This window comes from Nelumbo lutea, chromosome 3 (genome assembly GCF_056320005.1).
Source record: "Nelumbo lutea isolate HS-2025 chromosome 3, American lotus-T2T, whole genome shotgun sequence".
Taxonomy (NCBI): Eukaryota; Viridiplantae; Streptophyta; class Magnoliopsida; order Proteales; family Nelumbonaceae; genus Nelumbo; species Nelumbo lutea.
In genome coordinates this window covers 21,244,608-21,367,334 of record NC_142686.1, presented here as the reverse complement: position 1 = coordinate 21,367,334, position 122,727 = coordinate 21,244,608, and the positions used below count along the sequence as shown (strand labels likewise).

At 40.6% G+C, this 122,727-nt stretch overlaps 3 protein-coding genes and 3 long non-coding RNA genes across 7 annotated transcripts; 3 read left to right on the top strand and 3 right to left on the bottom strand.

Moving 5' to 3' along the window:
• The first annotated feature begins 32,550 nt into the window (after nucleotides 1-32,550).
• LOC148863496 (ABC transporter G family member 21-like) lies at nucleotides 32,551-37,426 on the top strand. Its single transcript, XM_088974881.1, has 5 exons — nucleotides 32,551-33,008; nucleotides 33,101-33,902; nucleotides 34,529-34,720; nucleotides 35,727-35,905; nucleotides 36,557-37,426. Exons 1-5 carry the CDS (start codon nucleotides 32,775-32,777, stop codon nucleotides 37,205-37,207), a joined length of 2,058 nt encoding a protein of 685 aa, XP_088831007.1. The 5' UTR covers nucleotides 32,551-32,774; the 3' UTR covers nucleotides 37,208-37,426.
• An 844-nt stretch (nucleotides 37,427-38,270) lies between these two features.
• On the top strand, nucleotides 38,271-42,890 carry LOC148863495 (uncharacterized). Its single transcript, XR_016109793.1, has 3 exons — nucleotides 38,271-38,285; nucleotides 40,524-40,758; nucleotides 42,675-42,890. It is a non-coding gene; the product is annotated as an uncharacterized LOC148863495 (long non-coding RNA).
• A 4,557-nt stretch (nucleotides 42,891-47,447) lies between these two features.
• Nucleotides 47,448-48,155, bottom strand: LOC148863494 (uncharacterized). The gene is made up of 2 exons (XR_016110801.1): nucleotides 47,941-48,155; nucleotides 47,448-47,800 (listed from the first exon to the last, which is right to left on the bottom strand). It is a non-coding gene; the product is annotated as an uncharacterized LOC148863494 (long non-coding RNA).
• A 777-nt stretch (nucleotides 48,156-48,932) lies between these two features.
• Nucleotides 48,933-49,680, bottom strand: LOC148863493 (uncharacterized). Its single transcript, XR_016110800.1, has 2 exons — nucleotides 49,332-49,680; nucleotides 48,933-49,215 (listed from the first exon to the last, which is right to left on the bottom strand). It is a non-coding gene; the product is annotated as an uncharacterized LOC148863493 (long non-coding RNA).
• A 1,477-nt stretch (nucleotides 49,681-51,157) lies between these two features.
• LOC148863492 (isoprenylcysteine alpha-carbonyl methylesterase ICME-like) lies at nucleotides 51,158-98,075 on the bottom strand. Of its 2 annotated transcripts, none has more exons than XM_088981159.1 (11): nucleotides 97,402-98,075; nucleotides 88,366-88,442; nucleotides 88,109-88,178; nucleotides 87,898-87,978; nucleotides 86,477-86,551; nucleotides 68,960-69,061; nucleotides 68,739-68,879; nucleotides 54,335-54,400; nucleotides 54,103-54,246; nucleotides 52,691-52,781; nucleotides 51,158-51,538 (listed from the first exon to the last, which is right to left on the bottom strand). In XM_088981159.1, the coding sequence occupies exons 1-11, from the start codon at nucleotides 97,791-97,793 to the stop codon at nucleotides 51,377-51,379; spliced, it is 1,401 nt and encodes a 466-aa protein (XP_088837285.1). In that variant the 5' UTR covers nucleotides 97,794-98,075; the 3' UTR covers nucleotides 51,158-51,376. The 2 variants fall into 2 exon arrangements, with proteins under 2 accessions (XP_088837285.1, XP_088837286.1); XM_088981160.1 differs by having other exon boundaries at nucleotides 88,366-88,437; nucleotides 97,402-97,914.
• Nucleotides 98,076-112,307: 14,232 nt separating this feature from the next.
• LOC148863491 (phosphate transporter PHO1 homolog 1-like) lies at nucleotides 112,308-118,076 on the top strand. The gene is made up of 14 exons (XM_088976640.1): nucleotides 112,308-112,628; nucleotides 112,711-113,011; nucleotides 113,128-113,536; nucleotides 113,641-113,689; nucleotides 113,799-113,870; nucleotides 114,198-114,327; nucleotides 115,077-115,197; nucleotides 115,347-115,596; nucleotides 115,792-115,896; nucleotides 116,000-116,044; nucleotides 116,169-116,321; nucleotides 116,540-116,818; nucleotides 117,510-117,646; nucleotides 117,773-118,076. Exons 1-14 carry the CDS (start codon nucleotides 112,404-112,406, stop codon nucleotides 117,861-117,863), a joined length of 2,367 nt encoding a protein of 788 aa, XP_088832766.1. The 5' UTR covers nucleotides 112,308-112,403; the 3' UTR covers nucleotides 117,864-118,076.
• Nucleotides 118,077-122,727: the final 4,651 nt, after the last annotated feature.

Here is a 122,727-nt window from a genome sequence, read left to right as displayed (position 1 = left end):
TTAATTTGGATATGAACAAGACAGGATCCATTCTTGGTTCTTGGGTTCGATGCATGGAGAGTTGGAGACTTCATAAATGAGACACGATTGCATCTCCAGGCTGGACGGTCCAAATTCCAATTGGAGAGAATACGTGGCAATGGAGTTTGGAGACCTCAATGGTCAAAGTTGGGTTGACTAGTGCAAACTATATCCGAGACAGTCCGACTAGCTCCTTAAATCTCGCAACGATATTGTCATGCTCAACTATTTAGTATTTAGATTAACTAGTTAATGACCCCCGCACTAATTAAGGGGCCACTAATCCCGCTTTATTTGTATAAACTTTTGCTTTTTAGGAAATATAAATGAGCCAAAATAGTATTTTGAACATTTTGTATGAGAATTGATTTTAAAATATAATAAACTAAAGGCAAAACACAAAGTATGGGGCTAGTATTCTCATTTTTTTTTTGCTTGATACCCATTTTTGTGTTGTAAATTTAGTTTATGTTTTATTTGATATTTTTGATATATTTAATTTAAGAGAATAAATCAGGTTTTATTTCTAAACAATAAATTGCTTTATGGATTCTAAACCATTTGAAATGATTTTTTTTTTTTTTGTTTAGTGGAGTTAATTACCATATTAAGTTTATTTATCTTCTGAGAGAGTGAGCAGGTACATGTTTGAGCTACCGAGCTCCTTAGAGGTAACCGTCATGCACGTTGACCAACTTTCAGAACGTGGGCCGGCTTCCACGGATCGTGGGGTATGCATGCCGAGTTTGTCGGTGGCCACGTCTTATGGGTCGCCAGGTCGGTCAGGTCGGGTCATGTGTCAGGTTGATCTAGGTCAGCTAGGTCGGCCAGGTTGGATCATGTGCCAGGCTGATCCAGGTCGGCTAGGTCGGCCAGGTCGCGCAGGCTGCGCACAGGCCGCACGCTGGCCGCGCCAGGCCGGTGCCCGGGTGGGACACCAACTTAGTAAGTTGTTGCCTGGGTGTCGCCTAGTTGTCACGAGGTGCCACATGTCACAATTTTACTGGAGGGCCAAATCTACCCTCATCACTTTCGATGCTCTTTTTTTTAAAATATATTATGCCATTTGTCTAAAAGTTAGACAGAAACCCTCCAAATTTGATGTCCAACATTTGTCTTGCTCAACTGTTTAGATTGATTAACATATATAGGGCATTTTAACTAGGCATCAAATGGAGCGAATAATCTATGATTCAACCGTATGAACCCATTTATTTTCAGGTAAATCAATTTACATGTGTTATTTTTTGTTGAGGTAAGATTTTCATGTTTACATTTTTCTTCTTATGCCTTTTTTATTTTTTATTTTTTGAATTTCTTTTGAAGGGCTATACAACGGGGTAACCTATCCTCCAACTCATAAGACCATAATCTCCCACCCCAGGTGCAGGCAAGATTCGATCCCAAGTCTCAGCTGAGAGGACATTTTTGGTCAATTCACCCCTGACTTATGTAAAATGAACAGGGCCTTTATGATATCCGTATTTTACTTTTTTTTTTTTGGCAAAATAAAAAAAAAGACCTATTAAAAAACATCAAAGATACATGATTAAGCCCCTAAAAATATGTTGAATGTGAGTTTATATACAAGGATTTTATTTGGATCCGAGATGGGTATGGGCTTGGGTGTATGCCCAATTTGGATCCTATACCTCTTTAAGATCGAGCACTTCCTATCCACCTGTCGAGTAAATTTTGGGATAAAAAAGAATTTACATATCATATATTACTCAGGTAGTAAGGTTTTATCTATAGTTAGAATCAACTTTGGCTGCTGTGGAGCTTAGGAATTACCATGATGGCATGGAAATGAATGAAACCCCAAACCAAGAAGAGATGAATAATTGGGTGGGTATGTGGATATGAATCAATTGCCCACAACTTTGTCTGCTATATATGGAGCTTAGTTAACATCACCGATTAACACAATCACCATGGTCCATGGGCGCGCATGTGGACATGAATCAAATGTGGCATCCTATGTTCAAAAGAAAGCTAAATAGAATTAAGAATATTGGCGACTGTTGGGGCTGCATTGCCTCACGATCTTGCTAGTGCCTTATTTATTTATTTTTTCTAAGGAATAAAAGCCAAGACACAAGTCTAAAAATATTATAGATTATAAAATATGGCGTCAAGAAAAAATATTATAGAATAGTATCAAATATTAATTGATTAGTGGTCATTTACTTAAATACGCCTATAGGTTCATATATTTACTAAAACCCATTTTCCACTTTACTTAAATACCCCTATAGGTTGAGTGTAGACTCCATTGATGTAATTCAATGCCGATGGGTTTAAATTTTTTTGAACCGTTGCAGCTTTTTTAAATGTGATAATTGATGTAAAAGTATAGCGATTATCAATGGAAAATTCAACCGATGTGGAGGTTTACATTGATTTTCAATGTAAATCTTACACTGTAAACAAATGCATGAAAATATGGATTGATAGTGGAATTTTACACTGAAAATAAACACGAACAAATGCAAACTGACGGTGGAGTTTTACTTCGTTTTACATTTATACCAAAAACAAATGCAGCAAGTGACCTCTTAAAACAAGTTAAAAGTGTAAAAACATATATTGGTCCACATTTTTTTGTTTAAAAAATAACCATGGCAAACGTAGTATCATGTGCACTCCTTGCCTGCTTCTGATTCTAAATTGGGGGGAGGGTTTTGTTTCGTAAAAGGTTGATATGAGAATTAGGTATTTTTGAAGTAAAAAACCGTGGAGGCCCCGAACAATTCCTAAATAGGGTGTTTTAATAATTAAAATGTAAATTAGAGGTTAGGTTTTAATAAATACGTGAAACTATAAGAGGTGTCTAACGTAAATAATCCCTAATTAATTAAACTGTTTTTTGAATAAAAATTACAGAAAATTTAAACCAGGCCCCGCTCAGTATGTGGTTGTTTCTTCTTGTACATATATCCTGATATATATTCTTTTAATTGTGGTTGTTCATCCATGATGCATTGATGCTCAAAGTTACTATTAACCTCGAAACAGAATAATACCAAAAAACTTTGGCTATTAGGGGGTCAACAGCCTTATACTATTGAGAACATTTCTGGAAATGCCACGTTATCATGAGAATAGGGTAAAATAGTAATTGCCCTATATTTCCTTTTTGATCAAAATGATAGACATGGCATGAATGGGTGAACGTGTCTAGCCCATAAAGATTCTTAACGAGTTCACATCTGCGCCCCACAATGCCCTGCAGAATATTCCCACCTTGTATTGGAAACATCTCCCAATAACAAGTACTGGAGATAATAAGACATCACTGGAAGATGTTTCCAATACAAGGTGGAGCTGGGCGCAAATGTGAACTCCCAACAGCCAAAGTTATCCCCAATAATCCTACTTGAGGTAGGCATGAGAAAAGAGATTTGATCTAAATGTTACAAGCAGCCTCGATCAGAGGCTATACATATATGCAATATATGCCAGCAAAACCTCCATTAACTATGACTAAAGAAGAGTCTAATGAGTGAGATAGGCACTTAGGTCGCCATTAATGGCTACTTCTTGGTTCCCTACTTCACTAAGAATCTACTGATGAGCCGGCCGACGTTTCTTTAACCAACGTCACAAAATGGGTGTTAGTGCTGCTTTTACGGCTTTCCTTGGGAATTGGCCAATATCTGAGAATGAAAAGAGAAGAAGTGAATGTATGAAGCTAGCAAAAGAGAGATTTGACGTTTGGTATTGTTTTGTTCCCTCAAAGTTTATCTTACAGAAGAGTCCCGTCAAGTTTCTCAACTCATACCACACAATGGACATTCGTGCTTGCTGCTGCCTTTACGTCTTTCATGGCTTGGCCATCCTTATGAGATGAAAGAGAGAATAGGACGTTTGCGTGCACACTTTGATCTCTTTCACAAGCACTTTTAATTGTTGCTTTTCTTTTTTGTTTTTGTTTTACTGTTCAGTGTATTTTACAGCCATAAGATGTGGGCCTTTTGTTTTTTTCTTAAGCATTAAGGCCTTAATAGGCAAAAGACGTGGGTCTCTTTGCCACCATGCACACCCTAGGCCACCTGAAGAGTTCATCTTTCTCATCCTTCTATATTTGCAAAATAGCCAATAGGGTTGCAAGGCTTAGATGATGATGTGGAAATTGCCTTTTGGCGTCCCCCAAAAAAAGATGATAATGATGTGCAAACTGGATTATTTATGTGGCCGATCCCATATAGTTGAGACAAGGCTTAGATGATGATGATGATGAGGGCTGCATGCAAATTAGGAGGGTTCAGGTTGATTTGCCCACTGTTGATGTGCGAATTTTTCAAATCGACTGGTATGCAATTAATTTGCAGCCCTACCAAGAAAAAAAAGACAATATCTATAATACGAAAAAGGTAGATACTGAAAGAATGAACATCCACAAATCACATGCAAACCCATGAATTTTAATGAATACCAACTGATTGATTACCACTTTTATAATACAGATTGATTGGCTATACAATTTTCAGATATCATGTCTTTCCAATATCATGGTAGATTATTGAAAAAAGAAAAAAAATTGACGTCCTATCTGATAGATTTGATAGAAATTCAAAATGGATATGACATTATTTAGAAGGATTCGACTATAATACCGAAAAAACTTAAAGGTATATAAGCGTCCCTTTCATTATTAAAAGTTCAAATGAAAGGTCCTAATTGAGAGACCTCCTGCTTTCTTCTTCAGTTAACAATGCCATTAAAGGCTTCTATTTCATGTACCCCAAGCAAATCCCATTCCCCTCTTGTATTTGTATTTTGTATCATAAATTTGAGCTTAGTCAGAACATTGCCTAAGTTGACAAAACAATGCAATGATATATATATAGTCACTAGCATCCTGCATACACTCATCCTAATGAATTATGCAGGTGAATTAACATGGATTTTCTTTCTTTCTTTCTTTGGTAACCAGGCAGGCTTTATATTCAAATTATCTCCAGCAATAAAGAAGACCATGGCAGGGCAGAGTCTAGAAAAGATATATTGTGATTTGTCCTTTTCAACTTTTGACCATATTATAAGCTGCATGATTTCTTGATCCGAGAGATCCAACAATGTCATGCTTCAAATATAAGGTTATGGAAATGAAAAAAAAAAACTAGTTAGCAACTAATGCAATTATTCATCATAGTTCCAAGTTCCGCTCAATTATTAAAGACTAAATCCATTGTTGTTAGGTCTATTTTTTTCCAGTTAATCTATACCATTTGATTAGTGAACCACATTTTTGGAGGGGTCATGATCCAAAACCATCTCTCTTAACATGGCCATACATCAATCTCTACCCAATACTCTAGAGAGATATTTACTATTTGGGATGGGGAAATTATAAATCATTTGGATAGGGGAAGTGGCGCTAAAAGATTATGAGAAATGCTCTGAAGTCTGAACTAGTGTTTTAAAAAATTAATCCAGACGTTGAATCGTTTTTGTTTTTGATATATATGTATGTATGTGTATATAATATAATATAGGTTTATATTAGGTCTAATTTATATTTTTATTTTAGTTTTTAATTTTTATAAATAAAAAGCTAAAATTTAAAAAAGGGGTAGAAAAAATAATGGACAACACATACATCTCAAAAAGTTTACCCAAAAATATAAAAAAAAAACCCAATCAGACAATTAAACACACAATTATGGCCTCTGGAAGTTTGCATATACATAGTGCATAACCTATGACCCGATGGATGAGTCAAATTGGTACACTTCAATTACCCAAGTCGAATGAGGTTTTGACCAAGTCAATGGCTTTTGGTCAAAACTTAACTAGTAGAAAGACTACACACAAAATAGGGTGAGGTGTCACCTGTGAAAGTCCAAATGATTTGACCATCTGGGTCAACGGTGGGTTGAAAGCACTGCTATGACCTATGAACATACTTTTGGTTGGATGCTGATGTGGCGCAATCCGATTGCTCCCTGTTGGAGATGATTTGGCTACCAGCAACGATGGGCTCGATGAACCTGCAAGAGATGAATCAGAGAGCCCGGGGTGGCTTACTCGGCGAGGTCACTCCGATGCTTAAGTTATCTCTTAGTTGGGAGCTGAAAATGATATCAGATTATGAGAGAGCTAGAGAGTAGAGATTACACATCATATCTTTTGCCCCTGGGGGTGGGGCCTTTATATATTGGAGTCCTCGCGGGTTTGGTGGAGTAGTTCCTAGATCCCCGATGTGATGGGATCCGTTCGTGTTAGGTGGGGATAACGCCACCAACCGGTAAGGTTGCCAATTTCCACCTGAATCGGGGAGTGGGTGAGCTAATATAGCCGTTACAAGGCACGATCCCATAAGACACGGAGTACGGTGATGAGATCTCCAAGGTTGCCATGTGGTGGTTGGTCATTATTGCCCGAGCTCGTGCTCATTAGATCCAACCTGATATGAATGTCGAAGTGCCTTGGGACCGAGGTGGTCCTGATGTAACCTTGTGCCGAGGTAAACTTGTCTCGAGGTGGTCTGGTTATCTGAGCTCGATCCGTTGCGGACTTGGCATGCCAGAGTGAGCTTATGAATGTCAAAGTGCCTTGGGACTGAGGTGGTCCTGATGTAACCTTGTGCCGAGGTAAACTTGTCCCGAGGTGGTCTGGTTATTCGAGCTCGATACGTTGCGGACTTAGCGTGTCAGAGTGAGCTATCGGATTGCTAGTTTAGGTCGTGTCCACGTGTCCCCCTATTACTAGGTCGGGCCAAATTACCCTTCATCAATTTCCCCCCACTCCCCGAGCCAGGGGTCCTAATCCGGTGCGGGGAGTTCATGACGAGCCAAGTGGATTTGGTCCGAGGTCTAGGTAGCTAGCCAGATGATTCACGGGTCGGACTTGTTCGGCCACCCGGCTTAACTAGGAAAACCCGGGTCACGTCTGGCCTACGTGCGGACATCACACAATTTATAAACTCTGCGGACGTCAAAAAATGTGCTAAATCGAATTTATCCTCGGGGGTTGCACAATTGGTTTTCCTAGGAGCCGTTGGATCGCTTCGATCTCGACCGTTAGTTCTCGGACATAGCGGCTATAAATAGGTGGTCCGCGACTCATTTTTCTCGCTACAAATTCACAAGTCTGTTCTGAGGTCACGTCGGAATCCTTCAGCTCACTCTTCTCTTTGTTTTTCGAGGTCATCCTTCTTTTCGGTGAGTTTATGTTTTCCTGTTCTTCCTTTGTTTTTTAATCATGTCCAGTTCTAGAGTAGACAAGCTTTTAGGTAGTTTTAGCAGGTTGAGGGTGCCATGGTGTAATCCGCAGCCCCTGCTGGGGAGGTCACCTCACCGTAGGGTGACTCCCCTCTTCAGTCTTTAGTGGAAGCTTCTGCTCCCGAAGTTGAGCCATCTCGGCTTGGGGAGACCAAGGTTCAGGAAGAGGGTCCGTCCTCTAGGACGGAGGCCCTATCTTCTTCCTGGGCTTGGGATCCAGATGACTTTGGTCCTTCTAATCTAACTTCTGATAGGCTAATGTACCTTGTAGCTCTCTATCGTCTTCCCGATAGCTTGGTTTTTATCCTTCCCTTAGGTCAATATCCTTGGGCTCATGATCACCATGAGCTCACAGTCTTTGAGGAGCAGCACGCGGCCGGGCTGCGCTTCCCGCTTCACCCTTTCATTATAAAGGTAGTTAAGTTTTTTAACATTACCATTGTCCAACTACATTCGAACTCTATTCGAAATATAGTTGGTACTATCTCTTTGTTCCACACATACAACCGACCTCTGTCCTTAGACACCTTCAGCTCAATCTGTGCGATCAAGCGAAACTCTGCTTGTCTGTGCGGGGGCGTCAAACAAAGCTATTATATCTCACCTTGGCCTGGTTTCAAAATCCTGTTCGGCTGCCTGAACAAGGTTCCATCCTGGAAAAGGAGGTATTTTATTGTCCGAAATCCTGAAGGGTGGTCTTTTCCAACTCATTGGAGGGTAGCTATCAAGGATCCCGAGGTGAGCTTGGATGTAGAAACTAGGGCAGTCATCAACTTGTGGAGGGTCCTCGGCCTTGAGATGAAAGATTTCTTAGCCAAGGAGAAGCTTGTAAGAGCTGGTTTGAGCCCTCCTGGAAGGTTTTCACTTTGGTTTTTTATTTTAAAGTTTTTTTTTTTAATTCGTAGCTAACCTTTTGTTCTTGCAGTTACCATGTTGGAGGTCGATGCCGAGAACCTTCTCAAGAATTCTCAGAGAGGGAAGAAGAGGAAGGCTTCGAAGAGGCTTCGTCGGGAGGCTGGTCCTTTAGCCCCTGCCCCATCTGAGGTCCTAGCTATGGAACTGATCTCTGCTGAGCTCCCTGAGGAGGAGGTTCGTCCTCAAACCCTCGTTGTGGACCTGGATGACGACCAGGAGGAGGGTGCTCAGTCTCATGAACCGGGGAGCACTTTTATACCTGAGCGGGAAAGTCTCCAACCTCGCAGGCTGGAGAGCACTTTTGCACCGAGACCCAGGCCTTCCAATCATAGCATAATGACTCTCAAGCTTGCAATGCACAAGAGCAGGGATGCCGCCTTCCTTGACGAGGTCGCGGAATGGGATGACGTGTCCACAGCCTTCGGTTTTGTTTGCTAGGTGAACTCCGCCATTCAATTGTTGATGTACTAGTTTGAGAGCCATTTGAAGCGGGCTCTGGAAGTCGAAGAAAAGGCACGTGAGCTTCACTGTGAACTGGACCTAGCTCGAGGTGAGATACTTAGGGCCAAGAATGGAGCTCGATGCCAGCAGGAGATAATTTTGGCCATGATCGAGGCGAAGGAGAAGTAGCAGGAACTAATCTTCGCACTGACTGAGGAGAAAATGAAGCAATAGGTGCAGATCTCGATGCTGACCGAGGAGAAGGAGAAGCTTCAACGAGAAAATGAGAGTCTCGAAGCGATGATTCAGGAGCGGACTGAGATCTTCGAGACCGTTATCCAAGAGGCGCGAGCTGAGGAAAGAAGCCACGTTGTCGAATGCTTCATGGAATCCTTGGAGTTCCACAATCTCCAGGTCGAGTATGGATCGAGCTCCTATCATTCCGGGTTCAAGCTGTGTAGATACTTGGTGCGGTAGAAGTTTCCCGACCTCAATCTTGGAGTCCTTACTATGTCGGGCCTTACCCCTGAGGTGGCGAAGGCGGCAAGCGAAGAGCCCAGCTCATCCGAGGAGGAAAGTGACGATGAAGCCGAAGAGGCGGGTCCCTCGGTCAGGAGGACATGGAGACCGACCCAGCTGGCAATCTTCCTAAGTGACTCTGGCTCTTTCTTTTTCCTGTATTTTGGATGTATGCCCCGAAGCCACCGAGCTTGGGTTACAACAAAGTTTCTGTACTCACACCTTTTCAATCAATGAAATATAAATTTTTCTGAGCAATCCTTGTGCGAAAATATTCTAAATATGAGTGACTCTCGATCTGGGCAACGAATGTATAGGTTACTTGAGTTGTCGAGCTACTGAGCTGGACAACAAGTAAGGATAACCAAAGTAAAAAAATTTCTAAGTGTTTGTTACCCCGAACGGTCTTCTTGCACTATTAGTAGGGGCAAGTTTACATAATGTACGCTAAGGTGAGTGACATTGCGGGGTACATACTCGTCCCATCCACGCACGGGCTATTCATCTAAATGCTGGTTGTCCTTAATGGGCCCAACTTGTTGATATATGCCGAAGTGGGCTAGACATTGTAGGGCTCACACCCGAGCTGTCTACACTTTAGGCCTTAGAAGTAACTTGCCTATGCCAAAGAGGCGACTAGGACTTATCTGCCTATGCCGAAGAGGTGACTAGGACTTGTCTACCCATGCCAAGGAGGCGACTAAGACCTATATGCCCATGCCGAAGAGGCGACGGGGACTTATCTTCCCATGCCGAAGAGGCGACTAGGACTTATCTGCCCATGCCGAAGAGGCAACTGGGACCTGTGAAGTGCCGAGCTGCCTGTGAGGTGCTAGGTTGATAAGGAGCCGAGCTGCCTGTGAGGTGCTAGGCTGACTAGGTGTTGAGTTGCCTGTGAGGTGCCGGGCTGACCAGGTGCCGATCTGCACCTAGTTATCATGAAGTGCCATGTGTCACAATATCATTGGAGGGCCAAATCCACCCTCATCATTTTTTGCCCCCCACTCCCGAGCTGAAAGTAACTCGGCGAAGGTAGTAGATTTCTCCTTTTGGCCTGAAATTCGATGAGCTCATAGGCGTTGATTCAATTCCTTAGGCTCTAGGAGTGACTTGCGGTCCACTCCTGGATTTTCCCCATGTCGAAGAGGCGACTGGGTCTTATGCAATGAGGAAGTCTTTTATCAGTTCGTCAGTTCGCGCTTGGGCCAGGCCGCCAGGTCGGTGCCCATGCCAGGCTGCCGGGTGGGCGCCTTGGAGCTATGATTGCACTGCATCAGTCTTGTGATGCCGGTCACCTACTCCTACAAGAAGCTACTAGGAGCTCAACCTTCAGGGGCAACACTACTAACTTTAGGTCGCCAGCTGGCACGGGAGCCTTGGAAGGCTCAACCAGCAAGGGCGCCCATGTAGTTTGTTGGCCGTCAACTCCCGTGGAAGCCATGAAGAGCTCATCTTTGTAGAGGGGACCTCGCGAAGAGGACTGATGAGGTTTTATCTGAATTGAAAGTAAAGTTGGTAGAGCTGCTTAGTTTGTTAGCTTTCTGCATAGTCTTTGAGTTCATAAAAAATAAAAACTATAAAGCGAGAACTTTAGTTTCTAAAAAGTGAGGACTTAGCTTTATAGGAGAAGAGGACTTAGCTTTAGTTTCTAAAAAGTGAGGACTTAGCTTTAGTTTTTGTAGCGTTTCCCACAGAACCATAGAGGGTTTAGTGAATGTTGCGCCAACTACAGGAGGGAGTGGCGCGTTCACTTGTGCAGTCGCTTGGGGCATTATCAACGCTGAGACCCTATCCACAGTAAGCAGTATGGTGAACTGACTTATGCAAATAGATGAGAACTGAGGTTGCTCCCCAAAGACGTTTGCTTCGTTGTTTTGTCCAGCGTTGCTGGAGGAAGCCATGGGTTTGATTCTGAGTTTGAGATTTTTGAAATTTAGGCAAATGCTTTTAATAGCGATTTCCCACAGACGACGCCAAGTGATGTGGCACAATCCGGCTGCTCCCTGCTGGAGATGATCTGGCTACCAGCAACGACGGGCTCGATGAACCTGCAAGAGATGAATCAGAGAACCCGAGGTGGCTTACTCGATGAGGTCACTCCGATGCTTAAGTTAGCTCTTAGTTGGGAGATGAAAATGATATTAGATTATGAGAGAGATAGAGAGCAGAGATTACGCATCATATCCTTTCCCCCTAGGGGGTGAGGCCTTTATATACTGGAGTCCTTGCGGGTTTGGTGGAGCAGTTCCTGGATCCCCACTGTGATGGGATCCGTTTCCGTGTTAGGTGGGGATAATGCCACCAACCGGTAAGGTTTTCCATTTTCGCCTGAATCGGGGAGTGGGTGAGCTAATATAGCCGTTACAAGGCATGATCTCGTAAGATGCGGAGTACGGTGATGAGATCTCTGGGGTTGCCATGTGGTGGCTAGTCATCATTGCCTCAGCTCATGCTCATTAGATCCGACCTGATATGAATGTCGAAGCGCCTTGGGACCGAGGTGGTCCTGATGTAACCTTGCGCCGACATAGACTTGTCTCAAGGTGGTCTGGTTATCCGAGCTTGATCCATTGCGGACTTGGCATGATAGAGTGAATTGTCGGCCTGCTAGTTTAGGTCGTTTCCACGTGTCCCCCTATTATTAGGTCGGACCAAATTACCCTTCATCATATGCAATTGGCATGCTTTCAAAGAATCAATTTTGATGAATTTTGCGATTCTTATGAAGTGAGAACCATTATTAAGTATTGATTATGAAAATCATTGTAGCTCATTCTGTTATAGGGCTCAAAATTCATTCTAAGAAACTGATTCTTTGGAACTGCAAAATTTAGCTTCAGAACATCACTTTTGGCTCAGAAGTCATTCTTCAAAAAATAATTCTTCCGAAAAGAAGTTCAACCAAACATACCCAAACTCTCTTCATTTAGCAAATGGGTTTCCTTCTACAATATGGTTCTAAACCTTCTAGAATATTAGCAAAGAGGCCCTATGTTTTCTTCCCAAGTCCAATTGCATGCAAATAGTATATTCTCTTTTTGCTCCACCATGGGATACCCAAGGCACTGCAAAGCTTGTCTGACACATTGTTTCCTTCTACATGAATGTAAGAGACAATCTTTTGTTTAAAAGGAGATGCTCTGCCTACAGATATGGGAATGAAAGAAAATTAGGGGGGGGGGGGGGGTCATGGTTCTGTGTTTAAGGTTTCAGATGTTCATGTCTAGATACAGGCTATAATTGAGGTTTAGATGAGCATGAAATCTTCTTTCATTCTTGCCAGTGGCCTTCACTCTTTGAATCTTCACCTCTGCACTCAAAATAGAATGGTGGGACTCATTAAGATATGTACTAAAAGCAAGGTTCAACATATCAATACGCTTGATACGTCGGTAGTGGCGTATCCGGCAGTATTGTTAGCTTTTTTTGCTTTTCTTAGTTTTATTTTATTTTATTTTTATTTTTTTAATTTGGTTCAGAATGAACAGTTTAAGGTCCGCCCACCCTCTTAACCAGTTGAGACCCCAAAACACGCTTTATAGGGGGTATTGGAAAACCTCGTTACGGCCCGATATATATTGATACTTTGAACTTGAAGTATCACCTCAATTTCGTTTCTTGGGTTCTGCTTAACTTCAATCAGAGCTAGCTTCATTCCAATTAAAAGCCAAATAGCCAATCCCATCTAAATAAAATGATCTTACAATGGCTTCAACTGTGCAGTGCAAATTGCAGAAATGGGCACTCCACCAGAAATTAATGCATGGTGGTTGGACCATCCAAGGACCAGGGAAGTGGACTGGTTCATGGAAGAGGCGGTTGAACCAATCACTGGGCTAGGAATCAAATGAAACCTTTTCAAACAATTGGATGGGTATCACGTTGGAGAGAACCCACCAGCAGTGTTGACTTGAGAGATTTGTTTAGAGAATCCAAGAATATTAGAACAATTCTAAATTCTAAATGGATTCACTGTGAGCAAAGTTATATCGAGAGAGAATCTGATTGACCATTGAGTGTTTTCAGCCTCTTGATTGCAATCATTAGGCTTTATTCCAAGTGTTGCATTGATTGGACAAATATTTTGGGCAAGCATATAGATTAGTAATTCAATGGTGCATCAAATCAAGAATCAGTGGACTGGAGTAGGGTTCAGTCATGTTAGTATGTTTCTCTCCCAACTTCTTTTACATAGATTTTATTCTGCTATTCTCTGGTTTCTGTGTAGCTCTTTTTTGTGGAGCCAAACATGGAGAGTAGTAAGCTAGTGGATTCCTTAGAGAAGAATTTTTGGGAAGGTTATATATCTCATCATTCATGCAGTTTACTTGAGAGCTTACCTTGTTTAAGTTAAGGTTGTGTTTAGTAAGGTTGCTGTTTCTGCCTAAAATGTTTTGGACATTCAATATAAAATGCTGACAGAGAGTTTGGGGTTCGTCAATTAAAATTGTTTTTCCTACTTGAAACGTCAATTTAAGATTTGAACTATAAACACTAATGATCAGTACTACACATGCTTTTTTGTCTAGTTGAAGTGACTCTTATGGAATGTGAATATATATTTCATAGTAATTTACTTTAATCAATCCAAAACACTTAACAATCATATTATACACAACCTAAATGTTTTCATCTAAATGTCTCCATTTAGGTTGGTGCCCCTTCCACCTAGGCCCTGTTTGTTTTTCGGTAAGTTATTTATCCGAGTAAATATAATTGTCTACATAAATTTTATATGGAAAACACTTAATTGGATAAGTGCATTTATTCATGTTCTTTTATTTCTTAGGTAAATAAGGTAATGCTTATTTTATCCATAAAAATCCATTATTAAAAGAGGCATTTTTGTCCCATTCAAGTGTTAGCAAATTTTCCCTAGGTGGGAAAATGGGTATCATTAAACTTTCCCTGGTTCCCACATAAATCTGAAAAATGAATATGAGATTCTTGGTCAATGGGAACCAAAATAATCCTATTGATCAATTTTCCCCCTCTCAAAATCCAAAAAAGGAATACCCCCCCTAAAATAAACTTAAGGCTCTTAAAAACCCTAAATGGACCCATTTTAATTTGATGAGAGAAAAATTAAATATATGTTTAGTTTGGTAGGCATTTATAGATGGGGTGTTTATTACTTTAAACATTTATTTGAAAAATGTTACTTTAATGTTTATTGCTTTTGCTGTTTGATTGAACACCCCATAAAGTTACTTTACACCTCATATTAAACTTTCCCTGGTTCCCACATAAATCTGAAAAATGAATATGAGATTCTTGGTCAATGGGAACCAAAATAATCCTATTGATCAACTTTTCCCCTCTCAAAATCCAAAAAAAAGAATACCCCCTAAAATAAACTTAAGGGTCTTAAAAACCCTAAATGAACCCATTTTAATTTGATGAGAGAAAAGTTAAATATATGTTTGGTTTGGTGAGCATTTATAGATGGGGTGTTTATTACTTTAAACATTTATTTGAAAAATGTTACTTTAATGTTTATTGCTTTTGCTGTTTGATTGAACACCCCATAAATTTACTTTACACCTCATATTAACACCCTATAAAGTACCCACATAAGCATTTCATTTCAACAAATGCTAGGGCAATGCGAAAAATAAAAAATTGGCATTTCTCCTAATGCATCATACACATAAGTCCATGCATTTATATTTTCTAGTGTTTATTTAATAAACATTGAAACCAAACAAAACAATAGCTCCATACAACACCAACGCTTACATGGCGATGATATACTGGCATTTTTTCCATAAATGCCCACGAATCAAACATAGCCTAAATCAGTTCAATACTTAAATCCTTCCATTTTCTATTTTTTTTTTTACTCCTTGACAACAAAGGAAATGATTGTAACTCCATTTTGGATGACATTACTGGTATCAAATATCAACAAAACTGAAATGACATGATTTGATTTTAGAAGCATCCAAACATATTTTGTAATTTCTCTGCACGGAGTCTCTAACATAAAAGGATGAAAGTATGATAACTCATAAGGACAGTATTTATGGGTATTTTTTACGGAGAAGTATGGATGCATCCGATGCAGAATTCTAAATTTCAGCCCCCGCTACTGATGAAGGAAGATTTGGCCCGACCTCTTTATTATGAGACACGTGGCAGAAACGACAGCTTGGCAAAAGGGGTCAAGCCCAGGCGGGAACAAGGGAACACTTCGCCGAACTAACCCACCTTGTAATAGCTCGGGACAGACTTCGCCGAACTAACCCACCTTGTAACAGCTCGGGATAGACTTCACCGAACTGCCACATTGTAACAGCTCGGGACAGACTTCGCCGAACTAACCCACCTTGTAACAGCTCGGGATAGACTTCGTCGAACTGCCACCTTGTAACAGCTCGGGATAGACTTCGCCGAACTGCCACCTTGTAACAGCTCGGGACAGACTTCACCGAACTACCTTGTAACAGCTCGGGATACACTTCGCCGAATTGACCCACCTTGTAACAGTTCGAGATACCTCCGAGCTCAAGACCGCCTCGCTCAGCGCTTCGCATCATCTTCTGGGCACCAAAGCCAAACAAGCCGTACCATGCCTGACACCAGGGAAGTCCGTGCCCGAGGGTGCCACGCCTGACGGACTTGGGATCTGACGTTTGGCAGCAGCACTCTAAACGGCCACCTGCCACCACCACTGACGCCACCATCTCCAGTTAGACAGTTAGGCAGTGACGGTTCTGTCTCAGCAGAAGGGACGACGGCCGAGTTAACAAGCGCAAGGGTAATCATACCCGATCTGACAAGGGCCTCGGGACGAGTACACGAAGTGACTATAAGAGCCCCCTGCCCCCGGACAACGGAGGTATGCAAACTTTGCGCTATATGGTATTACCTTGCTTTTGAAGGATTCTAACTTGAGCTTCGGAGCCTCTACACCGGGTTCCCCCCGGAGCTTTCCCATCTCTTCCGTTTCAGGATCCCTGCTACCCCGTTCGGAAGCAAGGCAGGGGACAGCTAAGACCAGCCGGATCGCGCTCCATCAATTGGCGCCGTCTGTGGGAAAATGCTTCAAAAAGCCTCCCTCCAAACTTCGATCCCCCCTTTTTTCTTCAAAAAAACCCAACACTCATGGCCTCCTCCAACAACACCGGACGTGGCACGGAGACAAACGCCACCAGGGAGCAACTTCAGGTCCCCGTAGTGTGCGTTGGACAGTTCACCATCCCCCTTTCGGCGGATGGGATCCCCATCCTGAACACGCCACAAGCAGTGGCACCCGTAAACCCCCCTACCACAAACGTCCCCTTTCCTCTCCCCATTGAGACAACCTTCATTGAACCAACTGCCGTCCCCCTGGCAGCTAGCCAAGACCGATTGGAGGACCTGATGCAGTGCATGCGGGCAATGCAAGCCCAAATGCAACAGTTCCAGCAACACCAGCTTCACCAGCACCAAGTGCTGCACAACATCTCCCAGTATCACTATCAACAGCAGTTCCCCCAACTGCCACTGAACCAACCACTACTTCCACCTCGCCACCCCGCTTCGAGGCCGGTCAAGGCCTCCCCGCAGGATGGACGCCCCCGCCAGGCGAAGGCCTCCCGGCCCCAGAACCACCCCAACAGCCAGGTCTCATCCCTAGGCCGAAGAGAGAAAAATGTCATCCCCACCTCGCAACTCGTGGGTGGGTCAGGAACCTCGCCCGCGAGGTCGGCTCCCCGGCGCTCGAAGCCCGTGCTCCCGCTCACCGAAAACTGATTCAGTGCCCTGGTGGCAGACTACCAGCACTCCGGGCCCATCGAGCTCGGTAACACGGAGGCCAGTAGCGCCAACACAAGGCCCGCTCAACGGCGAAGGCACCGGCGAAGTCGCCAAATCGCCACCTGCGCCTTGTCGGAATTCAGAGGCAAAGCCACGAGCTCGGACGAGGTAGGGGCTACCCCGGCTCTCTCCGTTGCTTACCCCCTCGCATCGGAACTCCTGGCGGTCCCCTTACCCAAAGACTTCAAGCTCCCACCTCTGGACAAGTACGACGGGTCCTTCGACCCCAACGACCACGTTGACGCCTTTCAGTCGCAAATGCACCTCGCCAGGGCTAGCAAATCGTGCATGTGCGTGGCCTTTACCACCACCCTCAGGGGGGTAGCCCGCACTTGGTACAGGAACCTGGCCCCCGGGTCGATAAAGTGCTGGGCCCAGTTCGTGCAAGTCTTCACCACACACTTCGTCACCAGCCGACGGTGCCCCAGAACAGAGGAAAGCATCTTCGGAGTGGTCCAAAGAGAAGGAGAATCTATTCGGGGCTACATCAAGCGGTTCAACGAGGCATGCTTGCAAATACCGCGGTTGGACCCCGCAATGCAGCTCGCGGCGGCCAAAAGAGGGGTGACACACAAAGAGTTCAAATGGCACATGGTGGCCAACCAGCCCGCGACCGTGGCCGAATTCCTCAAACTCGCGGATAAGTTCATGAGGACAGAGGAAGAGATCAACCAACGAACCGAAGGTGGAAACGAGAAAAGAAAGAGAGAAGGCGAGCTCTCCAACCCGGTGAGTAGAAAAAACCCGACCCGGGATCCGAAGCTGAACCAGTCCTTCCGGGCCCCCCTAGCAGTTCAGACGGACTACACGCCATTGAACACGAGGCGGACAGAGATCTTAATGACGATCAAAGACGCTCCGTACGTCAAGTGGCCACCTCGCCTGAAGGGAAATCCAAACGATAGAAACAAGAATTTGTATTGTAGTTTCCATAGAGACCATGGTCATAGCACCGAACAGTGCAATAACCTCCGGGACGAGATAGAGGGACTCATCCATCGCGGATACTTGAGAAACTTTGTACAACACAATTACAATAAAGCAGGTCGGCAAGGGGAGCGCGAAAAGGATGCACCCGAGTCTAGCAACAGACCTGCCGAACTGTTGCAGAAGCAGCCTCCGGAAGAGAGGCCAGTTCGGGGTAGTGGGAGGATCGGTGGTAGTGGGGTGTACCGTGGCAACAGCCCGGACTTCAGTTCGCAAAGCGGCCCTCGAAGAAAGGAACCCCCCAAAGAGACCAAAGACCGAAGAGCCAATCTTTTTCACGGAGGACGACGCGCGAGGAGTCCACTACCCCCATGATGACGCGCTTGTCATTAAGCTAAGGATCAGCGATTTCGAGGTCAGGCGCGTACTCGTAGATTCGGGCAGCTCAGCGGACATCCTCTTCAAATTAGCATTTGACCAGCTGTAATTAAAGAGGAGCGAGTTGAAGCCCGCGAACACCCCCTTGGTAGGTTTCAGCGGAGAGGAAGTTAGGCCCCTCGGAAAAATAACTGTCCCTGTGGAAGTCGGCACATGGCCTTGTGCGGTCAGACTCAACCATGATTTACTGGTAGTCGCGACCCCCACCCCATACAATGCCATAATAGGGCGGCCGATCACGCATGTCCTACGGGCGGCGGTCTCCACCTACTATTTGGCCATGAAGTTCCCTACGGACTTCGGTATAGAGGTAGTGTGGGGCGACCAGCTCGAGTCCCGCAAGTGCTACGTTGCTGCCCTAAAGGGAAAAACCAAGGCGGCCGACGACCTCGAACTGGAGCGGCCGATGGAGCAAGGTGAGGAGCGAGCTTCGCCCACGGAGGAAACAGTCGCAATCCCGACTTCAGCTACGGACCCAGCTCGCACACTAAGCATCGGAGTTTCCATCGAAGACCCCCTACGAGCCGAACTGGTGAGTTTTTTACTTCAAAATTTAGATATTTTTGCCTGGTCCGCAGTCGACATGCCCAGCATTAGCCCCGGACTGATAACTCACAAACTTAATACTGACCCTGTAGTCAGACCCGTTAGAGAGAAGAAACGCAACTTAGCCCCAGAACGCTGGAGAGCGGTCGACGAGGAGGTTGAAAAGCTCATCGCAGCAAACTTCACATGGGAAGTCCACTACCCGAGCTGGGTGGCCAACCCGGTGTTGGTAAAAAAGGCAAGCGGCAAGTGGCGCATGTGCGTTGACTATACCGACCTGAACCGAACTTGCCCGAAAGATTGCTTCCCCCTCCCCAGAATTGACCGCCTAGTGGATGCAACCTCGGGAAACGAGTTGCTAAGCTTCCTGGACGCCTACTCGGGCTACAACCAAGTTAGGATGGACCCATCCGATGAGGAAAAAACCAGCTTCATAACCGAGTTCGGCCTGTATTGCTACAAAGTCATGCCCTTCGGACTAAAAAACGTCGGGGCAACTTTCCAAAGACTTGTAAATAAGCTATTTCGGCCCCTGATTGGTACGAAGATAGAGTGCTATGTAGACGACATGGTCGTCAAGACTCAGTTTTCACAAGAGTTAATACAAAACTTAGATTCTATTTTCCAAATCCTGCGTCAGTTTAGCATGAAGTTGAATCCCAACAAGTGTGTCTTCGGCGTCACCTCGGGCAAGTTCCTAGGCTACATTGTCAATCGGCGCGGTATTGAGGCCAACCCGGACAAAATAAAAGCCATTCTAGATATGAAACCACCTCGGAAAGTAAAAGAGGTTCAGAGGCTAAACGGCTGCATAGCCGCTCTAAGCCGCTTCTTATCTAAGTCAGCAGACCGCTGCCTACCCTTCTTCAAGGCAGTCAAAGGCAAAGGGTTTGAATGGACCCAGGACTGCCAGTTCGCGTTCAATGAACTAAAAGGTTACCTCGCTAGTGTACCAACCTTAGCCCGGCCCGAGGTGGGCGAGGTCATACAACTGTACCTCTCGGCGAGCGACGAGGCGGTCAGTTCGGTACTAATAAAGGAAACAGACCGGGTCCAACGAGCCATATATTATGTTAGTAAAATTTTGCAGGGAGCAGAGGTAAGGTACCCAGAGATAGAAAAACTAGCATACGCCCTAGTAATAGCAGCTCGGAAACTCCACCCGTACTTCCAGGCTCACACCATCGTCGTCCTAACTGACAAACCTCTTAGACAAGTTTTACTCAAACCCAAAGTCTCCGGTCGACTGACGAAATGGGCCATCGAACTCAGCGAGTACGACCTCCAGTACAAACCGAGAACCGCTATCAAGGCCCAAGCTTTGGCAGATTTTATCGCCGAGTGCACTTTCAGCCACGAAGCCCCACAGGTCGAGCCCGAGGTCCCCATTTGCGGTGAACCCAGAGCTCCTGAGCCCATAGAGTTCGAACCCCGTGAAGTAGCACCCAGTGTGGCATCTTTCCTGATCAGGCGAAGAGCGAATTGGGATGGGGAGCCCTGGATCCTTCACGTGGATGGTTCCTCGAACTGGCAGGGCAGAGGAGCTGGAATAGTCTTGTGCGGCCCGAGCAGCACAAAAGTAGAGTACATGCTACGCTTTGAGTTCGCGGCATCCAACAACGAGGCAGAGTACGAAGCACTAATTGCCGGGCTGGACCTAGCGCGAAAGGTTAAGGCAAAACACCTGGTCATCTGTAGCGATTCTCAGCTCGTGGTAAACCAAGTTACCGGAGAATACGAAGAACGCGATCTCTCCATGATCGCATATTTGGCCAAAGTAAAAGAAGCCCTGCTCAACTTCCGGTCACACATCATCAGGCAAATCCCGAGGTCCGAAAACACTGAGGCCGATGCCCTGTCCCGGTTAGCCAGCACGAGCCACAACAATATGAGAACTGTGTACATAGAGGACTTACCTCGGCCTAGTATTCTCGGGGGGACAGAGGAGGTCGCTCCCATCTTAGAAGCAGAGCCGAGCTGGATTGATCCACTCGCGAGCTTCCTGATAGACGGAACCCTCCCTGCAGAACGCAATGCGGCCATGAGGGTGCAGCGCCAGGCGGCCAAATATGTCTTAATAGACGAACGGTTATACCGACGGTCGTACTTGGGGGGCCTGCGACCTACCGAAGCCGAGTTTGTACTTCGCGACACTCATGAAGGCCTGTGCGGCGGACACTTGGGGGGCAGAGCACTCGCCCAAAAAGCACTTCAACAAGGATACTACTGGCCAACGATGAAGGTAGAAGCTGTCGAGCTCGTCAGAAAATGTGACAAGTGTCAGAAGCACGCTAACATCCACCATCAACCTGCCTCCGACCTCAAATACCTCGCCAGCCTGTGGCCCTTTGCACAATGGGGCATCGACCTCCTAGGGCCATTCCCACCAGCAACAGGCAGAAGAAAATTCTTAGTTGTTGCAGTAGATTACTTTACGAAGTGGATAGAAGCCGAACCTCTAGCAACTGTTACGGCCCGAAACATACAGAACTTCTTTTGGAAGAACATAGTATGTCGGTTCGGATTACCTCGGGTTCTAATCTCCGACAACGGCAAACAGTTCGAGGATATCAAGTTCCAAGAGTGGTGCCAGGACATGGGGATTTGGCAAAATTTCACGTCAGTCGCGCAGCCACAGGCAAACGGCCAGATGGAAGTGATGAATAGAGCCATCTTGCGCGGACTAAAAGCACGTCTGGATCATGCTAAGGGATTGTAGGCCGAAGAGCTACCAAGTGTCTTATGGGCTCACCGAACGACCGAAAAAGCAGCCACGGGAGAAACCCTCTTCAACCTCACCTACGGCACTGAAGCGGTGATCCCGACAGAAATCGAAATACCAACGTTGCGATTAGAAACATACGACGATCAGACGAACGGAGACGAGTTACGCACCAACCTCGACCTACTGGACGAGGTAAGGGACCTCGCGCACATCCGAACAGCGGCATACCAGCAGCAGGTAGCTTGCTACTACAATAGCAGAGTAAAGCAACGAAGCTTCCGAGTTGGCGACCTGGTCCTCCGTAAGATTATGGTGCCCGAACCCGGCGTCGGCACGCTTAGACCTAATTGGGAAGGGCCCTATAAAGTAAAAACAACGCTCGGGGGCGCATACGAACTCGAAACCTTGGAAGGCAAACGAGTACCCCGAACGTGGAACATCGTGAACTTGAGGCGATACTACCTATAAACCACCAAGCGAAGTGGACGAAATCAGGCCATGTGCCACAAGGCAAGCCGAGGAACTTCAGCACATTATCAGCTCGGCAAAAATCAGTTCGCGGCATAAAAGGCCATGGAAATTTAAAAACCCGGCAAAGAAACAGCTCGGGGAAGATGAGCAAGGGGAAAAGACACTCCATTGCAAGAAACAGTACACTGGAAAAAAAAATTTACATGCCCGGAGCCACTTCTTCGCCACCGGAAGGCACTTCAACAACACCCGAAGGCCCTGCCTCTCCTTCAGAGTCCGGCTCGCCATCGGCAGCATTGGCCATCTCCTGAGTTATACGCGAAGTGGTTATGGCACTTACATCGAGGTCGGGGTATGTATTCCGGATCATCCACCGACTCAACTTGAACCCCCTCCTGTAAGAGTCCACCATCAGATCGTCAAAACGCGGGGAGGCAATGTAGTCTTCAACTGCCTTCTTCTTGGCGTCTTCAATGCCTTGGGAAAAAATCTGTGTTCTCTCCCTAATTTCCTCCTAAAGATACTCGACTTGATGCTGTAAATCCAACTTCAAGTCCGCCATATGCTTGACAACTACCCCCATGGCCTCGGCGTCACGCTGAGACCTCGCCTGTCTAGCCGCCGCGACGCGAGCAACCTTTTCAGCAGCATAAGTAGCCGCCTCAGCAGCCCGGGTATTTGCCTCTACAGCCCGGAAGGCTTCTTCAGCAGCATGAGCGGCAGCCTCAGCAGCTCGCGCCTGTTGCGAGCTCCTCTCCACTTGGGCCGCCAAGGCATGAATCGAAGAATTCACCTACCAAAAGAAACAAGTGAGCAAAATGACAGCAGAAGCAACGACATAAATAAGAGAATCTAACTTACCACCATGGCATGTGTTACGGCGCAGCAAGCGACCTGATTCAAGGGAAGATCGGTCCACGCCGTGACATCCTCGGGGAAAGTAGCGTCCCTACTCTTCTAAAGAGCGTAGTTCAGCGTCAACACGCTCCTAAACTCCCCTTGAGCTCCCGAGCCTGAGGGCCCAGCCCGCGTATGAGCAGACCCAGAGTGAGCAGGAGCACTTGAGTACGCAGGAGCGCCCGTATGAGTGGTTTCAGCGTAAGGCGCCCCGACAGTCTCGTGCACCGGTGGAGTCACTTCGGGCTGCCCGGGCAGATCCTCTGGCGTATGGTCTGGGGCTTGGGGCACCTCATCCAGGGGCAGCTTGTTACGAGTTCGTTTGGCGACCCGCTTCCTCCTCTTCATACCTTTGAACAAACGCCCCCTACGAGTTCTCTCCGCATCCATCACACCTACAGAAACGAGTTCGACATCAAAAAAAAGGGTGGGGGGGAAGAGCCGCATAGCCAGAAACCTACCCGAACTCAGGCCGACTGCAAAAAGCTTAGCCTCCGTTAAGTAGTGGTGGCACTTTAAGCCTTGCCGTGCCCATTGCCGGAGGCCCTTCACCGTCTCTATATCAAGAGTTACGCCCAAATCGGGAGCGGCCTCACCCCACCCGGTCTGAAAGGGCCATCCTTGTGCACTTCGCACGCCGAAGTAGTCCCGCTTCCACGCCGGGACCTTGTTAGGAAGATCGTGCAGAAGCTTAAAACCCTGGCGAGGAGTAAGGTAATACGCCCGTCTCCCCCCAGGAAGAGGACCCGCCTGTCTCTTGAGCATCAAGATAGAGGAGAATATCTCTAAGTCTAAGGGGAAGTTCTGCTCACAAAAAAGGGATATTGTCCCCACCAGGTTCCGAATAGAGTTCAGATGAAACTGGCCAATGGTGACACTGAAGTGGTTTATGACTTCGACGAGAAGGGGATGGAAAGGAAGTCGCAACCCTGCAGCGAGCTGCTCTCGAAAAATCACGATCTCGTTGGGACTGTGTTCCCAAGGAAAGCTACCCGAAGGAATGAAGTATGTGTACCCCCCAGGAAGATTGTAGGACAGAAGTATGGATTGAAGCCCCTCAGGCGTCATGGTCGAAGGACCAAACCTGTCTAGCATCTGACCTCGGCGGGAGGTAGACGCCAAACTGCCCGAAGCGACTCGGCCCACTGGTTCATAGTCTTCAAGCTCCACCTCAGGATCACTGAGGCAGTCTGGGGACACGGCTCGGTTGGTGGAACCTACGTCGGCCCTACTCGAAGAATCGTCTGAGCTATCAAAGCTAGACATTGGGGAAAAGATAGATTCAAGAAAGTACTTACCGGAAAGTTTGAAGAACAAGCCAAAGAACCGTGAAGACTGTATAACCAGCCTTGACGGGAGCTGGAAAAGACTTGGACGTGAGTTGAAAGGTTGGACGCGAGCTCAGTAGACAAACCACAGAAGTGACAAACCAACCGGGGTCCCCCACTATTTATAGCTACAGTAACCAAGAATCGATCGTGCAGACTGAAGACGATCCGACGACCCACGTTCTTACCGACCGCACAACCCTTAAAGTCGAGACGTGATTGGCGCACATCTTTCCGAAAAAAGCGAAACGTTAGCACGTCTTTCTGAAACCGACGTCGCTTCGACACGCGTCTTTTCGAAACTGACGCGCCGCATGTCTCCCTGACAGTCGACCGCGCACGTACAGCAGTGGCGTGCCTTTTTGAAATAACCCGCTGTCACGTCCCAGCGGCGCGAGTTGGTTTGAAATTTAAAACGCATGGTCACAACCACAAGCGTTCTTGAGTAAGCACGTTTCCAGCCTTCTCGAAAACCGAAAAAACCCTAGCAAAAGCGTCTCATAGAGTGAAGGTTTGAAGGACGGGACAAATCTACAACTACCTCGTGAAAACTCCCCGCATCATGGCAAGACCCTAGCGCAAGGAGTGGGGGGCAATTGATGAAGGAAGATTTGGCCCGACCTCTTTATTATGAGACACGTGGCAGAAACGACAGTTCGGCAAAAGGGGCCAAGCCTAGGCGGGAAGAAGGGCACACTTCGCCGAACTAACCCACCTTGTAACAGCTCGGGATAGACTTCGCCGAACTAACCCACCTTGTAACAGCTCGGGACAGACTTCGCCGAACTAACCCACCTTGTAACAGCTCGGGATAGACTTCGCCGAACTGCCACCTTGTAACAGCTCGGGACAGACTTCGCCGAACTAACCCACCTTGTAACAGCTCGGGATAGACTTCGCCGAACTGCCACCTTGTAACAGCTCGGGATAGACTTCGCCGAACTGCCACCTTGTAACAGCTCGGGACAGACTTCGCCGAACTACCTTGTAACAGCTCGGGATACACTTCGCCGAACTGACCCACCTTGTAACAGTTCGGGATACCTCCGAGCTCAAGACCGCCTCGCCCAGCACTTCGCATCATCTTCTGGGCACCAAATCCAAACAAGTCGTACCATGCCTGACACCAGGGAAGTCCGTGCCCGAGGGCGCCACGCCTGACTGACTTGGGATCTGACGTTTGGCAGCAGCACTCTAAACGGCCACCTGCCACCGCCACTGACGCTGTCATCTCCAGTTAGACGGTTAGGCAGTGACGGTTCTGTCTCAGCAGAAGGGACGACGGCCGAGTTGACAAGCGCAAGGGTAATCATACCCGATCTGACAAGGGCCTCGGGACGAGTACACGAAGTGACTATAAGAGCCCCCTGCCCCCCGACAACGGAGGTATGCAAACTTTGCGCTATATGGTATTGCCTTGCTTTTGAAGGATTCTAACTTGAGCTTCGGAGCCTCTACACCGGGTTCCCCCCGGAGCTTTCCCATCTCTTCCGTTTCAGTATCCCTACTACCCCGTTCGGAAGCAAGGCAACGGACAGCTAAGACCAGCCGGATCGCGCTCCATCAGCTACTATTAACCCTTTCCCCCTATAAATCACATTTTGTACATAGATTTGGCATCAATTCACGGTCAGGAATCATTCCCCCTATATTATGGGAATATAAAATTCTGATGTGGGCTGATCGGTCATTCTCCCTATTTTCTGTGGAATTCATCGGATCTTCAAAAAAGTTATAGGGTCGACCCGATTGGTATCTCAAGAATGGTTTGATGAAAAAGTGGCCGCCTCATTCTCTTATAACTGTAAAAGTATTTTACGGGTACCAGCTACAGCTAGTTAGGGGAAAGCATTTACTTGCAGGCTCCACTGCCAAACACCACAAATTCAAAAGAATCCGAAGAGAAATATTTCTCAAAGATTGGGGCCGTACTAGGCCTAATGCCACCGAATGGGTGAACTCAGGTTCATAGAATTAACGTACTACGCCTAGGCCTGAAAAGTAAAAAACTTTGGGAGGATATGATCCACTGCACATCATGAATATCTGGTGTATATGTACGTTAAATCTATACTATTATAAAACCAATCAGTGAATTGGTTAATCAGTTCAGTTCTTCAATTTCTTATATTTCTTATATATTATATAATTATATTAACATATATTATAAATAATATATATTTTATTGGTTAGTTCGATTTTTCATATTGATTAATTGAAGTCACACTGGTATCTTCGGTTTTTCAAAAGTATGGAATCAAAATCAAATCAACTAGTTAAGTTAAATCAGATTTTTCAGTTTGGTTTCATTATTTGGGTTTGGTTTTTCGGTTTTTGATAAATACTCCTACCCACATGAATGACAAGGAAAACAATCCCAATGTGCACCTATAATGTCGTATGGATAGGGACGTGGGAAGAATTTGAGGATAGAAGATCTTTTAGGTCTAAAAGACTAAAATAACTGACTTTTACTTTTGAACCTCTAAATTAATTGGGGCAGCCACTTTAAATTAAATCCCTAAAGTTTATCGATCCATGATCAGAATTCATCCGCTCAGATTTTTAAGGTGTATTGAATAATAAAAAATCCACAATTTTATTGGTTAACCATTATATTAACTGACTTGACAGTTAATTCTCTCATTAACTAGACAGTTTTGTCTTCTTTCTTTAATTTTTTTTTGGGGAATAGGCTGTTATAAAAGGAGTCTAAATCACCTGCCTACAAAATACGTTCCAACACCCTACCACACACTATGTATGTGATGTGCGATGTCAAGATCATGGTAGGGTGTTGGAACGCGTATTCTTAGTAAGAAATCCCAACTCCTACAAAAGATGATTCACTGTAGACTAATATGGACCTTAATGGAATCTTGCTTATTTGAATGAAAAAGAAATTATGCTTACTTGAATGAAAAAGAAGGGCTGTGGGGCAATGGAGCACAATCATCCACTAAATGGGATTGGTCCACCATCCCATCTCTTTTTATTATTATTGAGTGCAAGAGTGTATTGCTGTGTCTCCCCAAATTTGTGCAAAATTAATTCTCTTCCGTTTGGATCTGTTCGTAATAAGCTAAACAAAGCTTTACTTTTCTTAAACCCCATTTGATTTCTTTAATTTAAATGAATGCTGACAATTAATATTTGGCTTTCTAATTAGGTGCTTCTTTTGTCAGGTGCTATTTTAATTTAAATGAATGATGCCAATTAATATTTGGCTTTCTAATTAGGTGCTTCTTTTGTTAGGTGTTATTTCACATGGTATGTCCCATATATACTCACTTTGGTTTGATACAAGTGATTTAAACCTAATATGTCTTGGTGAATTGGCCTAGAAGTAGATACCGCTTTTGTATCATGGTGGCTGTCAATAGTGCCAATTTGTCGAAGATTATCTATTATATATAATATGTTAATGGGTGTTATAATATTCATTAGTTGATAAAATGAGAGAAAGTAGACTGCGATAGTTTAATCAGTACATAGAAAGAAATTATAATCTATCATAGTTTTGAAAACCAGATTGAACTTGATGGTTAGACTGGTTGACCCAGGAATTGGTTAGGCAACTAAGTCCGTTTCACCCTAAAACTATTCTTGGGCCAAAAACTATTGAATTGATTAACAACCTGCTGACCCAGGTGCTTGAACTGTCGACCTGTTGACTTGGACAATGATTTTTGATCTTTTTATTTTTTAAATCAGAATAGGCCATCTATTTGAACCGGATGATCAGATCATTTGACCTAGGAACCGGTGGCCAAAACAATTTCATGTCCAATCTAATTTTTAAAACCTTGTAATCTATTACAACAAGTTGGAGGAGCCAAAAGAGCTAACTAGGGGCAGACTGATCATTGGGTGAAAGTGGCAAGGAATGATTTAAGTGTTTATAATTTAATAATGGATATAACACTACATAAACAAGATTCATTTATCTGATCCCATGTAGTTGGGACACCGCTTAGATGACTATAATGAATGGGTATTCCATCCAATCATTGAAGTAGGATTGTCCATCTATTCCAACTTAGACGTTGTCTAAGCTTATCAACTATTAATTTCGATTGGATTTGGCTTACCCAATTAAGATGGTGTTTTTAGGAGCACAAATGCCATCTCAACACCATAGATGTGTTCAATATAAAAATGTTGAAAAAGCTAAGACATGTGTCCTTCTCATTTTCTAGAAAGATAAGGCATGTGGCAATTTCTGAGAAATTTCTAATAAAGCCCACAACCCACTATGAGGCTACAGCTCCCCACCATTTAGACACATGGCCTTCTCATTTTTCTAGAAAGCTAGACATGTGGCATTTTTTGAAAAGTTGCTACTAAAGCCCATAACCCACTACCACCATTTTCAATCCATATTCTAATAATTATTGAAAAGCTATTTTTTGAAATTTTAATAATTATTTAAAATATTAATAAATATAAATTTAACATTATTGATTCTATAATGTAAATTTAACATTACCAATTTCCCATACTCCTCGTGCTTAGTAAGGGGTCATTCACTAGTTTATCAGATAAACATGTCTCTTGATTTTCGTGAGAGCCGTTTATCAAAAAACGCCAAATCTACATGGTATTTGGAAGCGTGGGTACTTTTTGGGACCGATTTTCAAGAAAAATGCCTATGCTTCTAAGACCCATTTTTCACAAAAAAACGCTTCTTCCATGTAGGTAGTGAGCAACACTATGCTGTTTGGTAAGGTGATTTTCATCATCGTTTTTCATGTATGTGTTGATAGGTAAGCACCACATAAGGTACACATCAGTCAACCGTTGGGGGAAATGGTTCACCGATGCATGAAACACCAAATTTGGCGTTTCATGCATCGATTGGGTCCCAATTTTCGAGGCATGCCCGATTTTTTAATAATCGGTTGAACCAAACAATAAGATACATGGGCGTTTGTCGAAACACCTATGTGGATCCGACGTGACACCGTTTTTATGAAAAACATCCATGGTTCCAAACATCCCCCTAATGCTTATCATTTTCAAGGCCGTATTTTTACTGTTTGGCTTATATGGCGTTGAGGTGTCATGTCTAATTTTTTAGGACAAAATCATACAAAACATTTATAAAATAAACACCATCGGTACCAAACATCCATGGTTGGTATAAATTGGTTTAATAGGTTCATGGGTCAATCTGCATGCTGCCTGATAAGGTTATTGATGCTGCACAATTTGGGCACTCCTAGCTAGCTGCGACCTGGCTTCTGACTGGAACGAACGACACCTGAGAGGAAGGAGGAAGTACCTGAGAGGAAGGAGGAAGTGAAGGGTTCCCGGGGAGATATCCCGGTGGGAACACTCTGATGGCTAAGTTAGAACTGAAGGAAATCTCAAAGAGAGTAGAGAGTAAGAGTGCTCTAAGTGCTTAAGCTTCAATACCTTTTCTCTACGCGGGTTCGGGTTCTTTTATGTTGGAGTCAAGTCATACCTGGCATAACTGCCACCGTTCTGACCGTTATCGCCAGGGCAGGCGGGGCAGGCGCAGGTGGCCGCCACACGCTACCATCGTCGGGTACGGGCTTGACAGACATGTCAGGCTTCCTAGAGGTGGCAAACAGAACGCCGCCTGGTATGCGGAAAGCCACTTGGCAAGGGATCAGAGCCCCACCACCTAGTCCGGCGGGTACGGATGTTAGGCAGTGCTCCCCACAGCCCACTGGGTTGTCGGGCACCAGACTATTTTAGGGCAGACCTGTCCCGATACCGAGGTGCCGAGGTACTGGCGCCGGGGGCGGGGCTGCCCCGAGGTGCTCGAGGTACTTAGCCAAGACCAGGGGCGCCTCTTCCTCAGGAGGGAAGAGCCCGAACTCCTCCTTAGGCGGAGCTCGGGCCCTTGGGGTGGCTCGGGACCTTCCACACTTGGTGGGAGTCAAAGAAGGGACCAGGTTCAGTACTCGGCGAGTCGCTTAACCCCCCGAGTGGCCAGCGTTGGATTCGGTGTATCTTTCTCGTTGAATCGCGATTGTATTGTCAAGCTAAGCTGTTCACTAGGCCAGGTTATGTACACGTATCCCCAGACTATGAAATCGGGCCAAATCACCCTTCATCAGTTATGGTTTTCTCCTTCTAAAATGCACTGGCTATGAAGTTGAAATAAAAGAGTCTCGATCAGAATCATCCAAGCAAGAATTAGCATTATTAAGGATAAAGTCAAAAGTTTTGTGATATAGCATATCGCTAATCAAGTCAAAAGTTTTGTGACAAAAAAAAGAGATTGATGGGTTTGAATGTTCATTGTAACCTGACATTGAAGAAGGTTTTTTGCTTTAAAAGGAAAAGATCGTCAAAATGCCCACTTTAGAATTTAGATGGTCGGCAGGTTCTATAAGATGGACCCCCCATTCTTAATTTGAGATGTTCTTCTTTGTAAATATTTTTTTCTTTAATCAGTTGTAATTGTTCCATGTAGACATTAGTGTGGGTACAATGTTGTGCAAGTTATGATCTTTCCTAGTTTTTGTGCTAAGGCAATTAATCCAGTTTGATGGCGAACAAATACCAGACCCACATGTCAAGTGATATTGTAGAAGACTCGTCATAGATAAAGGATGCGTTTGGATAAGCTTCATTATTTGTGATCTCAATGTAGTTTTTGTGCTTTGGAGCTTTAAAAGTGTTTTGATTTTAGGGTTCATTTTGAGGGTTGAATTGAAAATTTAGGTGTCATTTGACAAGTCATTTTAAAAAGATCTTTTGATAGCTCTAATAGTTAAAAGATACATTAAACTTTTGCATTAAGATTTGAGCAGCCTGAAGCCTATTTGGTTAAGACATGTCTTTCCAAACGCCTTTCTATGCAAAGACAAATAATAATTTTACACTATACATTGTTTATAGGCTGTTCATGTGTGCCCACCTTAGAAGCTAAAAACCACTGCACTTCAATTCTTCCAAATGGGCACTTAGATTATTATGTTTTTAAAAGCAATTCTTACTTCTTACTTTTTGCTTCTTACCAAACGTCCACAACAATCTTTCCGCTCATTTTGTTTCTCACATCCCAAAACTGAAAAGCAAGAACATATTCTTAGATATTACTTAGTTCACACATTAAATTCAAATTTTATTAATTTGATCAAATTAACAATTTGTTAAGCCCCCCCCCCCCCCCCCCCCCGAATCTCTGACCTTACTACTCTGACACAATCAATTGCATACCCTAAAATTTACATGCACAATCAGTTTTTTAACATGGCTTAATCTCTTGGAAATGTATTGTGTCCAGTGTATTAAATCCGGCCCAGAGATTGAACAGTTTCCCTCTCGGAGTCAATGGGTTAAATCTGTGATGTGATCATTACAAAAAATTACAGGCTGATACGAAAATTCAGATGGCCTATTGAACAGGTCAGGTCATACAACTCAACAGTAGTGCAATTAACTGTGTAGGTTGATGAAAACTGGGATTATGACTGAACCATCTGGTCACTGATGCACCCGGGTCGGGTCGGACTCTACCCGTTTTCTTGGGTGATCAGTTTTGGATGCAATGGACATATGATACGATGTGATGTGATGTGATGTGATGTCCATGCATGCATGAACATCATCATGGAATTGAGTTTACCTAGTAATTGAGAGCAAGCTTAATGGTTTTACCGGGGGCGCGAGGGGGGGATAATTCCGGCTTCCATACTACAAAGGAGCGAGCACAAGGTGCCCAATGATTCCACGATCGAATATATCTTTTGGAGCATGAACTTTCTTTGATGCTGACACCACCTTCAACCTAGCCTTTTCAGGAAACACGACACAATCTCGGCCACTATCTCCCTATTGAATTTCCACACGACACGTAGAAAGGATATGAGAGAACCAGCACTTTCACTTTGGACACCTCAGAAAGGAGATACCACCTCTCCAATCAAAATATATAAACATTAAGCTTTCCAGGGTCTAAGAGTGGCCCGACCGGGTCGGGTCTTATGTGAACATGCATGTTCATGGATGGATGCAAGGCAGAACCCAGCTTCCATTTTACAGCCCAGCTAGTACATGCCCACTTGAAATGCTTCCTAGGTACACCGGGTCCGGCTGGGTGGCCACCTAAGGCTAAGATTGATACATTAAAGTAAATTGGTTTAACCACCAAAACCCGAATAAATCAATCGGGTATTCGGGTTTGTTAAATCAGTACTGTATTCATTAGTTAGAGTATTATGTTACCAAGAAAATGGGAAAAAAGACATTAATTTCCTAAAACTCTTGTTGGGTTTAATTTTGTTATATGACTTGAGTCACACATGATCTGTTTCTCGTGCCTTTGTTCACTTTCGGAATCACATGTTCTGTTTGTGCATGTGATCTCTCTAATTTCTACTATTTGAGCATTTAAGTTTTGGTTTCTCTCTCCTCCTCTTCTTTTTCTCTCCCTCTGTCTGTGTGCATATATAAAGGGTTGGAACCTTACTTCATCTTTGCCTTCAAAACCCATTTAATTTGTTTTCTCTGTCACCTCTATAGACTACTCTAGACAAGATGATGCGTCCCCCTGAGCAAGAGCTTGGAATCAGTATTAATGCGTCTAACAATAATGTCCCCGCTGTGAATCGCAGCTCGGACAATATCATGGGCATGCCACGCTCTGAGCTGCCTGCTTTGTCCAGTAACGTCAGCCCGTCTTTGGAGGATCAGATGCCTGAGCAGCTGCAGGCAGCCATGGGCGGCCAGTGCTCACTACTACGTGGGTCGTTGCGCCCTATCACCCTCAAGGTAATCAGATGAGGCTTATGCTCTTCATGCTCTCAAGTTAAATATGGATCGTTGAATTTTAACTTCGTCGTACATGCATTCGTTCTTTGCAGTTTGAAGACGTGAGTTACAGTATAAAGATTAAAAAGTCCGGCGGATGTTGGTTTTCTGCACCGGAACCCAAGCCTTCTGAGCGCACCATACTCAACGGCGTTACTGGGGTTGTCCGACCGGGCGACCTCCTAGCAATGCTCGGCCCATCTGGCAGCGGGAAAACGACGCTCTTGACGGCCCTGGCAGGCAGGCTTCCAGGGAAGTTCTCCGGCAGCATCACCTACAATGGGCATACCTTCTCTGGCTCCATAAAGCGCAAGATCGGGTTTGTGTCACAAGATGACGTACTGTATCCCCACCTCACCGTACTAGAAACGCTAACCTACGCCGCTTTGTTGAGGTTACCCAACAAACTTACAAGAGAAGAGAAGGTTGAGCAGGCTGAGCTAGTCATCGTGGAACTTGGATTAACCAGATGTCGTAACAGTGTCGTGGGTGGACCGCTTTTGCGTGGCGTATCTGGTGGTGAGCGCAAGCGGGTCAGTATCGGGCAAGAGATGCTGGTGAACCCGAGTCTGTTGTTGCTGGATGAACCCACGTCGGGGCTCGACTCCACCACCGCTCAGCGTATCGTGACAACATTGCAAGGGCTCGCAAGAAGCGGAAGAACGGTGGTGACGACGATACATCAGCCATCGAGTCGGCTGTACCGGATGTTCGATAAGTTGGTGGTGTTATCGGATGGGTGCCCGATATACAGCGGCAGCGCGTCTCGGGCACTCGAATATTTCGTTTCTATTGGTTACATGCCGGGGGTTAATGTCGTCAATCCAGCTGATTTTCTGCTAGATCTAGCCAATGGTACGAGTATAACAATCTTATCTCTTCTTCATTTATTGGAAAGAAATAAAAAAACGAAAATCAATCAATGCGGGGTTCAAACCAAGCTGACAGGCAAGCTGACAGCGCTTTCAGCCGCACATCGGGAACATCTCTCGTCCTTCTTTCTTATCATCCAAGCAAATGTGGGCTGCTGTGAAAGAGCGATGTGTGAAGAGAGTTCACATCATGTATTATGAGATGACTCTCTCTACCAAACTTGCATGAATTTCTGGTCTTCACCGCAACTTTCCATACGGTCGTGTATTTATTGTTTTAGTTATTCTGATCGTGACCTTCATTCTCAGGCCCATTTCCTGAGGACTGGGCTGTCAAAATTTAGTGTACGACCAGGTCCAATAGTTGGAAGAAGACCTTGTTGACTCGAGTATGGTCCTGCTGGATTGGCTGAACTGAATTTATATAAGTCCTTCAATTCAGTTCATCCACTTCAGCAGTACTTATTACGTGGCCCATTGGTATAAATGCCTACAATGTGAGCCATTGGATTGGGAGCTTTTGTGTATGGTAGCATCACTGATCTGATTCTTCGTTTGCAGTGTTGTTTTTATTTTGTATTTCAATTCTGATTACTGTTGGAGATGCAGGCGTGGCTCCTGAAACAAGGCAACGTGATCAACAGAATAATAATGGCCAGTTGGAACATGAGGATCAGAGTTCTATGAAGCAGCATCTGATATCATCATACAAAAGGAATCTATACAATGTATTAAAGGCTGAGCTGTGCCAAACTCCTCAGGCTCCAGAAGCTTTTGTTGCAGGGAAAACATCCTCCCGGTGTATGTGTAATCTCTCTCTCTCTCTCTAAAACATACTCTGCCCGGTCCATCATGGCCCATGGGCCATTTGACCTTTGTTACGCTCATGGGCTAAATTCCGCATAATGCAGAACAAGGCCTGTATCTGAGCGTCCCCACTTCTACTCTGCTCATTCCGACATGTACAAAGATCACACTACTTACTCTGTGGTGTATAACCGCTGCCATCTTAGAATTATCTCGTTTTTGTCTCAGTTGGATAGAATTTGGACCTAAAGAGAACAAGCTCACGTAGTTGGATTTGGGCCAAGCAAGGCTCAAGCTGATTCCCCACTAAGGCGTCTAAAACAATTTAGGTCATGTGCACTCCTATATTGCCATGTGCTGTATACAGAAGATCAGGATTCGTCATTGGCTGGGTCCCGCCAACGAGATTAGCTTTCAACCGTGTGATTAATCAATTTTACTTAATTTTCTTAGTGTTTTAATAATTAGTAGTAACTTCTCTTGCTGTCCAAAAATATGAACCAAAAACATCTAGTTTTGAATCTTTTGATGATGCTTCCCTCTAATTTTCTTCCCAATAAATATCCATGATGGGCCCATTGAATTGTGGCTCGCGATCCTCTGAATATACAACACGTGGCAAATTGTGGGCCACGCAACCCAAGATTTTACCATAAGGCGTTGTTTGACGAGGAACTGATGCAAAATATGACAAAGTCAAACCAACAAGCATGCTTGTAAAGAAACCACTCTTTCATCCTTCCTCCCTTTTTACAAGAATAAAACCTCTGTCGGTATGACAAAAAGGCCCATTAGGCCCACATTGACAGAGATGAGATAAAATAATAGTTTCTATTCTAACTGCAGAATCTAAATTCAATTGGGCCTTGCCGCCTTGGTTTTGATCCAGATACCCAATGATTGTAGCCTTGTAGAATCGAGGCTTGAAAAAAATGGTTTTATATTCAAAAGGAAAAAAAAAAGAAAACCCTTAATTCTAACCAAGTGGGAGTTCTCTCAGGTCCTGAGGAACAGTGGATGACGAGTTGGTGGGAGCAATTCAGGGTGCTGTTGAGTAGAGGTCTGAAGGAGAGAAAACATGAATCCTACTCGGGGCTGAGGATTTTTCAGGTCATGTCTGTTTCAATTCTTTCGGGTCTGCTGTGGTGGCATTCTGATATCTCACACGTTCAGGATCAGGTATTCTTTTGAAATTTCAGAAAAGTTGCAGAGTTCCTCTTCTTTCAAGACTAATCCAGAATTTAATTTGCTAAAACTATTCTTTTTTTATTTAATTTTTAAATCATGAGCTTATGGGTTGTATATTTGACACAGGGTGCCAATTCTTGACCCGCTCCACCAACCAGCCCATTTTGAGCTTGGGTTGGCCATTCTCAATGCAATTTGAACCTGACTAGACCTGGTTGACCTGATCAACCTCAACCCCACCCCCACCCCCTTTCAACAGAACCAGGGTGACCCATGTCTTAACTATGAAGTTGTTTCACTGCCGTGCTAACTTCATCTTATTCAAATTTCCCAATATTTTCTTTAGAAAGAAATACAAATCACAACAAGGATATTTGTATTTTGAACTAGAAAAAGTGCAATTTAATTCCTCATATATGGAAGAGACAGACCATCTTTGGTGTTTGGTACAGAGCTAAGCCCTGCTGAATTACTTTATTATCTTTTATTTTCATTTCCTCACATTGCATCTCATCTATGTAATACATTGAGAGCCATTCAGTTGTCCTTTTAGCTACAAATTTGTTCTACTTGTCAAGTCAATATATATAGGATACTAATTCAACCAAGCTCCATGGTCATCAAGCTTCTTTTCAATGGCAGGTGGGACTCCTGTTCTTCTTTTCCATATTTTGGGGTTTCTTTCCCATGTTCAATGCCATATTCACTTTCCCTCAAGAGCGACCGATGCTGATCAAGGAACGCTCCTCGGGAATGTACCGTTTATCATCCTACTACTTTGCACGAATGGCTGGGGATTTACCAATGGAGCTTGTGCTCCCAACCATCTTTGTTGCTGTGACATACTGGATGGGTGGTCTGAGGCCCTCCCCTGTCAACTTTATGCTAACCCTCTTAATAATTCTTTACAATGTGCTAGTTTCTCAAGGACTAGGCCTTGCCCTTGGGGCCATTGTAATGGAAGTGAAGCAGGCAACAACCTTAGCTTCGGTTACTATGCTTGTGTTCCTCCTAGCTGGTGGGTATTACATTCAACACATTCCACCATTCATAGCTTGGTTGAAGTATTCTTCCTTTAGCCACTACTGTTACAAGCTTCTAGTCAGAGCACAATACACAGAAGATGATTACTACAACTGTGGAACTGGGGTCCATTGCAAGATAATGGACTTTCCTTCTGTAAAGAGTTTAGGTCTTGATAACAAGAGACTGGATGTGGCTGCTTTAACAGTGATGCTGGTGGGATATAGGCTTATGGCTTATGTAGCCCTGAGAATCGGACAACCTCATTAATCATGATAACCAGGACAAGAGACTGAAGGTGAACTTGATGCTACCGAAAATGAGACAAAGTGTTCCAAAAAATTGACTAGAATGTCATGAGTTCTAAGGCTGAGTGAGATTCATGTTCATGGAAGCTGACAAATCTTGACAAACATAATTTCTATCAAGTTGGGAAAAATATGTTTTGTGATGTTGCCTTTAATGTCATTTAAGATCTGTTTTGGGACTCTTCTTTCTTCCTTAGGCCTCTTTATTGATGTCATTTTGTTTTGTCTGTGAAGCTTTTCCTTTTCTACTAAAGACAAGAATGAAAAGGTTAATAATAAAGTAAAAATATAAAATAAATCTTAATTAGGAAAAGATGATAGTTATCCATTTTATCAAAGAATCACCAAGATTCTCTTTCTTTACTGTTAATCACACTTTTGTGATGTAAAAGTACTGGCTTAGAGAAGAGAATCCATACAGAGAAAGATATTAAAAAAAAAGTATTGGCTTGGATTGAAGAACTGCCTCCCTTTAATTTTCAACCAACCCAGATATTGCTTTATTTGTCAGGTGAAGCGGTTAACTTTCAAAATTCCTGGTACAACCATAAATTCAAGTGATATGAACCAAAAGAAAATTTATGTTATAACATTAATACCCTTCTCAGCTCTCCTCTTCCATGGTGTGACTTGGATGCACAAAAGTATATCATTTCATATTTATAAGGTGCAACAATGTGTTCGAAGAATGTTAATCATGCTCAACTGGTGATCGTTAAAGGAATAGAAATTAACCTCAATAGTTCTTTTTCCCATATTATCAAGTGAGTTCGGCTTCGGTCAGTGCAATGCCCGTTCGAACAGCCTTTACATCCTTGCATTTGGGAATATCTCCATACTTATGTGCTTTATTTCATGGGGGAATTTTCCCAATGCAAGGTTTCAAGAGGCTGTTTGAATAGGCGTTGCACTAACCGAAGCTGAACTCATATCAAATTATCAAATAGATGCTTTTATAAAACCGAAATGCTGACTCTTGGAAGAGGAAGACCATAGGCGATTTCAAGTTAAAATAAGGAAATTCCACAATCAAGAAAAAGGTAACTGATTAGTGATTACCCAACTAGTTAAAGTATGTTTGAAGAATGTTGGAGAATGCTGCTAAGGGATGGTTTAGATAACAAAGTTTGTAATTGTTCCATTTTTTTGGGTGTGTGCAGAAAGCAATTCACTAAATCCCATTATTTATCCATAAGTAAACAGAGGCCTTATTTTTCATTTCAATTTATAAATAATTCCATGTGATTCATAATATGGTAACATAAATAATTACTAAAATTCAATGTTATTATACAAATATGGGAGCATCAAAAGACATTTCTTTAAATAATGTTCACAAAATAAAATGAGAAATATTACTCTCTTATTTCCTTTTATTGTGCATTGCCAGAATGAAATCAATAGATTCAAAAACACTTGTAAATTTATGAGCTCATAATACACTAGTAATCAATCTTAATTGTTAACCATAACTAGTTTGGGTTTGTAGTACCTCTTTCTTCCATTATCCTTCATCTGTGTATGATATGCTTTAACCTCCCCAAGCTTGTTTAGATCTTGATCCTGAAATCCGAACAGCCTCATGCTTTTCATTCCTCCAAAGATTACAGGCTGGGTTTGTTTACAAATTGGAACTGATAATAGAGTCCTAGCTTGAACTAGCTGTTAATTTGCTATTACATATATATTAAGTTCCTTATGACTTTTAGGCTGTAAATTGCTGTCTAAAATTCTGAAACTGTCTTGGTACTTCCAAAGATGATGCACTGATGCACATGTCAGGGTTGCATATTGTACCAATCCTCATTTTGATTAGTGACATTCACCATGGAACTTCATTCAAAAATCTCTTCAAACTGTTAATCCAAAAATTCTTATCAAAAGAGAAAAGAAATAGTTAAGTGGTGTCTCTCGCCTTTGAATCAGTACTTAATCAATTGTCCTGTTGGCCAGTTGTTGCATCTCATGCATTGGACCTCACCTCCCCAGTTGGAAATGAAAGGTCTTCCTTTCTTCTTTAATAGAGCATTATCATCACACGGAAGGAATGAGCTGCCCTGGCCTGGGATGCTATAGGCTTATCCATTTTGTCAATCAATTTTGGTTCTCTTTAACCATATCTTGGAATGAACTATTGGTTTTTTAACAATTGGATGAGTCTTGGGCTCCCAGTGTTAATACATCTACTGTGGTGGATTTAGATTTGTGGAAAGAGATATCCAGTTCAAGAATAATGTTTTAACATATCAACTTCATGACCAAGTGTAAACAGTGGGCGATGACACTCAAAACTTTTGAAAATTTTGACTGGTAGAGGCCCCTCTCTTGTGGAAGGTAATGCTAAATTCCGAGGAAAGGAATGCATGGTCCAGCTTTAGGTTTTTACTCCCCTTTCCCTTCATCAGAGCAAACCCATAAAGCAGGAATTAAACTCAATTTGGTCAGCCTAACTCTATTATTGTTAACATCATGTGTAAGCTAATTCTCTAGGTGAATTAACTAAATCTTTGGCCGACTTCAGAAGTTAACATCATGTATGAGTATGTAACAGAATATGAATTCAGTCATTTCCTGTTTCACTTTGAAATGATTAACTATTACATAATAGAATCCTAGAAACAGAGTAAATAACCTGTATTTACAAGACTTGATCTTTCACCTTCAATCAAAGTACTTTCATGTCAAAACTACAATAATGACTCCAATGGTTGTTAATCATGATGAAAATGGGCTTAAATTTTCAGAGTTTTATTTGGGCTTTCGGGAATTCCTAGATGACTAAGCAAGTTTATTTGCTTTACTTTATTGTGGGTCTTCTGATATAATCATCCAGTATAGCCTCTGCTAACCTTACCTGGAAGACTTGAGTAGTGTAAGGTTTAAGTAAATCAAACTGAGGTTAGACCTGGTTGAGCATATTGTTTAGATTCTCCATTGATTGATTGCAGGTGTAATTCTTTAGTAAATATTCAGGATAAGCATGCCTTTGATTGATTGTGGGTCTTCTGATGTATGGTCCAGCTTTGGACTCGAATAAACAGATCCTGCAATTAATGCATTCTCGCAGGAAGATCTATCCGTAGAGATATCTATCTACACAGACATCACTATAGATGCCTTAAGAGTTAAGATAGACTTTCTGAGGAGATGTGAATGGAGCATCTTATACCATACCATTCATCTTCCCTCCATTTCATATTATTCCATTCTCTTTCGTCCCATCCTTTTCTAATCATCTTTCTTGTTAGTGATTCTAATTCCATGTCATAACGGTGTAGGCAACCATAAATAGAGCTTGACCTGGAGAAGGCAATACTCGAGACCAACAAGGTAGCCAACCTTCTTCACTCCTGATTGTGTAAGAGTGTGTTGTGCGCTTGACCCTTGAGAAGAATGGCATCGATGAAGGCTGAGAGACCTCCTGTAAAGACTAATGAGGGTGCACCCAAAGCTCCGGCCTCCAAGCCGGCCCCGAAGAAGGCAGAGCAGAAGCCTCGGGAGCCTAAGAAGAAGGTATATACATACGTGCATGCAATGCATGGCTATGATGGTTGTGACTTTAGTCTTCAGATTGCTGATGTAGTTGTGTTATTCTTCTTTGTTTTGCTGTTAATCTACGCTAACTTCTTTTTGAGACTTGAGACAGAAGACTGTAATAGCAGCTTAGGCCAACTGGTTCAAACTGGGAGTCTGGGATGGTTCTGGTCTTTATAGTTCCAGTCGTTACTTGGGTTGTGTTTGGTTTGACAGGAAGTAAAAGAGAAACAGGAAGTTGAGGAAAGTACCTAGAGGTGTAAATTGGGCTGTGCTGGGCGGAACGTTACGACCCGTGGGCTGAGTCAGGCTGTGCTTTTCTCCCTTGGGCATATTTTGGGGAATCAGCCCGGCATGGACCATGGCCCGAGCCCATGTGGGCCCGTTCCATGCCATGGGCAGGGCTGGTTTGTGGGCTGAGCCTTGGGCCAGACCGGGCCAAACCATGTTTTTTAATTTTTTGAAAAAATAATAAAAAAATTAACATAAATAAAAATATATACAAAAAAGGATCTTAAAATTTTATTTTATATGAATTTTGATGTATACAATTGTTTATATATATAATGATAAAATGAAATAATACAATAAATTTAAAAATAACATATATATATATATATATCTATTATATAATATATACATATACATATTATATATTATATATAATTTATAAATATGTATATAGGCCATGCTGGCATGCAGGCCGTGGGCGACATGGCCTGCTCAGTCATGTCATACCGTACCGGCCCATGGATCTGAAATCCTAGGCCAAACACAGCCCAAATGATCATGTCATGCCTGACATGACTCACAATCCATCGTGTCAAGGTCATGTTAGGCCGGTTCAAAATCATGTCCCAATGGCACGACCTGATTTAGACCTCTAAAAGTACCTGAGACATTTCACAAATCTTGTTAAGAACTTTCCCTCAGTTTTTTGTTTCTCTCTTTAGTTTCTTTAGAAACAAACATAGCCTTTGAGGGTAGTGTTCTCTAAACCTCCTTAGAAACTTTATTAGTCTAATTATGAATCTATAATCCGATCCAACTGAGCTGGATTTGGATCTCAAAAACACGATATCTTTTTACAATCGGATCTTATAACTAGCATATGTTGGTTTTATTTGAAACTAATTAACATATGTTTGTTAGAAATGTTATTTCAAGTATTGTATTTTTCACTGGGGCTCTGTTTTTTGATGGGTTCTAGCTAGGGTCTGTTTGCTCCTCAATAAGGTGGACTTAAAATTTTCAGGCAAAATATTTCTGCCATTATTTTCACCTATTTTACAGTGAAAACTTTGAGGGTGGGGGTGTTCTCCTGAATTGTCTTTCTTGTTGTGGGTTTTCAAAAAGAAAAGGCAAATCAAAATTATCCTGTTTAAAAACAAATCGGTTCTCAAAACTGAAAACAAACAAAAAAATAAGTATTGTTTTTCTAAAACTGAAAACAAAAAAATAAGTATTGTTTTTCTAAAACTGAAAAAAAAAAAAAAAAAAGTATTATTTTTCTAGCTTGAAGAATATGTTTTCATCTGTGATTTGACACCATGTTTCACAAATGAAATATTATTTGTACTCCAAATCCAACCCCTTTACAGCTCTTACCCAAAAGTTATGGAGTCTGTGTATTGGCAAAATGTGTTGGTTCAGCTCCATAGTCCATAGCGGGTGAATCAGCCCAGGATTGAAGTTGAACAAAGGCTGAATTTGGAACCAGTTTGGATAGTCCAGTACACAAGACTCTAAGAACCCAAACTTGAGAACAGAAAACTGGGCCGGGTTAGTGGATCATGTTAAGAATTATCCCTTCTCACAAGACCCTGTCTACATTTTTTTCTTTTGGGATGATCCTGTTTACATATTTATGGCTTTGCTATTTGATGATTTTGTAGGCAAAAAGTGCCAAACCTGCAGCAAAGAATTAACTAGAGGGATGAACTTATAAGAAGATGGCTAGAGTGCTGAATATGAAGAGTGTTCATCACCAAATGAGTTATGGCCGTCCCTCCTTATTAAATATATTAGTGTGAAAGTTGGATCCTGTATTTCCATGTACTTTGCTTATTAGGCTCAGCCTAATGAAATAAAAAAAGAAGCATATACTTAAAGAGTGAGCTATTATTTGAACATTTCTAATTTCTACCTGCTATTACTGAATTCATCTAATAATGTCAAATAGTGGGTCGGGTTAAGTGGTAAATCCGCATTAACCCGATCTTATCAGGTTAGGGTTGAATTATTCGGGATTTGGGTCAGAGTGGACCAGCGCCGGACCCGAGCCATTTTCATATTGCAGCCTTGAAATCTTTGTTTATATGGGCTTGGTTGAGTACAACTCTACTATATGTGAAACAGGTTGGGTCGGGTTTGGGTTGAACTTGCATCCGGTCAAGTTTGGATTAAGCTAAGCACATACCGAACCCGACCCATCCCTAAATATTTGATCACTCTTGTATGGGGAGTAGTAGGAAGTTGCTGGTTGGGTCAGGTTTAGAACGGCCAGCCCAGCCCAAACCCAACCCATCCCTAAGTGTAGATGGGTAGGGATGAAAATGGATTGGATTAATTGAATTCAAAACGGGATATATCTGAATCCGATCTCACAATGTAAATCCAAAATCCTATATTCGATCCGGATCTATCTGACGATCAGATGGATCTTACAAAAGGCTAATTCAAATTTGAATTCTTTTAGGACATTATTTATGATTAAGCAGTAAAATGGGAATATACATGCCTTATTACAAATCAAATTATAAATATAATATAATATATTTATATTACAAAATTAATTTATAAAAATACACACACACACACATATATATATATATATATATATATATATATATATATATATATATATATATATATTGATCAAATCTAGAAAAATAGGATCAGATTCTAATTCGAGTTGATCAAGATCCGATCTGTTTTAAACCCCTAGATGGGTGGATCTAACTACATCTCAAACCTGATATAACCTGGACCAAAGAAAAGTATGTAAGTAGTTAATGAAGACTCCCCTTTAAAACTAATTAAGATATGAAATTCACTCAAACTAATTTATAGTAATCTTGATTTTATTAAACTATCAAATTATAAATTGATTTATTTGCTTTGTTTTGTTATGAAGTGATTTCATTTTAGATATTGAAAATTGCATTTATTTATTAGAAATAGCTTATTAACAAGATTTAAATTATATATTTATTATTACTTGTACAATTTCTATGTAACTATCTAGTGCCTAAATTCTTTCTTTCTCTTCAATGTGCAAAGTTAAGGGTACACAAATCCCCAAAGGTTAAAGTCAGTTGCCCAGTTGGTCTTGAATTTACTTTCCAAGGGTGCTGCTTTTTTGAATTCACTTCGTTGTGGGTAGCATGCGACCACAGTCGCATCAGATCCTTTCCCCTCCCAACCTCTCTCTCTCTCTCTCTCCCTGGATAACCACCTTAAGATTCAATTCAAAGAAAGAAAAGCAATGAAAATTGTGAATCTGTACATATTTCAGAAGCAATTTGACTAAATCAAAATTGGGTGTCTAGCTTCCAAAATTTGTCATTCACACGTTAGAATTGTATAGAGATTGACTAAAAATCAAAATTAATTGGGTAGCTTCCACAAATTGTCATACATTCGACTCGCATAAGATAATGGAAATTTCTTCCATCGAGCTTTAGCTGCATGAATCTGTTAATCATCTGGTTTGGTACAGATTCACCAAACTAGTTTCACGTAGATCAGCTTAAATTGATCAATGCGCCATTCACTGTGCTGTACAGCCTCTGAATCTTCTCTTTAACAACGATGACAAACTTTCTACTTTTATCTTCTTTAATTCCTCTTCATAAAACTTACAGATTAATAATCAAATTCTGAACAAAACTGGGCTCTCCAGTACTGAACCACAGACCCCACTTTGTAACCAAAAAACAACCAGAAAATATAGGCCAGAGAGTAGACGACTCACTGCCGGTGTTAGCAGTCTCGGCTAATTTCCGAGCGGCGGCGACCTCCATGGGAACGAAAACAATGGAAAGCAAGAGGAAGAAAATGGTAAGAGAAGCTTTGCCTTTGATAGCCATATTGTTATGGTTCTGTGACTGGTTAATTTATATAGAGATGAGAGCTAGGGTGGTGGTGGGACTGGTGGTAATTAAGTTAGAAAATTGAATGATGATATATTAATTCTATCATCAAGATATATAGATAGATTTCGGTCTTTACTTGGTGCCTTACAATCTTTCAAAGTTCTATCCCCCATATTTGACCAGGGTCCCCAACCATGGAGATGAACTTATGGCTAGTGTCATTAGTTGAGGCATGTTATATGATAATACAAAGTGGAGTGTGGATGTGCTGCTAGATTCCAATCTGATGGCAAGAGGACCTCCATCAGATAAGATGTGACCCGCCTATTTGAACCTTTTCTAGTCATTTCCAAATCATACTAATAGCCAATGACACATTTCAAATCCTACTTGATGGCCAACGAAGGTTTTCAACAAAGGCAGCTTCGTGGACAGAATGCTGAATCCACGAGGAAATCAAAAACTTGAAAAAAAAAAGACTTGACTCCTTGGGTCAACCGAGTCAAGTCAATAACAAATAAATACTTATTAAATAATAAATAATAAAATTTTGGATGAATTACAGACTGCCTCCTCCGACTTTAGTGGTTGCAATAGAGACCCACCTTGAACTTTTAAATTTCAGCACTTTGCCCCCACCATTGGCATTGTGTCAATTAACTTTAGAAAAGATTCTTATGTGACTGCCATGTATATGCTTGAATATTTCTGAAGCCATAAAATCCCCTTATATCATTTTATAGAAATTTGATAAAATAAAAAAAAAACAAAAATTGAAGGAAAAGTAGGAACATGTAGGAAATACAAGAAATGGTGGATTTAAAAACAAATTGGTGACCAAATCGGTCAAGGGTCCGGTTACCGGTTCGAATGGTCCGACCGTTCGACTCGAATGGCCGGCTCGTTCTGACAAAAAATTAAAAAATTAAAATATTAAAAAACGGTTAAAACAGTTTGAACAGTTAACCAGCCGGTTCAGCGGTTTGCTGACCAAAATCAACTGTTTTGAGGGAAAAAGCAGTTTTGGAGGAAAACAAAACCGGTCAAGTGACCGGTTCCCGGTTTTTCTGATCCGATCGTCCAGTCCGGTCCGATTTTAAAAACAATGCAAGAAATGCAGTGAAAAGAAATGAAGAAAAATACACAAATAAAACAAAATAAAATGAGGAAATTGCAGAAAATACAAAAAAATATAAAAATACAGAAACACTAAAAATACAACAATTATGACAAAAATACAGAAAAATGTAGATAGAGACAAAAAATAAAGTGTAGAAAGAAAAAAACACAATTTGTGAAAGAGGTTTTGTTGCAAAGAGGAAAAAATTATACTCCTCAATATCGAGTAATTGTAAATTCCATAAATATATAAATATCACTATGCCAAATAAGTAAGAAAAAACCTATAATCTCAGAAAGACATGACACCATAAAGGCTTTGAACAATCAAAACTCCCTATGAATTCTGATGAAAACCTATCTGATTGGTTACCAATTTTACGGTGTTGGTTGATTGGTTATAAGTTTTTCAGTATCATGTCTTTCTTGCATCATAGTTGAACCCCCTCCTAACATGTCTATCATGAAGAAAAGAAAATCAGGCTAAAAAAGTTAAAAAGGGTAAATTATAAATACCCCCTTGTACTATAGGGTCAGTAAAAAATATCCCCTTGAACTTTCATTTGTGACAAAAACCCCATTGAACTTTCACTTTGCAACAAATACCCCCTAACTGTTAAATCAGATGATGGGATGTATTAAATTATCAAAATACCCACTTGAACTTTCCTTATTTTTTTGTCATTGCCCTTTTCTCTTAGACCCTAATTGACAAGAAGTACCTCCATTTTCTCCAAACAAAACCAGCTAAAATAACAAGAATCATTCCACGGGCATAGAAAAAAAAGTTTTTATTTTTGTTACTCTTGATTCATTAATATTTCACTGATATGAATGTATTTCTTCATCTTAGAATATAAAAAATATCCATTCCTTTCTCTAATAAATCAAGAAAAAACAAATGAAACCATAGATCTATATCTATTAGAAAGAAAGAAACCTCTAACATTTCATTTGAATATTGAACCCAACCAGAAATCTACAAGAATCTATTGGAACAAACAGAGGACTTCAATGTTATATTTAAAAAAACTAATCAAATCATAAATCATTCAAATAAGTAAGAAAAGGATAGTTTGGAGATTTAAAAAATGTAAACATCTGAATGAGAATCTTTTTTTTTTTTTGAACTTAATTGACAGAACTCTATCAGAGGGATATTTCACGCAATAGGCAAAACATGTTTATGGTGCCTGTCAATATTTAAAACCTTGACTAGGCAAAGTTAGGAATCCGCTGAGGGGGCCGTTTGGTAACTGCAGCTGAACTTATCGAGCAGAACTAAATAATCAATGCCATACGCTATGCAATTGTAGGGAATCAACTTTCTCATCCTCTCTTTTGCCCAAAAAAAAAAAATAAAAAACAAAGTTTCTCATCCGCTGTTTCAAATTAATTGATTGAAGATTTATATATTTGATCGCTGCCTCTATCAGTCTAGCTCATAAAAAATTAACACAAACTTCTTTTTCTGTATATCTTTTCATTGCTTACTCCACATCTTGTTCCAAATACAAGCTGACTGATGATAAAAAATCCATATATTCAGTAACATTTAGTACTACTTTTTCTACACAGCATTAATACAAACCATATTGCAGCCTCATAATACCCTCCAAATCAACAATTATTCTAAGCCCAGGACCATGCCTGCGGGCACCAAGTTCATTATTCCATTACAAGCTGTTCTACCTTCTGAAGTGGTTAAACCCTAATGGGGTCACCCGGATAATAGACCGTGACCGGAGGGGCTTCGACCGTTCGATGACCGTTATCAGCGTGTCCATGGTTGTGGCTCTTCTCTTCTGCAACAACATATATAATGGAATGAGTATATTAAGAATGTTGTTTGTCAAATGAATCAGTATATAAAACATTATACCAGCAGTTGCATATTGCATGTTAATTTCAAACTGAGAAATTTGAATTGATGACTAATACTCACTGGAGTAAGGAGATGCATGAACTACAACAGGGGTGCTGTGTTCGGTTTTCTTGACTGTGGGTGCTTCAGCCAATTCCCTAGCTGCTGCTGCTAGTTGGGATGGGATGAAAACAGCAGAGAATAGTAGGATGCAAATGACAAGAGAAACCTTCTGAACCATTTTGTTGCAGAGAAAGTTAATAAGATGATGAGATAGAGATTAGATGAGATGAGATGGCAAGAGGGTTAAAGCCATCACCCCTATTTATACACACACGGTTAGAGGGTCTGTTTGTGTACTGTGTGCTTTGGTATGCTTTCAACTCCATCTCCTCGTTAATCAGGTAGACTCATTGACAAGTATATGTCAAACTGAAAACCCACATTCACGTTGTCCAGAAGCTTTGTATCAGTCTTTAAAATAATTAATAAACATCAGGGATTTTCATGAAGAACTTTCCCTCAACTTTCAAGCCAAATATAAAATATAACCTTGATTATTCAATCGCAGTGATGGGTCAAACTTGACTCGCTTGTTATTTCTCAGTGTCTTTCTTGGTAAAAGGAAAACGGGTGTGGTTGGTTTGGTCTTCAGTGGGTCCAATAGTAAAGTTACTGCAGTGCCCATCTCTTATATTTCGGGGGAACCAATACGACTATGGGCTTTATGGTCAATACGCTACAATATTTGGTAAACAACGTGTATATGCAACTCCTGGAATTCTTTCAATGTAGACAAAGAAAGACGGGACCAGTGGATCGAAAAGACTTCCATTTGAAGAAGTTGCGAGAGTTGCCTAAAGACTTGGTTTACTGGTATTCTTCATTTCCTTCATGCAACTCTTGAATTTTCTCCGCCCAATAACGCGAAACCCTTGTGAACATATATATCCAACTTAATTTCTGTCTTATGAATTAAGCCAAGAATACAAGAATTGAACACACAGTAGTCATGCTGTTTGGTATTTATTAGCTAGCCCACCGATCGATGAACATACTTCCAAACCTGAACGTTTCACATTAGAAATTTCTCTTGACCTCATCATATATTATTAATGGTCAATACAAAGTCTTTCTACATCATCATAGTTGCTTTACATCTTATTCAAATACAAACCAATTGATCCATGGGATCGAAAACAGCCACATTCTCATGAACCCCATAACTCAAAACTCCCAGTCTTCATCGGCGACTAACGGGATCATCCGGGCCATAGATTACTACTGATACTGGAGGAGCAGCTAGGGTAGTTCCGTGGCTGTGATCAGCATGCCTGTGTTTGTGTCTTTCCTCTTCTGCACCAAACATGGAGGGTGTATTAAGATCCACTTTCACCAAAAAACACTACCATATCTGTATGACGAGCAATCAAAATTAAGCAAACCATTTTGAGTTAATGACTGCTACTCACTGGAGTGGAGGGACACATGACCCACAAAAGAACTGTGCTCAGTTTTAGTCACTGTGGGCGCTTCTGCTAATTCCCGAGCAGCTATCTCCGAGGGGGCTAAAAGAAGCGAAAATAAGAGAATGCAGATGGTGATGGCAACCTTCTGAAGCATCTTCTTCCTGTTCCTATCAGTTCTCACACCTAAGGACTAAGAAATTAATACTGGTGAGATGAGAAAACCATTAATCTTCAGCACTATTTATGGTTGGAGCTTTTGTCAGCTCTATCCTCTAGGACATGTTGACTCTGAAAACGCCATTCATTCCGAGTCCAAATCAACCTACTTTCACACGTTGCTTATAACTTTGGTAGCCAAAAGATGCATGTAATCTCCCCATTTATGGCTGGTTGGTGGGGGGCGGGGGACTGGTGAGACGGTGAGTTATTGAGCATATTAATGTACAAATCCTGGATAAGAAGTGATGGATTTGGTCTTTAACTCTTAAGTGTTGACCTCTTATATTTAGACAAGACCTCGGAAATAGCCATTGTCCACACTTCAAAGAACCTGCATCAATATGATGGCATATGGCTACACCGTTACGGAACCTCGTGTGGACAGTCATCTGGGTTGAAGACCAAATGCAAAGAGACACCATGAAAAGGAGGAATTTTTAATTTTAAGAGATGAAAAATCAATTATCAAGAAAAAAAGAAAAGGAGACGAAATAGCATATTTGGATTATTTTTTATTTTGGCTAAATCAACGCATCAATTGTAGACGGCACTCTTCACACCACAGAACCAAGAACCTGATGTTGCAGCATCATCAACGTTGGAAAATACGATCCTTAATCCATTTTTTGGCTGAAACTTGTCTCATGAATAGCCCTTGGAAGGTCCAAGGTAAAATACTTGGGTAGGGGTGTCAATGGACTGAGTTTGGGTTGGACCCATGCCAATCAAAATCAATTTGAAGGGACCACCAATAAGACATATTGAATTGGACCGGTCTAGATTTAACGGTCCAAATTATTTATTGGATTAGATTGGGCCTGGTCCATTTGTAATGGATTTATATTGGACTGGGTTGGATTGAAGCAATATTGAGTTCATTGACATTAGATAACAGTATGGATGTTATTGGACCAGGTTTGGGTTGGACCCAATCTAAACTAAACCAATTTGAACAGTTTGGACAAGTCCTCATTGGTCCAAAGTAAGCATTGGATTGTAAGATTGGACTTGATCCATCTGTAATAGACTCGTACTGGACCAGATTGGATTGGACCAATATCCGGTCCATTGATAGAGCCCTACACGTGGGGCCCCTTTGGCCTCTGACAATGTTGCCACATGGACTGATCTTTCTTAGGTCATTTAGCAATTTCCAAACGACCAGACTAAAGGGTCTATTCCCTGGTAATAGAAAGAAAAGGTTCCTAATCGGTTCAATCAAGCTCACTCTCTACAGCATACCCCATTCTGCACATGTGATAACCAGTCAACCACAAAATAAGTAACCAGACAATGTTGGCAGTTCTACTAGCCACTAGGGCTGAGGCTGTATACAAGACTTGAATTGAATAACATTGAAGTGAAGGAGATTCTCAAAACATTGTAAGGTGGATTAGGAAAAACAGTGAAGGGACTTGGCATTGCAGTCACATATTAAGAGAATTTAAGTATCATAGAAAGGTAGATAAGTTATATTAGAGTAAAATGGATACCAAGAAAGCCACCACCTTTGCTGATTCACTTGCAAGACATAGAGAACGAATGTTTTGGGGTCTCACTATCGGGGAGATTTGTAAAATGCTTGAAATGTAAAGGGGCTAGGTAATAGGTAGTGAGGACCAGACTAAGCTAATTCCACATTTCTTGTACATAACATTTTTTATGAAGAGTAACCAGACAAAATGGTAATAAGTCAAAGAATAAATATATCTGTAGACGCTATAAATCATCTAGCACTATGTACAAAGATGGAGAGAAACTAAAAGTAGAACAATACAATTGTGGGCCAATGTGTCAGAATTTTGCAATCATTCTTGAAACTGAGATTCTTAGAAGGGGCTGACCCTACGAGCCAACTGCAACATGCATTCAGGAACAAGGCGTCTCCTTGGAGGTGCAGCTGCATCTTTAGCGATGGCTTCTGCATCACCTGCATGAATGACAGCAACTACATCCTCAAGTAATTGATCTTTACCACCTCTCATGGGATCCTGCATACACACAAGTTCAAGGAACTTAATTTTACCAAAACACCTTTTCCTTTTGCATGAAAAGAAATATGGAAACTTCATGATAGCAAGTATCTACTCTAGTGCATCCGTCTTGTAAATGGAGGTTTTCACTTGTATCTGACTGCTACTACCAAGCACACGGCCAAAATAGGACAATCAAAGAAAAGCACTGCTGATTTGGTTATCCCCTCGGACTTCGAGAAATAGCCCAATTATGTTTTGCACCTTCAGAAATGGGTGCTTCTGCCATACTTCAGTCTGGACTATAGCCATTCAGAAACAGCTAGCAGTTCAGTCAAGTCCTTAAACTATTGGAAGAATAGTAATACAACATCTAGTATGATTATTTAAACTATATCCATCAGGGATTTCCCTTTCCAATTTTATGGTCAAGTTCAATTAATGATATGGTTCATTCCCTAACTCAGAGAAGCTGGGTGAAACTTTTGGACACTTGAATCTTGATGTGAAGGAGAGAAATGTAGCAAGCAAATGTTGCAAAGATATGCACTGCTAATACCATTAAGTTTTTAATAGTACAAGTTTAGTTCAGACTGAAGCCACTTGACTTGTTGATAAAAGAGCAAAAGCTTGAATGCTACAAGACAATGCAAAGGGTCATTACCCAATGCTAGCCCTGACTATCCAGGATCCTTGGATAAAGACCTTACCTTCATCATTTACTTGCACAAAGTGCCTGTTCTCAGACATGAACCCGCTCTCATGCTTGTCAGCCCAAGATTTTACCATTCCACCAAGCAACATTCTGCAATATATGCAGTTATTTTCCCATGGAGCTTAAACCAAAACTGATTCTCTCTTTGGCAGGTTGAGTGCCAGAAGCTTCCTTTGATCATAGATGTTTCCCCTATGATTATTTCATTAAGTTCTTTGGCAGTTATTTTCTCATGAAGCTTAAGCCAAAATTGAGTATCTCTTTGATTATCTCATATGACATTTATTTGCCCTATTATAATATGAACTACTAAGGTCAGAAAACTTCCTATCATTTAATCTACAAAGTTACAGAATCACCTTAAGCAGCACAAGATATAAGAATGCTCCAACAACATTTTGAAACTAAAATTTTAGTTCAGCAATATAGGGGCAAAAACTGGTATTTATCCTGACCTGAAGAAACACATCTGTGTGTGTTTTTCCTGCATACAAAATTACTTCAGCTTGACATCCGGCTCCCCGAAGAGATTCTGCAAAGGATTTACTGCATGGAGGAACATGATACTATCTGGTATTAGCATGTGAATCACTTTATCTGTCAAAATGAAGAAAAACTAAAGATATCTAATTATTTTAATGTCCAAATGCCACTCAAAACAGTCAACATCGAAATGCCTACTGTTACAGACTAAGATATGAGGCAATTACATTACTTTTTCCTTCTAAAATGCATAATGACATGCTGGAACTATCTTTTTTGGTTGGACATGTATTGAACATTTCAATGGTAAAGCATGCAAGCTGTATTCACCAAGCAATCACGATCAACTTAAACTCTACCTAGAATATTGGAAGACAATTGGCTCAAAAGTAAATCATTATCTATTTTATTGGTTATATGCATGGCAAAACTTCTAATGACTGGAGATCAGTAACAATAATGAGTTTTTATAAAAAGCACAGGGTGCCCACTACCCACCTCCACCAGGATCTGCTGATTCAAGAATATGGATGTAGGACAAATCAGAATTTTTGTTGATACCTTTCTTCTAATAGTTGAATTCTTTGGGTTCTGATTCTTTTCTCCACAAGGAGATTTGGGGGCATCCTGTTTCTTTAAGGTGTTGTTTATGGTGTGGAGAACAGTCTTGGGTAAGTACCTTACAAGAGTCAAATTGTTGAGAAGGTATGGAAACTTCTCTGATCAGAACATCTATTTATGCAATTCCCTTTAAGCTCCAAATAATATTTTTTTGAATCCACTACATATTAATTGGTTTCTCTCCATCCACAATCCATTATAGGAAAGACAAAATTAATTGTTTAAGTAAAAGAGGCAAGGTTAACTGGAGAATCCTTCCCTTTGCAATTAAATGGCCAATTTGGCCTGCAAAAAATGTGTGTATATTTGAGAACATTTCTCAGAGAAGATGACGCTTAGAAGGCAGCAGAACAATGTATTCTTGTCTATCTGTGATTAACAGATTCAGGGATATGACACCCAAATCTTACTTCTTTTTCATGCTCTATTCATGTTTAGATGATCTTTATTTTTGTTTTAGCAGTTTTCATTTTGTGTGTTCAATCTACCATATCTATAGCTTCTTGTTGTACATGAACTAGTGTATTTTTTCATTCTTCAAAAAGATGCTTCAGTTTCCCTTTAATAGTCTTCAAGTTGAAATAAGTCAGAAAAACTTAGAATAGGGGTATTAATCAATAGCAATAGGAATGACAGGAAATAACATATTCATGGGAACAGCAGCCATGTAACCTACAAACCTGAATAAACAGTTAATCATATGTGAAATTAACATCAAACTATTTTGTCAATATCAAGAAGTTAATTTCAGGATATTAATAACCTGGAATCTGATGGTATGGAATAATCTGCAGTCCCATGGAAAAGGATAATACAAGGAAGGAGAGAAACTGCAGTTTTAAGGCTTGGGTCCTGCACCATTACTTCAGGTGAAACTCGTCGTAAGGATTGTTCCCCTTCCATTATGCTGTAATGGCATTTCAAAACCATAATTTCTATGAGATCAGCTTACCATAATTGCACAAATATCAACTAGAAAAATAGAAAGTCAGTACCGTAGGAAGATGGAACGGTAAAGTCCTCGTGTATGGAAGTGATCAACGAGATCAAATAAATTATAGCTGTTAAAAAACATGAAAAGAAAAAAAAATTAAAAATATAATAAGTGATTATAAACAAATGATAACTAAGAAAATAGTGGGCACTGAATATTGTTGACCAATATTCAAAAAGTGTATCTAGAATTACATATTGAGGAAGAAGAACTACATTACAAGAACACGGCACTCTTTAGATCATCCAGATTTATGCACCAAGTAGCATTCTCTCATAAACATGTCATGCGTGTTTGAACAATTGAGGATCAATTATTTGTTTGTAATGTACTAGAACCATTAGTAATATGCATAGTTGTCAAGGCAACGCCTAGGCGACAAGGTGCCCTTTGAGGCTCGCCTCGCCTAATCACCTAGCAGTTTTGTACTATGTATTGTAAAATACCTTTTTATTCTTTATTTTTTGACATTATAATTATAAAATAGGCAGTATTAAACTAAAATACTCATTTTGTGTGTTTATATACTAATTTGTTTTTATTATTTTCTTATTTGTTAGGATTTAATCAATACAAACATTGCCAAATGTTGTTGTAGGTACATAGTGGTCGCTAAGACCATCAAATTATAGAGGGTGTCAAACCAACACTACATGGATGCCTGCGATGAATCCATAACCCATCGCACATTTGCGGTAAGCCCATCGCATTTTTGCGATTACGATGAACTCATACTCGAAACTGGTCGTGATGAACATCGTCTAGCACGAATCTGCGTAAACCTTAGACATACATAAACTTGCGATAGAGCTTAGACACGCGCGAATCTACAATGATCTATAAAGAAGCATGCGGATCCGCGATGAACTTCGGACGCGTATACAGTTGCGATGAACCCGAAACCATTACAGAACCATAGAATCACAATAGATCAGGAATAAATGTCGATTACACGTATGTCTTTAAATCACGCATGCGTGTTTAATGAAAGTACGCCCACCAAACTATGACATCACCCGTGCCACGTTAGTATAATAAGGTCACATATGGAGAGAATCCGAAAGGGATAGGATTCTCTAATAATGCTCCCTTAATAGTCAAACAAAAGGAAAGATCTTCTTTCCTAACAGAAAATGAAATCTTTTCTTGATAGCCTTAACTTTTCTCTCTATAAAAGGGGAGAGCAATTCTTCCCCAGAGAGATACAACTTTGACCTAGGGTTTCTAAGAGGGAGGAAACTCCCTTCACTCCTCTCTTCTCCTCTCTTCCCTACATCCTCTGTCTTTCCCGCCACCATCTCCGGACATTCGGAGACCAACCCACCTCCGCCTTACCATGGTGCTTACAGCTGTATTGAACCCTCAAAGACTTTAAAACCTAAACCAATAAGTAAGGAAGAACTTAAAATTTTGTCTAATCAACACATTTTCTACTACTACTGTAAAGAACACTGATGTGGTCCCCACAGTGTTCGTATGGCAGCAACATTTCTGTTAGATATGACAATGTTAGTTGGTAGTTATTTCAGTTAGTTATTTCTTATTCTATTTGCCATGTAAGCAATAAGGGCAACTCAGCCCTTTTACAATTAGCCAATAGTTATAAATACTAAGAGAGGGTCGGTAGAAATTATGACCTCTCTCTTTTCTGAAACTCTCTTCGTGTACTTCTTTTCTTCCTCTCTTCTCTTCTTCTCTTCAATTTTTCATCCTTTTTCTCTTTTAATTCAAGACTGATTGTAGTCTAGATTGACTACTTGGTATCAAAGCCGACCTAGGAGCTCTTATGCTAATCTGATTAGGCCAATTGCATGAGAACCTCCTAGGTTTGGAAGCTTTTCAACAAGGAAGGAGGATTGACTGATTCTTGGAGGTTACTGTTAGTGTGCGACTGCTACTGAAGAGATTGTAGAAGTCTGGGGAGAGTTCCAGTAGTCAGGAAGAATCAGAAGAAGCTTCGGATCCTCAAGATTAGGGTTTTGCATCAACCAGAAGGTGGCGGCCAGAGATTTTTTCATAAAGTAAGCTTTTTCTTGTGATTTTGTTCAGAAAAGATCATCTTGGTTTATTCTGAGAGGTGCGGCTTCAGAATTTTGTGTTTTCTTTAGGGTTTTGAGAGAAAACCCCGAAATTCAGAATCGTTATTTGTTTCAGATCAGAATTTGAACTGGTTTCATTCAGAATTCTGTTTTTTATGTTCTTTGGAAGACCTAGGTCGGCTGTTATCAGTTGTTTGGGTGTTGTTTCTCCCATTACAGTAATTAAAAAAAGGTTTTTTTATTAATTCTTGATCAAGAATAGAGTTCAAGAGTCAAGAGGAAGGTGTTTTTGGAACTAACAATTCTGGTAACATGTCTGAGAATACTTTTCAGATTACAACAGTTAAGTTTGACGGATCAAACTACCTAGAATGGGCTCGATCGGCCATGATGGCCATTGGGGGTAGGGGAAAACTGAGCTACTTGTTGGGAGATGTGAAAGAACCAACTAAGGAGGACCAAACCTATACCAAATGGGTTCAGGAGAACTATTTGGTTATGACATGGTTGTGCAACTCTATGCAGCCACATATCAGCCGGAACTATTTGTGGGCGAAAACAGCTAAGGAAATCTAGGATGTCATGAAAGAGACCTACTCCCAACCCCTTAATGTTGCTAGGGCTTGTGAACTGAAATGTGAGGTTAACAACCTTAAGCAAGGAGAGAAACCAATCTCGTTTTACTTCACTACACTGAAATCTTTGTGGCATGAAATTGACCACCTAGAAACACTTGAGTGGGAAAGCCAGAAGGATGCACAGACTCATAGAAAGCAGGTTGAGACTAATAGGGTTTTTGAGTTCCTAGCTGGTTTGAATCCTGAGTATGATATTGTGAGACAGCAACTACTGACAAGAGACAGTGTGACCCTATCACAAGCCTACTCCTTAGTGCACAGTGAAGAGACTAGGAGAAAGGTTATGATGCAACATCAGCCCTTCCCACCAGCCTTGGCAACAACCAAACCTAAGTCTGGGGGTGATACGGAGAGAGATATAAAGAAGGAAGATGTAGATTTTCAAGACTGTTATTCAGTCTTGATCACTAAGAGATTTTAGGTTCGATGAGAAGAGAAAGTGAAGAAGATTTAGAAGAAAGAGTGATGGAAGAGCAATAGAACACAGATTTTGAGGAGAAGAACAGAATGTCAATCATTCTGCCGCTGCCACTTTAAGTTAATATATATAGGTTATGCTAGTTACATGAAAGGACATATCTGCCCTTGGTGTTTACATCATAACTGTGACTAGATAACAACCAATATAAAACTGAAACTAGAAATAACAAAACAACAAAATAACCACAGCTGTGACTAGATACATTCTACCCTACGGACAGAGTGGTACCACAGTTGTGGGGCCCACATCAATGTTCTCTACACTCCCCCTCAAGTTGGGAGTATATGTTCATCATTCCCAACTTGGATAGATCCGCCTCTAGCTTCTTTCTTGATACGGCTTTAGTAAGAATGTCGGCTAGTTGCATACTGGATGTGATGTAAGGGAGGCATACTTCTTGAGATGAGACCCTCTCTCGCACAAAATGGCGGTCAACTTCAATGTGTTTGGTTCTGTCATGCTGTACTGGATTATGTGTTACATTAATGGCGGCTTGATTATCACAGTACAGCATCAGGGGTTTCTCATACTCAATACCCAACTCCTCAAGTAGAGATCTTAGCCATAGGATTTCAGCCACTCCATTGGCCATGGACCTGTATTCTGCTTCAGCACTTGACCGGGAGACCACACTTTGTTTCTTACTTCTCTAGGAGACAAGGTTTCCTCCCACAAGGGCACAATATCCCAAGGTAGACCTTCTGTCATCAACACTCCCAGCCCAATCTGCATCAGTATAAACCTCCACCTTCATGTGATTGTTGTTCTTGAAAAGTATACCCCTACCTGGGCATCTCTTCAAGTAGGCTAAGATTTTTTCTGCCGCAAGAAGATGTGTGGTTCTAGGAGAATGCATGTACTGGCTGACAACACTAACAGCATAAGTAATATCTGGCTGGGTGAGGCAGAGATATAGGAGCTTTCCTACCAGTTGCTGGAACATAACTTTGTCTTCAAGAAGCTCCCCACTCTCAGCACTAATCCTGTGATTCTGTTCAATTGGTGTATCTGCAGGCTTGACACCTAACTTTCCAGTTTCTGCCAACAGGTCTAAGACATATTTCCTCTGAGATATAAAGATCCCCTGTTTGGATCTAGCAACCTCAATACCCAAAAAATACCGGAGTACACCAAGGTCCTTCACCTCAAATTCTTGGTGAAGAAGCTGTTTAAGAGACTCAATCTCATGGCTATCATTCCCTGTGACCATAATATCATCAACATATGCTGCCAACAGTGTCAAAGAGGACTCCACCCTCTTGATGAATAGGGTATGATCTGACTGGGCCTGTACATATCCAAACTTCACAAGTGCTAGTCTGAATCTATCAAACCAAACCATAGGTGACTGTTTCAAACCATACAAAGCCTTGTTGAGCCGGCAGACCTTCTTACCTACTTCTGCATCATAGAAGCCAGGAGGCAAACGCATGTAAACTTCTTCCTGCAGATCTCCATTCAGAAAGGCATTTTTCACGTCCATTTGGTATAAAGGCCAAGTGTGACTTGCTGCAAGGGACAAGAGAACTCGAATAGTAGTCATCTTGGCTACCGGTGCAAATGTCTCCAAGTAATCTATTCCATAAGTCTGTGTAAACCCTCTTGCAACTAACCGAGCTTTATACCTCTCAATAGATCCATCTGCATTATGCTTCACCGTAAATACCCATCTGCACCCAACTGGTTTCTTTCCTTTTGGCAAATCAACTACCTCCCAGGTGTTGTTCTTCAACAGAGCATCCATCTCAACTTGCATTGCATCTTTCCATTCAGGGACAGATAGGGCTTCTTGCATTGTTCTTGGAATAGGGACATTGGAAATGGAGCGCTAAGGTAGGACCTGTAGGTAGGAGATAGGTGATCATAGGATAAAAAATGGGAAATACAGTGGGCTGTGGATGTGGTACAATGTCGTTTCCCTTTATGGACTGCAATTCGAAGGTCAAGATCATCTGTAGGGGAAGTCTCTGTGGGCTCTGGGACTGAAGTATCTGGACCTGGAGCTGCATATGAGATTGGAGCTGGTCTGGACTGCTGATGATCAGGATCAACCTGCCTGCACCGCCTGTGATAAACCCTCAACTCCTGATCCCTCTGACCACCCTCACCATTGTAGCTTTCCGTCAACTCCTGATCCCTCTGACCACCCTCACCATTGCAGTTCTCATCACCCAATGGAATAGGTAAAGGAACTGCCCCACTCTCACTGCTCTCCCCCTGAAGACAAGAACTCAAACCCCCACTCTCACTACTCTCCCCCTGAGGGGCAACCCGAGGATAAAAGGGTGTCCCCTCAAAGAAAGTGACATCCATGGAGACAAACTTCATCCCGGAGACAGGATCATAACAACAATAACCCTTTTGAGTTTGTGCATAACCAAGGAAGATGCATTTGGAGGCTTTGGGTTCGAACTTGGAGGGATGGGGTCCGAGAAGCTGAACAAAGCAAGTGCAACCGAATGTCTTAAGGGGAATAGAAAACAAGTCCTCACGTGGGTGTAGAAGCGAAAAAGGAGATCGCATATCAAGGACCCTGGAAGGGACCCGATTAATAAGGTATACCACTGTGAGGATAGCGTCCCCCCAGAAGCGAATAGGGACATTAGAAGTAAACATGAGGCTTCTAGCCACTTCCAAAATGTGCCTATTCTTCCTCTCGGCAACTCCATTCTGTTGAGGTGTATGAGGGCAAGAGCTTTGGTGGATAACCCCATGATGAAGAAGATAAGATGTCAATGATTTAGCAAAGTATTCCTTTGCGTTATCAGATCGGAGAACTTTGATCTTGGCATCAAACTGGGTTAGGATCATTTGGTGAAAATTTTGGGTCAGGGAAGGTACCTCATCTCGTGAACGCATGAGATAAACCCAAGAAAAGCGGGTATGGTCATCAACAAATAACAAAAAATATCTGTACCCACCCATGGAAGGGATATGATAAGGCCCCCAAACGTCAGTATGCACAATATCAAAAGAATTATCACTCCTTTTATTACTCAATAAATAAGGCTTTCTACAATGCTTAGCAAACTCACAACTTTCACATTGTAGTTGAGACAACTCAATAGACTCAAATAAAGTAGGAAACAAACTCTGTAAAGATCGAAAAGACAAATGACCTAATCGGTTATGCTTTGGCATAACCGGACTCACACTCTTAGAAACAAAAGACAACTTCTTTACTGACTCTCCCTGACGAAACCGCTTCCCGAGCAGATAGATCCCATTCGTCTCACGGCCAGTCCCAATCACCTTCTGCGTCTCCAAGTCCTGAAAAACACATCGGTCAGGGAAGAAGGTTATTGAGCAGTTCATATGCTTGGTAATACTACTGACTGAAAGAAGGTTAGTATCAAGCTTAGGAACATGCAAAACAGATGATAGGGAGATAGTATCTGAAAGCTTGATGTCACCCTTCCCAGAAATAGGAACCAAGGAGCCATCAGCAATAGATACCTTATCCCTACCAGAAGACAAATGGTAAGTAGTAAACAGTGAAGGCAAGCTAGTCATGTGATCAGATGCACCTGAGTCTATTACCCAACAAGGTTCAGTAGTACCTGGAGCTGAGGCATGATAGGCTGAAGCTCGAGTACCTGAATGGGTGAAGGCAGATGTGACAGGGGCTGATGGAGGCTGCCGTGGCTGAGCTGAATTTCCAACCTCCTTTTCTAGCTGTAATAGGGCAGCCCGAACTGCAGCTAAGGTCTCCAAAGATGTTCCTTTTGTGCCAGATGAGGATGCTGAATCAGTGTTCATGGCTACATGAGCAGTGCCCTTCTTGTTTCTTAACTTCGCAGGAACCAAGTGGGGATGCGGTTTCCAACATGTCTCTTTTGTATGTTTGGGTTTCTTACAATGTTCACATACTACATCCTTCTTGTCTTCCTTCCTCCTGTCGTTCTCTGAATCACCCCCTGATTTGGGTGTAGCCGCTACAAAGGCTGATATGGGTTGCATCATAACCTTCCTTCTGGTTTCTTCACTATGTACAAATGAGTAAGCCTGAGAGAGAGTCACATTGTCTCTAGTCAAAATCTGCTGCCTCACAATATCATATTCTGAATTCAGTCCCGCCAGGAACTCAAACACTCTGTTTGTCTCGATGTGCTTTCTATGGGTCTGAGCATCTTTGGGACTCTCCCACTCAAGAGTCTCTAAGTGATCAATCTCATGCCACAGGGACTTCAAGGTAGAGAAGTAGACCGATACCGGTTTCTCTCCTTGTTTAAGGGTGTTCACTTCACATTTCAATTCATATGCTCTAGCAACATTAAGGGGTTGGGAGTAAGTTTCTTTCATAACATCCCATATCTCCTTAGCTGTTTTTGCCCACAAATAATTCCGGCTAATATGAGGCTGCATAGAATTACACAGCCATGTCATAACCAAGTAGTTTTCTTGCATCCACTTGGTACATGTCGGGTCTCCCTTGGAAGGTTCTTTCATATCTCGTAGGAGGTACCCTAATTTACCTCTTCCACCAATAGCCATCATGGCTGATTGGGCCCATTCCAAATAGTTTGATCCATCAAACTTTACGGTCGTAATCTGACCACCCATCTCAGAAATACCACCATAACTGATGTTCCCAAGACTGCCTTCTGCCTGAATTTTAGACTCCATTTCTGTCAAGTCTCAAAACAGTACTTGAATCACCAATCACAATCAAGACAGTATAGGCCTGATCTGTATTCTCAGTGTATGTGCACAAAACCGAAGTAATTCTGATATGAAACCAACTAGCCAACACAGCAGTAGCTGTCCGTAGATCTCTAACCCCCTTAGAACTCTGAGAACAGCTTTAAAACAAAACTGATATGCTAGGGAAAGTTAGGGTTTTAATCAGTCCTGAAAGGAAGCAATTCAGTCGCACAGTCCAAACTATATAGATGAGCTTGTAGTAGGGCTAATCTAGAATCTGATCGGATCTACCAATCAACTTAAGAGTAGCTCTAGGTAGATCACAGAGTTCAGTCAACCACTAGAGCTTGCCGCAGATCACTTTCAAACCCTAGAGTAGAAATGGACACAGTTCGGTCCAGGTTTTGATGTAAAACCCTAGGAAATCGAAGAGAGAAAGAGCTAGAATGATTCGGCCTTCCCCTCCAGATAGGTCCAACCTATCTTCTCTGAAAGAACTTCTATTAAAAAGTAACAACTTACAAGGAAAAAATAGTTCGCTGCCTTCTAGGGTTACCTGAACCCTAGTCTTCTCTGATCCTTCCTGACCACCAACACTCTGCAACCCTAGCAAATTTCCAACAACTGCTAGTACCTGTGGCGATCTCCAAGAATCAGTCTGCGAACTCCTCCTTTTCAGCTTTCAGTCCTAGGAGATTCTCATGTGGTCGGCTGGTATTAGACTCACATGAAAAACCCTAACTTGGCTCTGATACCATGTAGATTTTCAAGACTGCTATTTAGTCTTGATCACTAAGAGATTTTAGGTTCGATGAGAAGAGAAAGTGAAGAAGATGTAGAAGAAAGAGTGATGGAAGAGCAATAGAACACAGATTTTGAGGAGAAGAACAGAATGTCAATCATTCCGCCGCCGCCACTTTAAGTTAATATATATAGGTTATGCTAGTTACATGAAAGGACATATCTGCCCTTGGTGTTTACATCATAACTGTGACTAGATAACAACCAATATAAAACTGAAACTAGAAATAACAAAACAACAAAATAACCACAGCTGTGACTAGATACATTCTACCCTACGGACAGAGTGGTATTACAGTTGTGGGGCCCACATCAATGTTCTCTACAGAAGACAAGCGGGATCTTGTATGTGAACATTGCAAGAAACCCAAGCATACTAAAGACACCTATTGGAAGTTGCACCCTCATTTAGTCCCAACAAAACTCATGAACAAAAGGGGTAATGCTAATACGGCCGTTAATACTGATCGTGCCTCCACATCAGGTACAAAAGGCACACCCTAGCTGCTGTCCGGGCTGCCCTGACTCAGTTGGAAAAGGAAGTTGGCAATTCAGCTCAATCATCTCAACCACCATCAGCTCCCACATCAGCTTTTGCTCATTCAGATACTCGGGCCTCAGCTTATCATGCTCCAGCTCCATGTAACATTGAACATTGTTGGGTAATAGACTTAGGTGCATCTGACCATATGACCGGCTTGCCATCACTGTTCACTACCTATCACTTGTCTTTTGGCAGAGATAAGTTGCCCATTGTTGATGGTTCCCTTGTTCCCATTTCTGGCAAGGGAGACATCAAGTTGTCTAATGCCATATCCTTATCTTCAATTCTGCATGTTCCTAAGCTTAATACTAATTTGCTTTCAGTCAGTAGCATTACAAAACATCAGAATTGTTCAGTAACATTTTTCCCTGACCGATGTGTTTTTCAGGACTTAGAGACAAGGAAGGTGATTGGGACTGGCCGTGATACGAATGGAATCTATCTGCTTGGAGAGAGTTCACATTGGGAAGATAGTGAAGATAGGAAGTCTTTTGTTTCTCAGTCTATTAGTTAGGTTATGCTTTGGCATAATCGGTTGGGTCATGTACCTTTTCGGTCTTTGAAGAGTTTGTTTCCTGATTTATTTGAGTCTGTTCAGATGTCCAATTTGAGATGTGAGAGTTGTGAGCTTGCAAAGCATTGTAGAACATCTTATTCATTGAGTAATAAAAGAAGTAATAATTCTTTTGATATTGTGCATACTGATGTTTGGGGTCCTTATCACATCACTGCTATGGGGGGGTACAGATATTTCTTGTTGTTTGTTGATGACTATACCCGGTTTTCTTGGGTTTATCTTATGCGTTCTCGAGATGAGGTTCCTACTTTGACCCAAATCTTTCATCAGATGATTTTAACCCAATTTGGGGTCAAAATCAAAATCTTCAGATCCTATAATGCGAAAGAATACTTTGCCAACCAATTAGCCTCTTATTTGCTTGACCATAGGAATATCCACCAAAGTACTTGTCCTCATACACCACAGCAGAATGGGGTTGCTGAGAGGAAGAATAGGCACATATTGGAGGTGGCTAGAAGCATCATGTTTAACTTCAATGTGCCTATTTGTTTATGGGGAGATGTTATTCTTACAGCAGTGTATCTCATTAATCGAGTTTCTTCATGGGTTCTTGACATGAAGCCTCCATTTACCCTCTTATACCCTGATAAAGACTTGTTTACTGTTCCCCTTAAAACCTTTGGTTGTATTTTCTTTGTTCAGATCCTTGGACCTCATTGTTCCAAATTTGATCCAAAGGCCTCCAAATGTATTTTTCTCGATTATGCACAAACTCAAAAGGGATATTGCTGATATGAACCCACTTCTGGGAAAAGATTTGTCTCTATGGATGTTACTTTCTTCGAGGATGTACCCTATTATCCTAGGGCTTCTCCTCAGAGGGAGAGTAGTGAGTGTGGGGTTAACTCATCAGAAGTTCCTTTACCTATTCCATTAAGTGATGAGGGATGTAATGGGGAGGGGTGTCAGAGGTGCAGGGATTTGAGAGTCTATCACGGGCAATGGAGGCAAGTTGATTTCGGTCATCAGCATTCCAAGCCAGCCCCAGTTCCTTCTACAGATCCAGATCCAAGTACTATAGTTCCTTTATCAGATCCAGGTTCCACTGAGATACCTTCCACTGTTGAGCCCTTACCTCCTTTGGATGACCTTGACCTCCCCATTGCAGTCCATAAAGGCAAACGGCATTGCACCACATCCACAGCCCACTGCATTTCCCAATTCTTGTCCTATGATCACTTGCCCCCCTCTTACAGGTCCTTCCTCACATCTATTATTGATATTCCTATCCCCAGAACAGTGCAGGAGGCCTTGTCAGTTCCTGAGTGGAAAGATGCAATGAATGTTGAAATGGATGCTCTTCTGAGGAATAATACTTATGAGCTAGTTGACCAGCCTAAAGGGAAGAAACCAGTTGGATGTAGATGGATATTTACTATAAAACATAATGTTGATGGTTCCAGTGAAAGGTATAAGGCTCGGTTAGTTGCAAAGGGATTTACTCAGACTTATGGTATAGACTACTTGGAAACTTTTGCTCCAGTAGCAAAAATGACTACTATTAGAGTTTTATTGTCCCTTGCAGCCAGTTACTCTTGGCCCTTGTTCCAGATGGATGTTAAAAATGCCTTCCTCAATGGAGACTTGCAGGAAGAAGTCTACATGCAGTTGCCTCTTGGATTTTATGATGCAAACACGGGAAAGAAGGTTTGTCAGTTAAATAAAGCTTTGTATGGATTCAAACAATCCCCTAGAGCTTGGTTTGATAGATTCAAACAAGCCCTTGAAAGGTTCGGCTATGTACAGGCCCAGTCAGACCATACATTGTTCATTAAGAGAGTGGACTCTTCCTTGACCTTGCTTGCTGTATATGTGGATGATATTGTAGTGACAGGGAATGATAATGGTGAGATTGAGTCTCTCAAACAACTCCATCAAAAATTTGAGGTGAAAGATCTATGAGAGCTACAATACTTCTTGGGTATCGAGGTAGCTAGATCTAAACGGGATTTTTGTTTCCCAAAGAAAGTATGTTCTAGATTTGTTGGAAACTGGAAAGTTAAGTGTTAAGCCTGCAGATACACCTATTGAATAGAATCACAAGATCAATGCAGAGGGTGAAGAGCCCTTTGAAGATAAAGCTATGTTCCAGCGGTTAGTTGGAAAACTCCTCTATCTTTGTCTCACACAACCGGACATCAGTTATGTGGTCAGCGTTGCCAATCAGTATATGCACTCTCCTAGGACTACTCACTTACTTGCAGTTGAGAGGATATTAGCATATTAGAAGAGGTGCCCAGGTAGAGGTATACTATTCAAGAATAATAACCACATGAAGATAGAGGTTTATACAGATGTTGATTGGGCTGGGAGTATTGATGATAGAAGGTCTACCTCTGGATATTGTGCTTTTGTAGGAGGTAACCTGGTCTCCTGGAGGAGTAAGAAGCAAAGTGTTGTTTCTCGTTCTAGTGCAGAAGCTGAATATAGGTCCATGGCTAATATTGTGATAATCAGGCTGCTATTAATATAGCTCATAGTCCGATACAGCATGACAGAACTAAGCATATTGAAGTAAACCGACATTTTATTAGAGAAAATGTTTCATCTCAAGAAGTGTCTTCTGTATATCACCTCCAGCATGCAGTTTGTAGATCTTCTCACCAAGGTTGTTCCAAGGAAGAAGTTAGACACAGATCTATGCAAGTTGGGAATGACAAATATCTATTCCCAACTTGAGGGAGAGTGTGAAGAACACTGATGTGGTCCCCATAGTGTTCATATGGCAGCAATATTTCTGTTAGATATGACAGTGTTAGTCAGTAGATATTTCAGCTTTATTATTAGTTATTTCTTATTCTATTTTCCATGTAAGCAATAAGGGCAATTCATCCCTTTTATAGTTAGCCAATAATTATAAATACTAAGAGAGGGTTGGCAGAAATTATGACCTTCTCTCTCTTTTCTGAAACTCTCTTCGTGTACTTCTTTTCTTCCTCTCTTCTCTTCTTCTTCTCTTCAATTTTTCATCCTTTTTTTCTTTTAATTCAAGACTGATTGTAGTCTAGATCGACTACTACTACTATAACAAAAATAAGGGTTCATACCCTATATTTTTTTATTTTCTTTTTTTTATTCTCATGAATATGTTGATTTTCTATACTTTAACATGAACTCTATACTTTTGTTATGAAAATTATGAATAATTATTAAGGAAATATGGCTATGGTACCTAGGGAACTACCCTAGGATCTATTTTTCTATATAAAAAAGTCCATCGCCTAGGCGCCCCCCTGACGCCCAGCCTGCCTTGGCGCCTTGAAAACTATGGTAATATTACATACCAATGGATATGACTACTTCAAAACATTATTGCTAGGTCTTTGGAATGTGATTGTCAACAAAGCAACAAAACCCAAGGTACAAAACTTTGATATGATATGCTTGATATGGGGCATATCATATTGTATTGGCAAGTCACAGGTATGCATGTTTTAAGGTTTTTTTTTATTTTAAAAAACTTATGTTTTCAAATGTTAAATGACATTAATTTGGTTCCCTTTGAAAATATGAGAGTGAAAAAAAAAAAGATTTTGATGCAGCCGAAACACCCGATATGCATGGTTGTGTGTCAGGTGACAAGTGTATCAATATTTTGAACCTTAGCAAAATTAAAAGCAAAGATATGAACATTCTCAAATGCTCTAACCCACAAACCAGAATTCAATTATTGAATGAAAGAGAAATACTTCTACATGAGTTCAGCATACAAAGGGATATTTGAGTATTCTTTCAGTCATATAGCATATACAGGAGAACACGCAGGAGCAAGATCTACAATTAAATGGGTTCTAGTTGAGATATTGTTTGCAAATAATTTTTGTCTGATGATCCTAGTCACCTATTTGCCACATTCAATGTTTGTCTGAACAATTTAAGAACAGAGCAACAACTATTATTCATTTTTAAGATAAGTTGCATGAGTTCTGGTGCAAGTGCCAGGTGAGAGCATGTGAATTGTGACTAGGATTCAGATATGTATGACCCCAAAAATGTTGTTATAAGGGAACGAAAATAAGCCTGATCAAATCTAAAAATTGGTATGAAATTTTGGGCATATCATGCACTGGACAATAAGAATTTAATTTCCAATCATTCACACAAGTCATGTTCAACCTGATACATTCAATTATTGATATCAGAAGAAAAAAATGAAATCTAAACAACCAAAAAAAATGCAACAAATGAACTTATAGCATGGCAATTTAAAACCCTAAAATGAAACAGCAGGCTGAAAATCCACTACATGATGTTAAAAGGAAATTCCTTGTCAGTAATTGAAACATGCTCAAGTTTCAACTGTTAATTGCAACCGTATCTTTAATGATAACCATTGGTAATTTCTACTAGGTGCACATCCAATTAAGTGGATATGTAGCCAATGCATCAAAACCACATTGGAAAAGGGATACAAATTTTGTGAAATTGACATATGTGAGTTCCCATACCCATGTTGGTTCTGTCTGATACAGGTCCTTGTGCAAAATGAGAGGTCTGTACTTTGTCAACTCAGGCTGTACAGTTCTTGTTCAATGACTTGAAAAGAAAAAGAAAGAAAATGGGGTAAATGGATCAAAGGGGGACTTACAAGTTTACAATAATTAGGAAGTAACTTGCATCAGAAAACCAACACCGACAAACACAGAGATTAATGGCAAGAACATCAGTGAATATTTACCCTCCAGACAAACCCAAATAAGCTTTTATCTGTGAAACACTCCAGGATGTGCTCTCTCCTTCACCAGCTTCTTTTATTGCTTGCTCCAGGAGGGCACAAGAAGCAATATGTGCACCAGCTGATTGCCCCATTAAATAAATCCTACATGGTAGCACATAAATAAGATAATGTGGCATTCAGTGAGAAGGAAATTCACATGATAAAGCATGAGAGTGTTTTACCTATTGGGGTCACCTCCATATTCAGAAATATTATTGCACACAAATGAGATCCCTTGAGAAGCATCTGTCACCATGTCACTGATAGTCCCCTGAGGAAAATTTCTGTGGACATAGAAACCATGAGATATGTAGATATGGGTAGGTTGATGTCATGTACATGCAGCATAAGAATTGTAACATTACACAGTTATATGCATGGATACTTACAATGAAAAGGGACAAGTATTTAAGACACCATCCAAATAAAATACAATAAAGATTTATATTTGTTCTTTCTTCATTGTGTTTTGTGAATATGTTTAGGAAATTGCATGTGTATAGAATGAACACGTTTAATTTAAGTACAGCATTTACTCTTTTGTAGGCAGCACCATTGGAGGCTGTCATAGCAGACCTACAGTCACCCATTGGAGGCTGTCATAGCTCCCTATATACATCTTGGAGTTCAAAAAAAAACAAAACCATTTTCTTGGGGTTGGAAGTAGCATACAGTCACCCATGTGATCAAAATACTGATGATTTGTAGGTATATCAAACAAATACAGATCACACAATGCAAAATGGTCATCAGGTGGTGGAATATAGAATTCCAGGATTTGGAAAATTGTGGATACTCTTGGGTTTTCTAATACTGGTAGAACATAGAATTCTAGATGTTATCCAGAAGAGAAGAAGAAAGGAAGAGGGAAGAGAGAGGAGAGGAGAGGAGAGATTGAGAGTCAACAAGTACTGCTGGCGGCACCAGTTTTAACAGACTTTTAACACTCCCCCTCAAGTTGGGACATAGATGTCAATTATGCCCAACTTGTCACATAAATCATGATGTCGCAAGTGATGTTACATTTTGTGAAAATGTCTGCAATTTGGTTTTCAAAACTGACATAGGGGGTACACACTTCACCTGTGACAACCTTTTCTCTTATAAAATGTTTGTCGACTTCGATGTGTTTAGTTCTATCATGCAGCACTGGATTAGCAACAATGTTTATGGCTGCTTTGTTATCACAGTATGGGGTCATAGGTCCATCAACTGTAAATCCCAACTCACTCAACAAATTTTTTTGCCACATAATTTCAGCCGCCCTATGAGACATTGCCCTATATTCAGCTTCAGCACTAGACCTAGCTACTACATTCTACTTTTTGCTTCTCCAGGTAACTAGGTTCCCTCCTACAAAGGTACAGTAGTCGTTGGTTGACTTCCTATTACTCAGGGATCCTGCCCAATTTGCATTGGTACACACTTCAACTTTCAAATGCCCGTGCTTTTGAAACAATAAACCTGCACCTGGAAACTTCTTAAGATATCTGAGAACTCTTTCAGCTGCTTCAAGGTGAGTGGTCTTAGGGGCATGCATGAATTGGCTAAAAACATCCATTGCATAAGCAATGTCTTGTTGGGTCAAAGAAAGATATAAAAATCTTCCTACAAGTCTTTGAAATTGTTTCACATCCTTGATGAATTCACCTTGACAGCAAACTAATTTGTGATTATGATCAATAGGAGAATCAACAGGCTTCACTCCCAATTTTCTTGTATCTTGGAGAAAATCTAGAACATACTTCCTCTAGGAAATGAAGATACCCTTTTGTGAGTGGACAACTTCAATCCCAAGGAAGTACCTTAAAAGACCTAGATCTTTCACTTCAAACTGGGTAGCAAGAAATCTCTTCAGCTTTTGAATTTCATCTTTCCAATCACCAGTGATAACTATATCATCAACATATATGTAGATTTTCAAGACGGCTATTCAGTCTTGATCACTAAGAGATTTTAGGTTCGATGAGAAGAGAAAGTGAAGAAGATGTAGAAGAAAGAGTGATGGAAGAGCAATAGAACACAGATTTTGAGGAGAAGAACAGAATGTCAATCATTCTGCCGCCGCCACTTTAAGTTAATATATATAGGTTATGCTAGTTACATGAAAGGACATATCTGCCCTTGGTGTTTACATCATAACTGTGACTAGATAACAACCAATATAAAACTGAAACTAGAAATAACAAAACAACAAAATAACCACAGCTGTGACTAGATACATTCTACCCTACGGACAGAGTGGTACCACAGTTGTGGGACCCACATCAATGTTCTCTACACTCCCCCTCAAGTTGGGAGTATACGTTCATCATTCCCAACTTGGATAGATCCGCCTCTAGCTTCTTTCTTGATACGGCTTTAGTAAGAATGTCGGCTAGTTGCATACTGGATGTGATGTAAGGGAGGCATACTTCTTGAGATGAGACCTTCTCTCGCACAAAATGGCGGTCAACTTCAATGTGTTTGGTTCTGTCATGCTGTACTGGATTATGTGTTACATTAATGGCGGCTTGATTATCACAGTACAGCATCAGGGGTTTCTCATACTCAATACCCAACTCCTCAAGTAGAGATCTTAGCCATAGGATTTCAGCCACTCCATTGGCCATGGACCTGTATTCTGCTTCAGCACTTGACTGGGAGACCACACTTTGTTTCTTACTTCTCCAGGAGACAAGGTTTCCTCCCACAAGGGCACAATATCCCGAGGTAGACCTTCTGTCATCAACACTCCCAGCCCAATCTGCATCAGTACAAACCTCCACCTTCATGTGATTGTTGTTCTTGAAAAGTATACCCCTACCTGGGCATCTCTTCAAGTAGGCTAAGATTTTTTCTGCAGCAAGAAGATGTGTGGTTCTAGGAGAATGCATGTACTGGCTGACAACACTAACAGCATAAGTAATATCTGGCTGAGTGAGGCAGAGATATAGGAGCTTTCCTACCAGTTGCTGGAACATAACTTTGTCTTCAAGAAGCTCCCCACTCTCAGCACTAATCCTGTGATTCTGTTCAATTGGTGTATCTGCAGGCTTGACACCTAACTTTCCAGTTTCTGCCAACAGGTCTAAGAAATATTTCCTCTGAGATATAAAGATCCCCTGTTTGGATCTAGCAACCTCAATACCCAAAAAATACCGGAGTACACCAAGGTCCTTCACCTCAAATTCTTGGTGAAGAAGCTGTTTAAGAGACTCAATCTCATGGCTATCATTCCCTGTGACCATAATATCATCAACATATGCTGCCAACAGTGTCAAAGAGGACTCCACCCTCTTGATGAATAGGGTATGATCTGACTGGGCCTGTACATATCCAAACTTCACAAGTGCTAGTCTGAATCTATCAAACCAAACCATAGGTGACTGTTTCAAACCATACAAAGCCTTGTTGAGCCGGCAGACCTTCTTACCTACTTCTGCATCATAGAAGCCAGGAGGCAAACGCATGTAAACTTCTTCCTGCAGATCTCCATTCAGAAAGGCATTTTTCACGTCCATTTGGTATAAAGGCCAAGTGTGACTTGCTGCAAGGGACAAGAGAACTCGAATAGTAGTCATCTTGGCTACCGGTGCAAATGTCTCCAAGTAATCTATTCCATAAGTCTGTGTAAACCCTCTTGCAACTAACCGAGCTTTATACCTCTCAATAGATCCATCTGCATTATGCTTCACCGTAAATACCCATCTGCACCCAACTGGTTTCTTTCCTTTTGGCAAATCAACTACCTCCCAGGTGTTGTTCTTCAACAGAGCATCCATCTCAACTTGCATTGTTCTTGGAATAGGGACATTGGAAATGGAGCGCTAAGGTAGGACCTGTAGGTAGGAGATAGGTGATCATAGGATAAAAAATGGGAAATACAGTGGGCTGTGGATGTGGTACAATGTCGTTTCCCTTTATGGACTGCAATTCGAAGGTCAAGATCATCTGTAGGGGAAGTCTCTGTGGGCTCTGGGACTGAAGTATCTGGACCTGGAGCTGCATATGAGATTGGAGCTGGTCTGGACTGCTGATGATCAGGATCAACCTGCCTGCACCGCCTGTGATAAACCCTCAACTCCTGATCCCTCTGACCACCCTCACCATTGTAGCTTTCCGTCAACTCCTGATCCCTCTGACCACCCTCACCATTGCAGTTCTCATCACCCAATGGAATAGGTAAAGGAACTGCCCCACTCTCACTGCTCTCCCCCTGAAGACAAGAACTCAAACCCCCACTCTCACTACTCTCCCCCTGAGGGGCAACCCGAGGATAAAAGGGTGTCCCCTCAAAGAAAGTGACATCCATGGAGACAAACTTCATCCCGGAGACAGGATCATAACAACAATAACCCTTTTGAGTTTGTGCATAACCAAGGAAGATGCATTTGGAGGCTTTGGGTTCGAACTTGGAGGGATGGGGTCCGAGAAGCTGAACAAAGCAAGTGCAACCGAATGTCTTAAGGGGAATAGAAAACAAGTCCTCACGTGGGTGTAGAAGCGAAAAAGGAGATCGCATATCAAGGACCCTGGAAGGGACCCGATTAATAAGGTATACCACTGTGAGGATAGCGTCCCCCCAGAAGCGAATAGGGACATTAGAAGTAAACATGAGGCTTCTAGCCACTTCCAAAATGTGCCTATTCTTCCTCTCGGCAACTCCATTCTGTTGAGGTGTATGAGGGCAAGAGCTTTGGTGGATAACCCCATGATGAAGAAGATAAGATGTCAATGATTTAGCAAAGTATTCCTTTGCGTTATCAGATCGGAGAACTTTGATCTTGGCATCAAACTGGGTTAGGATCATTTGGTGAAAATTTTGGGTCAGGGAAGGTACCTCATCTCGTGAACGCATGAGATAAACCCAAGAAAAGCGGGTATGGTCATCAACAAATAACAAAAAATATCTGTACCCACCCATGGAAGGGATATGATAAGGCCCCCAAACGTCAGTATGCACAATATCAAAAGAATTATCACTCCTTTTATTACTCAATAAATAAGGCTTTCTACAATGCTTAGCAAACTCACAACTTTCACATTGTAGTTGAGACAACTCAATAGACTCAAATAAAGTAGGAAACAAACTCTGTAAAGATCGAAAAGACAAATGACCTAATCGGTTATGCTTTGGCATAACCGGACTCACACTCTTAGAAACAAAAGACAACTTCTTTACTGACTCTCCCTGACGAAACCGCTTCCCGAGCAGATAGATCCCATTCGTCTCACGGCCAGTCCCAATCACCTTCTGCGTCTCCAAGTCCTGAAAAACACATCGGTCAGGGAAGAAGGTTATTGAGCAGTTCATATGCTTGGTAATACTACTGACTGAAAGAAGGTTAGTATCAAGCTTAGGAACATGCAAAACAGATGATAGGGAGATAGTATCTGAAAGCTTGATGTCACCCTTCCCAGAAATAGGAACCAAGGAGCCATCAGCAATAGATACCTTATCCCTACCAGAAGACAAATGGTAAGTAGTAAACAGTGAAGGCAAGCTAGTCATGTGATCAGATGCACCTGAGTCTATTACCCAACAAGGTTCAGTAGTACCTGGAGCTGAGGCATGATAGGCTGAAGCTCGAGTACCTGAATGGGTGAAGGCAGATGTGACAGGGGCTGATGGAGGCTGCAGTGGCTGAGCTGAATTTCCAACCTCCTTTTCTAGCTGTAATAGGGCAGCCCGAACTGCAGCTAAGGTCTCCAAAGATGTTCCTTTTGTGCCAGATGAGGATGCTGAATCAGTGTTCATGGCTACATGAGCAGTGCCCTTCTTGTTTCTTAACTTCGCAGGAACCAAGTGGGGATGCGGTTTCCAACATGTCTCTTTTGTATGTTTGGGTTTCTTACAATGTTCACATACTACATCCTTCTTGTCTTCCTTCCTCCTGTCGTTCTCTGAATCACCCCCTGATTTGGGTGTAGCCGCTACAAAGGCTGATATGGGTTGCATCATAACCTTCCTTCTGGTTTCTTCACTATGTACAAATGAGTAAGCCTGAGAGAGAGTCACATTGTCTCTAGTCAAAATCTGCTGCCTCACAATATCATATTCTGAATTCAGTCCCGCCAGGAACTCAAACACTCTGTTTGTCTCGATGTGCTTTCTATGGGTCTGAGCATCTTTGGGACTCTCCCACTCAAGAGTCTCTAAGTGATCAATCTCATGCCACAGGGACTTCAAGGTAGAGAAGTAGACCGATACTGGTTTCTCTCCTTGTTTAAGGGTGTTCACTTCACATTTCAATTCATATGCTCTAGCAACATTAAGGGGTTGGGAGTAAGTTTCTTTCATAACATCCCATATCTCCTTAGCTGTTTTTGCCCACAAATAATTCCGGCTAATATGAGGCTGCATAGAATTACACAGCCATGTCATAACCAAGTAGTTTTCTTGCATCCACTTGGTACATGTCGGGTCTCCCTTGGAAGGTTCTTTCATATCTCGCAGGAGGTACCCTAATTTACCTCTTCCACCAATAGCCATCATGGCTGATTGGGCCCATTCCAAATAGTTTGATCCATCAAACTTTACGGTCGTAATCTGACCACCCATCTCAGAAATACCACCATAACTGATGTTCCCAAGACTGCCTTCTGCCTGAATTTTAGACTCCATTTCTGTCAAGTCTCAAAACAGTACTTGAATCACCAATCACAATCAAGACAGTATAGGCCTGATCTGTATTCTCAGTGTATGTGCACAAAACCGAAGTAATTCTGATCTGAAACCAACTAGCCAACACAGCAGTAGCTGTCCGTAGATCTCTAACCCCCTTAGAACTCTGAGAACAGCTTTAAAACAAAACTGATATGCTAGGGAAAGTTAGGGTTTTAATCAGTCCTGAAAGGAAGCAATTCAGTCGCACAGTCCAAACTATATAGATGAGCTTGTAGTAGGGCTAATCTAGAATCTGATCAGATCTACCAATCAACTTAAGAGTAGCTCTAGGTAGATCACAGAGTTCAGTCAACCACTAGAGCTTGCCGCAGATCACTTTCAAACCCTAGAGTAGAAATGAACACAGTTCGGTCCAGGGTTTGATGTAAAACCCTAGGAAATCGAAGAGAGAAAGAGCTAGAATGATTCGGCCTTCCCCTCCAGATAGGTCCAACCTATCTTCTCTGAAAGAACTTCTATTAAAAAGTAACAACTTACAAGGAAAAAATAGTTCGCTGCCTTCTAGGGTTACCTGAACCCTAGTCTTCTCTGATCCTTCCTGACCACCAACATTCTGCAACCCTAGCAAGTTTCCAACAGCTGCTAGTACCTGTGGCGATCTCCAAGAATCAGTCTGCGAACTCCTCCTTTTCAGCTTTCAGTCCTAGGAGATTCTCATGTGGTCGGCTGGTATTAGACTCACATGAAAAACCCTAACTTGGCTCTGATACCATGTAGATTTTCAAGACTGCTATTCAGTCTTGATCACTAAGAGATTTTAGGTTCGATGAGAAGAGAAAGTGAAGATGTAGAAGAAAGAGTGATGGAAGAGCAATAGAACACAGATTTTGAGGAGAAGAGCAGAATGTCAATCATTCTGCCGCCGCCACTTTAAGTTAATATATATAGGTTATGCTAGTTACATGAAAGGACATATCTGCCCTTGGTGTTTACATCATAATTGTGACTAGATAACAACCAATATAAAACTGAAACTAGAAATAACAAAACAACAAAATAACCACAGCTGTGACTAGATACATTCTACCCTACGGACAGAGTGGTACCACAGCTGTGGGGCCTACATCAATGTTCTCTACAATATACTATCAGGGCTGCAATTTTTCCTTCCCCTCTTTTCACAAATAATGTGTGATCAGATTGACACTGATTGTATCCTCTTTGTTGAACAGCTACATGAAACCTGCTAACCAAGCTCTTGGTGATTGTTCCAAACCATATAATGATTTTTTTAACCTGCAAACTTTTTGTCATTTACCCTGAGCTCAGAAACCAGGGGGTTGTACCATGTACACTTCCTTTTTAAAGTCACCATTTAGAAAGGCATTCTCGATATCTAGTTGAGGTCCCAATCAAGATTAGCAACTAAAAAAAAGACTCTAATGGAGTTCATCTTAGCAAGAAGTGCAAAAGTTTCTGCATAATCCACTCCATACACTTGTGTAAACCCTTTTTCCACTAAACAAGCTTTATACCGTTCCACAGTGCCATCAGTCCTATGTTTTACTGGGAAAACCCATTTACATCCAAATAGTTCCTTCCCCTCAAGAAGATCTACCAATTCGTATGTGCCATTTTTACGCAAAGCATTAATTTCTTCCTTCATAGAATTTGTCCATTCAGGCACCAATAGAGCTTCTACCACATTCTTAGGAATAGGAGCACTGTCAATGGAAGAAAGGAAGGCCCGAAAGGAAGGTGAAATGTTCTCATAGGAAACAAAATGGGAAATGGGATGTTTAGTGGTGCAAGACCTAACATCATTCTAGTGAGCAATAAGAAGGTCAAGGCCATCAGCAATAGAGGTATCAATAGCAACAGGATCAGGAACATCAATAGGAACCAAGTACTTGGTTGGGTAGGATCCACCCCCAGAGAGTCAGATGGCATTGGTGGTATAGCTTCTAGGTGCTCCACAACTCTTGAACATGGCTAGCCTTTGTGACGATAAAAGAAAACATGAAAGGGAGGAGGATCGGGAAGAGGAGGGAGTTGAACTGGTTTTTCCTCATTTGTACACTGCCCCTGAGGAGAAACAAGGAAGAAAGGTTCACTCTCAAAGAAAGAGACATCCATAGAAACATAATACCTCCGAGAGACGGGATCAAAGCATCGGAATCCATTCTTAGTGGAGTACCCCAAGAAGATGCAAGGAATAGAACGGGGATCCAATTTTCCACGAGTAGGTGACAGGTTTTGAACAAAACAATGGCAACCAAACACACGATGAGGAATAGAAAGAAGAGGAGCCTTACGAAAAAGAAGTTGATGTGGGGCTTTGCATTCTAACCAGCGAGAGGCATATGATTAATGAGATAAGTAGCTCAAAGGATAGCCTCAAGCCAAAAGCGTTTCGAGACATTCATATGAAGTAGTAACCCCCGAGCCACTTCAAGAAGGTGTCGGTTCTTTCTTTCAACAACACCATTTTGTTGTGGTGTTTGGGCACATGGGTTACAATGAAGTGATCCACACGAAGCAAAGAACTCCGTGAGATCATTATGAAAATATTCTTTGGCATTATCGGATTGAAAAACTTAAGATTTCAATTTGAAATTGGGTAAAGATCATTTGGTGGAAATCTTGGATAATTTTTGGTACTTCATCCTTGGTTCACATAGGATACACCCATGTGTATTTGGAGTAATCATCAACAAAGATAATAAAATACTTGTAGCCACTCTTAAATCGTAAAGTAATAGGGCCCCAAACATCAGAATGAACAATATGAAAAGAAAATTCAGATTTATTATTCTCTGAAGAAAAATGGGTTCTATAATGCTTACTCAATGGACAAGTTTGATATGTAAACCTCGACACTGACACTAACTTAAACAACTTTAGAAACACCATTTTTAAGGACTCAAAAGATAAATGACCAAGATGAATGTGCCATAAATAGACATGACTCTTACTAGACTGAATCTTAGACTCTGTGACTGTAAGATCAGCTTATTCTCCGGCATGCAGAGCCTGTAGAGAAGATGGGCCGAATGGCCCATTGGCTGTTTATGTTCTTTTCTGTAATGGGCCTTATTCCGGGCCCATCCTTTCTATGTCTTGTTCTTTGTAATTTCTTGCCCAAATAAGGGCCTCCTTGTAATTATTCAAATTTATCTTAATAAAACAGTGTTAGGGTGCTGAGAGGGAGTACTGTTCGAAACTCTCACTCTCAAAACCCTCATTGCCGAATTCTCAAGGTCTGTTTTCTCAGTTTTCTTCATGGTATCAGAGCAGGCCTGAACTTCAGTATTCTAGGGATGGAAGCTTCAGCTCGTGTTGCCTGATTCTTGGAGGTCATTAGAAGGTGCTCAAGACTCAAATCTCTTGGAGAAGGGGTTCGGTGGCTAGGAAGAATCAGAGAAAAAAGGGAAACAGCTTGGTTTCTGATCTGAAGTTTAAATATTGTAAGTTGTGCTCAGATTTCTGGGTTATTTTTCTTTGTTTGGACTGTTGAAGTGTCCAAAATTTTTGGGTTGTTTTTGTACAGCTATTCGACTGTCTTTTAATCTAGTTTAACCCAGAGATTTCTGGGTTGTTTTCACTCCTTTTTGGACTGTCAAAACTGTCAAAACATCCTTGGTTTCAGTGCCGCAAATCGTTGCTTCTTTTGGTTGTGTTTTGGGGGCCTGTACGGACTGTTCTTGAGACCTTTTTCACCTTTGACAGTGGGGTCTTCTCTATTGTCCACACTGTTTGTAAAAATGCCTCTTCAGCAATAAGGACTGGTATTTAATCTTCTTGATTACTTTTTGGTGATTACCTTGAAGTCCCTGATTAGAAAAGGATCTTCGATTGAATGCTTAGAAGTTTTCCGATTACTTATTGAAGGCCGAACCAAGGTTCTACTTCAGTCTTGGTTCTTGCAACTTCCGGGTGTAGTTTGGCCTTGTGTATTGTTGTCTTGAGGTTGGTTGAACTCAGTCCTTGCACATCCTCATTCGGTACACTTGTAGAAGTCATCTGAAATCATATTTGAAGTATTTACATGATGAACTCTTCTGAATTTGAAAACAAGATTGGTGCTGAATATGGACCGGTTCAGGGGGCTCCAGGTGATTCTTTATTGACTGAGACCACAGTTAAACTAGATGGAAATAATTATCTGGCATGGTCACAATTGGTAAAGATTCATATATGCAGTAGAGGAAAGTGGGGGTTTATTTCCGGGAGCAAGAAGGCTCCCCCAGAAGATGATCCATCCTACGAGAAGTGGATGCAAGAAAATTACATTGTCATTGGGTGGCTTGTGAATTCAATGCAGCTACAAATTAGCCAACACTACCTATGGATGAATTCAGCAAAAGAAATTTGGGATAGTGTTGCAGAAACCTATTCCCAAAAACTAAATGTGGCTAGAGCCTATAAATTGAGAAGTGATGTGAAGAATTTAAGGCAAGGGGAGAAACCTTTAGCTATATACTTCTTGACCCTTAAGTCTATGGCAAGAAATTGACCTAATAGAAGTTGTAACTTGGGACATCACCAATGATGCAGAGACTTACAGAAAACTGGTTGAAAGGAACAGGGTGTTTGAGTTCTTAACCGGACTAAACCCAGAATATGATATCACAAAACAGAATATTCTTTCCAAGGAGAGTGATCATTTTGCAAATATGGGGGTTAAACCCAAAGGTGTTGTTGGGACATCTAGTGGCTCAGGAAAGAAAGAAGTTGTATGTGAGTATTGCAAGAAACCGAAGCACACCAAAGACAAGTGCTGGAAATTACATCTTGATCTTGTTCCCATTCGATTTCAGAAAAAACATGATAGTAAAAGGACAGGAAGCGCAAATGTAGCTACTAGGCCAGATAGTGATAAGTACTATACTGAAGAGATGTCTGCTTGTGCACAGTTGGCAGCCATGAAAGTAGAATATGAAAAGTTTGGGAAGATGATCAGTCATCTAGAGGATGTGACTTCTTCTTCCAACCCTTCAGGAAATTCAGCTTCTTCTGCCTTTGCTCATTCAGGTATAAGGGCCTCTGCCAATCATGCAACCACTTCAGGTAATCTTAAGATCCCTTGGATTATTGACTAGGGTGCTTCTGATCATATAACCAACCTTTCTACCTTGTTTGTTTCATATGACTTGCTTCCTGGACGTGATAAAATCACTTTAGCTGATGGTTCACTTGCCCCTATTTCTGGCAAGGAAACCATCAAGGCTACAGATTCCTTGTTCCTACCTTCTGCCCTTCATGTACCTAGACTAAATACAAATTTGTTGTCTATTAGTAGTTTAACCAAGTCACTAAATTGTTGTGTAACCTTCTTTCCTTCCTACTGTGTTTTTCAGGATCTAGAGTCTCAGAAGGTGATTGGGAGTGGCCATGAGGTGAATGGAATATACCTGCTTGATACTCCGGGACAATGCATTGATCATCCTGGGAATGTTGCTTTCGGGTCTGTTTCTTCAGAGTCTATTAGTCGGATTATGTTGTGTCATCGTCGTTTGAGTCATCTGTCTTTTTCTGCCTTGAGTCATCTATTCCCTGAACTGTTCAAGGGAATTAGTTTGTCCAGTCTTCATTGTGAGCCTTGTGAGTTATCAAAGCATTGTAGAAACAATTATCCTTTGAGCAATAAAAGATCTTCTTTTCCTTTTAATATTGTGCACTCTGATGTGTGGGGGCCTTACCACTTACCCTCCATGGGTGGCTACAAATATTTTATATTGTTTGTTGATGACTTTTCCCAGTTCACTTGGATATTCCTGATGAAATCCCGTGATGAAGTTCCAAGACTTATAAGACAGATCCATGAATTTGTTCTAACCCAATTTGATACCAAGATTAAAATTTTCAGATCTGACAATGCAAAAGAATATTTTGAGAAGAACCTATCCTGCTATCTCTCTGACATGGGGGTTATTCATCAAAGCTCTTGTGTTAGGACCCCAGAACAGAATGGAGTTGTTGAGAGGAAAAATAGACATATTGTTGAAGTTGCAAGGAGTATCTTATTTGCCTCACATGTTCCTACAAGGTTTTGGGGTGATGTCGTTCTCACGGCCACCTACCTTATAAACCGTATGCCATCCAGGGTTTTCGGGTTTAAGTCTCCCTTCAATCTCCTTCATCCGAACGATGATCTTTTTCCTATTCCTCTTCGTGTCTTTGGCAGCACCTGTTATGTACATGTTCCAAGTGTCCAAAGGCATAAATTTGAACCCAAATCCCACAAGTGTATCTTCCTTGGTTATTCCCCCACACAGAAGGGTTATTGTTGTTTTGATCCAAAGATTGGCTCTCGGTATGTCTCAATGGATGTCACTTTTGATGAGCTTTCTCCCTTTTATGGTTCCTCTCCGGATGGACATTGTCCACAGGGGGAGGATTTGCCACAGGTGTTTGCTCTTCCTCTTCCTGTCCCAGTTGAGTCTTTTGATGAGTCTGCTTCTCCTTCAAATGAATCAAGGGCGGACCAGTCGTCCCATTCTCCCTGTCCCAGTGTCCTTCCACCTTTACCTCCTCGTCCTATCCTCAATCCCAAGGTGTATCAAAGGCAAAGATCCAGAAATGTGCAGGTTGTTTCTCCTACAATACATGAGCCTCATACACTTCCAGTCACAGATGAGACAACAGGTACAGTTTCAACACCCTTGGAGTCATCCTTCCCTGACCTTGATATTCCCATTGCTGTTAGGAAAGGAAAACGGAAGTGCGCTGCTCACTGCATTTCCAAGCACCTTTCTTACAAGTTGCTTTCTCCTTCATACTTTGCCCATCTATCTTTTCTTGCTTCTAACCCTATTCCCAGGTTTGTGTCAGAAGCTCTTAATATTTCAGAATGGAGGGATGCTATGAGGTCTGAAATTGATGCCCTACACAAGAATGACACATGGGAAGTGATTGATTTGCCTGAAGGGAGGGATCCAGTCGGTTGCAAGTGAGTCTTTACTATCAAATATTGAGCTGATGGCACCATTGAAAGGTACAAGGCCAGGCTGGTTGCAAAAGACTATACACAGACATATGGGATTGATTATCTGGAGACCTTTGCATTTGTTGCCAAGATGACATCTGTGAGGGTTCTTCTATCTTTAGCTGCTCACTTTGACTGACCCCTTTATCAATTGGATGTGAAGAATGCATTTCTAAATGGTGAATTACATGAGGAGGTTTATATGTCTCTTCCTCCAGGGATGTACGGAACTGATATGAAAGGAAAGGTATGCAGGCTAAAGAAATCTCTCTATGGACTAAAACAGTCCCCTAGAGCATGGTTTGAGAGATTTAGAACAACACTTGTTAACTTTGGTTATGTGCAGATACAGTCTGATCATACTCTTTTTGTGAAGAGGAGTAGACTTCTGGCAGTATACCTTATTGTATATGTAAATGATATTGTAGTGACTGGTAATGATGTTTCAGGAATTCATGATCTAAAATCTTTCCTCCATACAGAGTTTGAGATTAAAGATTTGGGGGAACTGAGATACTTCCTCGGCATAGAAGTTGCTCAATCCAATGATGGGATTCTTATCTCCCAAAGGAAGTATGTTCTTGACTTGCTCTCTGAAAATGGAAAGATGGGCGCTAGACCAGTTGATACTCCTATTGATAAGAGTCATAAACTCTCTGCCTCAAATGGGACATTCTTAGAAGACAAAGGAATCTTCCAGAGACTTCTTGGGAAACTTCTGTACCTATGCATGACTCGGCCAGATATTGCATATGCAGTTGCATTAGCCAATTCATGCATTCTCCCCGAGACACTCATATGGCAGCAGCAGAGCGAATCCTATGTTATTTGAAGGGCTCCCCAGGAAAGGGAATTCTGTTTGCCAAGCATAGTCATATGAAACTTGAAGCCTACACTGATGTTGACTGGGTCGAAAACATTGATGACAGAAGATCTACTTCTGGGTATTGCAGCTTGGTGGCTGGTAATGTTGTTTCCTGGAGAAGCAAGAAACAATCGGTTGTTGCTCGTTCTTCAGCTGAAGCAGAATACAGGGCCATGGCACATGGAGTTTCTGAACTATTATGGCTAAAATCATTGATGAAGGAACTTGGGGTTGAATATGACAAGCCAATGATGTTGTATTGTGATAATCAGGTTGCCATCAACATTGCTCACAATCCAGTGCAACATGATAGAACTACGCATATTGAAGTTGATCGACACTTCATTAGAGAAATGGTCTCTTCCGATGAAGTATGTCTTCCGTTTATCTCATCTGAAGGACAGTTGGCAGTTTTTCTCACCAAAGGCATTCCCAAGGCAAAACTTCAGCATGATACTAGCAAGCTTGGCATGATTGACATCTATGCTTAGCTTGAGGGGGAGTGTAGAGAAGATGGGCCAAATGGCCCATAGGTTGTTTATGTTCTTTTCTGTAATGGGCCTTATTCCGGGCCCATCCTTTCTATGTCTTGTTCTTTGTAATTTCTTGCCCAAATAAGGGCCTCCTTGTAATTATTCAAAATTATCTTAATACAACAATGTTAGGGTGCTGATAGGGAGTAATGTTCGAAACTCTCACTCTCAAAACCCTCATTGCCGAACTCTCAAGGTCTATTTTCTCAGTTTTCTTCAGAGCCCATCCACCACACGTCCTCTACCAATCATCTTCCCCGAAGCCAAATCCTGTATCACACAAAAAGAAGGGAAAAAGGTCACTAAGCAGTTTAGAGAATTAGTGATACTACTAATAGAGAACTAATAGGGAATTTTGAAACATGTGAAACATTAGACAGGGTGAGACCAAAGGGAAGAGAAATGGTTCCTTGACCAGCTAGTTTCACCTTGTTTCTTCCAGAGAAGAGGTGATAGGTCTGAAAATAAGTGGACTTACCAGTCATATGTCTTGATGCTCTAGAATCAATAATCCAAGGAGAGTCAGGGGAATGAGATGATACGTGAAAAGTTGTGGCAGAATTACCTGATGTGGACACAAATGAAGTTGAGGGAAGAGGAGCATCCATCTGACAAATTGACCTACCATAAAGTTCCGAGTGGTCACGGAATGAATTAATAATATCCTCCCTTGGGTCCAGAGGTGTGTGTTTGAGTCATAGTAGTAGTAGGGGGCCGATTCTCCTGAGTAGCCATGTTTGCTATAGTGAGCTTTCTTGGACCTTGCTGTTCTGACTTCTTATTCAGATCTGAACCTTGATTCTTACTCAATTCCTGAGCCCATTTTGGCTTTCCATAAAGCTCCTAGCATGTATAACGGGTGTATCGGGTTTCTAGCAATGGATGCACCAAAGTTTGTCTTTGTCATCCACCCTTTTTTGAAAGTCCCCCTTCTTAAAGAGATTTCCCCCACCTGTAGCAACATTCCCTTTCACTACCAACATGACTGCATCCCCTCTAGAACTATTCATCGAATTTCTTCTACTTTCTTTTGACTGTACTAATGCATAAACCTCCTGGACAGATGGAAGATCATTGCTGCCTAGGATCTGGACTCTGATGGATTCAGACACAGTGTTCAAGCCATGGAAAAATGTAAATACTCGTTGTTGGGAACAAGTTTCTTGTACACTTTTGCATTTTCATCACACTTCAAGTCCACACTCTAATAGTGATCTAACTCTTCCAGACGGAGGTTAAGTCTGAATAGTACATAGAAAGATTCCTCTCCCCCTGTTTACAAGTGGATGATTCCGATTGTAACTGATAGATTTTTGCATAGTGGCACAGTTCAGAATAGGTTGATTTTGCCTATTCCCAAATCTCATAAGCCGTTTCAGCCAACATAAAGTTCCTTATCACCTGAGGTTGCATAGACACTAATAGCCAGGACATAACCATGTTGTTTTCTTGGCTCCATTTGTCATACTTAGCACTCCCAAAATTAAGTTCTTTAATTTTCCCATTTATATATCCTATCTTTCCCCTTGCAGTAATGTATAACCTGATCCCTCTCGACCATTCTAAATAATTTAAGCCATCCAGGGGTATTACAGCCATAGGGAAGGATAAATCCATACCCCCACTCATTCCATTCTGCATTGAGGAAACACCAGATGTGGCAGAATCTTCACCACTCATGATCACAGCTTCAGGTCACACTCAAAGTAGGCACAAAAAACCTTAAAAAAGAGCAGTCTAACACCCCCAAAAAAAAAATTTTGCACCAGGAGACTAGTGACAACCACTCCCCTCCTTTTCTTTTTGAAACTCAGCTCTTCAATCACACAAGGAAAAAAAAAAAAAAAAAAAACAGTTGCTGTTACAGCACTAACAGGTCATCACTGGCCTGCAATAAATCAGATATGGATGCTGTCGCAGCACATACAGGTTATCTCTTGACCTACAAATCAGATATGGCCGCTGTCATCCTCTGACCTACAAATCCATCACAAGGCTGTTGTCGCAGCATATAAAGGTCATCACCGACCTATGGTACATCACAGGGATCGGCTGATCCCACAAAAAAAGGAAAGAAAGAGGTGCTGATCACCTCACATCAAACAAGTGAACCTACTACAGGTTCTGTCCTGGTACACAGCCAGAAAAAAAAGAAAAAGGAGGAAGGGAGAGAAGGTACTTCAGTTCGATGTTGTATTCTGGATCTTCAATAAAACAAACAGTAGCTAATGAAGAGAGAAGATAGGAAAAAAGCTTGCTCGATCTCTCCTTCCAGATCTGATAGTCCCGCTCTGATACCATGTTATCCAGAAGAGAAGAGGAAAGGAAGAGGGAAGAGAGAGGAGAGAGGAGAGGAGAGATTTAGAGTCAAAAGGTACCTCTGGCAGCACCGGCTTTTTGTATTTATACTAGGGCGACATAAAACAAAATAAAAGAGTGGAAAGTACAATAGTACCCCCGTGGTACTAAACTTAAAAAATAACAGACTTTTAACACTAGATGTATGGAACAAACCAACAGGGAGATTTTTTCTGCTGCTTTCCCATTATGTTTCTAGAGATGATAATTTACAGTTTCCACCAGATCTATGCTACTATATTGGTGAATGTGCTATGTCCAGTATAGGTAATCCATCCAAAAGAGGCTAGCATGCAATATAACAAGTCGTTACTCAATTTTGTCATTTCAATTAAAATAAATTACCTGTAATCTATGCATGCCACCATAATGTCTCTTTCTGATAACTGTTTTCCTAAAAGAGAACCCCATGCTTTATACCTGCACAAATGAAATGCATAACAATTTAACAAGGAATAAATGAACTTTAGATGATGCAAGAGAATGATATGATACAAACTACCGAGTAAATAATCAAATATTAAGTTGGAAAGTTCCTTGTGGACAACATAGATGCTTCTGGAATTAGTTGTCTCAGATTTGTATAATTGTGCTGCATCCTATAACTATCACTCAAAACTTATCAAGTTAAAATATATTTTGTAGGATTTCTTAAAGGCCTATATTCAATAAACTTTCACCAATTGTCTAAAGGCTATCAATATGCGCCTTCCCATTAAAATCATTTCATTGCATGAAAGGAACTGCAATTTTGGAAGATCTGTATACTAGATATACAGTTTCATTTGGTTGGACACAAAATAGGGCAGAAAATGGTTCTTTTGGCAAAGAAAAAGTTGACACTAAACACATCAGTAAGACCTTATCTACCTCCAAGTTGAAACAGCATATAATATTGTGCCCCTGTTTGAACATACGTCATTTTACTTGAGTGAGATAGAGGTCTCAACTTCAAGAGACCTTGTAAAGAAAGACATGTAGAACATCCAAATCATGGGTTTAAAACTTTAAAACTATTCATGAAAAATCACACAAACAAAATCCTGATATCCAATTTCTTGACTGTTTCTACGGTTGAGAGCCCAATTCATGGCATCACCAATTCCCCCTTTGCAATTAGCATCCATTACCATTATCACACTCTATCACTGAATAAAATAATCTAAACTCTCTTGTATTTGGAAATTGGAAGCCTTTAGGGACTTGAAGGCCCAGCATTGCTCAACCCACTATTAGTGAGTATAACAAGACAAGATTGCTGGTCTTGATTCTTAAGCTCATAATTAACAAGGTTTTCTCTTCGGATCAAGTTACATCTGGAGCCATCCTCTTGTGGAAGATAAGGATCATTAACAAGGGACCACCAGCACTAAACCAAATTAAAATGAAGATAAGCCTAGAAATAAAATAGCAAACCAAAAATAAAATGCTAGATGACTAATATATACTTCCAAAATATTACAATTTTAATATTGACATTATTCTTCTTCTAAAATTTTACCATTCAGTTGCATGTTATAAATAATAAGTTGCATATATCCATAGACACATGGGTACACAGTCCACTCATGCTCAAAGTTTTTGGACGTTTCCACCTTGGCACTGCAATCATTCTGTTTCACTCCATGCTCTGACTCCATTCTAGGATTTAGTCATTAACTGCTCAATAAATCTTTGATAATTGCTACCCTAATACCTCCTAAAAACCAAAAAAAAGAGAGAGAGAGAGAGAGAGAGAGGGTATACATGCTTTAAAAAGCACTAACCCAATAATCCAGGCTCCACCTGTTACAAATGCCACAACTGGTTTTGGCCCATTGCTATTTTTAGGTAAATACAGATCAAGCCTGCAGAAAAAGAAATGGCATTATGACTTGTGAGCAATCTATGACAGGATCCTTTAAATATAAAAGCACATATAAGTTATTGCATCCAATAAACCAGAAAATAAACATAAACCAGAGAAATAAAGGATACCTATTTCTTGGTTGATCTCCATAAACAATACCTCTACGGACCTGACTTGAGAAGAAATAGTAATATCCAACTGCCAACAACTAAACACATTAGATATACAAAGGCAAATCCTACACAAGAACTATGACCCACATAAGGTCTAATTTTCATTAAAAAAAAAATATTCAATGGCCAATTATAGGGACCAGAAAAGCTGCTACAGACCAACACTGATGAATGAAAAATGTCAAGGCAACCGAGCCTCATAAAAAACACACCTTGAATGAAACCAGGAATAAGTAGCATTGCATAACAACCAAGGGCAAGAAATCTTACAATCCACCGGTAGCCTACCCTGAACAAAAATAAATGATCAGAATATCAAACAACAATCACAACTTAAACAGAATTTCAAGTTATAGAAAACTACTTTATGTTGGTGAAAGAAACACTATAATATATTTCAGAGATTTTCTCTCTTTTCAAGAAATCAAATCCCTAAAAAGTCAATCTCTTATTATCTACTCTCTAAAGTACATCTGGAGAGATTTAATTATCTTAGTTACCACTAAATAGTGCATTGCGAACAGGCAGGATTAGTCATGCTCCCATATGATGAGCAGACAATAATTCCATTTCAAGGTTTTCTCATTGGTAAGAAATTTATCGACTATCAAGACAAAGTTGGAACAAAAAAGTAACTGGGATTCATGGCCAAATAACAAACTACTAAATTCTTCCCTTAGGTCACAAGTCCCAGTTAACTTGGAAAAGAATATGAAATGAAAGAAATCACAAGGAGATCTGCAAATCGGCAATGTTAATGTTACAGATCAGCAATACCTCCACAGGGTCCTGAAATTAGTTCCAATTATCAGAGTTATGTCCAAGAGGAATCAAGAAACAATTTATCTTACAATTCAACATCCAAGGATATTCCACGATGACATCAAATATTAAATTCTTGTTCAAACTCAGTTTTTTCCATAATACTGTCGCAAAAGGACATAAATACCTAGAAAAGAATTCCAAGTTGAGAACTGCAAATGATGCCACATATAGGCCTCTCCAAGTTCATGGCCATGTCACTGCATTGTCAACTTTGCCAGGAGGAAGCGTCATTTATTGATTAAAGAAGGGCAGAAATCTTATGGTGCATTTGCTATCTGGTGGAGCCTTTGGTGGGAGAGAAACTGCAGATTTTTGAAAGGAAAAGCAGCCCCAGGGAGAAAATAGTATCTAGAGCAGAGAATCATTTGGTAAATTGGGCCTGTATCCTCAAGGAATTTCAGGGTTTTCCTTTAGGCTCAGTTTGGGAAGAGTACTGTTAGAGTTAGCCGAATAAGGGTAGATTAGTCATCTCACCTTGGTTAAGTTATGAGCTTATGTGGCAGTCTTATTAGAGGTTCTCTGTCCCATACTTAAGTAGGGGCAGTTTAGTCCTTGTACATTTAATTAGAAGCCTAATCACTATTAAGAGGTCGACTGATAGCGTTTAGCTATCAAGTTCGACAGTTCTTTCATATTCTTCTTCTTCTCTTCTCTTTCTTCTTCTCCTTACTGGTTCGGACTACTGTAGCTACAGTAGCTACAGTGAAAACATGGTATCAGAGCGTGACAACTTCAGTTCGTGACCTGTTTCAGTTCGTGACAACTTCAGTTCGTGCTTCAGTTCTCTCCTTTTCTTCTCTGGGCTGTCAATGGAGAAAAGTGATTCGTCCCAGGCCTGAAACATCACAGTTTTTTTCTGGTGCTCAGAACCTTCTTTCCTAAGAAAACAACTTCAGCAGTGAATGGTTGGCTGAAGCTCTCAAATGAAGGTTGGTTATCTCTCCTCTGTGTGCTGTTGGTATTTCTGGGTTGAAAATCTTCAAGAACTTGAGAGGACTGATCAGAACCTAGAAAACTAAGTTGGTTGTTGCCCTGGTTCTTGGAAAAATTTCCAAGAACAGGTTGTGTTTACAATGACCAAATGGTGTAAGGGCTGCTACTGTAGGTGACCGAATGGTGCAAGGTGTAATGCAATGATACTAGTTGAGTTTTTTTTTGTTGGTCTTGTGGTGCCCTCTTAAAAGCGTTAAAGCAGGTCTGTATTGTGTGTGACAGCTATGGCTGTGTGGTGGTGCTTGTAATGCACGAACTCTTGACAGCAGTAGTGGTGTGACAGCTAGTTGAGTTTTTGCTAAGTAGTTGTGGTGGTGCTTGTAATGCACAAACTCTTGACAGCAGTAGTGGTGTGACATCTAGTTGAGTTTTTGTTGAGTAGTTGTAAATGAGCTTGCATGTGGTTAGTAAGTGCTGAGTTAATGTCGGTGTAGTCTGTGTTTTTTTTTTTTTTGTGAAATCAGTAGTGGTGTGGATAAGAACAAAGGCGTGTGTATCTATCATTGTGTTTAGGGACTGCTGTAGGTTCTGGAACATCAAACTCTTGACAGTAGCACTTAGTTGGTGATTGGGAATTCAGATTAGAGGCAGCATTGAAAGAGTATCATGGCAGCAATGGGAGATGGTTGTAGTGATCAGAAACCTAGTGTGGTGGTTTCCTCTGACTATCTAGGTGTACAGATGACCTCGATTAAACTGAATGGTGAGAACCATGTTCCATGGGCCAAGTCGGTGGAAGTTTTTCTCAAGGCAAAGAGAAAAGTGAAGCATGTGAAAGAAGATAAACCACCGGCTGACTCTCCAGGGTTTGATGATTGGGAACAGGAGGATGCTCAAATCATGACATGGCTATGGAACAGTATGGAACCCAAAATAAGTGCCAACATGTTCTTAGATACAGCTAAGGACATATGAGAACATGCCAAGAAGCTGTATTCTGGGCAAGATAATACTACAAGGGTATATCAGCTCTATCAGGAGTACTTTGGTCTGCAACAAGGAAATAAAACCCTAGAAGAGTACTATGCCAGTATGAAGAACCTCAGAAATGAACTCAATGTCTATCATCCTCTCACTCCAGATGTTAAAGTTCAGCAACAACAGAGGGAACAACTAGATGTCACAAGGTTCTTAGTGGGGTTGAAATCAGAGTATGAACCAGTTAGAGCCCAAATATTGGGGGCTCTACCCTTCCTACACTTGAGGAAGTGTTTGCTCGGCTCCGCAGGATTTCTTTGGGACAGATAGAGAATCCCACACAGTCTGATAGATCAGCTTTTGTAACAGCCAGAGGAGGTGGACGTGGTACGAAAGGGGGAGGACATGCCTCCCGAGGAGGTCGTGGTGGTTCCATATTTGGCCGTGGTGGTGGTCGTGACTCAGGGGGAGGCCGTGGCAAAGAAAAAGGCAGCTCTACAAGGAAGTGTACCCACTGTGGCAGGGAAGGACATTCCGTAAATTTCTGTTATGATCTTCATGGCCGCCCTCCCTCTAAATGGGCCAATCATGCTATTGCTGGTGGGGTTGATGTCAGTGATAATCAACAGGCAGACCTAACTCCTTCCACATCTACATCTGTTTCCGGAAGGGAGATGGTGAGTGTACCGCGTGATGAGTATGAGTGGTTCCTTCAGTCCACTTCACAGTACACTACTGCTACTCTTGCCCACTCAGGTATAGCTTGCCTGTCATCTAAAACCTCTCCTTGGATTATTGACTCTGGGGCCTCTGATCACATGACCGGGACTCCAGGTGTGTTCTCTTCTCTCTCTGAAACTTCCACATCTCAAACTGTTACCCTTGCCAATGGTTCCTCCTCTCCCATTTGTGGTGTTGGCAATGTTGACATGGCTTCTCTTTCTTTATCATCTGTTCTATATGTTCCTAAGTTTCCATTCAATCTTATGTCTGTTAGTAAATTAACCAAGACTCTTAACTGCTCTATTACTTTTTTCCCTTCCTCTTGTGTTTTTCAGGATCTCAGGACGGGGAAGAAGATTGGTGGGGGGCATGAAGCTGGTGGATTGTATTACCTTGACGGTGGTGGATCGTCAGTTGCACTTCAGACTTCACTCACTCCTCTACAGTGGCATTGTCGACTGGGACATCCTTCTCTCAAGGCACTCAAGATACTAGTTCCGTCTTTGAGTCATTTGTCAGTGTTACAGTGTGAGTCGTGTCAGTTTGGGAAACATTGTCGTGTTTCCTTCAGTCCTAGAGTTGAAAGTCGTATGTTGAGTCATTTTGCTTTGGTTCATTCAGATGTTTGGGGCCCGATCAAAATAGAGTCTTATAATGGTTACAAGTATTTTGTCACTTTTATTGATGATTGTTCAGGAATAACATGGATTTATTTAATGAAAGAAATGAGTGAATTATTTTCCATTTTTCAAAAATTCCATGCTGAAATACGTACACAATTTGGTGTTCCAATCAAAGTTTTTCGTTCAGATAATGGTCGTGAATATTTTCTAACTTCCTTTCAACAGTATTTAGAACAGCATGGCATCATTCATCAAACTTCTTGTGCATCCACTCCTCAACAAAATGGGGTGGCTGAACGGAAGAACCGTCATCTCCTTGAAACAGCTCGGTCTATTCTTCATCATATGAGTGTTCCTAAACGGTTTTGGAGTGATGCTGTACTTACTACGTGTTTCCTCATTAATCGGATGCCCTCCTTTATTCTTCATGGTCGGTCTCCCTTCTCTATCTTGTTTCCCACCTTGACTCCCATTTCCATTAACACCTCGTATCTTTGGCTGTGTGTGCTTTGTTCACAATCTGAATCCTGGAATAGACAAATTGGATGCATGCTCCATTAAGTGTGTCTTTCTTGGCTACTCTCGGACTCAAAAAGGGTACAAGTGTTACAATCCCATTACTCGGAAGTGCTATGTTTGTCCTAATGTCACCTTTTTTGAGTTTGTTCCCTTCTTCTCAGGAACTGAAGCATCTTCGTCTCCACCTTTACTTCCTCTTCCTCTTCCGGTCAGTGATCCCGTTCCGGGTGTTCCTGTTGGAGTTGACTCGTCATCTCATCCAGTACAGATCCCTACTGAACGACCACCAATTCGGCAAGTGTATACACGTCGAACGACACCGGCCCCTCCTCCAACTTCTACCTTGTCCGCGGATCCTGTCGTTGCTCCTATTGCTGAACCTTCAGGACTTGACCTACCCATTGCCTTACGGAAAGGTAAACGTAGTTCTACTCTCCATCCCATTTCCAATTTTGTTTCAGTATCTCGCCTTTCCACCTCACATCGCCAGTTTGTTTCACTATTGTCATCTATTTCCATTCCTAACAATGTCCAAGAGGCTCTTAGTTCACCTGGGTGGAGGCAGGCAATGGAGGAGTAACTCTCTGCTCTTCAACATACTCACACGTGGGAACTCACTACTCTTCCCCCTGGTAAGCATGTTGTGGGTTGTAAATGGGTGTATACTGTTAAATACTTGCCAGATGGTAGTGTGGAGCGTCTGAAAGCCAGACTTGTTGCTAAAGGGTATTCACAATTGTATGGAGTGGACTATATGGAGAACTTCTCTCCAGTGGCAAAGATTAGCTCTGTCCGTGTGTTAATTTCCCTGGCAGTTATGTATGATTGGCCCTTATTTCAACTTGACATAAAAAATGCCTTCCTTCATGGTGACCTTATAGAGGAGGTATATATGAAGCAACCACCTGGGTTTGTTGCTCAGGGGGAGGCTGGTAAGGTGTGCAGACTGAAAAAAGGCAATTTATGGGTTGAAACAATCGCCTCGTGCTTGGTTCGGGAAGTTTAGTGAAGTGGTGAAGAATTTTGGAATGAAACAATGCCAGGTTGATCACTCAGTGTTCAGCTATGACTCAGAAGCTGGAAAGATTTTATTAGTGGTCTATGTGGATGATATTGTCATAACTGGCAGTGACAAATTGGGGATCAACAAACTCAAGGTCTTTCTGCAAAATCATTTTCAAACAAAAGACCTTGGGACATTGAAGTATTTCTTGGGTATAGAAGTTGCTAGATCAAGACAAGGTGTAAACCTGTGCCAAAGAAAATATGTTCTCGATCTATTAGACGAAACAGGACTGTTAGGTGCAAAACCGGCTGAGACTCCTATGGAACCAAATGTTAAGTTGAGCGGTGATACAGGGGGAATATTTGATGATCCTGGAAGGTATAGACGACTAGTGGGGAAACTGAACTATTTGACTATCACGAGACCAGACATCTCCTTTGCAGTCAGTGTGGTGAGCCAATTTATGCAGAACCCTCGTATATCTCACTGGGATGCAGTTCTTAGAATTGTAAGATATTTGAAGGGAGCTCCAGGTCGTGGGCTATTGTATAAACCAAGAGGAAAACTTGAAGTAGTTGGGTACACGGATGCAGATTGGGCGGGCTCTGTGTCTGATAGAAGATCTAATACAGGTTACTGCACATTTCTTGGAGGAAATCTTGTGACGTGAAAGAGTAAAAAGCAGACGGTTGTGGCTAGAAGCAGTGCTGAAGCCAAGTACAGAGCCATGGCACACACTACATGTGAATTAGTGTGGTTGAGGAATCTCCTACAAGAAATCGGGTTCCACATGGATAAACCTATGAAGTTGTACTGTGACAATCAAGCTGCGCTCCATATCTCATCCAACCCTGTTTTCCATGAGAGAACAAAGCACATAGAGATTGATTGCCACTTTGTGAGAGAAAAGGTTCTTACTAGAGAGATAAGCACAGAACATGTAAGCTCAGGTGATCAGTGGGCAGATTTGTTTACAAAAGCCTTAAATTCAAGGAGAGTGAACTATATATGTAACAAGCTGGGATTATATGATATATATTCTCTAGCTTGAGGGGGAGTGTTAGAGTTAGCCGAATAAGGGTAGATTAGTCATCTCACCTTGGTTAAGTTATGAACTTATGTGGCAGTCTTATTAGAGGTTCTCTATCCCATACTTAAGTAGGGGCAGTTTAGTCCTTGTACATTTAATTAGAAGCCTAATCACTATTAAGAGGTCGACTGATAGGGTTTAGCTATCAAGTTCAACAGTTCTTTCATCTTCTTCTTCTTCTCTTCTCTTTCTTCTTCTCCTTACTGGTTCGGACTACTGTAGCTACAGTAGCTACGGTAGCTACAGTGAAAACAAGTACAAATACAAATATGTACAGTGGAAATCAAGATTTAGGAATAAAAATGCAAATATGCAAAGTTTTGCACTATACAGGATCCTTGATATTACAGTCTGCTGCTTTGGTTGTAAAAACAATACTTCTTTTTGTATATTCTCTGTACAGATTTTTTGAGGGAATCCCTCCCTCTCTTTTAATAAATTTATTTACCATCTATCAAAATTCAAAAAAAAAAATCTTATGGTGTATTTGGGAAGAGAAGAATGCTGGACGCTTTAAGGACAAGTATCAAAACATAGAGGCCACTATAGAGAATTTCATGATCAAGGTGGCTGATTGGGCTAAGACTTGCGGCCTTTAAAAGTGATGGCATATTAAGAAATTGGCAACAATTGGCTGATTCATGTTCATTAAGGAGTCCTCAGTTATATCACATTCGACTCCTCCCAATCCCAAATATGACCAAGTTGAACTTCTGATTAGGGAATCCAGGAATCTCAGGAGATGGGAATGTTTTGAGAAACTAGGAGGGAAACATCCTAGCTTGATACACAGGCCAGGCTCGTGTTGGTGATGCTATTAGGTCCTGAAGATATGGACTGTTCTACATGGGGGGTTAAAGCTGATTAATCACTGCACTACATGGACATTTTTGTAGAAGGGGATTCACAAGTAACCATAATGCTGGTTAAAAAAATAACAAAGTAGTTCACTGAAGTATAGATAATATTTTAAGGGAAATCACAAAGAAAGCAGTGCTGCGGTAGATCTTTTTCAATAAGTAAAGCTAGCTAGCTAGCTAGTGGTGTTTTTGAGAACAAATTTTATTTTAGAAAGCCTCCAAGATCAGTTAATAGTGGTTGCAGATGGGCTTGCAAAACGAGGAGCAACTAGAAGCCAAATGTATTAAGGTTCAACTCCACAGGGTGGGAACTTGTAACTTAAAGCAAGATATTGGTAATGCAACTAACCAATGCTAGCTACCTTTGAGGAATTCGGATTAGCTGAATGCTTTGGCTGTTCAGCGGGCTGTGGAACCAATGATGAGGTTTCACACCAGTAATAAATTCATGGGCCCCACTGTGAAAGGTTTGGGCCCATGTATTTTATTACTAGCATGGAACCTTATCATTGGTTCCACAGCCCGCTGAACAGCCAAAGCATTCAGCTAAACCTTGCTCACCTTTGAGGGGGTATTTGGCACAGAACTGTGCATCTTACTATATATTTTTATAATTGATTACTTGTTATTGATCAAAAGAAAATGTTTCATTCATTGAGAATGAATGCCAGTTGATAACCTATTTACCCCTTCCAACTGTGTATGGGATGTCTCTATGACATTCTTCCTTCCAGTAGCAAGCAAGCATTGTTTTCTTTAATGAATTCTACAAGGGTGTAGAGTTGGAGGTATAAGAAATGACTAATTGAATTCATGATAATCCTTAGGTTGGAAGTTAATAGCTCAGGAGTGCCACTTTCTGACACCCATGCCTTAGGACTTAGGAGCACCCACAGTGCTCTCAACTCACTAAAAGATGAGGAGTTCATGTTAACCCACACTAACAATATACTACTTGTATCCAGCACAAGGACAGATCTTGTCAGAGAAAGGTAAAGTATTATATTAGACAAAACGCAATCCAGATCTGCACAACAAGGAGCTGTGCAGTGCCCAATCAAAAACTGTACATCTTCTAAAATCCTTAAAATAAATTTTCCTCTGCAACAAACTTATTTTCAAACAGTCTTTTGTTTCTTTCCGTCCATATTATCCAAACCGCTAAATCAATCCCCAAACTGATTCACCAAGTATTTCATCAACGGCATCTAACTTGAAACACTGAATGAAGATTCCTATAGCCTGGAATTCTTGAACCAACAGGCAAAGTACGACACATTTCTCAAGAAGCAAGCCAATGCAACAAACATAATCACGACTCCAGTTATAAATTTGATTTGCCTATCCCAATCGTAAATCAGGTGTATACCCACTATTCCGTTTAATGAAAACCAATCTTCCAATCAATCAAAGGTATAAATTAACATGCTTTTCTGAGGAGACCATCTAGAGTATTAGACAAGATGTCGATTTAAAATTATGCTCTCTCCAGCGACCCAATACGACAATCATCAAGAAAAAAATGTACACAAATCGAAAAATAATTCCTATTAGATTCAGTAATTAAAAAAAAAAAAAAAAAACCATGGGAATTCAATATCGATATCAAAATTTTATCAAAGAAAAAGGGCGGAGGCGGGGGAATTAAAGATAAACATATCAGAGTAACGAATAAGAGAAAGCAGTAGTACCCCAAATAACGCAAGAGCTTGAGACTAAGGCGAGTGAGCAAGAAAGTATTGGAAGCAGCTTGGCTGACGTCCTCCCTGAACGACTGTTGTCGCTCGGTTAAAAGAAAAGGAAGAGATGTTTCGCTGGCACTTCTGCGCCTCCTTTGTTGCTGTTGCTTTTGTTGGCTATTGATGCTATTACCTGTATAGGTAGAAACCCGAGGAAGAAAGTGTCTCTTGTCAACGTCTTTGCCATTTTCAAATGAGGGAGACGAGGAGAAATAAAAACGGCTTGGATCTTCCTCTCCTCTTAAAACCATTGTTGCCGTCGTCGCCGTCGCTGGCATAGTTGGAGAAACCGGAGAAGAAGAGGAGGAGGAGGAATGAAATACAGGAAGGATCTGAGATTGCATAGGGAGATAAAGAGGGGTGAGGACGGATAGAGGTGGGTATAAGTAGTTGATCAGAAAAAAAGGCAAAGTTTGTTTCGTTGTTCTGTTGCTTTGCTTGTTCGACAGTATTTGCTTCCTCCTTGTTTCGTGGGTGTGATCGTTTGAGCATATACTAACATTGGAGAATACTGATCTAAGAGAGAACTGGGCAACTATGACATCGTACAAGATTACAACTACTAATTGTCAAATTGGCTGACATATCCATTTCTTTGAATTTGATTGGAGAGTCAATGTCAATGAGAGAGAGAAAGAGAGGGGAATTGGAGCTCTTGATTGGCCATGGGGAGGACCAAGTGATCCATCCATTTGGTGCCACCTGTTAGCTAGCTTTAGCTTCTCTTTTCTTTTTCAGAGAAAATGGAAAATTTTTGAGAGAGTTTTTGGCGAGAATTGTAGAATTATGCGTTGTAAATTTTCTCATTGGTTCTATGAATCTGTGTGAATGTACGTGGCCCCACGTTTTATTTTTATTTTTTTGGTACAAGTATTTTGGGGCCATAACTCATTAAGCACGAGCCCATGTTCCCTCCCCCACAAAACCCTGCACGACCCTAAAAGTACTGAGATCTTTTCCCACACGTGTGTTAATCATATCCATAAATACACACATTCATACAATCCATGAGAAGTTGTGAACTGTAACTGTGCCAGTTTATTCAGTTAAATGTTGCTGTTTCCTATGCTTCAAGGGGGACAGAATTGTCATGAGACATGAATAGGGAGTGGGATCTGCTCACACCAATAAAAAAGTATACCAGTGTCAACACATCTCACCAAGAGGTTATGATGGTGATGGGATCTGTTCCTCACAATGCATTATAGGATGTACATGTGAGGTGCCAGGTGGGAGGAGCAGATCCAGTCCCGTAACACAGATCATGTTGGAACAATCCTGCCATATGGATGGGCATAGATCTCCTGCAAATGCTTGCGTGTTAAAACATGTTCACTTGTGGTTAGCCAATGTAGCGTGGTTCACGCGTTTGTGTTCACTTGTGATTACTCACGTAACCTGATTCACACATTTGTGTGATTAGTCAAGTAATCTGATTCACACATTTGTGTTCCTAAGGATCCCAATGTGTCGTGAGAGATCGTAGGGAACCATTGCATGAATTCACATCAGCGTCTTACAGCATATCCGACCTTGTATTGGGAACATCTTCCAATTATAAGTACAAGAGATGTGTTGTAGGGCATTGTGGGGCGCTCTACATGATGTGAACCCCCATTGCATCTCCTATCACCAAAAATGGGAGTTCACATTTGTGCCCCACAATACATCTCGCAATGATGTATCATCATTTCCCGTATTTATTATCGAAAATGTTCTCAATACAAGGTGGAAATGTTTTATGGGGCATTGTGGGACGCCCCCTTGTGGGGTGCAATGTGAACTCATAAAATGGACTACATAAGTCATAACTAATCATGCCAATGTTCTCCGTACATAAAACTCATAAGAGACCAGCCCGATATACAATAAGGGCAATCTCTTTCTGTCTTTCAGATTTAATATTTTCATAATTAAACCGCGTAAACCTTCTTCCACAAACATTCTCTACAACATTAATCTTTTTTTTTTCTGTTTAGGTATATGTCACTTTCTTAAATCTTTCCCATTCTATAGTTTTCTCTTACTTCTACGAAAAGATATAATTTAATATATAAAATTAACACTCTTTCAACAAAATATGATATTAAAATCACACTGAGGATAAAAGGCAAAAAAAAAAATAAAGAAAAAACGAGGATAAGATTTCAACATGGCATTATGTCAAATTAGACTTGTTCATGGGTCGGCTGGCCCGATAGGCCGGCCTGGCCCCCGGACGGGCTTGAACATGTTTATAGGCCTGTGGGCTTAAACTCGGGCCAAAAAGCCCGGCCCACAATAAATTCGAGCCGGGCTCGGGTTTTGTCAAAATAGCCTGGCTCGACCCAACCTAAAATTAGACTTAAAAAGGGTTATGTGATTATGTCCATTTGAATAAACTTTTTTATTTAAGAATGTAAAACTGTGTTTTAAAACATAAAAGAAAGGAAAAAAACCATCTTGTAGGCCCATTGTTCATTTAAATAGGAAAAAAAAAAACATCTGAATTTTTAATTCTAATTTGAATAGGGAAAATTGGAATTTATTTTATTAGGTCAGGCTTCGGGCATTTTATCAGGGCCGGGCTCGGGCCCAAGTTATAGGCCCGTTGGTTGGGTCGGGCTCGGAATCGAGCCTAGTGTATTTCCATTAATGATGAATAAAAGCCCGGCCTGAGCTCTATGCCAAATGCTAGAGTGCAGTCAAAGTTTTTTGTCTTACACTTTTTACCATAAAAGCCCAATTCATAATTTCATATAGTTAGGGACTTTAGGGGTATCAATGGACCCAAAGTTTTGGGTTGGGCACCATCCAAGTCAAATTCAATTCGGATGGATTGGATAGACCAATAAGACATCAAATTGGACTAATCTAAACTTAATGGTTCAAAGTATTTATTGGATTGGTTGGACCCGGTTCATCTGTAATGGATTTATATTGGATTGCATTGGATTAAACTAATCAATGGACTAGGTTTGGGTAGGAACCAACCTAAATTAAAACCAATCTGAATAGACTGAACGGCCCATGTCGAAGAGGCGACTAGGACTTAGGTTCCCATGCCGAAGAGGCGATTGGATCTTAAGTGCCCATATCGAGGAGGCGACTAGGACTAGCTCACCCATGCCGAAGAGGCGACTGGATCTTAAGTACCCATGCCAAGGAGGCGACTGGGACTTAGCTTGCCCATGCCGAAGAGGCGACTAGGACTTAGGTGCCCATGCCGAAGAGGCAACTAGGACTTAGCTTGCCCATGTCAAAGAGGCGGCTGGGACTTAGATGCCTATGTCGAAGAGGCGACTAAATCTTAAGTGATGAGGAAGTTTTTTATCAGTTCGTCTTTTCGCCCCTGGGCTAGGCCGCCAGGTCGACGCATGTGCCAGGCTGTCGAGCCACCGGGTGGACACCTTAGAGTTATGATTCTACTGCATCAGCCTCGTAATGCCGGTCACCCACTCCTACAAGAAGTTACAACCTTTGGGAGCAGTACCACTAACTTTAGGTCGCCAGCTCGCACAGGAGCCTTGGAAGGCTCAACCAGCAAGGGCGCCCATGTAGTCTGTTGACTGCCAACTCCGCGGAAGCCACAAAGAGCTCATCTTTGTAGAGGGGACCTCGTGAAGAGGACTGATGATGTTTTATCTGAATTGAAAGTAAAGTTGGTAGAACTGTTTAGTCTGTTAGCTCCCTACATAGTCTTTGAGTTCATAAAAAATGGAAACTATAAAACGAGAGCTTCAGTTCCTAAAAAGTGAGAACTTAACTTTCTGGGAGAAGCGGGCTTAGCATTTTGTAGGATGAGAACTTATCTTTTGTAGAATGAGAACTTAGCTTTTTGTAGTGTATCCCACAGACGGAGCCAATTGATGTAACGGTTTCTGGTCACGTATCATTTTTTTTTGCTAAGTACCTCATCATCCCATCTACTCCCAGATGGCCGATGACTCAGAGGCTGAAGTGGAGCTCCCTAGTGTAGTGCAACTCGGCTGCTCCCTACAGGAGATGATTTGCTCATCTTTGTAGATGGCGGGAACTGAGGAACCCATCCTCCCTGCAGGAGATGATCGGCTCATCTTTGTAGACGACGGGAGCTGATTGCCTGCAAGAACTGAATTAGAGAACCCGGGGTGGCTTACCCGGCAGGGACACTCTGATGCTTAAGTTAGCACGCAGTAGAGAGCTTGAAGATGATATCGAAGAATTAGAGAGCTAGAGAGCAAAGATTACCCATCATACCTTCACCCTTGGGGTGAGGTCTTTATATACTGGAGTCCCTGCGGGTTTGGTGGAGCAGTTCCTGGATCCTTGTTGTGATGGGGTTCACTTTCGTGTTAGGTGGGGATAATGCCACCAACTAATAAGGTTGCACATCTCCGCCTGAATCGGGGAGTGGGTGAGCTAATATAGCCGTTACAAGTCAATCCCATAAAATGCGGGGTACAGTGGTGAGCTCCTCGGGGTTGTCATGCGGTGGTCGGTCTGACTAAGAAGCAAGCTTCCTGTAAGGTTTCATGCTGCATGGTGGTGAGCTGCCTGTAAGTGTTGCATGGTGGCGAGCTGCTTGTAAGTGCTAAGCTGTTTGAGTGGCGAGCTGTCTGTAAGGTGCTAGGCTACATGATGGCGAGTTGCCTGTGAAGTGCCAAGTTGCTTGGTGGCGAGCTGTCTGTGAGGTGCCAGGCTGCATGATGGCGAGCTATCTGTAAGGTGCCAGGCTGCATGATGGCGGGCTGCCTAGTGGCGAGCTGCCTGATTGTCATGAGGTGCCAGGTGTCAAAATGTCATTGGAGGGCCAAATCCGCCCTCATTAACATCCATTATTTATGAGAGAGGATAACATTTTTTGGATTGATTTCCAAAACCGAAATTGCAGCATGGGTTATTTGGAAAAAACTCGGATAAATAGTAAAATACACACACATAAACAAGTAATTAAGAGTTATTAGTGAGTTTTATTGTCCAAAATTCACCTTTTGTTAAGATTTCCATTAGATCACCGTTAGTGACTATTAATATAAGTTGTCCATACATGTAAAGATTTAAGTAGTTTATACGGCCAAAATTGTCAACCAAATTTATTAAATGTTTTTGTGACAAAATTACCCCAGACCTAGGCTCGGGCCCGTACTAAGCCTACAAATTTTAGAATTAGGCCTAGGCTGCTAGGTGTAATACTTCAAGTCTAGGAATGGCAACAGGGTGGAGGGGGGATGAGGAGACTCTCCCCATCCCCATCCCCACAAAAATCCCCATCCATGTCTCCATCCCCATCCCTGCTAATGGGGACAAAGTTATCCCCATCCCCATTCCCACTCCCTGTGATTCTTTACAATGTCAACCATTATGTTTTTATTTTTTATTTTATTTAAAAAATAAAAATAGAAAAATTAAAATTTACAATCCTATTAGAAAAGATTAAAACACATTCAATTATATTTTAAAAAATATTAACATATAGGTGCATGTGTACATATTATATATATATATATATATATGTTTGTGTGTGTATGTGTTTATATATATATTAGCGGGGACCCCATGAGATAGGGATTAAGATCCCTGTGAGACAAGAAGTGCTCTCCCATCACCATCAGTAGGATGAAAATTTAATAGGAAAAATTACCATCCTTATTCAAGTCTGGGCTAGGCCTAAAGAGCGGATTAGTGTTGACCCAATCATTGGCATGACTCGATTAGATTGAATTTGAATTTTGATTTATTTGAGTTGAGACAGGAAGATACCATTTACAGCCCTAAAGAGCACTAAAGATGGTGGTGTTGATCAACAAGCATGCATTATTAAGCCCAATTAAACATCATATAATAATATTTAATTACCTTATGGGATGATCATAAAACATTCTTATAATAACGCAAAGTGAGGCAATTTTGACAGTGATGATATCAGCTCCTTCAAAGTAGCCACTTATGTCAAGGTCTTAAAGTGACATTCCTCTACCTTTGGCCGACAATTCCAACCCTTTTGACAAAATCATACAAGCAATATATTTGCTGACTTTCAAACAATCCCAGTGCATCATTCAAATTAGAATAATAAAAAAGTTAAAAAAAAAAGTAATTAGTAAAAAAGAGTGAAAAAAAGAAAGCATAATGTCTTTATGTATATTTTTTTACATTTATTTAGCATAAAAAACCAATAATTTTTCATTCCACGGTTCATGTAACTGGGCCTCGGGGGCCAAAGTTCGACCACCAAACTACGGGAGAAGCGAGATAGTTTGGATTCGATTGAAGGAAGGTAGTAGTGACTTAGTGAGTTAATCAGCGTTGTTTTATGAATCGACAAGCAACATTAATACTAACTTGAGCATTCAGTTGTGGGAAGCAAGCATACCACAAAAGAGTTGGTCATGGGCTTACCCCTATATGATTGGTCACACATGGAAGCTATACATACCTGAACTTACATGGCATTAATTGAAACTCCAGGAGTCACTAATGGTCATGGGATGAGGTGTTACTGTACTTTATGACAAATAGTGCGAACCAGGTGTTTGACAAAAAGACAATCAATATCCCCCTATTCTCATGCCAGAACCAATTGTATTGATGAGTACGATAATGCTACGTCCATTAGATACAAAGTGGAGCTCTCTCTCTCTCAACTTGTTCTCTAATTTAATTTTGAAAGCATTGAGCTTTCAAGGGTGCTTGACATTTGAAAGTTCATTTTTCATTTTTGGTTTAATGAAAATCAATAAAATTTCATTGCTAGCTTGTTAATTTGCATTCAGCCATTAAGGTCCGTACAACCTTCAAATTTATTCACTAAAAGATAAAGTAATAAGCTATTTAATTCAGCCGCTTCAGCTGTTATCATAGATGATTTTTGGAGCAAGTGAGCACACGACATGTACGGTAGCTTGAAAAAAAATATATCTGAAGGAACTTGGGTAGCCTTGGAAGGGCATCAGAATAGATTCTCAGTTTTTCATCACATCACCCTCACTCTCATAAGACAAGTTTGAGCTCAATATTCAACACTCAGTAAATCATGTGGCAAAAAAAAAGGAATGTGCTATTGTAGCAAAAAGAAACTGTAACAAGGTTTATATGGAGAGTCATCAGCACACGTGATATGCAAAAATTGTACATAATGCAATTTAAATGGGCGATTCTCATCATGGATAAAAATTGTTTCCCAGTGTCAAGCTTTATATCTCTATGTCCTAATAACTAATTCTGTTTCTGTGGTTATAAGTGAGGAGTCCGTTTTTTAGATTTTGAGAGGGGAAAAGTTGGTCAATGGGATTTTGAATCTTATTGGTCAAGAAATCCATGTCCTTTTTTTAGATTTATAAATATGAGAGCTAGGAAAAATTTATTTTCCTGAATACACTCATCTAGTAGGTGGATAAATAACTTTCCCACATAGAAGAAAGTTGCCAAACATAATGGGCTTTTATGACTAAAACAGTCATTGTCTTATTTACCTAGGATATAAAAGAACATGGATAAACACTTACCCCGGTACCAAAATGCAAATGGGGCCTAAAAATTGATACGTTTCCTATGGCACTTTGAACCGATACAGTATGATACATATTGATACTTTGAACTATGTTCGTCTCCCAAATAAAAGTCCTTGTGTTTACCCAAAATCAGTCCATATTCAGATATTCTTCTAAAAATAATAATAATAAAAATAATAATAAAAAGTCTATATTCAAAGTGTTTCTTTGCCACTTTCAGCCAAACAGTCATAAACCAAAATCACGTAGTTTCTCTTGACACTTTTTCTAAACTACAAATGTAGCACATTAGCATGTAGAGCTGACGTGGGTTAAGCCCCCATGCCATGGCCAATTAATAAGATCCTCTGTCTGTCTGGTACTAAAAGGTTTCACTTATTTAAGCTCTTTTAGGTTCAAGGAATGAGACCAATTGAAAATAGCCTAGCAATCAAGGGTACTTTTTCCTCTTATTCATGAGTTGGAAATGATTTGCAGACATGGCCATGGCCTTAGTGGGGATTTATTAGCTTTGAACAAGGCAACCAGAGGCAGAAACAACTTTCGTCGCTAGCTAGATAAGATATAAAACTAATGTGCTTTAGACTCTCATTATCTCATGCTACAATTTATTTATTGTGTTAGTAGAAAACTAGAAATTACTGTATGTACTATGACTTTATATTTGCTTTATCTTACTTAATTAATGGGAAATAAATCAAAACCATTTAGATTGAATCTTTTGTTTTGTGAAATAAAATCTACCTCAAAATGCTCCATGCAAGACCTAGCTTTACTCCATGTATGTGCATTGAAAATGGCAACAGCTAATAATAATAGCAACAACAACAACAATTTTAGATAGGGCCCATAAGGCCCATACAGAATCCATCATTTTATGGGGCAAGTTTCAGGCAAATTTTATGCATGCTCCATCTAAACTCTTTTTTCCTGGAACTTTTTGAATTGAAGAACTGGTGATTTGAGTGGCTAAATAATATCCAGAGAGTACCGTTTGCAATTCAAGCAAGGGATATATGATTGACATGGAGTTGGGGCAGAGGGAGTGAATAGATTGGGGGCATTATCATGTCATCTTGTGGCAGTTTGATCTTATTAAGACATCATATCCTTCTCATCATCATCATCATCATCATGAGGTGGCCATACAGAGAAGACAGACCAACTCATTAAGGTACTCTTTTCTCCCCACAACTGATTAATCTATCAATTATCAAAGAAAAATTAAAGTATTCCAAAGAAAGATAACCGTGAATGGAGAATGCAAAAGAATTTGTACTTTGAATGATTAATATTTTAATAAAAAAAGTTGGGTGAGATTTGCTGCTTCTATAGGACTTGGTTGATGATTAAAAAGCATTTAGTTGATTAAAGATGTTGAATACTAGTCCGTCTTATTTGTTTACTTCCACCTTAAATGTTTGATGATGTGGCGAGATCAAAAGTTCCCATTGGTCCACCAGATGAAATTAGACTGATTGTTCTGTTGAAGCTTACCATGTAAGAGGGTGATATCTGATATGGGTTTGCCACCTAAGCAGTCAACCTAAAAAATATGAGCTCTTATAGGTCCCTTTCTGCATGCAGAGCTCAATTTGGAACCGATTTCAGGCTTTCTTTCCATAATAGGTGCTGATTTGGGCAAACACAACTCATTTTTTATAAAATATGCATTGAACAAATGCTAAAAGCCTAAAACAAGAGAAGTTACTACAATGCGGTACATTTATCTATTATTATATATAAAGCAGATACCCAACTTCCACAAGAAACAGGGTTCAATACATAATAAAACAGCAATTTTCAGAAAAAAACCATTCATTTTCTTTGGAGCGAAAAACAAAACTCAATGAATATTATCCATAGGAATAAGTATAAACATGGTGTGATTTTGTACCGATGCAGACAAGAGGATAAACAAAAGTACAAAACTCAATGAAGGAGTCAAGGAGAGTGGTTTAGGCTTCCCTCAGTTTTGATAAACAGTGTACCTACTTCTAAGGATATATTCATGGTTGATAGAGTAAGGATGTATTTTATTCATTTTGTTGTTGCCAATGGTATGAAATTATGAAGGTAGTATAGACTATAGAGAAGACAGGAAAGAAAAAAAAGAAAAAAGTAGTAGGTTATAGTTATTAGCTTGTAGACTTTCTCTATAGTGGTATGCGCTATAATTTATATTTCAACTTTGTAGGATTTGAGTAAAAAGTAGCCAATTAAACAATAGAGGAATGGGAGTTCTAAAGTAGTATAGAACTATAAATTAACATAGATTAATATGTATAGATTTATTTGATATAGATAACTTAATTTAAGTTAAAACAATAAAATAAAATGAATAGGAAGAATATTATCAGTAATAATATATCATCTTTGATTCTAAATCTGTAAATTATTATTAAATATTCAACAAAGAAAATAGTAAGAGAAGAGTCTAGAAATGACCGAATATCATTTCCAAGCTAGATTTGTACCTATGCATATTATGATGCTACAAATGACTGAATATCAAAAAGGGTTCAGTTCAAAGAATTAGACCAAAGGGGACCCTATGCCAGAGTAGACTAGAACCAAGTTAAAATGGTTAAGTTAAATTAGTGCCTTCTTTATGAAGGAAAGTTAATCCTTTAAGATGCATCATGTCTTATATTATTCACAATTATTCAATTTAAAAGACAAAGATTTTCACTCTAGTCTTCTGCATAAAAGCACTTGGCCTGCTCATGGTGTCTTTAAAAAGCCCAAACCTGGCCAAATTAATATACAAACTTTAATGTAGCCTGAGCTGACACACCTGTTGGAGATCACATCTCCGCCCCACCAGGAGCCACCCCACAGCACATCCCCGCCGTGTATTAGGAACATCTCCTGATGATGACATCATCGAAACCGGTATTATCATCGGGAGATGTTCTCAATACGCGGGGATGTGCTGTGGGGCGGAGATGTGAACTCTACCTGTTGTGCCCATTGTTGTGGGCTTTGAGCACTTTGAGCCCTTTAGGCCTTGAACTTGCATTCCCTGCAAAAACTGGTCCCCTCCCAACTTGAAACTGAGGCTTAGATGCCAATCAAATTGCATTAATTAAACCCGAACCACGTTAATCTGTTCTTCTCCCTTTGTTTTTAAAAGAGAAAATAACAAGCATCCTACATCAATGAATCGTACTTGGTTTATTCAAATATCCTGCATTTCTTATACCAAGAGACAAAGGAACTTACACGATCAGAATCATTTTCTGGATTAAAGAATGTGCTAGATAGTCATCTTCAAGCCTAGCTCACAAGGTCGTCTTCAGGACTCCCTGAGTGAGCAAAACAACTGATTTTACTTCTGCAACGCTAGGTAATGTTACCGTCTCTTAATACCCAGATAAAAAAAAAGTACTTCCATAAAATTTAACCAACAAGGATGGTACTGATTCTTTCCACCGGACATGACAATAAGATCCTCTCCACAGACTGCATTACCTTTTCTCTCTCTCTCTCTCTCTCTCATATGGAGGTTTAATTTGTGTGGTTCTTGATATGTTGTTTCTGCAATGCTGACACTGTGAGCATCAGAATCCTGTGCAGAGCTTTCCCGTAAACCATGGAATGGAAACACGTGAAAGATGCAAAGTAAGGCATATACTTGAAGAATTAAATCCATGGTGGGTAAGATCTCATGTGCAGATATAGAGAGGACAAAGAAAATTAAGTAACTATGGAAACCTTTTATTTATATACTTAGAAGCAAAATGGAGTTAGCTAGACTAGAGGATAACCCAAATCAAAGAAAGCTGACGAAGTGGATTTGGATATGTTCATTTTGATGAAGTGAATGAGGGTATATATCATGGTTTTTTCTTCACCCAAGTGGGATATTCTTCTTTGATAGATGCATTTAACATCAAATTAGGGCATTCAATAAACTAGAATCCTATGCCCGGAATCATCTTTATCTTACTGTGGGCAAGATATATATATATATATATATATATATATATCTTAGTTTGAAATTGATTAATAACAGGTTATTAGTTTGTTTAATAACTTAGGAATATATATCGAGATCCTTCATTTGATTCTTTCATTGTAACCATCCGATTGACAGCACTCTTGGTTGAATATCACCATATCTGCAGTGACCCCACAAACGTATATATACCTGTGGGCCAAGTATGGTGATCGTACGTACACGTGGCTCTGATGGATTGTTTGTATGTGATCTACAGTAGAGCTTGTTTTGTATTATTTATATGATATGATTGGAAACCATGAAGGGAACAAGAAGTTGGAAAAAGGTTGTTGAGGGGGGAGGAGGGTGCTGAACTGCGAGTGCGCACCAAAAAGAATGGCATCCTACTCAGACCACCATTTATAGAGCTTTCCATTGGTTCAATGGATGAAAAGATTTGAGGATTCCTACGCTCATTGCCCTACTAAAATGCCACATGGAAAAAGCATGTTTCCCAATGTAATAAAAAGAGAAAAAAGATAGTAACATATAAGAAGTTCAAAGCAAACAAACTAGTTTCAACTTTGTGTGATATTATTATTATTATTATTATTATTATTATTATCGGTTTCTTTTAACCTATTGACATATATGTTACCCACCAAATTATGAATCAAACCCACCCACATGAGATTTTCATTGTTAAACAATCAATTAATTTGAACCACCCCATCTAGGAAAAAGATCATTGAGATATTAGTTGCCTTGGGCGATGTTTGGCATTGATGCCATTGCTCCAGAAAACAGTGAAACATTAGTGTCACATTGGAAGAATCGATGCTCCAAAAAAAAGGTAATATGTTTGGAATCATTTTTTTCATAAAAAAAAAGTGCTACAAGCCACACTTTGGAAATCGAGAAGATGTGGTATGGGGAAACGCCGAATTTGACGTTTTCTCAATCTAGAGCTCATTGCTGTCAGCAAAACATGATGTGGCAGTAACGTGGACTTCCTATAATGGGTACCAATGCTGAAAATAGATATGAAGCACTGGTACCAAACAAAAGGTGTTGTTATTGTCCCAGAAAAGTCTTACCTAGTAGCAATGTTTCTAAAAAAAAACATTGTTTTTTTAGAAAACGATGCTTCCAATCCACACAAAACGGTGTTGTATATGCAGCATCAATGCCAAATATATACTTGAATTCCAATCTCATGCATGGTTAGAGCAAATTTGTTCATAATCAAGTGCTTTTTAGGGGTGTTATACAACATGAATGTTTTTTTGAAAATGTTCCACTATAATGCTGGAAAGACATTATATTGGAAAAACTAACAACCAATCAATCGGCATAGAAAAATTAACTAGCAACCAATCAGGTTGGTTTTCACCAAAATACATGGGGAGCTGTGATTGGTCAAAGCTTTTCTGATATCATGTCTTTCCAGTATCATAGATTTTCCCAATTTGAAATGGTTGCATCAGCAAGTGTCTATTTATGTTATTGAACTGCAAATTTGTTTTGGAAAGCTAAAATAAATTTGATAATGTAGAAATTGTATGATTTATAGAACTTGATATTAAATAGTCGAATGAAAAAACAAAACTTAAAAAAAATTCAAGAACATATTATTTGTTTCAATTTTGGAAACGAAAAACATGCATAACCACGAACATGTTTTTTATGCTTTTATTTTAAGAACCAATTTTCAACTCAATTGGTTTTGTCTTGTTTTGTTCTTAGAACCAGCAAAGCAAGAAAAAACAATTTACATTGGAAAATTAATACCCTTTAATCGCTTCAGTTTTTAGTGACAAATTAAGTGAGGCATTTGTGTTGCAAGTTGGAGGAAACCGAATTTGACAAGCCAAAATATAATATACACGTTTTGAACAAAGAATATAACCACCAAATTTAAGATATACTTATATACTACATAGAATATAAATAATTTTAAGACAAGAGAATATTATAAGAGAGAGAGAGAAAGAGAGAGAAAATCGAATCCAATGGGTTCTTGGGTTGAAACAGAAACAAAAACAAAAAACAAAAACGTATCATTGAGTCAGCCACATAAGGGGAAGCACTTGTCAATTTTCCGCAATTATAGTGACGATGTTACAATTCATTAGTGAAGAATTTAAGGGTAAAGGCGGAAAGGGGACGGATCAACGTTCACCCATTTCGAATTTTTCTTTCTAATACATTGATGAGTCATGATGAGTCGAGACCCGAGTTGAGCTGAGTTGTTTTATGTTTGCATACTTTCACACAACTTGGCGGCAAAGTGGAATAACTCGAATAAATGAATCGAACATGGAACCTATCCACTGCTACAGTGATAGTAGGCCAAGTATATATTATTCTTTTATAGAGAGAGATTTCCTAAAATGTGGCTTATAATTATTGAACATTTTAAAGAACAAGAGTCGATAATGTCACAAACAAGGGATTTATGCCTTTCAATAGTCTGAACGAAAACTAGGGCCATGACTGAATATTGGTTGTGGAGGATATGTTTTCAACCCAAGCTCTCTCTGAGTTGGGATTACTTGCTGCATTCATTGTGATTTGTGCCCAATTTGCCAAATGGCTCACTGGGTGGACCACCTCTCTAACAAGTCTTTTGATCAAAGAATCTGATTAATGGAGCCAATCATAGACTCTGTTGCAATACATGGGATGGGCCAGACTGGGCCAATTGGGTACTCTGAGTCATATCTCAAGCACAGCTTGGGACCAGCGTTTTAAAACCTTGGCCTGGAGGCCCTGGAGTCCTGGACCATATGGACCAGATCACCAGTCCAACCACCACCTGGGTCAATGATGAGTTGAAAACATTGATTAGGACAACTTGGGTAATGGGTATTGAGAGAAAGATTTGTTTAAAAGCTAGACCCTATGGACAAGTTAATTCCAACCCCATCTCATCAAGCCCAAAGCTGGTACTGATACCAGTGGGTTGATTGGCCGAACTTAATTGCTTCAATTCACTGATCAGCTAGCTAGCCCTAGCCAATTCAGATTGTAGCAAAATGAGGCTGGTTTACTGGGAGCTGATGCTTGTGTGTTGTGGTGCAATGTGCTAGCCAAAATACACCTTTCCCTGAGTTTACACGAGTTATTTACAAGTCAAATAGCAGCTGGGGAGTGTTCAGTGATTCTCGCTCTCAAATGACCTATCGAACTTTTTCAGATGTCCCAGTAGAGAGCATCTTTGCGGGAAAGTCGCCAGCCGCATGCTGATTGCTGAGTCATTTGTTCCGGCGAACCCAGCCACTGTATCATCCAAGTGGGGGGGGGGGGGGGGGGGGGGGGGGTCCAGAATAATATATATACGTGCAAAGGATATTATAGTATGTGCTGTCAAGCATCTGTACGAGTAACATCAATCACTTTCCTTTTCATCTACCATAAATAACACCATCGTGGGCTTCCATGGAGCACACCCAAACCTTACACCGTTATACAAACCATCTCCAAGGTGCCAAAGCTCTGCACCTCTCTCTCTCTCTCTCAAACATAAGAGAGTAAAGATGGTGAAGTTCTCTAAGCAGTTTGAGGGTCAGCTTGTCCCCGAATGGAAAGAGGCCTTTGTTGATTACTGGCAACTCAAGAAGGATCTCAATAAAATGTATTTCCCTAACGATAACTCCACCCCCTCCAAGCATCAACACAGCTCCTTAGCTCACACCTTCTTCTCCCCTCTAAAGAAGTTCTCTTTTTATGGCCATCGTCACAGAGAGCATGGCCCAATCCAAGTACTCTCTCTCTCTCTCACGCACACACATCTCTATATATAATTATAATTGTATATGATGTTTTATATGTTACGTTCATTAGGTTCATAAGAAGCTGGCTTCTTCGGATAGTAATGGGGACATGTATGAGACTGAACTGCTGGAGCAGTTCGCTGATACAGATGCTGCCAAGGATTTCTTTGCACGCCTAGATCTCCAGCTTAACAAAGTCAATGACTTTTACAAGAGGAAGGAGAAGGAATTCATTAAGAGAGGAGAGTCACTGAAGAAACAGATGGAAATTCTCGTTGAGCTTAAAGTCGCGCTCAAACAACAAAGAGAGAAAGAAAACTCTGCTGAGGACTGGAAAGAGGATCCCTCCATCTCATGCACAATCTCCTGCGGTATATAATATATATATATATATATATATATATTCAAATTCAAACTCTGTACATTCATGGGTTTATTGCATTCATGCATTGTCTAATATCTTCTCTTTTCTATCTCTTGACTGAAGACGATGAGTCTGTTAAGGACATGACAGAGCAGGAACATCTTCAAGACAACTCCATGGCTGAGTTTGAAAGAAATGAAATGCAATTCTCAGAATCTCCAAGATCAGATGAGATTGGAAAATCAATTAGGATGAAGAGAGAGGAAGGAAGGATGAGAACCCTTTCAGGTCGTGTGATCAATTGCCAAGGAAAGAATGTGAAGATAAACATCCCACTAACGACGCCTAGTCGTACCCTCTCAGCGATTACTTACTTGCTTTGGGATGATTTGATTAACCAGTCTAAGAAAGGTGGACCAGAAGGAAATAATAAGTTAAAAATCAATAAAAAGAAGTTACTTCATGCCGAGAAAATGATCAGAGGAGCTTTCACTGAGCTCTATAAAGGGTTGGGTTATCTGAAAACTTACAGGTATATCATGTCAAAGCTTAAGCCTGCTTTCTTAAGCTACAGAATAAGGAAAAAGACAAACAAGTCTAATAGCTTTTCTTATTGTGGTGGTTTTGATGTTGCAGACACTTGAATATGCTTGCTTTTGTAAAGATACTGAAGAAATTTGATAAAGTAGGTCACTGCTACTATAATTATAAATAAAAATAAATAAATTTCTGATTGGGGTTGAAGTTTTGACAGAACTGATGAGATTTATATAAATTCTGTATTGTTCTTGCAGGTTACTGAGAAACAAGTTCTACCCATCTATCTCAAAGTGGTTGAGAGCTCCTATTTCAGCAGCTCAGACAAGGCAAATTTCTTCTTGATCAAACAACTTCTTTGGTGAAACATTTTATGCGTAAATGGATATATAGCCACTTAATGATACCAGAAATTAAGAAAAAGAACTAAAGACAATAACCATGCCTACAACATATAACCATGAATATGTTACTGTTGATTCATACATGACCACCGGAGACATAGTGTTCCTCCGACGGGTCAAGTACCATTTGGACGGCCATAGATTTACACATATCTAACTTGTATATGCATGCTTCACACATGTAATTAGGCTTTGATTTGTAAGTAAATAACCATTTAAACTTGCTAATAAATAAAACTCACTATGGTGCAGGTGGTCAAGTTAGCTGATGAAGTTGAGGAGCTTTTTATTAAGCACTTTGCTGAAGATGACCGAAGAAAGGCCATGAAATATCTTAAGCCACACCAGCATAAAGAATCTCATGCTGTAACCTTCTCCATTGGTAATAATCTTCATCTAGATTTTTTTTTTTTTGTGATAGCTTGAGAATATATTTTGTTATATAATGACTTGACATGAATTAACACAAAAGTAGTTGTAGTTAGAGAAAGAAACTTATAATTAACTCCAAACAACTTTTCTGAATTATTGATTTTAGTGGAGACTGAAGAGGTTTGAAGCTTGTGAGCGATGGTTCACTTTGTAAAACAGGACATGGTAATAGGGACCCACAAGACCTTTGCATTTGAGGCACAAGATGGCAAAATCCTGACCCTACATGGTCTTGAATTTTGAGAGCCCATTAGTGAAAGCCCACTGGAACACCTGATGGGTATTACCATTAAGACCATTGTGCAAATTCGCATATAATGCATGTACTGATGTTCTTTTTAAGAAATTTACCCAAAAATGTTCTTTTAAGAAAACATTTCAAATTACAAATTTCTCAAAGATAAGGAAAATTGTGCAAATAATTCGGGAAAAGCATATAATTCATGAATTGTTTGGATTTTTCAAAGACGTAGACCATAAATTTAGGAACTTCTAATTTTATATATATTTTAAACATTTAAAAGTTATCTATATCTTAATATTATTCATATATTTACTAATATTATATTGCATATAAAATATGTCAAATTATTGGTATTATTCTAGAGAGGGGGAGAGAGAGAGAGAGAGAGAGAGAGAGAGATCAAAGTTTTTCAAACACAATAGTTCTAACTTTGCATTATTACGCCTCATAATCAGGGCTCTTCACTGGATGTTTTATAGCACTCTTGGCTGGATATGTCATCATGGCGCATATCACCAAGATGTACACTCAGGAAACAGATACAGTATACATGGAAACTGTTTATCCTGTTCTGAGGTCAGTATTTTGCTTCAAAAAAACTTTTTAGTATAAGTAGTTTGCCATAATTAATTAATATATATATATATATATATTTTTTTTCTATAGTACGTTTGCTGGTAATACTAACGTGGTCTATGTTATGCATCTGTAACCCCTGTTTGCAGCATGTTCAGCCTTCTATTTCTGCACTTCTTCTTGTATGGTTGCAACATTTTCATGTGGAGAAAGACTCGCATAAACTACAGCTTTATATTTGAACTTGCCCCTACTAAGGAGCTGAAATACAGAGATGTGTTCTTGATCTGTACCACATCAATGACTGTGGTAGTGGGGATCATGTTTGTCCACTTGTCCCTTGTCGCAAGGGGGTACTTGTCGACTGAAGTTCAAGCAATACCTGGCCTTCTGCTACTGGTAATTCTTTTTTGGGAGGTGACCTTTTGTTCCTTGCTGTATTTGTTTGTTTTTTTAGTGCCATAACAAAATAGACCATTCCTTTTTAATTGCACTGCTGCTGAACCACCATGGGAACTGTTTTGATTTTTATTTATGTACATGAAAGGAGAAAAACACAAGGACCATTAAGATTCAAATTATTTGTCTGTGCAGATTTTTTTGATATTGCTTGTGTGTCCTTTCAACATCTTCTATCAAACGACTCGGCTTTGTTTCCTCCGAGTGATGAGGAACATCATCTTATCACCTCTTTACAAGGTATTATCATCTTCAGGAAGTTAATTAATTTTAATTGGAATATCAAATCTATTTAGATTAATCTTTTTCTTTAAGTTTTGTTAATTTTTTGTCAACTGTGTAGGTTGTCATGCTGGACTTTTTCATGGCTGATCAACTCTGTAGTGAGGTAGGCTTTACTTATTAATCCCCTCCCCCCAAAGAATTGTCATTTAATAATTTGAATTATCATTTCCAACCATTTGTATCCAGCCAAAGCTAATTAAATGGTTTACAATTCATGATTGAAACAGGTGCCAATGCTTAGGAATCTAGAGTATGTTGCATGTTACTACATAACTGGAAGTTACAGGACTCAGGACTACGGGTTTTGCATGAGGACCAAGCATTACAGGGATCTGGCTTATGCTGTTTCCTTCCTGCCTTACTACTGGAGAGCAATGCAGGTTTGCAAGAAACATCTCTGTTTAAATTATTTAGTGCAAAATTAGTTCTAGTAGAGAAGACATGCCATATTTCCTTTAGTTCCTTCTGCTAATGTCAGTGAAGGGTTGAACTTGTGCAAGTTACATTGGTGAAAGTGTTCTTCTTAAGTTGCAGTAGAAACTATGAATAAACAAACCAAATAAACTCTAACTGGAACATTGCTTTACTGGGAGTGCAGTGTGCTAGGAGATACTTTGATGAAGGACAGATAAGCCACCTTGTCAATCTAGGCAAATATGTATCAGCAATGTTGGCAGCTGGTGCAAAATTGGCATATGAGAAAGAACAGAGCATTGGATATCTTTGTTTGGTTGTGATCATCTCAAGTGTTGCAACTGTATATCAATTGTACTGGGACTTTGTAAAGGATTGGGGTTTGCTACAGTTCCACTCCAAAAACCCATGGCTAAGGAATGAATTGATGCTCCGACGAAAGATCATTTACTTCGTATCCATGGTATACCTCTCCCTATCCACTACATTCACCTCCAATGCCAATTTAATTGTCTTGATTGATACAAAGCTTCCTTTGGTTATATCTTGGCGCTTTCTCATTCACTCTCACAGCTATAAAATTCTTATACCCTGCACAATTAGCACCATTCATGCTAATTTATGACCCTTGCCTAGAACAGTAGAGATAAAAAGAGAGAACATTAATTATCTAGTAATCTTGTGCTAAGGAAACCAGCTTTTTTGTAAGAAAAATCTACAAATGAGACAAGTAAAAACTGCAAAAAGGGTAGTGCAATGATCAAATTATTTGCGATCAACACCTAATAAAGGGCCATTACCCAATGTTGGTCCCATCTATCTGGAGTTTTGGGAAGGATGGACTTGATACAGACCCAGCCTTTGGCCTCTTTTTTCGCAAAGTGGCACCTCGCAGTCTCGAACCTGCATTCTCATATCTTTTCAGCCTGAGATTTTACCATTACACCAAGCAACACCAACTCTTCTTCTTAATTCAATGACCCTACAGGCAAGCAAGGCAAACTATGAATCATGAAACCAGGCAAAAGTTATGGAGTGTCAACACTCAACAGGGTTATAAAATAAATGGAAATTCAAGATAATATTTTTTTCCTGATTCATATTATATGACTACTATATTGTAAATTTTGAGTAAACTTTGATGTCTCATGTAGGGTCTCAACCTCATTCTAAGGCTTGCTTGGTTACAAACGGTTCTCCATTCCAACCTTGGCAGTGTTGACTATAGAGTAACTGGGCTGTTTTTAGCAGCCCTCGAAGTGATTCGACGTGGCCAATGGAATTTCTACAGGTACAAGGGATTATTCTATTTAATGGAATTAGCACAATAAGATTGACTGTTCTTTATATTCTCCATATAAATGTCTCTTCCTATCTGGTCTCTTAGATTAAATTAAAAAATATATATATTGGGCAGGTTGGAGAATGAGCATTTAAATAATGCTGGGAAGTTCAGAGCTGTCAAGACTGTGCCACTTCCCTTTCATGAAGTGGATGATGAAGATTAAATGCCCTTCTCAGATACCTTCTTTCTTACAAAGAACTCTATGCGCCATGGATATTCCTTGTGTCATTGTACAAGTTGACAAGTCTTGCTCTTGTTGGCATCTTCTTGTTTCATACATGTATACAGAAATCCCTTCAACAAGTGTATGAAAGTGATACAGCATCACCTTGTTAATACCTAGTTAACACCTTTCTGCCTTTTTCTTTTCCTGGGATCCCTTTTGCATTTCTTTTCTGGTTTTCTGGTGTTTTTTCAATATCTGGATTCTCCAAAACAACCACTGGGGCATGAATCAATCCGACATATTGTCCATTTAATCTACTTGTATTCTTTTTGGATAACAACTGGAAGAAGTGGATAAGAGGAAATAAAAAGTCCACAAAAGCTCCTTCTAATTACCAAATCTAAGAGTAAAGACATAACATAAATCCCTATGAGAAATTGCAGAAATGAAACGTTCAATAAGATAACAAGTAGACAGGTTCACAAGAATTGAACCTGATCTGGTCTGTGTTAGCTTTATAAACAAACACTCCGTGTAAAACTAACTAATTTTGGAATTAGTCCCTGAGCAGTGTCTACTATCTAGAATACAACTTGGACTGGGTTAGCTTGAATCCAATCCTGAAAAGTTGGGTTGGGTTGGGCTGGGTCCACTTAAATATGAACCCTACTTAACTTTGGATTAGGTTAGTGTTGAGGCCTTGGCCAAGTGCCAACCCAAACCTGACATATCTATATGCGTAAATATTATATACACTAGCAGGGCCCCGTGTCATGCACAGGATGGGGCAATCCTCCCTGTCCCTCACCTCCGTTCCCCATCCCTGCCTTGTCCTCGGTGGTGGGGCGGGTTCGAGGCAAGGCACCCATTCCCTGTTAGGGATGGGGAATCCCCAAATTTTCCCCACGTCGAGGCAACCACTTAAAAATAATCTAATTTGTGGATATTTTACAAATAGGATTATGAGAATTTTGGGGTATTTTAGGAATTGGATTATGACAATTTGGGGATATTTTATAAATGGAATTGTGGGATCCTAGGATTATAAGAATATGAGAAAATTTTAGAGATATTTTAAAAATTAATATTAAATCAACTAATATTTTACTAATTTACCATCTAGTTTGGGGAATTATATGCAAAACCCCGTCCCTGATTTGGAACAAAAATATTTTCCCCATCCCTATTTCAAATTCGAGAAATTTTTCCCTGTTTGGGGTGGGGCAGGATAGAACCATAGTTTTACAAGGAAAATTGTCATCTCTACAATTCTAATAATTTTCTATAACTAATTAACTAATAGTAAATTAAATAACAATAAATTATAATATTCATGATAATTTCCAAAAAATATCGAAATTGTTGTTGATTAGTAAAAATGCATAGTAAATTATTTATTTACAATAACAATAAATTAATGTGAATTAATGTAAACTATTTACTTTTTAAGCCTAAATTATTTACTATTAATCAAAGTGACATTGGGTTTTGGGGAGGGGGTAAGGATCTGCTACCAACACAACACTCCAAACAGTGTCCCAACAGGCCACTGCAGCCGCACATTGGGAACATCTCTCTTATCATTCATGGGGAGATATTCCTGATGTGTGACTGTAATAACTTCATGTTGGGACAATGTTGGAAGTGATGGTTGGTAGCATATCTGAACCCTTGGGGAGGAGGGATACCACTCTCGTACTCCACTTGTCCAGCAAAAAAAATACAAAAAAAAAAAGCAAAAAGAAGAGAAAATAGAGAAAAAAGTAAACATAAACAATAGGCTTGGCCAAAGACTAAGGTCAAAGCCCAATTTTGCCAACTCAAACCCCAATTTCGTCAATTTTGCTATTTTAAACCCAACACAACTTAGGATGGATTGGATCGTTAGGTTTAGGCAGGTTGTTCAAATTTGAAAATCTCCTCATTAGGATTGATCATTTAGCTTGGTTAAAAGCTTGACCTGGGCCCATATAAGCTTGTATTTTCAGCCTAATTTGTAGGCCAAAATTCTCCTACACTTCTTCATTACTTGTTATTGATGAGCAATATAGGGTTAGAATTGATTTTTGCGGGAATCCCAAAATTTCCCCACCCCAAGGTAATCATTTAAAAGTATATCAAAATTTGGGTGTATTTTAGATGGAACTTTGGATAAAATTCAAGGATATAAAATTATAGGGCTACACAAATTGGGGGGGGGGGGGGGGGGTAGCGCATCCCCCAAACCCAAGTGTAGGTGGGATTCAATCCCAAGTCTCCACCACGACCAATAGAAACTTAACCAACTAGCTAGTTGGTACCTTACTAATTTACTATTAGATTGAGGGTGGATTTAGAAATTATAAGAAAACTAATGTTTTAGAAACTGACTCGAGGCCAAATCGTTTTTGCCTCCAAGTTGCGGGTCACTGGTTCAATCGGTCAGGTCGAACGGTTTAGACTGTGCCACGCCATCGCATATATATACACATATATATGTGTATATATGTGTATACATATATATATTTTAGCAATAAATAATGTATTAATATGTTTTAGATATGTTATATTTATTATTTAAATTCAGTTTTTATTTTTTAGTTTATAAAAAATATTAAAAAATTCAATTTGAGGCCAAAAAAGGGTTATTTTTTGCAAAAATAGGAGGGCAAGGTGCCTATAGTTCCTTGGGACACATAGATATTGAAAAGTTACCCAAAATAAAATAAAAAATCACCCCAATTGGACATCGTAATGCAAAGTTATGGTCTTCAAAAGTTTTGCATGCATTGAGTGTACAACCCACAACCCGATCACCGGATTGAATAGTTCTTGACCAAGTCAATGATTTTTGGCTGTCTGATGGGTCTTGACTGAACCGGACCCAGAATCTTAGTCGGGTGACGGTTCAAATGGTTCAACTAGCCGAACCAATGATGGGTTGAAAACATTGATAAAAAACCTATCTCTCCCTCTTCCTTATTTAAGATTGGGGAAAACCCACCCCAATAGGCCCAGTTTTATGAGTAAAAATACCATCCGTATATGTATTGTAGTTTCCACTATATACAATCATAATCCCTTTGTCTTAATTCTTAAGCCCTAACGTTAATAGTAAGTTATCATTGATGACTTTCATCCCATATTTTTTTTTTATCTTCTATTATTGTTGGTTTCATAATTTTAGTTTTTCAATAACAGATCCATCATAATTAATAATGGACTTTAATAATTTAAAAGCTTTCTTTTTTCGCTCTTTCTACTAAAAAAACAAATAAAACATCAAACAATTAATTCTTTTATAATAAAAAGTATGATCAATATATGACCATAAAAAGTTGAACTTAGGCATCTTAATCCAAAAGATAATTTAAGAGATTTAAGAGGTTGAGGAGAAAGGTCAGTTTAGGGTTTTTTTCTTTCTTTTTGAAGCCAAAACAAGGCAATTTCATTGCATAAAATCAATATCCAATACAGGCTGAGAAAACCTGGAGGGTAAGACCAAGTGATAGTCCTAGAAATAGAACAACCAAATTTATAAGAGACAAAGTGAGCTGCCTGATTGCCTGTACAAGGAGTGAAGGAGACGATATAATGATCAAATGAATTCAGAAGGTCCCTACAATCGGTCACCACTGAGTGGAGCCACCAAGGAGCGTCAAGATTGACGTCCAACAAGAGATTGATTACCTTTTGCGCATCTCCTTTAAGATGAATGTGAGAAGCACATAGTTCACGGGCCACAAGTAACCCAACTCTGAAAGCACAAGCTTCTGTAAATTCAGGGTCCGTGCGCTCCGTCGGGATGGCTCTAGCAAACAAAAACCCACCAACATGATCTCTAATCACAATACCAAGCCCAGAAACAGAATCACCATTTGCTTCATCAGCATTAAGTTTGATAAATGGAGATGAGGGGGTTCCCAATGAGTTGGAATATTGCTACTGGTGAGAGGTGGTGCTGCTGCGGGAAGACTTGGAGAACCAGAATTTTGGGCCTTAAAGAGAACCGGCTCATTTATCTGATAATGTGCTGCATTAATAACTGATTCTGGGCTAACAGAGATTTTCTCCATGGTTCTGCGGCATCTGGCTTTCCAACAATTCCACAAAATAACAATGAACTTGCAAAAAACATTGATATCACTTTCATTGATGGTGTGATCATTTTGCCACCAGTAGGAAAGCCAATATTCAATGCTCCAGTTAGGCTTATCCTGAGTCTTAATGGTGAGACAAAAGCCAAATCAAATAACACGCACTGCACGGCAATAAAGGGAATGTTTGGAACCGTGGCCATGGTGTCATTATGTGCATTTCAACAGATGTTCATATATATGACATTTGGTTCACGCGTTTTTTTGAAAAAATGCTTGAACCATAGACATGCCTAATAAGTCGGTACTCCACCAATGGTTGACTGATTGGCGATGAAAATCACCTTACCAAACAGCATAGTATTGTTCACTATCTACATGACAGAAAACACTCCCAAACAAAATAAAAACGTTTTTTTTATGAAAAATGGATCCGGAAAGCATGAACATTTTTTCTTGAAAATTGGTCCCAAAAAATGCCCACGCTTCCAAATACCATCAAAATAGAGAGACCAAGTCAACCCCCCACAAGATTGCCCCACAACATATCACAATACATCCCCGCTGTGTAGTGGGAACATCTCCCAATGATAATCCCAAAAATGATGATGTCATCATCGGGAAATATTCTCAATACTCGACTGAAATGTGCTATGGGACATGTGGGGAGTTGATTTGAACTCTAAAATAAGGCATGATCAAGATCTCCAACTGAATCAGAACACAATTCACATATGCGATCAAATTTAGGACTGAATCTTGCCAAGGCCACTTTAGTTGGGAGA

Coding starts and splice junctions, on each gene's coding strand:
- LOC148863496 (XM_088974881.1), top strand. CDS start 32,775: ATGATGCGTCCCCCTGAGCAAGAGCTTGGAATCAGTATTAATGCGTCT. Junction 33,903..34,528: donor TCTGCTAGATCTAGCCAATG/GTACGAGTATAA, acceptor TTGGAGATGCAG/GCGTGGCTCCTGAAACAAGG. Junction 35,906..36,556: donor TCTCACACGTTCAGGATCAG/GTATTCTTTTGA, acceptor TTTCAATGGCAG/GTGGGACTCCTGTTCTTCTT.
- LOC148863492 (XM_088981159.1), bottom strand. CDS start 97,793: ATGCAATCTCAGATCCTTCCTGTATTTCATTCCTCCTCCTCCTCTTCT. Junction 88,443..97,401: donor AAGCTCTTGCGTTATTTGGG/GTACTACTGCTT, acceptor ATTTTTGTTCAG/GGTAGGCTACCGGTGGATTG. Junction 51,539..52,690: donor ACACAGATGTGTTTCTTCAG/GTCAGGATAAAT, acceptor GTGTGTATGCAG/GATCCCATGAGAGGTGGTAA.
- LOC148863491 (XM_088976640.1), top strand. CDS start 112,404: ATGGTGAAGTTCTCTAAGCAGTTTGAGGGTCAGCTTGTCCCCGAATGG. Junction 113,012..113,127: donor CTCATGCACAATCTCCTGCG/GTATATAATATA, acceptor TCTTGACTGAAG/ACGATGAGTCTGTTAAGGAC. Junction 116,819..117,509: donor TCATTTACTTCGTATCCATG/GTATACCTCTCC, acceptor TGTCTCATGTAG/GGTCTCAACCTCATTCTAAG.